This window comes from Colius striatus, chromosome 4 (genome assembly GCF_028858725.1).
Source record: "Colius striatus isolate bColStr4 chromosome 4, bColStr4.1.hap1, whole genome shotgun sequence".
NCBI classification, from domain to species: domain Eukaryota; kingdom Metazoa; phylum Chordata; class Aves; order Coliiformes; family Coliidae; genus Colius; species Colius striatus.
The window spans coordinates 95,521,467-95,657,403 of NC_084762.1; the positions used below are offsets into that span (position 1 = coordinate 95,521,467).

Here is a 135,937-nt window from a genome sequence, read left to right on the forward strand (position 1 = left end):
CATGGACCAACACAGGTTGGGGAATGAACTGTTAGGGAACAGTGTAGGGGAAAGGGAGCTGGGGGTGCTGGTGGGCAGCAGGATGAGCAGGAGCCAGCAACGTGCCCTCTTGGCCAAGAAGGCCAATGGCATCCTGGGCTGGGTTAGAAGGGCTGTGGGCAGTAGGTCAGAGAGGTTCTCCTGTCCCTCTGCTCTGCCCTGTTGAGACCACATCTGGAATCTTGTGTCCAGTTCTGGGCTGAAGGGAGTGGAGCATCTCCCTTGTGCTGAAAGGCTGAGGGAGCTGGGGCTCTGCAGCTTGGAGAAGAGGAGACTGAGGGGTGAGCTCATTCATGTTACAAATCCATCAAGGGTGGGTGTGAGGAGGCTGGAGCCAGGCTGTGCTCAGTGATGCCCAATGATAAGACAAGGGACAACAGGTACAAGCTGCAACAGAAGAGGTTCCAAAGAAACACCAGGAAGAATTTGTTCCCTGCTGAGGTGAGGGAGCACTGGCAGGGGCTGCCCAGATGGGCTGTGGAGGCTCCTTCTCTGGAGACATCCCAACCCAGTTGGATGAGTCCCTGTGTGCCCTGCTCTAGGTGCTGCTGCTCTGGCAGGGGGGTTGCACTGGCTGAGCTTCCCAGGTCCCTTCCAACCTTTGATATTCTGTGAGATTCTGTGACTTTCCAAAGTGTTCTAAGACAGCTGCACTTGGAGTCAGTGGTAAAAAGGAGTTTTAAACACACCTGACCTCCTCCTGCAGGGCTGTGGCTCTTCTGAGCACCTTGTCCCACAAAAGCACATGCTGTATTTGATCCACTTTCCAGAAGGGAGCAGCAAAAGGACTCTGTGTGAGAAGAGGAAGAACACCAGTAGGTTGAGTTGGGACAGATGCAGAGTCAAATCCTTCTACAGTCATGTTGATACAGAAGAAACCAAGGCTCATTTCATTCTTGCCCTTCAACCCAAGGGTGAAAGAAGCTATTCCAATGACTGAGATCTGAGACTGCCCATCTGGTGTATCACAGACAGACCACGCTTAGAGTAGTAGAAGCTGCTCCTATTTCATCCTAGTCTCTCCAGATACCCCATAAGCAGTATGGTGCTGGTTTGATTAATTAATCCCTTTCTTCTCTCCTGGCAGGGAACCACCAACCAGACCTGCATCCTGTGGGATGAAAACGATGGGTGAGTTCTGTGGCTTTCCCTTTACTCTCAGAGGCTCATTTTGGGTTTGGGGTGAAAGCATCACAGTTTCAGCAGTGACATGTCAATCTGTGTCAGCCCTTACTCTCTCATTGCTTTTTCCTACCTCCACATTTGTGGCTGGCAAAGTCCTTCATCCTGCTGAGGAGGGTTTCTTGCATCACACAGATGCATCTTTTCTTACTATATTGTCTTTTAATGCCCATGGAAGTGGGTTTCACATTGACAAGCTCTGATTGCAGATCTTTAAGTACAGTTCATGAAGGGCCCTGTGTGGTGGGAGCATCACATGCCTGCACCAAGCAAACATCTCTGTGTCCATGCAGAGAAGTTCATGTGAGCTGCTGCTCACAGGGAGGAGTGTTTGCATTTCCCCTTGAAATTGCCCTTCAGTGTGTGTTCTGCAAAAGCAGCCTCTTCATGTGGCTCTTAGCATTTAGGATTTCCCCACATCAGGAGGGAATAAACTGAGACCCAGGAGTGTGGAGCTGTTGACAGATTGCCCCAGACCCATCCCACCATAGGGCTGCTTGGCTCTCTTCACTGCTCACCCCAAAGTTGTGCACTGTAAGGAGAGGAATGCAAAATCAGAGCCCACTGTTGCAAGCACAGCCTGCAGTGCTGAGGTACATGTGCTGCTGAGGTACATGTGCTGCTGAGGTACATGTGCTGCTGGGATACAGTGAGATGATTTCTGACAGGACTCCTGCAATGACTGGTGCTGTTCATGAGGTGCTGAATGATGTGGTTGTGGTCAGCAGGGAAAAGAGAAATCCCAGATTACCACAAAGAGTCAGGACCATAAATCCCACATGGGAAGTAGCTGTCAGAGGGTGGGCACCTTAGAACCAGAAATACTCTGAAAGCATGCTCTGAAATCCTGAGTGAGCTTGACAAGGATACAAAGCCTTTGATTTACTGGTGGTTTTACTTGGTTGACTTTTGTGTCTCAGTTTGAGGCCCAACCTGACTTCTTTTCTGCTTACACTCAGTTTCTCCCCTTGAGATCTCATGCATTTGGCACATACCTCTACATTTATTGTTATCATCTGTTCTTATTATCTCCAGCATCTGAAAAATGGTTCCATTCTCCTCCTTCTCTGCTCCATTAAGTAGCAAATACACACATAGGCAGGCAACATCTTTGCAGTCATTTCACCCTTCTTGTTGGTCCCTGATTAATTTCTCACTTGTGAGTGGATCCAAAGCAAAGCTGAAGAAGCCAGAGGGACTCCCTGCTTGGGAAATCACACCCATGTTGTAGCCCAGAGCAGAACTAGTCCCTCTGGGTTGTAGTGAACATTGCTCAGGAGATGGTTGAGATGCAGGAGCCCTTTGTGTGCTGACCTCACATGGCAAATCTTCACAGTAAGGTGGGATTTTATGATGTTATTACCTACATTCCAGAGAGCAGGATAAGCCTGGAGGTCAGCCCAGAGTGAAGGCAGATTGAGGAGAAGGCTTGGATAGGAGCTGACCTATTGTGTTCAATCTGTTGTCTCTCCAAGCATTCGTATACAAACTCATTTCTTGGCAAGTGAAGGCAGAAGTTGGAAGCAACACCCCTTCTGCTCTGCACAACATCTCATAGTTCTTGGCTTCCCACATCCTAGATAAAGGGTTGTGTCCAGAAGGATGGAGCTGTTTCCCTGCCATGCTCAGAGCTGGGTTTGGTTAACCACAGTCTGAGCAAAAAGAAGGAGAGTTAAATCCAGTTTGCACTGGAGGGACAGAGATGGCATTCAGGATGGGCACGTTCCTGTCAGAGCTGCCACTGAGAAGTGCCTGGTATGAGACAGATGAACATGACTGGAGAGGCTGGAATGCCATTGCTGATCTGGAGGCAAAGCAGTGCCCACTTCAATCACCTCTGCCTTGTCCTGGGAGATCTGGCAGCTCCATATAATTGTGCCCAAGGCTTGGCAGCTTATTTGCTGCCTGTTTTCTCTCTAGGACTGTGGCATGTTAGGAATGCTTTCAGTTTGATGCCATGAAGGTGCAAAGATTAAAGGATGATGGGCTGGTAGCTAAGAGTTGAGCAGGCAATTTCTTGGCACTGATGCTGTGGTTCACTTATCAAGGATGGTTTCCAAAACCCCAGTAGATTGGTTGTGCAAATGTTGCTGCTAGGACTGTGCTTTCTCTCTCTGTGTGTGTGTGTGCATATGCCTGTGAGGCTTTTCAACCAAAATCTGCAATCTCAAGCAGCTGAGAATTCCAAAATGCTGATGTCAGCTGATTCCACCAGGGGATGTTCCCAACTTAGATTCAATCCAGTAAACTCTGGTAACAGGGGCTGCCAAGTTGTTTGCATAACACTTGAAAGCTGACTTGCTACTGCTGTCACCTCCTGGGAAATGCTAATGAAAGGCAAAGTTATGCAAACCCTGTTCTCCAGGCCTGAATTCTCACCTTAAACCTGAGCAGCCCTCTGGAGCTGTCATGGGGGTTTTGCAACACAGGTTTTGGATAATTGTTCCCTGTGTGGAGCAAGGATTTTTGAGGTTATGGCCTGACCCTGCTGCCTGGTATATGGTAGAGATCATGACTGGTAACTCTGAGCCAGGAAGCCCAGAGGTTCAGCTGCACTACTGCTGGTTCCTCTCTTTGCTCACATCCTCTCCCTCGTGCCACCCTTCTCTTTAAATCAGAGTTTCCCACTGATCAGTCTCCCAAGATATTTATGCAACTGAGTGAGTCTCAGAAAATCCCATTTCCCAGCTTTGGCTGGTTTGCAGCTTCATTTCCCTGCCTGTTATTCCCCCTGCCCTGTTCCCTGTACAGTCCAAACCAGCCTGACACAGTTCCTTGCTCAGAAGACACTGCTGTCTCTCAAGCTTGCTCTTTTGCACACTCTCCATGCTCCTGCTCCAAGGCTGGCTGGCCAGGGAACCTCCCCTATTTCCACAGTCATCCACCTGAGGCTGTGCATCCTGGGGATCCAAACTCCAGCCTCTGGATTCAAACCCTTGCAGCCATTGTGACTGAACAGTCACAGAGGCAGGAATCTCAAAGCAATCCTCACACAGCTCCTACTTGTTACTGCAGCCACCTGAGCTTTCAATCCCATCCAAAACATGCCACAGCCCTTTAGAAGCCACTTAAAATCCATGGGCTGTGAAAGGTTGAAGTGTAAAACTGCAATTAGAACAGACAATTACCATGTGGCCATGTGCCTCCTCCAAGACAGAGACACAGCACTTGATAAAAAGAGAGGCAACAACCTCTGAGTGGTCATTCATTTGCATTTAGATGGATATTTAAGCTTGTAATATTAATAATGGAGTTTTATTACCCTCAACCCTTTGGAGTGGTTGTGAGATTCATGGGTGGCACCTCTCCATCTCTTTTCCTTTTGCCCCCCAGACTCCTCCTGTCATGAAATAAAAGGGGAGAAGATCAGGGACTAATTTCTGTTGTGTTGGGTGCTGCAAGTGTGATTAATGAGCTTAGCACTGGCTGGGGAAATTGAAAGTTGAAATTGGAGAATGATTTGGGATTCTCTGGCTCTTCTCCAAGGGTATTCATCTGGAGTAATTATTAGCTGCTTAGCCCTGATGAAGTTAAAACCCAGGCATGATCTGCTCTCCTACTACCTTTTTCTCCTGCTGGGATAGGACAGAGGGAGTTGTTGGATTGAGTCATTTTATGTGCTTTCACAGAAATACAGAGTGCTGGGTGTTGGAGGAAACCTCCAGAGCTGCTGCAGCCCAACACTCTGCTAAAGCAGGTTCTCCTTGCTCAGGGGGCACAGGAACATGTCCAGGTGGGTTTGAATTAGGAGCCTCCACATCCTCCCTGGGCAGCCTGTGCCAGGGTTCCCTCACCTCAACAGCAATTTTCTCCTCATGTTCCAGTTCAACTTGCCTGTCTGACAGACAGACCCACAGCTACAGGTAGATGTTCATTCTCCCCTCCATAGAATCACAGAATGGTAGGGGTTGGAAGGGACCTTTAGAGCTCATCCAGTGCAACCCCCTGCAGAAGCAGCTCCCACCTAGATCAGGTCACACAGGAACGTGTCCAGCTGGGTCTTGAAGCCCTCCAAGGAAGGAGCCTCCACACCCTCCCTGGGCAGCCTGTGCCAGGGCTCCCTCAGTCACAGGGAAATAGTTTTTTCTTGTATTTAAGTGGAACTTTTTGTGTTCCAGCTTCATCCCATCACCCCTTGTCCTGTTACTGGCTACTATAGAAAAATGGGATGTCCCAACCTCCTGACACCCACCCTTTAGACATTTATAAATGTTAATAAGATCACCCCTCAGTCTCCTCTTCTCCAGACTAAACAGCCCCAGGTCCCACAGCCTTTCCTCATATGAAAGATGTTCCAGTCCCCTGATCATCTTGGCAGCCCTGCACTGGCCTCTCTCCAGCACTTCCCTGTCCCTCTTGAGCTGAGGAGCCCAGAACTGGACACAGGACTCCAGATGAGGCCTCACCAGGGCAGAGTAGAGAGGGAGAAGAACCTCCATCGACCTGCTGCCCACACTCTTCTTGCTGCCCCCAGGCTGCCATTGGCTTCTTGTCCACAAGGGCACATTGCTGGCTCATATTTAGTTGATTCTCCCCCAGCACTGCCAGGTGTGTCTGTGCAGAGCTGCTCTCCAGCAGGTCAATGCCCAGCCTGTGCTGCTGCAGGGGGTTGTTCCTTCCCAGCTGCAGGACTCTGCCCTTGTCCTTGTTGAACCTCAGCAGGTTCCTCTGTGCCCAACTCTGCAGCCGCTCGAGATCCCGCCATCATGTCCTGCCATGGTGCCAGCAGGGACCAAGCCAACCAAATGAGTCTTTTTCTTTTAACTCATGGTGTATGAGAGCTCCTTGTGCCATGCAGGGGTGCAGTCCAACCCCAGACCTGCAGAGGGTGGGATACAGCAGGTCTGAGCTGCCAGAAGACCTCTCATCCCACAGGGAATGTCTGCTTTTAGAACATCTGCCTGGCTCTGGCCACCAGCTCTCCTCTGCTTCTCTGTCTCTAAGAGGAGCATAATAATAGTTAGACATTATAATAACTGATCTTAAGAGGCCTTCCAAACCTAAACCAATATTTGCATAAAGGCTTTTTGCTCTTGGAAGAGAAAGTGCCTTGGGAGTCTGGTTTTGATTCAAGGGCACTCTCACCTTCCCTTGAGAATGATCTGTTCCAGTAATTAAAGCCTTTAACCTGTCTAACTGAGGAAATGCAGACCTCGCTGTTTAGGAAGGTGACTCTTGTGCAGCAAGGTTAGGCATGGAGAACAAGAGGGATGGTGCCTTAGCTAGCAAGGCAAGGTCTAAATCACATCCTCCTGGCTCTGGGCTGGATCTGTCACCCAGCCCAAGTCAGGCAAAAAACTTCCCTGAGGGTTTGCAGTTGTACAAAGTGGTGTTTTATGATGCTGCCAAGGTAGACTATCAATCTGTCCCCATTTGGAAGCTTGCAGGACCCTAAAATACAGCTGAGGATGGTCCTGCTCGTGGGCTCTTTTCAGTCAGAAACCACTGGAGGTATAGGATGTATATTGATGGTTGAGAGAGCTTGTGCAGACCTCACAGAACTGAAGGTGATCACAGAGATTTCAATCAAGTGAGGGAAGCTCTGCAGCGTCACAGCAAGTTTGGGGAGGTGGTTTTGGTCCTTTTTTTGACTGGAACAACTCAGAAGAGCCCCTAAAATATCCTAGATGGGAGGCATTGCATGTCAGGCACCATCATTTTTCAACAGGGCAGTTTGTCTCTTTGGAGTGTTCATTGTCCAACCAGCCCGTGAGTCTCAGTGCAGCTGCTTCACCCAAAAATCCTATTCTCAGGGTAGGATGCCCAGTGTCTAATCTACAGAGTCCCAAGCTGCCCAAATGCCTGACTGCATGTCCCACATGGTTACAGGAAAGTCATGCACTGCTACACGACACAAGGCTCTGTGAGGAGCAGGACACAGTGTGGGCTTTGTGGGCTTCACCCTGGATGCACTGACTTAAAAGAAAGGCAGGAAGATCTGTTTTCTGTGCTTTTAATGCAGTCTCAGTCTTGGTGGTTGCTCACTGGTTTCCTTTTACAACAGGTCCATTTCTTTCAGTAACCCCTTGCCACCAGAGAAGTGTCACAGAGGAGAGGTTGTATCTGGAGCATCCCACAGATACTTCTTGCTCTTCACATCAGCTGATCCATCTCACAATGCCTGTCTTTTGAAGAAAAGTTTTCTAAAGTCAGCTGACAACTTCTCTTATTCCTCCTACCCACCCCCCAGTGCACCACTGGCCCTGACAGAGCTGCAGATGAAGCAGTCACACAGCTTGCCTATGCTGAATCCTCACAGATACAGATAGGGAGGGAACTCTGTCACAGCCCCAAAGCCCCATGAGAGATCAATGCACTTCTCTTTGGACTTGTGCATGACATATGTTTCCCACTGCAACAGTCCAACTGGTATTGGAGGAGCCTCATTGCCTGGGACATGCCCTGTGATCCCACACTGAGTGCCTGTGGTGGGGTTTGATGGTAGCCTTCATCCAGCTCCATTTCTCTTAACTAACACCTTCAGTTTTAGCTCCTGCTGCAAATGCTGCCTTTCCTGAGGGCTCCTGCAGAGGTACTGAGAAAAGAAGTATGAAAGGAAGGTAGGCATTGTTCTTGTAAAGCCAGGCTACACAGGGGCATGGAGGGAGGTTAATCTGAATATTCCCATTAGTTCCTCTGTGTTAAACCCAGTTAAAAGTACCCACTAATTCAGCCTGTCTGGCTGCACTTGCAGTGTGCAACCAGGCAGACTGAATCATGGTCCCATGAGCCCCTTTTTTAGCCCTGGATGAGAGCAGACAAAACATGGCTAATGCAGTGAAACCCAGTCACATCTCCTGAGAATTTAGCTTCCCTGCTCAGCCCAAGCTCTGGGACTGCTGGAAGCATCAAGCAGAACTGCTTCCCAGGGGCTATTTTCCTAGGCATGGTTCTTATTCTGAGGCTGTATTTTCCAGCAAGCACCTTATCAGCTGGACTTCCAGGTGTTGCAGGAGAGAGCTGGTTCAGTTCCCTGTTAGCACAAAACAGCTGACACAAAGTACAAGCAAAGGCTGGGACTTTGCAAGGGATTGCAAGGGCTGTGCCCATCTCCATTCAAGAAAGCAGCCACAATTCTTTGGCCTTTGCTGAGCTGCTGCCCAGCAGTCAGCATTGTCTGTGGGACTGGAAAAGCAGGAGCTGGCTTATCCTCCAGTGGTTTTTCACAGCACAGGATGCAGAAGCTGAGCAGCATGACACAGGGTTTCTGCAGCCTGCCAGCAGGGCATGGTTTAATGGCTTTTGACAGAAGGGAAGAGGAAAGAGGATTCAGAGGATCTGAATCAAATGGTTCAGCTTTTCCCTTGCTTGAGGTCAGGGATATGGATGGAATAAATGAATGACCTTTACAGAACTGGCAGAAGCCAAACAAGGAGACCTAGAGGATGCTCCCACTGGGAAAGGGCTTTGGGTTCAGTGATGTGATTCCCAACCTCAACTCAGTGCTGAGTGCATAAGAGGTACCAAAGAGACACAAGGAAGGATTTGTTCCCTGCTGAGGTGAGGGAGCACTGGCAGGGGCTGCCCAGATGGGCTGTGGAGGCTCCTTCTCTGGAGACATCCCAACCCAGCTGGATGAGTCCCTGTGTGCCCTGCTCTAGGTGCTGCTGCTCTGGCAGGGAGGTTGCACTGAATGAGCTTTCCAGCTCCCTTCCAACCCTTGAGTTTCTGTGACTATGTGCTGTGAGCCAGAGCACTGTGGGGTTCAGGATGGCTTCTGTGCCCACAGGTGAGTGTGCTGAGCATTCATATCATAAAGACACATGTGCAAAAAGAAATAAAGGGTGAATATTTGGGAAACAGTGAGGGCTGGTGCTTGAGTGTGGGCACAGACAGTGTGAGTGCAGTGAGTACAGTGTGAGTAAAGGGAGGGAATGGAGTCCCCATCCCTGGAGATATTGCAAAGCTGTGGAGCTGAGGTGCTGAAGGCCATGGGTTAGTGTATTTCTGTGCACAATCAGGGCTGCAGGGGTGATGTTGGTATGTCAGAGTGAATGTAAGCACACATGAGCTATGCAGGTGTCTGCAAGTACAAGGCAGCATTAGTATACCTGTGTTTGTGTGTGTGGACAGCACTAAAGCACCTGTGCATGTGTCCAAATGTGCTCAAGTACCCAGATCATAGAATCATTGAATGGTTCTGATTGCATTTCACTTGATGCTTTTCTGTGTGGTACTTTTTATGTGTTGAAGGGTTAATAACACAGTCCAGGCATCTGCATGTGCTGGTGGAGAGCTCTGATTCACAGCTCCAGACCTTTAAGTGTGGGGAAAACAAGGAAAATGGGGAAACTCAGATCTTACACTTGGTGTGTTCCAAGTCTAATGACTCAACAGTGAAGCAACTTCAAGGCAGGCTTCAGTTGTATGGAGGGCAGACAAATACCTGCACTGCTGGGATACTCAGCAGCCTCTGTGTGTAAACATCAGAGCAGAGTCACTGTACTTCAATGTACTTCTTTGCTGCATTGATTTTATTCTCCCTGTCTGGATCCAGAGCAGGGGTTGCCAAATGATTCTGTCTCTAAAGCTGCAGATCCTGTCACCATCCTGAGGATATCAGGTGTGCATCCTCTGGAGCATTGTCTGGCTTTGCTGGAAGCTGAAGGCTGCAGAGCCAGACTGTGCTTGATGTGAGGAAGGTATGTTATGACCACAAGTATCTCAGGGACAGGGCTGTCCAAAGCACAGACCATCAGCATTAGGTAAATGCTCAAGCAGGTTGCATCCCTTAAGAACATGTTTCCTCATCAGGCTTCTTTGCTCAGCTTCCTTGCAAGCCAGAGGAAACCTCAGATGAGCTTCTCCAAATGCCTCATTTTTGAATGGACTCACTGAAGGCAGAGACACAGCAGTGCCCATCATAATCACAATGATTTTGGCTTTGTTAGAACTCATGGGACTCAGTGTTTCTTACAGTCTCTTGACAACTATGTAAGAGTTTGCTCTTTATTGTCTGGGCTGAGGAAAACTCTCCTGAGCTGGTATTCTCAGGAAGAGAGTCTCAGACAAGAGTGAATCAGCCACAAAAAGCCATCAGCACATATTCCATAGCCCAGGCAGTGGAGTGTCCCATAGTGGGGATCCTAACTCAGGGGGGCAATATCCTAGTCCCAGATGCCTTACGGGGCTCTCACTTCCATGATGGGAGCACTCAGGAAACGGTCAGGGTGCAGAGACTGGTTTATGAGTCATAGAATCATAGAATGGTCCTGTCACTGCTCAAAAGTGGTTAGGACTGATGAATGTGAGGGGGGGAAAAAAAGAGTCCTGAGAGCTGGCATGTTGTGAATAAGGATGGGGAACACTTGTCCCTGGGTTTGAAGAGGAGAAAAGGACTTGTTTCCTTTTTCACCTGACTGCTTGTGCAGTGCACCAGGAGATGAAATGTTCTGCTAAACATAGCAGTGAAAAGAGGACACAGTGCCTGGGCTACAGCCCTCATCTGATGAGGAAAGTTCTGTGTGTCTGGCCACATCAGTGTAAGCTTTGTGCCTCAGTTTTCCCTGAGTCTGCTGTGCTAATAGCATCAGACAGCTCCTCTAAATGTCATGAAATCTAGGGGAGAGGAGCTCCACTAAGTGATGGTAAGTAGTACAAATCAGTGTTATTGTTTCTCCCTGAGAAGTGATTGTATAAACAAGAGCTTCATGATTGAACTGGCCATCCATGCAAGAGGAGCTCCCACCCTGTCAGCTTTGCCCATCACGCCTCGGTCGTGTGAGCAGCAGCGAGTGCTGCAATGAGAGCTTGAGTCTTCATGGAGCAGAACAGGGTCAGGGAGGCTCAGGGCAAGCACTGTGGGATGGCACAGGACACCAGCCCCTGCATCTCACTGCTGCCTGAGCTAACAATGGCCTCTTGGCTGCCTGGCAGAGCTGATGAGCAGAGGCAAGGAGCACACAGCCTGCAGGGTACAGCAGCTGCTCTGACACAGAGAGAAGCATGGAATTGTTTGGTTGGAAAAGGCCTTTAAGATCATCAAGTCCAAGCCCTCCCCTCACCCTGCCAAGTCTATCACTGACCCACAGCCCTCAGCAGCTCAGCTCCATGGCTTTGGGATCCCTCCAGAGCTGGGCACTCCCCCATTTCCCTGGGCAGCCTGGCACAGGGGCTGACACCCCTCTCAGGAAAACAGTTCTGCCTCAGCTCCAATCTGAACCATGTTTGCCAACATTTAATAGTATGTGCCAAGGGTCTGTTTAGTTACTGTCAGTGATGAGTGAGGCAGAATACTGCAAATGCAAATACCCCAAATCCAGGCAGCTTCAAGACAAACGTGTCTCTGGAGCTACTACACATGTGACAACACAAGGAGAGAGGAGAGGGTTCCTTGTGTCTAACATTACTGTAGGACCTGAATCCTGACTGGGATAATCATCTTTCACTGCAGTTACGTGGAGGGAAGGGATTTTTGGTGCCTAAGGTGTAATTTACACATGCCAGTGGGAGTGCAGTGATAAGAAAGGCTGGAGCATGCACACACTTGCAGCTGTGTTGCAGCCTCAGCATCTTTGCAGTCCTTAAAGTTGCCCTGATTAGTCCCTGTAGAGAATCTAATGTCCATCCCCAAGGGGAAAATTTGGAGTGAGGGAGAAGTTTGAGTGTTCTTTGAGACTCTTGTAACAGGGCAGAGAAGGAAACATCCTGCAGCTCTAAACTGGCTCAGTATGATGGGGCAGACACACAGGAGAGTCCTGTGCCCACAGAAGGGATGATATGAAGAGAAGAGAAGAGAAGAGAAGAGAAGAGAAGAGAAGAGAAGAGAAGAGAAGAGAAGAGAAGAGAAGAGAAGAGAAGAGAAGAGAAGAGAAGAGACTTTCAGTGGAAAGAGACCTCCAGTGATCTACCCCAACTGCCTGACCACTTCAGAGATGTCCAAAAGTTAAGGGCATTGTCCAATTCCCTCTTAAACACTGACAGGCTTGAGGCATTGCCAACCTCTCTAGGAAGCCTGTTGCAGTGTTTGACCATCCTCTCTGTAAAGAAATGCTTCCTAAGGTCAAGTCTGAAACGACAGTGCTGCAGTCTGTGAAACAGGACTTCACATGACTCCTATTACTGTCCTGAGTATTTCACAGCCTTCAAAGTGCTGCTGTTGCAACTAGAGTTGAACAAAACTCGCTTTTTCTAGGTCACCTGCAGCTCTGGAGTTTTCTCTAACACTTGCTTTTACCCAGATTAATGTTTCAGGAGTTTTAGTGAACAGAGAAAAGGCAGGAGAAAGCACTGTGGGTCAAGTGACAGGTGTCACTTTGCTTTTGAGGCTGTCACAGTTAAGAAGGCTTCAAAATGCAGCCAAACTGACAGGAGCTCTCAGAACATTTCTGCTGCTCTGAACCTGAATGCACGTGGGGACCTGCTCTCAGGTTCCCTGAACACGAGACTTGCAAGGAGAGCTTTTTGTTCCTCCTGGTTTCCCTCCCAAGAAGGCTATCAGATGAGATGGCCAGGGAGCCCTCAGCTTGTGAGCAGTAATCCTTCACTCTGCCATGGCCTGTCATCTCAGGAAAGGAAGAAAAGGTGAAGCAGGAGAATGGAACTGGACAGTTCCTGCTCGATTCCGTTACCCTTGGGCAGGTGAAGGCTGGGACCTCATCGTTTTGGTGCTAACCTGCCTGTCTACTGGCTGTTCGGTGTGTGATGAAGACCTTGATTCACAAGCCAGCAATGCTGGCAGGGACATTTGGATGGGTTGGGGGGAACACAGCTAAGCCTGTACCAGCACACACCTCAGCACTGTGATTTCAAACCCTTTTTGTCTTTCAGGATCCCTGAATGTCAAACTAAACGTCTGAATCAACCTCATCCCTCCTTTCAGCTTCAGACCCTCTCTCCCCAACTGGTTCTTTTCCCCCAGGCAGCTCCAGAAACTTCCTTCTCTGCAAAGTCTCTGCTGTTTACTCCTTAGAGTGAAGTTGGGCAACTCCTTTTGCTGTTGCTGATGCTCATTTTCTTCTTCCTTCTAGACATCCATCTCTTCCCACCTTCTCAGCTGAGGTGGAGGGAGCTGCAGCAGCAGGGATCCCCCTTACTCACTCTCTTTGAGCCCAGGCTCTTACTGGAACTCCTGGCTCCAGGTGCCAGCTTGGCTGTTGGAGACAACACTCTGGCAATGTGCAGCTTTGCTGAGCCACAGGATAAAAGCTTCCCCCTGGGAGTCTTCATTTCATCTGCTGTGGTGACATTAGCTGGCTTATTCCCATATCCCTTCCCTCCCCTGAGCCTTGGGAAAGAGAGTACCAGGAGGGCTGAGTGCATTTTGTTGTTATTGGCTTAATACCTGAGATCTCAGTGAGTTTCAGTGGGACTTGTGAGTTGCCCAGCTTGAGAGCTATAGACCCAGTCCTGTTCCCTCCAGGCTCTGTGGAAAGCTGAGTTTCACAGTGCCTCTGACTATCAGGAGCTGCTTCACGTTCTGCAAGGATGTTGTAGCACAGAACTGGAGCCCAAGGTGTCTGTAGAGGTCTGCAGGAGGTGCAGAAGCAGGGCTTTAGAGATCAGCCTGCCAAGGGAGAAGGCAATGATAGATGAGTTTGGCAGTGCCATGTGTTCATATCATCGTTAGGCAGACTGGGGTGGGTGGAGCAACTGGAACAAAGGAGACTTTACCTCTAGGATTGCACCTTCTGCTGTGCCATTGGTCCCTCCAAAGCCTCTCAGTGCTCTTCAGCCTCATGCCAGCACCCAAAATACATCAGTTTGGTGCAAGTTTGCACAGCTGTTGCAACATCTGTCCAGTTTGGACAAGGTAGTTGGCTGAGGGGGAGGGTGAGAGAAAGTTTGCTGCCTGGGGTTCTTGGGGAGCACTCTGTCCTTTGTGTTGCCCAGGTGTACAAAGAGAAGGAAGGATGGAGGAGAAAGAACACCTTGGGAGAAGCGTTGCTGGGAGGAGGGAGGTTCCCACCAGTCTGTATCTCTAAAAGCCATTTTCATTAGCAGACAGTGAGTTTAAAAGGTTTTGATAGCAATCCCTCTTTGTATGAGTTCCAGGGGCTGGCAGAGGGTTTGGTTACCAGCATAGCTTCAGTTAAATACACTCTCAGCAGCAAAGCTGGGAAATGACTCCCCCTCCTCCCCCGTGACCTGCTTTCCTGAGAAAAGCACAAGCAGATCCATGTTGCTCCTTATTCCTCCTCTTTACATAAGGCTGGGGTGCTGTGTCTGTGGGTCAGGGCTTTTCCCCCAGCTAGAGCAATCCCCAGGGGAAAGCAGGAGTTAGGGCAGATCTGACAACGGTCACACTGTCCACATAAAACCGTTGGGCTTGGATGATGGGGAAATCTTCCAGCAGGAAAATCTGTGCCAGCTTTGCAGGTCTGGGAGTTTGATTTGTGTTTCAGCCTCCTGCCAGTCCAGCCAAGCTTTTAGCAGGCTGCAGAAAGGCAGTTTGCTCCACTACTCTCTGGTTTCAGTGTGGTTCTGCTGTTGTGGCTTTCTGCATCCCTGCATCCTCGCTGCTGCCCCGTGTGTGGGGTTGTGACAAGGCACCGTCCCCAGCAGCGTGGCTCAGGGCTGAAAGGGGATCAATGAACTCAGCTGCCTCTCTGCTGGCTGCTCTGTTCCCAGCTGAGCAGAGCAGCCCTGCTGAGGGATCTCACCCTCTCCCTCTGGATGAGCTGGGTCCTGCTCCTCAGGGAGCTGTTTACATCACCCCCCCCTTGGAGAAAACATCTGATCAGCACCCAGAGGGGCTGGGAACAGGTTGTTCAAGGAGAGCAGGCAGCAGGATCTTAACCATCAGCATTTATTTATGAGTGCAGCAGCCCCCTCACTGCATTAGCACCATCTTTATCTCCCAGAGGTTTCCTCCTCTTCTCCTAATGGCAATCCAAAGCAAACCCTCTGGTAGACTCCTTCGTACACCCACGTAAGGCAAGGCAGAAATCCCTCTTGTCCCACCCAGCTGGGATGTTGTGCTTTGCTTTGCATTTTCTTTACCCTTTCCCACCCAAAACATGTATCAAAGCAGCAGGTGACGTAACAGGACACCTTTAGAAGCTATAGACACAGAATAACAGCGAGGAGGAGGTGAGCAGTGATGCAGCAGCCCTCAACCAGCATCCAAATGACCTTCAGGAACGGGCAGATGTTGCTTTCCAAACGCTGAGCAGGGTGCAAGGGAGGCATTCCACATGTCCAAGAGGCTGCCAGCTCTGCTTTTCTTGACTGCTCCACTTCCATGAAGTGCTCATTTTGCAGAGTGCAGAGGAAAAAGAGGTCAAAGGGAAAGGAATGGGCAAAGGGAGGCACTGACAGGGAAAAAGTGCAGCTAGCTGAACTTAAACTGCCTAAAGCTTGTCATCCACAGACCAGCATCCCTGTGTGTGTGTGTTTGTGTGTCTCTGCCTGCCTCTTACTGCTGTCACCTGGCTCTCTGAACTCCTAATCACTCCTCAAGCCTGATTCAGAGCTCATTGATGTCCAGCTCTAGGCTTGCAATGGCTCTTGATTTTGATTTTGATGTCTCCCCGAGGCTCTGATCATGGGACAATTGTGCCAGTAACAGCAAGGCTCAAAGCTCTGTCTGTCCTAGGAGCACAACAGACAGGCTAAGTCAGAAGTGACCTGCTGTTGCTGTGATCTGTACAGTCACTAACAAGTCAGTGTTGTCCAGGAGAACCTTATTAGTATGTTTGAAAGACATGATAAAAATCCCTTAGGGTTTTAAAAGACTTAATCCTCCAATCTCCATCCTGTTCCTCTACCCCCCTCCTTACCCTCATAGAAAAAGCTCTTAGATGCTCCCCTGCAAACTGTGAGTTGCTTGTGCTAAAAGGAGGTGGCAATGCATCAGGGACCTTTCTCCTGGCAATCCATGAGCAGTGATGTGAACTGGTGCAAAGGCACAACGTGCCATGATGGGATGAGGATCTCCCACACCCTGCAGCTGAGCCCAAGGGTGACCTGCTTCACCTGCTTGCAGTTTGATGGGGATGTTTGCTCAGCTCTCTTGCTTTCAGCTGCAAAAGCTGTGAAAGGTGCCCTTCCCCTTCCAGCTCACCCACCATTCCTTTGGAGTCATTTGGCAAGGGAGAAATTAGCAAATGCTCAGTGAAGAGACAGCTCTCTGGATTCAGAGTCATTTCCAAACACCCACAGGATTGGTTTGGGCAGTCACAAGCCCTTTTCAAAGGACTTCTTGCACCCTCTCCACTTTGCTTTTAAAGCTGGAACCATCAGAGCATGAAGCTATCCAGAGTTCCCAGCCCCAGATAGATCTGTTTCTGTGATCCAGTTGCATCTGTGAGGACTGTACTCTTGGGAAATTGGGGTGGGTTTTGCTAAGTGCATCGAAGCAATTTGGACCTTTCAAGGGCTGCATCTCCCTCTTGGTTACGGTTAATCTTTAATCCAGCATCTTCATCTTCGCCTGCGGCACCTTCATTTGCCTTCTTGATTTAATTTGTTTTACCGTCTGCTACCTCCCTCCTACTCCCAGCCCCCTCTGTCATCTGCTTGATTTATCTTTCTTTGTCTCTTTATCCACCAGCCCTGCACTCAGCCATTAAAATGTTCTGATTTAGGTTTCTGAGAAGCGCAGTACCCCGGAGCTACTGTTTTGGTGATGAGAGAGCCATCCTTCTTCCCAACCTGGCCCTGGGGCCTCCTGTACTCTTGGAGTGAGGGCTGGGACATCTGCAGCAGGGTTTGTTTGCTCTTTTGTGAACTGTTGCTCCTAGGTAGACAAGAGACACAGCCTGTGTCTCTGTCCCTGACTTTGCCTTGAAAAGTGTGGAAGAGCATCAAGCTTGAAGGTGCCATCTCAGAAAGGGGGAGGCTGAAGAGAGCACAAGTGACAGGGAATCTGGACCAGAGCTGCAATTTATAGGCTTTTGGGGTTTTTTTAGAAGCTAATAGTACACTTTCATCTTCCTTTTTTTCCTTTCAGTCTCAGGCACCACAGCAATTCACCAAATCCCCAGCTGGACAAGCCTGCTGCCCTGTCAGTGCCAGGGTTTGGTGGGAGCAGCCGTGGGATGATGATTGTCATCATCTCCCCACGCCAGCTAACCATCCTCCTGCTCCCCTGAGCTCTGGCTCAGGGCTTCATGAGGCCCTCTGAGCCCTTTTAGAGCCCTTTTAGGCTCCATTGTGGTCATCTAGGAAGACAGAAGTGCAGAGCCATGACCAGGACATAGATGCTGCTGTGTCTGAGGCAGCCTGACCATACCCTAAAGAGACTGTGAGATATCTCATCACAGGTGTTTATATTGCCCTCCCTGTCTTTAGACAGCCTCCTTTAAAGGATGCATCCTGCACTTGTCCATCCTTGACTAGCCAAATGGAGTGTTTCCAGCTTGTTTAACTGCTGGCTGCAGTGTCTTACATTTATTTAGGCACCTGGTACACTCAGCAAAAGCATTTGCTACCTTCTTCCCCCCCTTCTCCCCAAGCCTCCTTTCCCATGAGCATGAGACCATGATGTCCAGGCTGTAGCAAACAATGTTCTGTGCTAACACACTCAGTTCCTCTGAGGCTCTTCCCTGAAGTGTTTTCAGTACATGACACAAGGCTGCTGCTCATCACTTTGGTGTGCTGAGGGCTGCTGTTTTCTGGGTAAGCAGGAAACCTCCCCAGTTTCTCAGAAATGATTGTAGGGTGACTGGTTGTTACACAAGAGAAAGGAGATTGCCTGGAGCACTTTGTATTAATGCCTGATGTGATGTCATGGCCTTTTCTCTAGAGAAAAGCAGAGCCTCATCTTTTGGAGCTGTGTCTTTCTAGAATGAGAGGGACTAACTGCCTAACCAGCCCCAAGTCTGTGTGTCAGGCATCTCATGCTCAGAAATTAGAGCTGCAGAGCTGATGTGGAAGCTGACAGGCTAAGCTGAACATTTTCATACCAACTGGAACATCCACCTTTGTTAAAGCAGCCTGTTTCAGGAGGGCTGTGCAAAGTGGTTCAACAAGTAGGTGACAGCCCCTTTCAGCACAGTGCTGGCTTTGCAAGTCCTGCCAAAGCATTTCCATGCAACCTCTTTAGTCAAGGACACCTGAGGACCTGCCCCTGGAGAGAACCATCCTGCAAAGCTTGGATAAGCAGCTGTGAATGTCATGTAGGGGTGGGAGGGAGACAGATACATCACTCACTGATTTCACCTTGTCCTTTGTTGGAAAGGAGCCCTATATGATAATGAGACCAGCCATCCTACTGCTCATCTTCCCCTTCCTCTCTCATCCCAGTGGCACACAGCCCTCCACTCAGGAAAGCCAGAACCTCAGAAAGGCTCAACCTCTGTTTAACAATACTTTCACAGTAGCTCCTGTTTTCACCTTTTGTTCCCCAGATGAGCCTGATACCTAATGAACTGTTTACTGCTCTGATATTCTGATGGAGCAGGAAAACCCCAATGGGACAACTTTGCTCAGAAATAACATTAGGAGGTATGGCCTGAACTTCTCACATTGGAGGGATCCCAGAAGTGCTGTAAAGGGACTTTTAGCTCTGGATAGAAAGTTTAAGAGCAGAGGCTGAAGTCTGGGATGGATAAAACATGGCTCTGTTGTGGAAGGTAGTGCAAGGTCATCTTCTGTTGTCATTGACAGGTGAATCAACCTGATGATACCAGTGCTTGCAGTGTAGCTAAATCTGGGAATGGGTTATCTTCTTCTTAAAGCCATGAGGTTATGGCATTATAGGGAGCTGTAGGCTTTTTGGTTTCTGTTTCACAGGGTTCTGTAGAGGGGCTTGAAAATGTCATCCTTTTAAAAGAGGAAACCCACATGACAAAAAGGCTTCAAACAAGAGGGGAAAAAGAGAGAAACCCTTGTGACACTTCAAGGCAAATTCCTGATGTGTGTAAGCTGACCTGTGATACCATGGAAGAGATCACCTCTGTAATTATTAAGCAGCCCCTAGAACTGGGGTCAGGAAGCAGTATCTCATTCAATGAGCAGGAGCTCTTGGAACTGGTTTCCTCTGCAATATGAAGATTGTGACACCCCACAGGGATTTTCCCTTTTGTTTCAAAGGCCAAGCTGTGTCTTTGGTTTCTCCACTTCTTCTCTGTGTGGTCTGTGGCATGAGGTTGCCTGTATCAAAGCTTTGTATCAAACACACATCCAGGATTGTTTGGTGACTCTTTGGGTAGGATACATTGGGTGGAGTGGTCCTTCTGGGGGTCCATGCCAATGAAACATCTGTCCTGTGACTGCTTGGGCAAAGGAAGCTTGTCAGGGAAGTGCAAGCAAATTGCAATCACAGGGGAAAGACTCAGTAGCCAAGTTCTCCCATCCCATCCCACCCCATCCCATCCCATCCCATCCCATCCCATCCCATCCCATCCCATCCCATCCCATCCCATCCCATCCCATCCTTCCCTGTGCACTGAGGCTGGTGTTTGGAGACCAAGGGCTGGTGCAAGTTTGATCTGTGAGAGATGTTGTCTGCATTTCAGACCTTCCCCTGGAGCTGTGGAGCAGGGATGTAAGGGGGGAAGGTGCTCATTAATTATCAGCCACATGCTCTGGGTTTTAAACTGCAGAACCCAAAGCCCAGGAGGCTGCTGATGCTGGGAAATGCTGAGCTTCCTCTCTGGTGGGATGGCCTGGCCTTCTGATGAGAGTCATTACAGCTCAGCATCAGCTGTATTTATGGTGTCTGAAAAGATTATCTCCAGATAATCTTACGGGTATTTAGGCAGCCATATGCTTTATTTCAATGGCAAGATGGATTTCCCTGCGCTTTTTAACATTGTTGATGTTAATTAAGACATCAGACTGGATGCTGCATACAGGCTGTTGTGGCTGAGGCTAATTTGCAGACAGGGAGGAACCTTGTCCCCTGCAAAATGCTTCCATTCCCTTAGAGGTGATTATGAATTGGCAGCTGGGAAAAGACCTTGCTTTTCACCTCCTTGTAACTTTGTCTTCCTCTCTCTCTCTCCCTCCCCTCCACACACAAGAAGAAAAGGACCTGGAGAAAATCCCAAATATCCTTCATTTCCCAGTGGCCATGAATCTTCCCTTAAATTAGCATTGCCTTAATTTTGCTTGTGTCAGTTCTTAGGGAAATCAGCCAAAACCACCTGGAATTAGTGGCCTCTGCAAAAGAAGTCATTAAACATTCCTCTTCTGCTTTCGTTTTCCTTGCACCAAGCCACTGGATCAATAGTAGGCTTTTTGGTTTTTTTCCCCCTCTTTTTCTCCATTTTCATTGTTTTATCCTAAAGAGATAATACAATCATAGTTGCTAATCTGATTATTGATTCTTTCTAACTGGTAGAAAGTTGTTTTCTTCACTGACAGGTCTGTGCTCTCAGGGTAGAGGTGAGAAAAAGGGCACCAGTGCCAAACGAGGTTTGATGAGACAGAGTCATCTCAGCAGTTGAGCAGAAAGTTTTAGAGTGTCTCTGGATACCTGTTTTGTTTAGGTTTGTGGTGTTTTCTGTGAAGAAGCCAGGGGACCCAGCCAGATAGTGCAAGGATGTGTTTATTGACAGGGAGATAATGCTGCTTGCTCCAAAGGTCTATTAGTGCCCTCTTCCATGATTGTATCTATTCCTTTGTGTTCCTCAGTTTCCTTATCATCTAATCATAGAATCATAGAATGGTGGGGTTGGAAGGGACCTTTAGAGATCATCTAGTCCAACCCCCCTGCAGAAGAAGGGTCACCTAGATCAGGTCACACAGGAACATGTCCAGGTGGATCTTGAAGACCTCCAAGGAAGGAGCCTCCACAATAGAATCATAGAACAGTTTGGTTTGGAAAGGACCCTTGAAAGTCATCTAGTCCAAACTCCTTTCCACAAGCAAAGACATCTTCCATTAGACCTGATTGCTCAGAGCCCCATTTAACTGAACCTTGAATGTTTCCAGAAAGGGATCATCTACCACCTCTCTGGGCAACCTGGGGCAGTGCTTCCCCACCCTCATCATAAAAACTTCCTTCCTCTTCTGAATCTGTTCTCCTCTGCTTTACAACCATTGCCTCTTGTCCCATCACTACAGGCACTATTAAAAAGTCTGTCTCCATCTTTGTTATAACCCCCCTTTGAGTACTGGAAAGCCACAAAAGGTCTTTCTGGAGAACTCTCTTCTCCAGCTCCAACTCTCTCAGCCTCTCCTCACAGCACAGGTGTTCCAGCTCTCTGATCATTTTTGTGACCTCTTCAACAAGTCATAGAATCATAGAATGGTAGAGGTTGGAAGGGACCTTTAGAGCTCATCCAGTGCAACTCCCCTGCAGAAGCAGCTCCCACCTAGATCAGGTCACACAGGAACGTGTCCAGCTGGGTCTTGAAGACCTCCAAGAAAGGAGCATCCACAACCCCTCCCTGGGCAGCCTGGGCCAGGGCTCCCTCACTGAAACAGTGAAAAACCATCTTTCAACATCTTTCTTGTCTTGAGAACTCCAGAGCTGGATGCAGGACTCCAGGTGGGGTCTCATCAGAGTGGAGTAGAGGGGGAGAATCATCTCATCCTGCTGGCCAGACATCTTTGTGCACATCCCAGGAGACAGCTGGCTTCCTGATCTGTGAGCTAAGTGAGGTTGATGACACTTGATTCCTTTGAAATCTGTGTAGGAAATGTGCTGGACAATCACTCATTGCCTCAGAGCTTCACTTTTCAGATTGGGTTCCATGGCTGTCACCAAGCTGGTGCTACACTTTGAATTCAGAGATGCAGAAGTGTGTGATCCTTCCAGGAGGACAAGTTTTGCTCCAGTAACCTAGACTGGCTTGCTGGATGTGCAAGATGTCTCACAGGGGTTTCAGTAGCATAACTGAGAGCTCAGCCTGGCTTTGAATCACTGCACTGATCACAGAAAGGCAAAATTATCTCCTAGATAACAGAACGACCCCTGTGAAATACTTCTGCGGGTTTTATTCAGTTCTTAGGATGGAATGAACTACCCAAAGCACTGTTGCTGCCTTGGCACTGACAGCCAGAGTGTTAAAAGATTGATTTTAGCTTATTGCTCAATTTACTTCAATATTTACCTATCTGGCAGGAGATCTTTTGTGACTCTTTTAGCAGCCAATCAAAGATGTTTAAAATGTCTTTTGAATCTCAAAATCACAGAACCTCAAGGGCTGGAAGGGACCTGGAAAGCTCATGCAGTGCAGCCCCCCCTGCCAGAGCAGCAGCACCTAGAGCAGGGCACACAGGGACTCATCCAGCTGGGTTGGGATGTCTCCAGAGAAGGAGCCTCCACAGCCCATCTGGGCAGCCCCTGCCGGTGCTCCCTCACCTCAACAGGGAACAAATTCTTCCTTGTGTTTCTTTGGAACCTCTTCTGTTGCAGCTTTTCCCTGTTGCCCCTTGTCCTGTTGTTGGCCATCCCTGAGCACAGCCTGGCTCCAGCCTCCTCACACCCACCCTTGATGGATTTGTTCACGTGAATTTGCTCACCCCTCAGTCTCCTCTTCTCCAAGCTGCAGAGCCCCAGCTCTCTCAGCCTTTCATCACAAGGCAGATGCTCCACTCCAGCATCTCTGTGTCCCTGTGCTGAACTCTCTCCAGCAGCTCCCTGTCCTTCTGGAACTGAGGGGCCCAGAACTGGACACAAGATTCCAGATGTGGTCTCACAAGGGCAGAGCAGAGGGACAGGAGAACCTCTCTGACCTACTGCTCACAGCCCTTCTAACCCAGCCCAGGATGCCATTGGCCTTCTTGGCCACGAGGGCACGTTGCTGGCTCCTGCTCATCCTGCTGCCCACCAGCATCCCCAGCTCCCTTTCCCTCTCTGCTCTCTATCAGTTCATTCCCCAGCCTGTGCTGGTCCATGGGCTTGTTCTTTCCCAGATGCAACACTCCACACTTGCCCTTGTTGAGTTTCATTAGATGTCTCTGCCCACCCCTCCAGCCTGTCCAGGGCTGGTTGGATGGCAGCACAGCCTCTGGGGTCTCAGCCACTGCCCCCAGTTCAGTATCCTCAGCAAACTCCCTGCCAGTGCCTCTGCTCCCTCAGCAAGGTCATTAATGAACAGATTTAACAGTACAGGTCTCAGCACCGACCCCTGAGGGACTCCACTAGACACAGACCTCCAACTAGACCCTGCCCATTGATCACCACTCTCTGCCTTCCTCCCTTCAACCAGTTCAACATCCACCTCACTACCTGACCACCCAGCCTACGCTTTCTCAGTCAATCAGCCTCTGTTGTTTGAGGTTTTAGCATTTTTTGTCCAAAAGTGCAGAACTTTCCCTGTCTCTTTTTCCTGGGAACCATCCACGTTGTTCATCCAGCCCCGAGGTCCTGCAGAAACGGTGACACACTTGCTGCAGAAAAATGATGTTGCATTTCTTTGTCCCGAGCTATATTGTGCAGAGCCAAAGTGTTTGAAAGAAGCTCTGGGGCAGCCTTTGGCTGGAAATGAAAATTGCTTTTGGGAATCCCACAAAAAGGATTAACTTTCACTTCATCTCTGCTTCGTTCTCCAAATTAATAATCAAACTGCCAGCTGGAGCCACGCCAAGCACTCGCATGACCTGCCTGGTTAGTGAGGGGCTAGCAGCCCATGTGAGGAAAGGAGAATCACAGAACCACGGTGGGAGGAACCTCTGGAAGTGCTTTATATTATTTAAGTCTCAAGTATATACTCTGGTCTTAAATCTCCTTTCTGATCCATGCCTCTTCCCACAACAAAGGCGCTCCACTTGTGCAAGTTCCAATTCAGAACAGCGCTTCTATTTAAGAAACTCCTTAAGCATGTACTTAGCTACTGTTTAAACCTACAAGACATTGCTTAATTGCTTTTTCCTATCAAGTGCTCAAATAATGTTCACAGCCATGCTGTAACATATGGTGAAACATTTTCCCTGTGCAACGTCACTGGAATTACACCGGAGAGAAATCTGACCACAGACGTTAGAGACAGAAACAACTTGTCAGGTTTCCTGCTAACCCTTCGAGTACAATGTTTTTTACACCAGTCTGGTTTGGGGATTTCTACAATTCCTCTTTGACTGGCTTTGTAATCTGTCTGACTACATTGTTCTCTAATATTCTGCCCACGTTTTCCCTTTAGTGGAGTTCTTCTTTCTTCCCTCTCCTCTTGAGACCTCCTGGAACTCATTCCGCTTCCTTATTGGTGTACCTGGATTCAATATTTGTGAATAACTCCAATTCTGCTCTTCTTCTTTGCCACTGAGCTGTGAGTATGGGTTTTTCATTACAAACCCAGTCTACTTTTCTGCAGAAGCAAAGGTTTTGCTGAGAAGATAAAGGCTCAGTACTGACCTGCAGATGACACCTGTGCACAGAGGCAGGCAGATGCAAACACGCACATGTACCTCCCCTTATGGATCTGTTCATTAACATCCCATGTTCTTCTACAGCTTTTAATCAGGTCCACCATGAAAGATCAGAGAGATCTTAGAGCCACCTTCCAGCACATAAAGAAGCCCATAAGAAAGATGGAGGAGTTTTTACCCAGGCATGTAGTGATTGGACAAGGGGTAATGGTTTTAAGCTTAAAGAGGAGAGATTTAGATTAAATATTAAGAAGAAGTTCTTCACTGTAAGGATGATGAGACCCTGGGACAGGTTGATTAATCTCTCTGGTGCAGGATCTGAGAGGCTGTGGCTGTCAGTGTTCAAGGGCAGGTTGGACAGGGTTTGGACAAAGCTGGTCTGGTGGAAGGTGTCCCTGTCTATGTGAGTTTGGAACAAGATGAGCTTTAAGGTCTCTTCCAACCCAAACTGTTCTCTGTTTCTCTTTAGATTCAAATATGCAATATGTCCTTTTTGTAATACACCTGGTTTATTATTTGAACAGATCTCCATGAAACAATCTTCATATTACAAAACCCAGTGACTGAATTGCTTAGGATTGGAAATCTGCCCTGAACTATGAGGCTTTGGGTAACAGTTGCTGGTGGAATCTATGCTCTCTTCTCTGGGCAGAATGCTGTCTGCATCCAACAAGGCTGAAACTCCCTCAGATGTGAATCCTTAGACCATAAAGGCATCCCATTAGATCTCTCTCAGTGATATTGAATGTCATCTGCAGTAGATGTAGCTGGACAGGCTCAAACATTCATGGGACCACCCAAAATCACAAGAGTGGTATTCTTGACAAGATTTCACATCAACATAGCTGGGATTTTGTAGCCTGCCAATGCCAGCTGAATCATTCATTCTGGGGAGGTTCTCAGGAAAAATGTGGACCAGGAATCAATTCTAAAGTAAAGTAACAGACTGAATCCAGAAGCTGGGCTTGACTGAAGGTTCATAACACCATGTCCTCAGGTCTCTCCTGTTTAATATCTTTATTGATCATCTGGATGAGGCGATTGGAGGCCTGTGGCCAGTGGAGTTCCTCAGGGATGGGTTCTGGGACCAGTCTTGGTCCACATCTTCATCAACCACCTGGGTGAGGGCACAGAGGGACCCTCAGTGAGTTCCCTGCTGGCACCAAACTGGGAGCACTGGCTGATTCCCAGAGGCTGAGCTGCCAGTCAGCGGGATCTCGAGCGGCTGCAGAGTTGGGCACAGAGGAACCTGCTGAGGTTCAACAAGGACAAGGGCAGATTGCTGGAGCTGGGAAGGAACAACCCCCTGCAGCAGCACAGGCTGGGGATTGACCTGCTGGAGAGCAGCTCTGCACAGACACACCTGGGAGTCCTGATTGATAATAAGCTAAATATGAGCCAGCAATGTGCCCTCGTGGCCAAGAAGCCAATGCCAGCCTGGGATGCATCAAGAAGAGTGTGGGCAGCAGGTCAAGGGAGGTTCTTCTCCCTCTCTACTCTGCCCTGGTGAGGCCTCATCTGGAGTCCTGTGTCCAGTTCTGGGCTCCTCAGCTGAAGAGGGACAGGGAACTGCTGAAGAGAGGCCAGTGCAGGGCCACCAAGATGATCAGGGGACTGGAGCATCTTCCTTGTGAGGAAAGGCTGTGGGACCTGGGGCTGTTTAGTCTGGAGAAGAGGAGCCTGAGGGGGGATTTCATTAACATTTATAAATATCTAAAGGGTGAGTGTCAGGAGCTTGGGCTCAGCAGTGGGGTGGCAGCAGCCCCAGGGCAGTGATTGTGGCTGCAGCTCCAGGGCTGTGTCAGTGCTGGGCCCCTCACTCCCTGCCACAGGGACACTGAGGGGCTGAAGCGGGGCCAGAGCCGGGCACTGAGCTGGGGAAGGGGCTGGAGCACAAGGGGGCTGGGGAGGGGCTGAGGGAATGGGGGTGTTGAGCCTGGAGAAGAGGAGCCTGAGGGCACACAGGAGCTCTCTGCAGCTCCCTCACAGGAGGTTGTGGTCATGGAGGTGGTTGGTCTCTGTTCCCAAGAGACAGGCCAAGAGGAAAGGGGCTCAGGCTGTCCCAGGGGAGGTTGAGGTTGGAGCTGAGGCAGAACTGTTTCCCTGAGAGGGGTGTCAGCCCTGTGCCAGGCTGCCCAGGGAGCTGGGGCAGTGCCCAGCCCTGGAGGAATCCCAAAGCCCTGGAGCTGAGCTGCTGAGGGCTGTGGCTCAGTGGTGGCCATGGCAGGGTGAGGAGAGGGCTGGGACTCGATGAACTTAAACCCCTTTTTCAACTGAAATGCTTCTATGATTCTATGTCCACACTGGGAATAAGGCAGCACTGGCACCTCACCTGGGTGCCACCAGTGAAACAATAAGCAAGACCTAAGAGACCTTTCGCTCGGCTCTGTGAAGACTGAGCTTCACCTGCCTCTTGCCACACGGTAGCAGGTGGATAATGAACAGAGGCACGTTTTCCTACCTGCAAACACCTTCCCCAAACTCAGCTCCAATCCACATCCCAAGGGGGTGCAGAGGTGTTGATAGCAAGAGGATTTCTAACAAGAGTGGGTAATTAAGGAGATTTGCAAAGAGGAAGGAAAGGATGAGAGAAGAGTTATTCCTCTGAGGAGTTAAAGCCAAAGGAATGGACGTGCTCTTTGAAGCACCCAGCATTTGAATATTCTGAGTAGTTTAATAACTGGTAATAATCAATTAATAATCCCTGCTAGCAGTGAGGGCCATTTTCTATTAAATGGCATAGCTGGACTTATTCTGATTATGATTTACACCAAGTGTCTGACTCAGCACATCCCACAGCACCCATCCTTTAGGTGATTTATAGCAGCTTTTACAGCAAAAACCTGTGTGGCTTTGATTCAATCGATTTCTTTGACTCTAACAGGATAAATAAGCAGACATCACACCAGGTCTTGTAAGATCAAAGGGTGGTTATCATAATTTATCTTTTTCTTGCCTAGATCTCAAGATGTGCTCTTTTCTGTATGTGCATCTAGAAATGGAAATCAGGCTGTGCCAAGTGTGCTTTTGGCCCTGGATAGGCTTAATTCTGATATTGCACTCACTGCTGTGCTGGCAGCTTTTCTGCCACGAGGGTGTGAGACCAGGAGCAACATTTAGGGAGTGTTATTTGTTTTCTGATACCTTCCCTGGGGGGTTCCTGTTTCAGGAGGCTTTCTGATTTCTTTGGCTTGGGGTTTTATTTTGTTCTTGTGTTCTGTTTTCTTCTGTTGGATGAGGTTACTTCTGTTGATGCATGGCCCAGATCTGTCCTAGAATACTCTGAAAGCTGGTAAATGAGTAAAGCCAGGCTTCAGGATTGAAAGTGATGTTGAAGCGATTTTATTCACACATTTCAAGGGAGTTCAAATTGCTTGGGGGCAGGGGGTATGTGTGTGTGTCAGTGTACAACATCTTTGATGCTTGGAGAACCATAGCTTTAAGCAGATCTGTTTCTTGTGAGAGCCTTCTTCAACAAAGTTGATAATTAGGAGCCTTTTTAAGAGCACTTCTTGCACTTCTCTAGATGTCTGCAAAGCCATAAATGATAAAGATAACCAGAGCACTAAGAAAACTCCCACAATTAAACCCCAAACCCCAACAAGCAAGTAAAGAGAAATAAACCAGTACCTACAAAAACCCAACAGGAGTCTGTTTTAGAGGGAAGAGTAAAAGCTGTTGCAGAGCTATGGACAAAGGATAAACTGATAGCAAGCAATACAAATTAAAAGCTGGAGAAAGATAAAGCTGGGATGTGAGAATTTCATCTTTCAGGATGGTTAAAGTGAATGAAAAGGAAGATGTGGAGTATGCTAACCCCAAAAGACATGCTAATGGTATTGGCTTGTTACTAGCTAGAAAGGACAGATCTATTTGTAATAATGCAGACATTTCAATAAACTCCTGTATTCTGTAATTGGAAGAAAGCCTGTTACTTAATCCACATCCCAGCCTAATGAAATACTTTGCATTACAGCAGCAGCTACAAACCATGTCATACATCATCTAATAAAGTAAGATGTTTTGAAGGGGAAGGAGGCAAAGTAATTTGGCATGCAAGAGGTTTAGAAGAGGAGGCTCAGGCTAATTGGGGAGCATTGGTCTTCAGCAAGAAAAGGGTGGAAATAGCCCCAAAATCTGGAGAGGGGAGAGTGTCTGTAAGCACAACAGCACAGAGCCATCCCCCTCACATCTGTCTTAGGCACAATAACACATCATGTGATGCAGGATCCCCAAATTAAGGGATTGTGGGTAAGACTGTGATTATAATTGAATAATAGCAAGCCCATTAAAACAGAGAAATTAATAGCAATCAGCTTATGGAAAATAGATCTTGTCAAGCTAAATTAATGCATTCTCTGAGAATGTGTAACTGGTTGGTAGAGTCTGAGTATTTGTCTCTATTTGTACACACCATAAATAAGGCATTTGTCTTGGTGACAGTGGATAAACAGAATGACTGGCTAATGCAGTTCTTGGAAATATAGGTGGTACATAAAGGGGTGAATATAGAATTCACAGTCTCTAGATTGGCCTTGGATCTCTCAGTCCCTTCTAAGAAGGATATTGGTGAATTACAGAAGGTAGATGGAAAAGACCACAGAATCGTGCTTGGATCTGAGAGTTCCCCAAGAGATTGACCTGCAGGAGAGTAGCTCTGAGGAGAGGGACCTGGGAGTTCTGGTGGGCAGCAAACTAAACATGAGCCAGAAACGTGGGCAAGAAGCCAATGGCAGCCTGAGGGCATCAAGAGAGTGTGGGTAGCAGGGCCAGGGAGGTTGTGCTGCCCCTCTGCTCTGCCAGAGCTGCTGAGGCTCAGCTGGAGTCCTGTGGCCAGTGCTGGGCTGCCCAGCTCAGCAGAGACAGGGAAGTGCTGCAGAGAGGCCAGTGCAGGGCTGCCAAGGTGCTGAGGGCACTGGAGCATCTGTGTGAGGAGGAAAGATGAGAAGGGATCTTATCAACCCTTAGAAATATCCAAAGGGCGGGTGGCCAGAGGCTGGGGCCAGTGTTTGGTGTGTGGTGGCCAGTGGCAGGACAAGGGGTAACAGGCACAGGCTGGAACACAGGCTGGAACAGGAGGAGAAAGTCCTTTGGTGCTGAGGTGAGGGAGCCCTGGCCCAGGCTACTCAAGGAAGGGTGTGAAGATTCCTTCTCAGGAGGTTTCCAAACTCACCTGGACACATTTCTGTGTCCCCTGAGAGAGGGGAACCTGCTGGAGCAGGGGCTGTGTCTGGAGGAGCTCTGCAGCTCCCTTCCAACCCCCATCATTCTGTCATTCTGTGATTCTTTGAAGAGATGTAATTCAGGAAGGCTCAGCATCATGTGTTAATCTGGATCCGAGCAGATCATCACAGCAGAATCAACAGCACATGTTGATGCTCTGTCACCCTGTTGGTACCCAGCTCATTTTCTCTCCTTCCTTGCACAGCCATGGGGGAGGTGAAAGGAGGTTCTCTCTTGTCACATGAGGAATGTGTCAGTGTGTGCATGGAGTCAAGGCCTGTAAAAAAACCCTGTAACTCAGAGCAGGTCTGCTGGAGTCAGCAGTATGGACAAGTCCAGGCCATCTGTGATACACCTGAGGCTGCTGAGCAGCTTGGCTCCATCTGGAGCTGCCTTGAGCTTGCTGCTGGCATCCTTGCCTGTGTCCCCTCCTCTGAGGATGGTCAGATGTGGAAAGGAGACATCTTACACCCATGTTCCTCCAGTGAAGGCATATGGCCCTTCTCCTCTGCCTCCACATCTTGTCCCAGGCTCCAGTGAAGCCCAGGTTACTCGTGTGGACCCTGAGCTTCTCCCCATCCATTGCCTTTCCTCGCTTGCTCTCTGCATTTTCACCCTGTACTTGACCACATGGTCTGGACAAGACACAGAAGCAATGGGTGGGAAATATCTGTGATTTTTGGGTCATGACTGTAGCCCAGCACGAGGCACAGCATGAGAGCCTCCTTTTCCCTGGCTTAGCCCTTAGTGCTTACATGGAGATGGGGCTGCAATAATTTCCCTCATGGAACTGTCCCACCTGTGGGATGAAGGCCAATTTCCCATTGAGTCTTTCCCACCTATGACTCTCTCAATTTGCTGCTCTTCCCCAGCCTGAAAGGATGCCATAAAAGCAGGGAACATTGTCCCTTTGTTCCCATGAGGTCCCTCTGGCCATGAGTCAGGAGCATCCCTGTCTTGCCCAAAGCTCTGGGGGTATGTGTGTGGGGTCCCAGGGGTGTTCTGTCATGGTCTGTGGAGACCCTGTTCCTAGAAAGCAGGAGGAGAGAGAACCAGAGGAGGGATGGAAGAATGAGTTGACTTTTGTGGGGTAATTGGGAGGGTTGTGGAGGTGTGAGAATGGTGTGGGGGAGGGATGAACTCCCTTGTGGGGATCATATGGCTGGAGGAGATCTACATGGGGGGAGGCTGTGAGATGGGGAGGACACATTTATATGGGGTGTGGGTCAGGGGGGTTATGTGGGGGGAGGTCTGGGGCTAGAGGGGGGAGTGAGGTGTATATCAGGCCTTTGGGACAGGTCTATAGGGTTATGCATCTATAGATGGGGTGTGTGTCACAGGGCTATAAGGTAATGCATCTACACAGGGAGTGTCTGGGATGAGGCTGTCAGGTTATACATCCATATATGGGATAAGTAGGGCAGGGCTATAGGGTTAAGGGGTGTATGTGAGACCTGTGGGAGAGGACTATAGGGTTATGCATTGCTATATGGGGTGTTCACAGGGTTAGGCATCCTTCTGTGGAGTGTATATCACAGGGCTATATGGTTATGCATCATTCTACAGGGTGTACATCACAGGGCTATATGGTTATGCATCACTCTATGGGGTGTACACCACAGGGCTTTGGGATTACACATCATCCTTCTATGGGGTGTGTATCACAGTGCTATGGGGTTATACATCATCCTTCTATGGGGTGTACATTACAGAGCTTTGGGGTTATACATCATCTTTCTATGGGGTGTACATCACAGGACTATGGGGTTATGCACCATCCTTCTATGAGGTATACACCACAGTGCTATGGGGTTATGCACCATCCTTCTATGGTGTGTACATCATAGGGCTAAGGGGTTATGCACCATCCTTCTATGAGGTGTACACCACAGTGCTATGGGGTTATGCACCATCCTTCTATGGGGTGTACATCACAGGGCTGAGGGGTTATGCACCATCCTTCTATGGGGTGTACATTACAGGGCTATGGGGTTATGCACCATCCTTCTATGGGGTGTACATCACAGGGCTGAGGGGTTATGCACCATCCTTCTATGGGGTGTACATTACAGGGCTATGGGGTTATGCACCATCCTTCTATGGGGTGTACATCACAGGACTATGGGGTTATGCACCATCCTTCTATGAGGTATACACCACAGTGCTATGGGGTTATGCACCATCCTTCTATGGTGTGTACATCACAGGGCTATGGGGTTATGCACCATCCTTCTATGGTGTGTACATCACAGTGCTATGGGGTTATGCACCATCCTTCTATGGTGTGTACATCACAGGGCTATGGGGTTATGCACCATCCTTCTATGGTGTGTACACCACAGTGCTATGGGGTTATGCACCATCCTTCTATGGTGTGTACATCACAGGGCTATGGGGTTATGCACCATCCTTCTATGAGGTGTACATTACAGGGCTATGGGGTTATGCACCATCCTTCTATGGGGTGTACACCACAGGGCTATGGGGTTATACATCATCCTTCTATGGGGTGTACACCACAGTGCTATGGGGTTATACATCATCCTTTTATGGAGTGTACATTACAGACCTTTGGGGTTATACATCATCCTTCTATGGGGTGTACACCCCAGGGCTATGGGGTTATATGTCATCCTTCTATGGGGTGTACATCACAGAGTTTTGGGGTTATACATCATCCTTCTATGGGGTGTACACCCCAGGGCTATGGGGTTATATGTCATCCTTCTATGGGGTGTACATCACAGAGTTTTGGGGTTATACATTATCCTTCTATGGAGTGTACATTACAGGGCTATGGGGTTATACATCATCCTTCAGTGGGATGTATACCACAGGGTTATGGAGCTGTCCAGGTACTGTGGGAGACGTGGGCTATAGGCTTAGGGAGATGAAGATGGGGAGAGTGAGACAGAGCAGCCCGGGGGATGAAGGGGGACGCTTCCACGAGTGGAGGGCGATGGAGCGGTCACAGCGGGGGCGGAGCAGGACCAGCCCCAGCCCCAGCAGGAGCTGCAGGGCCGGAGGGTGCCGGTGGGATGCTGGGGGGGCGGGGGCCGCGGTCTCCCCCCTCTCCCCGCCCTGACGGCCGCTCTTCCCTCTCTCCCCGCTCCGCCGCCCCGTCCCTCCCTCCACAGCAGAGCCTCCGCCTCCGCCTCCCCGCCCGGCGCCTGGTCCTGGCGCGGCTGCCGAACGGTCCCGCTCGACGCCTCCCGGACCAAGTGCCTGTGTGACCGGCTCTCCGCCTTCGCCATCTTAGCCCAGCTCAGCCCCGACATGGTGAGTCCGTCCCGCCGGCGCCGCCGCGGAGGGAGGAGCGGAGGGGGGGAGAAAGGAGGAGGAAGAGGAGAAACGGGGGGGGGGACACAAAATAAAGAGGGGAGCGGGATGGAGCGGAGCATCCTCAGCGTCCGGCTTTTGGGCAGCGCGTACCTGAGCCCGAGGGGCTCCGGGCACAGCCCCGGCTCCTGCTGCAGTCCGGGCTCGCCGGGAGCGTGGCGAGCACACCGTGAGGCTTTGCGTCACCCTCCCCCTTCCCCGCCGCCCTTCCTCTCCCCTTCCCCCCGACCCTGGCCGCAGCTTTGGAGGAGGGGGACACACACACAGACAGAGACACACGCGGCTCCCCGGGCTGCTGCTGCACCGCTTCCCCTCTCCCCTCGCATCCCTCTATCGAAACGCGTGTGTGGGGGTTGGGGAAGGGAGTCGGGACACAGCGGCTCGCTCCTGTGGGCTCCCCACGCGTGAAAGCTTGGCACGTGTCTCATTTCGGAGGCGGGCTGTGTGTGTGTGTGTGGGGATGGGGGGATCACCCCTCGCCGCCTCCCTCCCCGCAGCATCCTCCGCAGCTCGCTCGTATCCCCCTCCCTGCCTCGGGCTCCTTCTCTCCACCCCACGCTGTGCTGGGGGTTGGTTTTTTTGGGGTGGGTAAGGAGATGGGTGTCCTCACTCTCATCCAAGGGATAGTGGAGGGGAGGAGCTGAGAAGTTTCGGCCGCTCTGGGTGACACGAAGCCGGTGCCGCGGCTCGGACGGAGCCTTTGGAAAGAGAGAGAAAGGAAAAAGATGAGGGAAAGGGGAGGAAAAAGTACCAGATTCCTAGAAATTACCCCTGCACCCTGAGTCACAGAGCTCGAGGGGGTGCCAGGGCACCAAAGGCAACATTGGGGTGCTCCAAAGGAGCTTCGCAGGCTCCTCTCTCCCACCTTGTGCTTTTTAACCGCTTTTCCTTTCTTTTCTCTCCTCTTTTCCCCCCCCTTTTCCTGAAGTAGTTCATCCCTTTTTTGGAGAGTTCCCAGGTTCATGGAGTGAAACCTCCCGCCTTCCCCTCCACCCTGACGCTTCTCTATCTGCCTGGGCGCTGGGTGGGACTTGCTGGGCCCTTGCAATTATTGACTAATTACGCCTTGCTTGTTAAATACCGGCTTAATTCGGCGGCTGGGGAGGGGAGAGGAAGAAAGGAAGGGTGATGGTGATAAAGGGGGGGAGATCACATTTTCCAAGATGAAGGTTTGGTTTATTATTAGAAACACTAATGTATTTGGTCCACTAGTTACCATGGAAACAACATCTGCACTGAAGTGGTTTTTAAAGACACAGCGTTGGTTGTGTTTGCCCAGGCCTCTTGCAGGCCCAGCCACAACAGTGGAGTCAAATGGGCTCTGGGGTGTCAGGTACAGCAGCTCTTGGGGTCCTGTGGAGAGAGGGTTGGTCTTGGTAGAGATGCATTGGTTTGAAAGATGGTCCAAGCTAGGACTGGGGCTGCTTTGCCATGTGGAAAGGGCCTGGAAGGAGCTGGTTGTGTTGTTGATGGGGTCTCTGCACTCATTTTCTCCCATGGGTTGTTGTTTCCTTGTCTTCCTGCTGGTTAAGCTGAGGATGGCCTGAAACCAAGCAGATAGGAAGGGACAGTGCTCTCCAGGAGTGGTTGCCCGGCTTCTTGATGTGAACAGGCTGAGCTCGGGTGCTCCACACCAGCACTGTGTCCTGCCAGCAGCCTTTACCCTTCAGCCCAAGCTTACAGCAGCTTAATTGTCTGGCTCCAGAGGTTGTGATGACTGATGGGCGAGCCTTGTCTTGAGTGTGCAGGCTGTGCAACCCAGTCCTGACAAAGTTTAGGACAGTTGCATGGTTGGGGAAAACGAATTGTGATTTGTGCTGCAGGAATGTTTGTAATACAGCCTGAAATGAAGCCAGCCCAGGTGTATCACTGAGCTGCTAGTGAAGATCCTCTGCTGATGCTGCTTCTGGAAGTGGGCAGAGGAGAATGCAGTGTGAGAAGAGAGAGAAATGAGTCTTTGCCTTGGCTGAAGCAGGAGTTTCTCTAACAGAGACTTCATGTCCACACAGTGCTTGGTGCTATTCAACTAATCATCTAGGAAAAAAAGAAATGGTTAATTTGACATGGCCAGATACTGCTACTCCCTCAGCTCTGGGTGTTTGGAGTGTTATCTGGATAACACAAGGTTGGTGTAAGCTCTTTATCGCCCATGTATGTATTTTCACATCTGAGAGTGGGCTTGGCTGCAGGTTGCAGCTTTCTTCCCCCAGGCATGTTTTATTATATCTGCAACTAACCTCTCAGCTGGTCCTTTGGGGTTTAAGCCTAAAATTGCATCCTTTGTCCTCTTTCCAGCTCCACTGCCTGCTGGTTGGGTTACATTTTCACAACTCATTTATTTATCTCAGGCTGAAGTCATGAGCATCAGGATGAGTCCTTTGGCCATGCTGGAAGGAAAGCTGGGGCCTGGCTACCTCCTGAGTCCCCTCACTAAGCAAAGCCCAAAGGTTGTTGATGCTATGGAGCTTTGTTCATCCATGTCCTCATGCTACCACCCTTAGTTTCCTGACCAAGTGTCATTCTGAGCAAGCTCAAGCTGCCTCCCTTCCCCAGAGGTGGCATCTCATCATCGTTGGTGTCTGCAGTGGTGACATTTATAGTGCAGTTCTTCATGTGTCTTTGGAGCTCCCAGGACAAGAAGCTCCGTCCGCCTGTGTCATTAATATTATTTATTGCTATAAATCTCCCTCTGGAGTCTTTGGCCCTGGCAGTTTGAAATATTTGTAACTCTGGTACAGGCACAGCTCCTTTGCAGTGAAAAAGGACCAGTGGGGATGACTGTTGCTGCCCAGGCAGACGACTCAGACTTGTCAAGGACAGAGTTTCCCTGAGCTGGGACCTGAGAGTTGCTCGTGTGATGGGGAAAAGAAGTTTTCCTTGACTTCAGCCAAGCCAGGGGCTGAAAGTGCTGTGTTTTCAATTGATCAGATATCACTAAACCATGCTGGAGCTTTTCAGATCCAGTTTAAGGTCTGGAGTTCAAATGCATCCAGTTTCCCTCAGACCCAGCTGCTTTCACTAGACAGAGGCAGCCTCTTGCACTGGCTCAGCACAACTGCTGGTTGATCACCATGAAAGATTAAAACCTCTTAAATTAAGGAACACAGACAAGCTTTTTGAGGCTGTCTTTTCATTTTGCTTTGACACCATGCCTCTCTTGGTAGGGCACTGGTGTTGAATTGCTCTGATGCTACACCTGCATGATACCACTGAGAGGTTAAGGGCAAAAGGAAAGTGCAGAGCTGTGTGTTTGAACAATACCTTTGCAAAACATGGTCTGGCTGATAAAGAGTCTTGTGGTGGAGGTTTTTTTTTTCAGTATTTCTTAGCAATCTTGGCATTTTTTGGGAGGAGAGAAGGGAAGAGCAAGAGCCTGAGGATGTGCAGGAGAGCGTTTCGCTCTCTGGTTGTCTTGCTTGAGTGTGGTTTGTGTTGTCTTTTCTGCCTGCCAGCCCATGATCAGCTTTTATAGTCAGTCAAGCTTTAAAGCTTCATTCTTATGGCACTTAGGACCATAGTAAGACTGTACAAATGCATCCCTGCCCTCTCCCCACCTTCTTCCTAGCCTCAGCTGCAGACTCGGCTGCTCAGCATTGGGCATCTGAGCTCTTCTCTCGTTTCCAGTGGTAGCAAGGATTGAAAGGTGCTGGTGGCAAGAGCTTTTATGGATTCTGAGTTGAAGACTGTGCTGAGTTTTTGGAACATCTCATCTCCATGGTGGTGTTTAGGCAAACCATTACCTGGGAGGATTATAGAGTCATAGAATGGTGGGGGTTGGAAAGGACCTTTAGAGCTCATCCAGTGCAACCCCCCTGCAGAAGCAGCTCCCACCTAGAGCAGCTCACACAGGAACGTGTCCAGCTGGGGCTTGAAGATCTCCAAGGAAGGAGACTCTACAACCCCCCTGGGCATTATATAGCACCTTTATGCTTCTGTGGGGTGTGTTGTGGTTTGGAAGCATGCTGGCAAGGCAGGGGAGTGTATGCAGCAAGCAGCCCTGACCCTGGGATGTCCCAGGGTGTTGCAAGAGGCTCTATTGTTATCTCCAGTTTGCATGCCAGGCACTGGTGTGCTTGGTGTGCTTCTTACCCAAAGGGGCAGCAGCTTCTGAGCTCCTCTGTCAGCTCACACCACCTCCTTTTCCTTCCTGAGAGCACCCAACGTTGTGTGTGCAGCAGAGGAGAAGAAATCTCTTTTATTCTGGGGAAACAATGAAGCACAGAGAGGAGACTTTCAGTGTATGTCTTGGCAGGCCAGGCTGTGGGAAGGGAATCAACATGCAGGTCTGGTGTGATCTTGCTGTATCTTGAAGATCTTCTGTCTGAAGAGATTGCCCTGTGTGGCAGGAGGTCTGTGTGCTTGGTTGAGAGGACGCAGTCACAAGGTGGGTCATTTGAAGGTCTCACAACTCCATAGGGCCTCACTTTGCACAGCAGGTTTTCCAGCAGCACGCTTTTCCCCTTGGAAACGTGTTGATGTTAATAAACTGAAATCTTTTGTGAGGTTTGTAGCAGTTCTGACAAGGTTTTGATGGGAAATCATAGCAGTGTTTCACTTGGGTAAGACCAGAGAGCTTTATTTGGAGGTGAATGTATTGACATTTCTATTCCACCATCGTTTCTCAGGTGAGATTTGGAGTCTGGGTGAGAATGAAGCCTTTTGCATACCTCAACAACAGCCACTTCTCAGTAGGTTTTGGTACCAATGCTGCTGGTGCTTCAGTGCTAACCATTGATTCAATAAGTTGGACTTTCCCGCTGAAGGGAAGTTCTCATTTTCACCCAGCTCAAAGCCTTCAGGCATCAAACTACTGCCAGGTTGTAAAGGTGTCTAGGGAAGGGTTTTTTAGACTGGTGGATCTGAATGTATTGGCTACACTACAGTCAGAGCTGTTTCTGTGCCTGTAAGTGACCTTGAGCTAATCACTTCATCATTTTCTACCTCTGTTTCACCAGCTGCAGCACCCTTGCAGGTGGCATCCCAGGCTGTGTGCATCCACATTTGCACAGTGCCCCAAGCCTGAAGGGTGCTACAGAAAGCACCAAGTGCTGTCATTTCCCTGACAGTGCATTAGGAGCCTCTGCTTGCTCAGTTAGCAAGAGCTGTGCCAGGGTGAACACTGCTGAGCTGCAAACATTTGGGCTTTTGAGGTTCAAATCCTCCACAAGCCTCCCAGGCTCGTGCCTTTGGCACCTCTTCCTGCAATCAGCCTGTCCTCTCTGGGATGCTGTTGTGAGTGGAGTGTCTCTCAGGAGCTGATTGTGCCTCTTGCTGTGGAGCTATTGAACTGCAAATGGTTTCTAAGATTTCCTGGGGATTTGTGCTGTCCCTGCTGGACTCTCCCTGGATCTGGAGAGGCTAAAGGGAGAGTGATGAAGGGACACTCCATCTGGAATCCTGCTTGTCTCAGGAGAGCTTTGTGCTGAGGTTGGGGAAGGTGATGGTGTAAGTGCTGCTGGGGATTTCTGGGTTTTGCCCAGCTGCTGAGTTTTCTCAGGGGTGCCTTTCCCCAAGGCTGAGATTCTGCAAATCACAAGCTGGTCTTTCCTTTTCTCCCACAAATGATGCTCTTTTCAGTAAATCTGGTATAGTCTCCCTGAGTTTCAGCAGGTGTTGATAGAGTAGAGAAGATAGAGTAGGAACCAGCTGGGCAGACAGTTTTCCTCTCCCACTCTCTCTTACAGTATGATTAGGAAGTAGGGAGGGTGTGTGATGCCTCTTACGTGGCCAAAACATGGAGTCATAGAAGCGTTTTTGTTGGAAAAGACCTTTAAGCTCATGGAGTCCAACTCCTGGCCCTCCCAGTGCCACAGCCACCACTCACCCACAGCCCTCAGCACCTCAGCCCCACGGCTTTGGGGTCCCTCCAGGGCTGGGCACTGCCCCAGCTCCCTGGGCAGCCTGGCACAGGGGCTGACACCCCTCTCAGGGAAACAGTTCTGCCTCAGCTCCAACCTCAACCTCCCCTGGGGCAACTTGAGGCTGTTTCCTCTTGTCTTATCACTGGTTACTTGGGAGACTGACTCCCACCTTGCTACAGCCTCCTCTCAGGTAGTTGCAAAGAGTGTTCATGTCTCCCCTCAGCCTCCTCTTCTCCAGGCTGACCCACAGTATTTAAAAGAGCTGCACAGTGTTTCAGATGTGGTCTCTTAGCAGAGGAGGCTGAATTGTGATCCCACACCATCATTTTGTGGGAAATCAACTGCTTTTACACGTTTGCCTTGTCATCTCTGCCTCAAAGTCTGTCAGTTGGCATGGCAGAGTGAATTCGGGCTAAATCTCATTTGAGTTTGGAGAGGACTCAGAGTTGAAGTACAAATGATTTACTTTGGGTATTTAGAGAAAGGGGGTTACTGAGATTTGTTCCCTGTTGAGGTGAGGGAGCACTGGCAGGGGCTGCCCAGATGGGCTGTGGAGGCTCCTTCTCTGGAGACATCCCAACCCAGCTGGATGAGTCCCTGTGTGCCCTGCTCTGGGTGCTGCTGCTCTGACAGGGGGGTTGCACTGGATGAGCTTCCCAGCTCCCTTCCAACCCTTAAGATCCTGTGATTCAGTGATGGAGCTTGTGCAGTGCTCCACATGCCAGGGAGCAGAGGAACTTTGGTGGGAGATGTGAATGGAGATCACCATTGCCATACACCTTACCCAGGTATCTAAGAAGGGATCCCATCAGCAAAGAAGTGATTGGTGTTTGAACATCTGTAGGTAAGAAATCAGAGATGAGGGAGATTGATGGGAAACCTGTCTCAGTTCTGTGCTTCCAGGAGAGGCAACACTTGAATACATTAGGAGAAGACAGGTAACACACAAGGTAATAATGGGAAGACTTGGCTCAGCATAATAAGCAGCCAGCCCCATCCCAACTCCTTCACAGCTGCCTGCAGATTCAGCTGCCTGTCCATCCAGGGGGTCGTTTGGGACATATCCCCAGCTGACAGCTCTGAGCTTCTGCTTCACACTCGTGGATTCTCTCAGGTCTTTAACTCCTGACCAAAGCTCCAGGCAGTGGGACTGCAGCAGCATGGGGCTGCAGCTCTGCCCCTGCCAGCCGAAGGCAGCGAGCTCCGCACAGCCCTGGCAGTGACTCTTCTGCAGGCAAATGCTGCATCACCCTGCATCTCTTCATCTGAAGGGGACGTGGGAGAGGAACATGAGCAAGTGACTGGGAGCTTAAAACCCTTGTGGGTTTCGATGCTTCAGTGTGAGTAATGCTGAGACAAATTCACCCTTCAGTGTAAAGGCGAGGGCAGCTCTGGCATTAACCAAGTGACCCCAGCAGCAGACCAGGGCTCAGCTTAGTCTCTTGTCTTCAGCTGAAGCCAAAGCCTCACCGTGCATGTCTGGGATACTGCATGTCCAGGCCTTCCTGAGGGGTTTGCTGCTTATTTTGAGCTGCAACGCTTAATGGCTTGTTGCCATGTAGGCAGCTTAGCAAGTGTGACAGCTGCCCTATTACCCAGTCACAGCTTACTGCTCTGTTCAAGGAGGTGTGGATTTAAGCCAGGACACCAGAGTCTTCCCAGTTCCCACTTTCCCCTTTCCTAGGAGCTCAGAAAGCAGCTCTCAGCCTCGGTGCCTGCAGATTTGAGCCATAAAGGGCCAGCTATGTGAACAAAGAGGGTGAGAAGCACTCCTCTGGAATGCTCTGCTCTGTGTTCAAGCAGGATGACTGGTACAGTAAGTGAGTGTGGGAGTCTGTGTGTGGGAGAGGATGATGTGTCAGAGATGTTTGGTGTGGTACCTCCACGCTGATGGTGAGCGGAGGTGAGCTCTGTGAGACCATTTGGCTCTATGCAAGGAGGAAAGACTGAAGGGGGGGAGAGGATAGTAGCCTTCAAATGGGTAGAAGGGAGCTGTGGAAAGGGAGTAATCTGCTTTCTGTAGCTGCTGGGGATTGGATTCAAACTGCAGTGTGCGAGGTTTGACTTAGGCACAAGGGAAAACCTTCTGGCTGCAGGAGTAGTTGAGCACTGAGACACAAACCTCTGTCAGCCAGGGTTTTCTTGAACAGGCTGTGGATGGTTCATGTGGCTTTGAGACAGGTGAATGGGTGAGCTGAGCTTGTCAGGCCTCTTCCCTCCCTCTTGCCTGTAGTTCTGTGAGCTACATCCCCTTTGTGTCTGCTTCTTGCTGTGTGTGAAAGGGTGAATTGTTGCTGGGAAGTGGAGAGAGTGGAGCATCTCCCTTGTGATGAAAGGCTGAGGGAGCTGGGGCTCTGTAGCTTGGAGGAGAGGAGACTGAGGGGTGAGCTCATTCATGTTACAAATCCATCAAGGGTGGGTGTGAGGAGGCTGGAGCCAGGCTGTGCTCAGTGATGGCCAATGATAGGACAAGGGGCAATGGGACATAAGGGGTTCCAAAGAAACACAAGGAAGAATTTATTCCCTGTTGAGGTGAGGGAGCACTGGCAGGGGCTGCCCAGATGGGCTGTGGAGGCTCCTTCTCTGGAGACATCCCAACCCAGCTGGATGAGTCCCTGTGTGCCCTGCTCTAGGTGCTGCTGCTCTGGCAGGGGGGTTGCACTGAATGAGCTTTCCAGGTCCCTTCCAACCCTTGAGATTCTGTGATTCTGAGTGGGATGGAAGCAGATGGGGGAACCTTGGTGAGCTGGGGCACACATATGGAAAGATGACAGAGTGCATCCACAACTGGGGACAGCACCTTGCTGCCTTTGTACCCAGCTGCAGCTGGCAGCCTGCTGTTAATTCATCATTACGACGTGTTCTTTGGATCACCGGTCACCAGCGAGGCTTTATCCATGGCACAGCTTCCTTCTGCTCTGTGCTGAACGAGCACAAAGCCACCCTGACCCAAAGCAAATGAAACACAGCCCAAATCTCCAGCTGAAGCAGGAGGCTGCTTGCTTACAGGCGGGTGTGGGGGCACACGTAAACAGCGCCAGGGCATTAGTCATCGCGCTCCGCAGTCAGTCGTGGCACATCAGGACGGTTTCGCAGGCACTGCACCAAGCAGGGCTCTTACAGAGGAGCTTTTTAAAGCAGGAAAGCTGGAAAACTCTCAAGGTGTTCTCTGGGGAGCTTCTGCCCAGGCAGGGGATGGCGTGGGAGACGTCACAAAGGTGCTCGATGGAAAATGGGAACAAGTGGGTGATGGAGGCAGAGTCTCACGGGCTCCTCGGGGGTGGGAGCTGGAGCAGTAGTGCTAAACAACATTATCTTCCTTTTCAAAGCACTTCAGACACTAAGCACATCGGGCTTGAAGGGTCAGTCAGAGCTGTTGAGCATTGCTTGTCTGTTTTAAACCATTCTGCACCCATCTCTGTAGTAGTTTGGGGCTGGAAAAGCCCTTTTAAGGCAGTTTTGGCCCTGCCTGAAGGCTGAGGTTGCACTTGAGCTGCTGTGCCTTCAGAAACTGAGGCATTACCTTCTTACCACCAGTATCTACTCATTTAAACAAAAACTGGATCAGCCTCTGAAAGCTTTGTGCCCTTCCCACTTTTACTGTCTGTGGAGAGCTGAGTAGACAAATCTCCTGGCAAGGTTTTGGCAGTGATGGTAATCTCAGAGCAAAAAAAAAAGGGCAATGTGTGTGGAAAACAAATGTCAGGCTTGTGATTATGAATACCTGAAGTTGAAAGTTCCCTCTAAATGTTAGGACTGTCTAATGAGGAAGCTGGGATTGTGCTTTGTGTGATAAAGGTCAGTGAAAACTAAGTCTGCAGCTTGAGTGCTCACTTGCTGCCTGCCCTGCTCGCCAAAAGGATGGCCCAAATGGACCCCATCAGTGTGGGAAGGCAACATGGCTCTGCTCTTCTCCCACAAGCAAGACAATGCTTTTCCTTTTGTCATGACAAATCATTCTTTTTGCTCTTTTAAATATGGCAATCACCTCAGCCATTCCCAGATGGGCAACATCCTACTACTAAGGCCAGTTTTGAGCTTGTTTATATCAACTGGGTCCAGCTGTAAATGCAGGGGCTGTTACAGACTGGCTTCTCAGTCACTCAGCTGTGAGTGAGATGGACACCAGGGCCAAAAGCTGATTCCTTGAGTGCTGCTTTGACATTGCTATTTGTACAGAGGGAATCTCAGAATGTTAAGTGTTGGAAGGGACCTGGAAAGCTCAGCCAGTGCAACCCCCCCTGCCAGAGCTGGACCACCTAGAGTAGGGCACACAGGGACTCATCCAGCTGGGTTTGGAATGTCAGCAGCAGTGACTTGCCAGTAACCACCCGTGTGGAATCATTCTGTGTCTCATGGGCTCTCTGGATTGCAGTGGGAATAAAGCTCTTGTTATCATCACAGAGTGTACTGTTAAAGGGGTGAAATCCATTCATCTCCTTTTCAGAGGCAGGCTCTGGCCAATGAGCCCCCAAGAAGTCTCTGAGGACTGATAATGAGCTGGAGACAGCTTTTACTCAAGGTTGGTTCAACCCCAGTTTAGGTCAGGAGCAGTGCAGGGATCTTCAGTGGCTGAGCAGTGAGAGATGGGAACTTTTGCGTGGGTCCTACAGCAGAGGAATCACATCTGCAAGTAATAATTAAAGGGACTGAAAGGAGAGTAGGGTTAGGGATGTTTTGTTTACAAATATGTAGGACAAGGGGCAATGGGGACAGGCTGCAACAGAAGAGGCTCCAAAGAAACACAAGGAAGAATCTGTTCCCTGCTGAGGTGAGGGAGCACTGGCAGGGGCTGCCCAGATGGGCTGTGGAGGCTCCTTCTCTGGAGACATCCCAACCCAGCTGGATGAGTCCCTGTGTGCCCTGCTCTAGGTGCTGCTGCTCTGGCAGGGGGGTTGCACTGGCTGAGCTTCCCAGCTCCCTTCCAAACCTCTGATTCTGTGACTCTGTGCAGTCTGTACAAGTGTTCATGGCTTGTGCTTTGGATGAAGCTTTTTCTTAAGGACTGCTCTTCAATGGGCAAGGGGGCTGGAAGGGGAAGGCAGATATTTGTTCTCCTTGATGGTAGGGAGCAGGGTAATATCAGCATCTTTGACACCTTGAAGTCTTCCTCCAGACACTGTGTTCTCCCCACTCCTCAGCTGGGTCTCTCCAAAGGGCAGGATGCATGGGCATGGGGAAGGCAGGTGTTGCCCATGCTGTGGGGGGAGCTGCTGGTCTGGCATCATTCACCATTGACAGAACAAAACAACCAACCTGCTGCTTTGGAATAATTTGGTGAAATGCTGTTGCCTGGCATGGTACCAAAATAGTGCTTAAATCAGGATAAACACAGTCTGGATTCCACCCTCATTTTCCATTCCCTGTCTGCCATAGAGTTATTTTATTTTAACCATGTGTAAATCTCTTACTACATTTCCCTCCAAGGTGCTCAGCACTGCTGCTGGGAAGGCACTTAGAGCTGAAGGCAGACTTTTGAAGCCAAAGCTAAAGGAGTAGTGCAAGAACTGGCTTGCAAATCAGCTACAGACTTTGAACTGATTATCCTTTGTGTAGCACACAGAAGGGGCAATTCCAGGCAGAAAGGGGCAGTAAAGAAAGGTCAGTTTTAGTGGAGTTACAACATATGGCCATAGTCAATAGCACTTCTAATACTTACAAGTAATTCCATGGTAAAAGGATCTCTATCACTGTCATGTAAGTTGTCAAAGAATCATAGAATGGTAGGAGTTGGAAGGAACCTTTAGAGCTCATCCAGTTCAACCCCCCTGCAGAAGCAGCTCCCACCTAGAGCAGGTCACGCAGGAACACATTCAGGCAGGTCTTGAAGACCTCCAAGGAAGGAGCCTCCACACCCTCCCTGGGCAGCCTGGGCCAGGGCTCCCTCACCTCAACAGTGAAATAGGTTTTTATTATGTTTAAGTGGAACTGTTTGTGTTCCAGCTTTATCCCATCACCCCTTGTCCTGTTGCTGGCTACTATAGAAAAAAGGGATGTCCCAACCTCCTGACACCCACCCTTTAGATATTTATAAATGTTAATAAGATCCCCCCTCAGTCTCCTCTTCTCCAGACTAAACAGCCCCAGGTCCCACAGCCTTTCCTCATATGAAAGATGCTCCAGTTCCCTGATCATCTTGGTGGCCCTGCACTGGCCTCTCTGCAGCACTTCCCTGTCCCTCCTGAGCTGAGGAGCCCAGAACTGGACACAGGACTCCAGATGAGGTCTCACCAGGGCAGAGCAGAGAGGGAGCAGAACCTCCCTTGACTTGCTGCCCACACTCTTCTTGATGCCCCCAGGCTGCCATTGGCTTCTTGCCCACGAGGGCACATTGCTGGCTCATGGTCAGTTTATTATCAATCAGGACTCCCAGGTGTGTCTCTGCAGAGCTGCTCTCCAGCAGTTTGACCCCCAGCCTGTGCTGGTGCATGGGGTTGTTCCTTCCCAGAATCAGGTCCTCCAGGTCCTGTCCCTGCTGTTTAATTGCTGCAGTACTCTTTCTTGGCAATCGAGTGGGTCCTGGACCATTTGATTTTGTAGGACTGACACAGTGAGACAGAGGTTTGCTGCTTACCACAGCACCTGTGGCAGTGGTACTGCACCAAGTGAAACCTCACTTCTGCCTCTGTTGTTTCAGCAGGAAAGAGGGTGTACCCATAGAGAAACAGGCCATTCTTAATTACTACCAGCTTGGTTGTGTAAAATGGTTTTATTTTCTCTTTGACATGCCTGAAAGGGAAAGGCTGGAACAGAGCAAGCCTTAGCACATGCATGCAAACCAGAGATTTAGAAGCCAGGCACTCCATCTGGCTGGCTCACAAACAGTTAAGCCAAGAAACTCTCTCCTTTCCTCCAGACCTCCCCTGTTAATGTTGCACAGCAGAGAATGAGATACTAGTGCTTGATTATCTTGATGTAGCCCTAGGAACCCCCTAAGGCATTTACACCTATCAGGAATCGAAGCTGAATTAAGCTTTGGAAGAGAGATGGAAAGCAGTATTACTCTCTCCCATTTCCAAGGGAGTCAAAATAGGCCCCAGAGAAGTTAAGGCTGCTGTTTGCAATCTAAAGCAGATCAGCTGAGAAGGCTGGAAAAGATTGGCTTAACTGATGGAGCCACTTGTACGTGCTTGACCCGTGGGCAAGGTGGGAATAGAGCCCACGTTCTTCCCTCATGGTGCCCTTGCCCAGCACCCCAGTTCCCAAACCACAGCTTGCCAAGCAATGCAGAGTGGCTCATGGCTACTCATCAGAGCCCTGTTAAACAGGGATTTCAGTACCTCAGCCAAGTGAAGTGCAATGGGAAAGGAGCAAGGAAGGAAGAAACATGAGCCAGCAACGTGGGCTCGTGGGCAAGAAGCCAATAGCAGCCTGGGGGCATTGAGGAGAGTGTGGGCAGCAGGGCCAGGGAGGTTGTGCTGCCCCTCTGCTCTGCCAGAGCTGCTGAGGCTCAGCTGGAGTCCTGTGGCCAGTGCTGGGCTGCCCAGCTCAGGAGAGACAGGGCAGTGCTGCAGAGAGGCCAGTGCAGGGCTGCCAAGGTGCTGAGGGCACTGGAGCATCTTCCTTGTGAGGAAAGGCTGTGGCACCTGGGGCTGTTCAGTCTGGAGAATGGAAGACTGAGGGGGGAGCTCCTTAACACAAGTATTCAAAGGTGTTTGTCAAGGGGATGGGGGGGCACTTTTCTCTGTTGTCTCAAGTGACAGGACAAGGGCTAATGAACAAAAGCTGGAACACAAAAAGTGCCACTTAAACATAAGGGAAAAGTTCTTTACTGTGAGGGTGAGAGAGCCCTGGGAGGGTGTGGAGGCTCCTTCTCAGGAGGTTTCCAAACCTGCCTGGACGTGTTCCTGTGCCCCCTGATCGAGGTGGGACCTGCTTGAGAAGGGGGGTTGCACTGAATCATAGAATCATAGAATTGTTACAGTTGGAAAAGACCTTTAAGATCATCGAGTCCAACCCCTCACCTCACACTGCCAAACCCATCACTAAACCAGATCCCTCAGCACTTCATCTCTGTGTCTTTTGAATATCTCCAGGGATGGGGACTCCACCACCTCCCTGAGCAGCCTGTTCCAATGCTTAACAACCCTCTTGGTAAAGAAGTTCTTCCTAATATCCTAACTAAACCTCCCCTGGCACAACTTAAATCCATGTCTTTATGTTCTCATTAGATGATCTCCAACCCCCACCATTCTGTGATTCTGTAATAAAGCATAATGTGTTTTAAATAGGGGTAGTGGAAATACTTGGGAAGAGCTGGCTGAGCAGGAGAGTGGTCCTTAGTGTGAATATGAGCCTAACCCAGCCCTCCTTGATATCAGGACTGGAAGCTGAGGCACTGAGAGTGAAGTGTGGTGTAGTTGGAAGAGCGTTTGGAAGCTGAGCGTGTTGCTGAGGTCTGGCAGGTAGATAATGCGTGCTGGTAACTCCTGTAATTCCCCAAGAGCCTGAAGGAAATCATCCTGACAGTTCCTATTAACAAGTGGCTGCGTGACCACTCCCCAGCCCTGAGAGCTTCATCAAGCCTGTTTACCAAATGCAGATTGCCAGGCTGTGTCTTGAGAGCGGACTCAGATAGCGACTGAAGAGTTAGCAATTGGTAATAAATAGCAGCACGTTAAGATGTCTCTCTGGGTGATTTTTGTGTGCTGTAATTACAGGGAATTGCCTGTTACACTGGCCAAATTACATAAAAGGGGCCCTGAGCTCCACAAATACATTCCTGATAATGGGTGGCTATTAGCTTTGACATGAGAAGCCTGTAGTTACGATAGGAAGGAAGCAAAACGAGGCAGTAATCCTCTGAACTTATCTTGCAATGACATGGGCTGAGCTGGGGAGGATGTCAGGCTGTTCCAGACAGAATTTGTGAAAAGATCATTTATTAATGATGTCACTAAGTGGTCTTCATGCAGCGAGCTCAAAGACATCCTCAGAGCTTAGACGATGGAGAAGAGAAGGCTCTTGGGAGACCTTATTGTGGGCTGTCAATATGTAAAGCATTATAAGAAAAGGGGAGAAAGACCTTTTTGTGCCAGATTTTGTTTGGAATAGTGTTAAATTTTTCCACAGTAGCTTTGTTTTGGATTTGATAACAGAGCAATGTTTTAGCTATGGCTGTGGCACGGCATCAGGCTGCCCCATCAGCCAGAGAGGCTCAGGGTGCAGAAGAAGTTGGGAGGAGACACAGCTGGGACAGGGCTGGATGTTGGAAAACCATTGAAAAACTGAAAGAGAAAAGGTTTAAATTGGATAAAAGGAAGGAGGTTTTTAAAGTAAGGGTTCTGAAATGCTGGAGCCAGAGAAGTTGTGGCTGTCCCCTCACTGGAAGTGTTCAAAGGCAGGTTGGAAGGGGCTTTGAACAACCTGATCTAGTGAAAAATGTCATTGCCCATGTCAGGGGGTTGGACTAGACAATATTTAAATGTCCTTTCCAACCCAAACAGTTCAGTGATTCTATGAAAAAATGGCTTAGTGCCTCCTCTGCTTTGAGTTGAGTGAACCCTGTAGACGCTGTGATAATGCTGGCTCAGCAAAAACAGCTCCTTTCAGCTGTGGCCCAATCCTGTCTCCATTAAATCTCTGTTACCACCCATATTTTGGGGTCAGCCAAAAAGGACTTATGTCCTGTGCTTCCTCTCTCCCTGTCTTGCAGTTAGTGGAAGAAATACATCATCTGGGAGGTGAAAGCTGAGCTTTCCCTTGTGTAACCTCAGTTTTACCCCAGGCCATGTGAACAGGCACGTCCCTGCATGACCAGACAGCTGGACAGCAGGGCTGCTTTCACTGAGCACTGTGTGATGGTCAGGAGAACAGTGGGATGCTCTGGCAGTGGGGTTTGACTAGATGATTTTTAAGGGTCCCTTCTCACCCTTAAGATTCTGGGATTCAGTGTCTTTGTAAGACACAAGGAAATGGCCTCAAGTTGTCCCAGGAGAGGTTGAGGCTGGAGCTGAGGCAGAGCTGTTTCCCTGAGAGGGGTGTCAGCCCCTGTGCCAGGCTGCCCAGGGAGCTGGGGGAGTGCCCAGCCCTGGAGGGCTCCCAAAGCTGTTGAGCTGAGCTGCTGAGGGATGTGAGTCACTGGTGGCCATGGCACTGTGAGGGGAGGGCTTAGACTCCATGATCTTAAAGGTGTTTTCCAACCAAAACAAATCTGATGCTATGGACAGCACCTTTTTATTCAGTGGGTCTGCTCCTTGCATGCCTCAAAATCACTCCTTCTGCAGCCAAGTGCAAGGCTTAGCTCCTCTTGCCTCTGCAGAGTGCCCAGGGATGGACACACAGGCCAGTGGCAGCACTGTCAGCTGGGTGTCAAGAGCTTGGTTCTCACCCAACTGAAGGTGTCACAGCATCAGTCATTACCAAAGCCCCTTAAAGATACTGTACACTGCTGTGGATTTCTGCCCTTGGGGGTGACTGCTGTCCTTTCTGTCCCATGGTTGTATTGGAGTAGGGTACAGGGCTGGTGCTTTACCATACCACTGCAATATATATGTGTATATACAAATGGCCTGAGCCTAAAAATTGGGGTTAAAAAACCCCAACAGGGTTCTTTTGGGCAGATAACAAGAGCACATTCACCTCTTGGTCATTCAGCCCTCCTCAGTTGTTTTCTTACAGCACCAACATACACCTTTTTGTTTAGAAAGCTGTTCACTTTTGTGAGTACTGGTAAAAGCATTATTTTCCAGTGACTTTAACAACTGTGTCTCTGCTTTGACAGGAGTTGTCCAACCAGCAACAAAATCAATACAATGTGGATCAAAAAAGCCTTTAGGCTGGTGGCACAGGAAAGTGGTTTTTGAGCAGTTCTTGGAGTAAATCACACCCACCTGCTTCAGTTCTTTGTCAGAAGAGTGGGATGAGTTACTTTGAATTCATGAAATAGAGAGATAGAGGGAGCTGGACTAGCTTGGTCTTGCCAAGGTGAATGTAAGGGGCAACCTAATCCCAACCTACAGGTATCAGTGGGGCAGTTAGAGAAAGTATAAAACCAAATTCCTCTCACTTGTCCCTAATGATTTATCAAAGGGAAAAACAACAAACTGTGGCTTGGGAAGTTCATGGGTGGCCTTAGGAAAAACTCTTCTCTCCAGGAGAGTGATGTGGAATGGTCACCAGAGGGATGGGAGCTCTCCACCTTTGACTCATCTAACAAAACCATGGCCAGCCTCACCTGATGTTAGTGATAGTCTTGCTCCATGTAGTAAATTGGATTAGAAAGCTCTAGGTATCTCTTGTGACCAGTGCTTCTGTAATTCACTGGCTCTTCTCAGTGATGGCCAATGATAGGACACGGGGAAATGGGTGTAAGCTGGAGCATAAGAGGTTCCAAAGCAACACAAGGAAGAATTTGTTCCCTGTTAGGTGAGGGAGCACTGGCAGGGGCTGCCCAGATGGGCTGTGGAGGCTCCTTCTCTGGAGACATCCCAACCCAGCTGGATGAGTCCCTGTGTGCCCTGCTCTAGGTGCTGCTGCTCTGGCAGGGGGGTTGCACTGGGTGAGCTTCCCAGCTCCCTTCCAACCCTCGTAACTCTCTGATTCTGTGACTTCATGAGTCTTTAGTTTCAAAGGTGCAGAAAGTCAAGCTCAAGGCAACCATTCTGAGTAACAAACACATTTCTAGAACCAAACAAAGCCCATCACCCCAAATCCCAACCTCATAGACCTGTGTTTCATTTGGGAGCAAAAGAAAGGATTTAATAGTTTGTTGACTTTATTAGTGTGACGTTGCACCTAGAAAGACACTGTTCAGCCTTTCTCAGTATGCAGGAGGATGGGGAAAAGAACAGCTTGCTTGTAAGGTCTCAGGCAAACTGCATGGCAATAAGAAATACTTTTGTTCTAATTGGAGCCTGTTTGACCCTGGAGCCAGAGCAGGGTAATGGAACAAGCATGACTCGAATCAAGTCGCTTTTCACGGTGTTCTGCAGAAAGAGAAGGAAAGGGAGAAAAATGCAGAGAATGAAAAGGTGAGAGCCAAAGTGATGCATTAAGAGCAAGAATAAATGGCAAAATATGTCATGGAAAATGGCCAAAGGAAGAGAGGAGAGACAACAAAGGGGAGGGAAAAAAAAAGATCAGGGGGAAAGGAAGAGAAGGAAACAGAACAGAAAAAGAAGGAAGCAAAGTGAAATTGTAAAGAAATAGAGGAGTGTCCTTCTGCCCTGCTAGGCAGAGCAGTGAGGTGATAGGATAGGAAGCAGCCTCAGGCAGTAGCACTCGTTATTTCCATCCTGGCTGATGTCATTGATTGCTTCTCTCCTCCCTTTCCATGCTCGGTGACTTGGGACTCATAATGACCCACTCTGTTCCTGCTTGGCCCAGGATAAGGTTTTCTTTCCAGGTTCCACAGCTTCACGGGTGTTTTAGGGGGCTTCTGGCTGGCATCCATCAGCAGACATGGGGAGATGCTGAGTCCAAGCAGGTGTAAACCTAATTCCTGGCCTGTCTTTTGCATACAACTAGTTTGCTCCTTGGCAAAGTGTTGGGATACTCCAGTAGGACTTATTTTTCCTTTACCTTGAGAATGCCTTAGTGGTTTTCTCTTGGCATCACTACTTTTTAAACCAGCCTTGCTTTACCCCCTCATTCTCCTCTGAGGAAATTTCCCTTGCAAGCCTCAGATCCTACAGCATCCGACCACCTTCTGTCAGGGGGTTTAATTAGTCAGAAAAAGTAAAGCAAATGATGCTTCATTTGCCAAAGGGAAGAAGTGGGGGAAGGAGAAAGGAAGAGAGGGAGGACAGATAAACCTTAGTAATGAAGAGAGAAAGCAGAATCCTACACTACATGGGTCTAAGCCTTTAGGAGTTATGATTCCCAAAGGAGTGAGCTCCCTCTTCTTATTGCAGCCCATGGTTTTTTATGATTATCCAGTGTTGTGATCATTTGGGTTGGAAAAGACCTTTAAGATCATCAAGTCCAACTCCTCACCTCACATTGCCATGGCCACCACTAACCCACAACCCCTCAGCACCTCAGCTCCACGGCTTTGCTCAATAAGCAAACTAGGAATGGTGCAGCACATACAACTTCTTACTAAGCTGGTGAAGGGTCTAAGACAGGGTTATGGGTGATGTGGGAAAAAGGATAGGGAAGGGAGTGAAAGACGCTGAGGATGTTGGGGATGGAGGGATGTGAGTTTGAGTCACTGTGTTGGAGATGTAGGGATGTGTTGTGCTCATCTCACCAAATCCAAACTCCATTTCTTTGGGTTGCTCTCAGATGGTTTAGGAATGGGTTATATGTCAGGCTTTTTTTTTGCTTTAATGGAGCTCCTCCCCCACTTTTATCCAGTTACCCATGAAAAGTCAGTGAAATGAGACCTACTTAAATCAAATGTCACAATCGATGCTCATCCCAGGCTGCCATTTGTGCGATGTGAACTCGTATTGCCCTAAGGGGAGAGCAGGGACAGAAAAAGGGTGGGGAGCAAGCAGGGAGTGAGTGAGCAAGGAGAGAGTCCATGTTGGAGTAGCTTGTACTTCACAATGCATTTATCACATCCATACATCCCTGGGGTGGGACAAGACTGTTGCCCACCTGGGATGTGCAGGGGGAGAAACCAAAGTGGCAAAGGGAGAAGCTGTAGCTGTAGAGTGGAGGTTGTATTTCTCTCCCCCACATACCACCCCGATGCCTGACTAAATCAGAGGCTTCTGTTCCCAGAGGAAAGTCCCTTCCACATTTCAATTTATAAGGAGGAGGATGAGCTATTTTCTGCACTCACAGTGCCTGGAATATGTCCAATTTCATCTTTGTTTGATGGAAGATGAATCAAAACTTTGATATTTTCATTGAATTCATTTTTTTTTATGCTTACCTAGTTCCCCAAAAAAACCTGCTTCTTACCTTTCCCAAATATTTGGCAGGAGTAAATCCTCAGGGTGGGAATATAGTCATGTGAGTTCATAGAATGGTTGATGGTAAACATTGCAGTGATCCGAGTCACTGTAGAAGTTTAGAGCAGGATGCTTCAGCCACATCTGAGTGCCAGATGCCCACCGAGTCATTCTGTCACTCCCCCTCTTAAACTGGACAAGGGAGAGAGAAATATAATGAGGCTTGTGAGTCAAGATAAGGACAGGGAGGTCACTCAGCAATGAGCATCATGGGCACACCAGACTCAGCTTGGGGAGGAATGGTTTGATTTGTTGATGAACAATCAGAACAGGGAGATGAGAAATAAAACTGTCTTAAAAACACCTCCCCCCACCTCTCCTCTTCCCAGGACTCCCCCTCCTTCCCCCCCAGCAGCACAGGGGATGGGGGTTGAGGTCAGTTCATTACAAAGGGACTTTGCTGCTGCTTCTTCTCAGGCTGAGGGCTCCTCACACTTCCCACTGCTACACTGTGGGGTCCTTCCCATGGGACACAGTCCCTCACCAACTTCTCCAGCGTGGCTCCCCCCATGGTGGGTCCATCTCAGAACTGACTGTTATCAGTCCTGTCAGCTACAGGGGAAACTTCTGACAGATCTTTGTTTAAAGAAGCCACCCCTGTAGCCTCCAGCCACCAAAACCTGGCCCAGACAAAACCACTACACAGGAATCCATGTGTGAGCTGAAACATTTTCCATGAGCATTTTGGGAAGCTCTAGGTGGATGGAGATGTAGGACCTTGCTGGATGGGTTGGTGAGGCTCAGTGCAGTGCTGTTCTTGCAGTTGCTGCACAATTGCTGGTAGCTAAAAAGGATGAAGATATTGCTGGAAATCCAAGATTCAATCAAAGTTGAATCAGAATCTATGGTGTAGTTTTGGAGAGCCCTAAGCCTCCTGTTTCAGTAGCATTATGGTCAGTAGAGAGGGGATATTGCAGAGGGGTGGCATCACACTGCAGTGCAGTTTGGCTTCCAGTCTATAGCTGGTCTGCATCCAGTAAAGATCCCTCAATCAACCTGTATTCCTTTGGGCATGTAAGGCAGTTGGGTGTTGAAGCCATGGAATGTGTCACTAAATTTAGTCCCAGATCCTTTAAACTCTTGTACCAGCCTTCCCAGTGTTTCTTGTGGGGTTCACTACAGCAGTGTGGGGAGAGGTTTTGTCCTCTTTGATTCCCCCCAAAGAGATTCAAAATGTGAGAGGTGCTTTTGATCAAAATATGCAAGTAAGAAGCATCTTCCCAAGCCCTTCAGGGGACAATTCATCTCAGGTGCCTGTGTATTAGGGTTGTTTATCTCTGCTTTGTGGTGGGTTCTGTGGAGTAAACCTGTATCGATTGTGGGGTTTGAGTCAATGGGCACATGCTTGCTTTACCCATGTGTTGAGCTGGCCAGACTCCATGTGAGCACAGCACTGAACCTTGCTGAATGTATTTCACTTTGCAGAAAGCTTGGTAGCTTGGAACAGAGCTGCAGCAACCTCAGCTCTGTGGTGATGCTCTGATTGGAGGTTCAGGTTGAACAGGCTCATGCCTGCCAACAGAACAGTGTAGACAATTCCTTAGAGGGCTGCCCATTCCATTCCTAAATTCATGTGGAATTGCTTTTTTTCCCCCTTTCCTACATTAAGCCCTTTCTGTGTCAGAAACCATCTCATCTCCAGGGCTGCAGAGATAGGTGTTGGTACTGTGCCAGTCTAATGACAACCTTGACTGTGCTCCCACACCTCTGTGTGCTGCCTGATAGCACTAAATAGAGGGTTCTCGTCTGTCTGCTGCATGGTGGGTCTCTGCTTCTCTGCCTTCCTGCCAACAGAGGCCACTGAGGTGGAAATGAGAAACAGTCTGGCAAAAAAATGCCCCCACAACAGGGAAAACTGAGTGGGATCCAGAGCCTGGCTCTAAGCTGAGAACAGGGGGAGTTTAGTGATATTAATCTGAGGTTGGCTAGTTGCAGGGTTAGTCCCAGTGACTGCAGAGAGCTTGATTAGGAGACGTTACAGCACGTGTGTTTGTTCTTGACATTGCACGAGCTGATGATCAGCTTTTGTGTTTAGGCAGGAGAGCAGAACCATTCCACACCAGATTGTTTCCAGTAAGGATCCCTGCATATGAAGAAATGCCTGGTGTGGTAGTGTAAGAGGAGTGATGGATGGTGTGACTGGATGCTGGCTCCCTGGGGAGGATATACAACCTGGTTTTTTTCTTTGCTTGCTTCACCTCCTCCTTTTCCAGATGGATGTTTGTAGTCCATGGAAGATTTCCACCCTCTTTTCAGAGTGCATTTGTAATTGTTGTGGTGTAGGCACTGCCTTCTGCTGTTGCCTCATCAATTACCCTCAGAGCTTCACACTGGATAGGAATGACCTGATGCAGTTCTTGCAGCCCACACCTTTTACACTCTCCTCTCACCATGAATATCCAAGTTGTTACCCAGACCTAACACTGGTGGATGTGGGAACAGAATAGTGTCCAAAAAAATAGGCTGAGTCAACCAGAAATAGATCCTGGTGCTCTTTTCTCTAGATTTCTTTGTGCGGTGCGATGTAAAGGTCAAGTGATTTGACACACAGGCAATTAAGAGGAAAGTTGTTGCCATGAAATCAAGCTGGTAGCATTTGCTGAGCAGCATCTTCATGTTTCTTTTAATGCCTTACTTTTGTCTCTTTCAGAACATGGAAAAGGTGCTGGTCCCTTCTGTCACGTTAATTGTAGGCTGTGGAGTATCTTCGCTGACCCTTTTGCTGTTGATTATCATTTATGTCTCTGTTTGGAGGTATGGCTTTCATTCTCTTCTCTTCTTGTGGGGGGGAAATTAACTGTAACACTTGATCTACATGGATCCTGGTGCTTTTGCTCTCTGGTTTTGGGTGTCTGGGGCCTGAGGAAGAGCCATTTGGTATCGACTGGGTCCTGCGAAAAGTCATTACGGTGGCTTAGTTTTCCTTCTAGTGCCAGAGAAATCAGTACAGTGAAATAAGTGCCCTGACCCCATGTAGTGGCATTGTTCCATTCTCAAAAGCCTTGTGCTGTTTTGGATGCCTTCATACAGCCCAAGAACCCTCTTTGGTGGAGAAGTGGATGTGCACTGCCTCCTGGAAGGCAGATTGCTCCAAGGTATTCCCACTTGGGTCTTTGGTAGCATCAAAACATCCCCTGTCCTTTATGAAAACATCTGGCCTGAGGAACTGGCAGCACTTTTCAGGAGCTTGAGGATATTCCATACCTAAATAAATCCCCAACCTCTTGGCTGTTTTGCCTTTAGCTTCAGATGCATATGGGATTCCTCAGTACATCCCGGTGCAAAGAGCTCCTGTAGACCTATAAGCAGGTCAGGTGGAACCTTAAATGGTATCATTTATAGAGGCTGAAGTGATTTTATAGTAAAGTTTGATTGAACAAAGGCCCACATTGGCTCAGGCCTGTGTTAGATATGTTTAGCTGGACTGTATAAGCTGCAGGACCTGAGGTGTGCAAGGGATCTTCCTCCTATACTGCATGGAACTGAGACCCATGCCTTTCCTAAACCCATGGCAAACATGACTGTAAGCTAAATGAAACAAAGAAAAAGAAACCCCAGAACTAGGCTCTTCTTCAAGTGATTCTTTTTAGCAGGAAGGAAGTTCTGAAGTTCTGAACTGAAGTTTAGAGCTGTGAACTGAGGTAACTCTTTCTACCCTCTGACAGAGGAAAGAAATGAGAAAGCAAAGTAAGAAACATGAGCAAAAATGCATCTTTTCTTTGTTGATACTGTGACAGTGCATTAGTGGCTAGTGAATGATGGCAAGTGCTACGAGCTCAAGACTGATCATGATAACATTTATCTAGAACTCAGGTTTTTCCGTGCCTGGGGTATCATTGGATGTGCTCAAGTCCTTGTCCTCTCCTGCTGTTCCTCAGGCTGGGCAGCACTGAGCAGCGCTGGTAGGTGACTTACTGGTGTCACTGGTGTCAGGATCAAGTGGAAAGTTAGGATGGAAGAGTAAAGAGCGAGTGTTCGAGCCTCACCTTCTCTTTCCTATCAGAAACAAGTTCAGGATCTGAAACCCAAGTTGAGACCTGAGGTTGAATCAGTTTTGGGGCATGCCAGAGTCATTGGAATAACATGATGTATTTTCTTCCAGGAGTGTGCCCCTCAATATTTACTGTTATTGAGGACAGTAAAGTTAATTGCCTGCCCTGTTTAAAATACACTCTCCTTAATTTCTCATCCCAGCCTTTGTTTCATGCCTATGCCCAAAATGATGAGCATGAATGGGGAGGGGGAGACAAGTGTATGGCAGGCTTGAATGGGCACTTCTGAGCTAGCCAAGGATGGGCATGCATTTCCAAGTGATCCTGAGACCAGCTATATCTTGATTGAAGGGCTCTCTATCCTAAGTCTCTCTGTGTAAATATTTGTAAAGCATGATCAAGTGATCTCTAGAATCTCTCTTTGGTGCTCTGAGTTTGTTTCATTTCTTCTCTGTAGATCATGTTTCCATGTTTTCTGAACTTCACAGCATTCCTGTGGCTGAGCCCTGAGCACTCTGTGTGTCCTTTTTTTCTTTCATTTTAGGCCTAGCTGCTGGACATGAATGTGCTGTCCTATTAATGGTCTCAGGAACGTCAGATTGAAGTCAACATTATCTCCTGGCTCCCACTTTGTTTTGCCCTAGAGTTTGTATAGTCTGATAGACAACAGCTGGAGGAATGCTTACAAGTGGGATCAGCAGTATTATTACAGCTGTTGTTGCAAAAACACAGGAGCAGCATCAAAATGGTTCTTTTGCACCGTGCAGGGGAGAAACTCCTCGTGCCTTATCTGCCTGGGCTTTTGTGGATAGCACTCACCAGAGCTCAGCTGTTTCACAGAGCTTTGGCCAGGAAATTTCCCATTCAGACCTCTGGACAAAGGCATCTGGAGCATGCATGCAGAGGACTCAGCTTGAGGATGAAACACTCGTGATGAATAAGCTCTCTGAGGCTGACAGTCTGGAAACTGTCCCAGATTTTTGCCCAGCTAGGGTTTGTTTATACATGGGGTGCAGAAAGAAAAGGCAGGGGAGCAAGAGGGAAAGGAACATGGTCAAAAAAGAGGGGGTCTGAGTAAAAGGGAGGTGATCCCAGCTTTGGGCTGCATGTCAGAGAGGAAATGAATTTACCCTCTAAGTCCAATTCAAAACCACCATATAATGGTTGGCTCTTAGTGGCACCCCCTGAGCCATCGGCGTGAACGGCTCGAGCTTTTTGATGCGAGGCATCACTTCAGACCCAGCCAACTTGGCACAGTCTCATTGAACACTGGACCTTGTTTCTGTTTGATGGCTGTTGGTGGCCTGTTGGTGGACTCACTCCAGTTCCCAGTAGACAGATGGCTGCAAAATCTCTGCTGCAGATGGTGCATCTCTGGCCTTATTAGCAGTCTTGACAGAGGTCAGTGACACAGGGGGCCATAGAAGTGGGGTCACCTTGTTACATCTCAGCAGTGAGCATCCTTGGTCACAGCTGGAAATACCATTACAGAATGGTAGGGGTTGGAAGGGAGCTCTAGAGCTCCTCCAGCTCAACCCCCTGCTCCAGCAGCTTCCCCTGGCTCAGGGGGCACAGGAACGTGTCCAAGTGGGGTTGGAAACCTCCCGAGCAGGAGCCTCCACACCCTCCCTGGGCAGCCTGGGCCAGGGCTCCCTCCCCTCAGCACCAAAGGACTTGCTCCTCCTGGGCCAGGAGCACTGCCTGTGTTCCAGCCTGTGCCTGTTACCCCTTGTCCTGGCAGCGGGCACTGCATAAAAAAGACACTCCAGCCCCCTCTGAATCCTTGTGTCCCTGCACTGGCCTCTCTCCAGCACTTCCCTGTCTCTCCTGAGCTGGGGAGCCCAGAACTGGACACAGGACTCCAGATGAGGCCTCAGCAGGGCAGAGTAGAAAGGGATCAGAACCTCCCTTGACCTGCTGCCCACACTCTTCTTGATGCCCCCCAGGATGCCATTGGTCTTCTTGGCCACGAGGGCACATTTCTGGGTCATGTTTAGTTTGCTGCTCAGCAGAACTCCCAGGTCCCTCTCTGCAGAACTGCTCTCTGTACACTCTGTCCTCTCATCCAGGTCTTTGATGAATATGTTGAATAAGACTGGCCCCAGAACCAACTCCTGTGGAACCCCACAAGCTCTGTGTGGGCCACGTGCTTCACCACTCACGTGGAAGAAGAGGGGGAAATGGAATGAAAAATATCTTCCCTCTTGAAAACTGACATGAAAGGGAACAACTAGGGGGAAAAACAACTATTTTAGGGTCAGAACAGGTGAAATGGACTTAATATGGTGTTCCTCTAAGCTTGGGTTTGTACCAGTCCTTTCCAGCAGCTCCTCAGCATGGTGATGTTTCAGGAGTGCCCCAATGTGTTTCCCCATCCCTGAACTCATTGCAGTTCAACAGCCTCTGGAGTCAGTGACCTTTCCATAGCATGGAGATCAATTCTTGCTATCGAATAGCCCTTCCACCAGCTCATCAGCATGTGGGGCACGGCAGACCTCTCTCCCTGGCAGCAGCTGGGTGAGGGCCTGAAAGATATCAATGCGAGCTTTTCTCACTCCCTGCCCTTCCAAGCCTGAGGATTGATTTAGTGGTTGTCAATGAGCTCTCAAGGGGCTTTTAACACTTGCTTTAAAACCTCTGCCTCTGCCCTGATGGGAGGCAGCAGGGATGAGTAAGTGGCTGTGCAGAGAAGGATGTGTGTACCCATGGTGAGAGAGCAAGAGTGACTCAGTGTTTTCCAAGAGGAAGGGAGAGTGATAGGGACAGAGAGACAAAGGGTTTGCCTACCTTCTCCATCTGTCTCAGTTTGTAGAGGGCTTCACCACATCCTGCAGGACCCAGGCTGGAGCAGAGGCTCCCTACACTTGCAGTGGGTTTTCCTCAGTGAGTATACTCGAATGAGCAGGCAGAGTCCACATATCAGCCAAGCAGTGGTGAAGCAGCACCTTGGAGCAGCTCTGCTTTTGCTGGTAATCTCTTCTCTGGCAAAACTCATCAACTTCTGGGTTTTTCCTCTCTCTGGTACAAGTTCCTGACTGGGAACCATCTGGAACTTTGACCAGAGGGTCTGGATAGTAATGGGGATTTATTTCTCTGAAGCTGGAGAGGAGGAAATGGGAGGTTAAAAAAGCAAGTATGGCAGGAGGCCATCCTAGTGGAACAGGGAACTTCTGACTGAGCTGAAGAATAACAAGGAAATGTTTGGTAGGCAGGTCAGGCTACCAAGGAGAACTCTGGAAGCATTGCCAAGGAATGCAGGATTAAATTAGGAAGGTCAGACTTCAGCAGGATTTGAAACTGGTAAGGGATGTGAAAGGCATCAAGAAAGGTTTCTGTAGGTATGTCAGCACCAAAGGATTAGTGTTGGTCCGGAGTTGAATGGAGAAGTAGCCTAATGGAGAAAGAAGTAGAAAAAGATGCTCAATGCCTTTGTCACCTCTTTCTATTGGCAAGGTTGGTTCAGAGGCACCCAAATTCCTGTTCTTCCTGGAAGGATCTGGGAAAGAAAATACTACCCACCACCAAGGAAGAGAGAGTTTAAGTAACATTTGCATCTCTGGAGCTCCCTTCCAACCTCTAGCATTCTATGATTCTCTGACAGTGCTGAGGGAGCTGGCTGGTGTTACAGCAGAGCCACTTTCCATCATCTGGGGAGGATCCTGATGTCTGGAAGAAGGCAAATGTTACATTCATTTTTTTAAAAGGGCAAGGAGGAGGATCCAGAAAACTACTCACAGCCCCTGGGGAGATTAAAGAGCAAGTAGTTATAAAGGTTATTTCCAGGCCAAAATGATGGACAAGGAAGCAATTCGGAGTAGACAATGCAGATTTATTGAGGACATACTGTGCCTGGCTGACCTGTTTGTGTTTTGGGATGGGATGACTAGTTACTTGGACAATGAAGAGAGGGGGATGCTGTATATTTTGACATTACCAAGGCCTTTAATGCAGCTTCCCATAGTGTCTTTGAATCCAGAGCAGGGAACTGTGGGGTGGGTTAATGGCTGGATGGAGTTTGTGCAGCCTTAAAGGGTAATGGTGAACAGCTGGTTACTAGTTACATCTATCAGGAGTTGATCCTGGGGCCAGTATTGTCTTCTTTAATAACCTGGATGATGGGCAAAATGCAACTTCAGTAGGTTTGTGGCTTATACCAAATTGAGAGGAGTCACTGATATGCTGGAGAGCAGCACTTCCATTCAGAAGGGCCTCAGCACACTGGAGATAAGGGGCTGGAGAAATGGCACAGCAAAGGTAAATGCACAGCCTTGCAGCTGGGACAGAATAACTGTGTGGAGCAGGATGAGCTGGGTGACTGGCTGGGCTTGGGAATGCCTCCACAGGTCCTGGGGAAGAACAATTTGGAGATGAATCAGCATTGCACCAATGCAGCATGCAGCAATGAACACCAACATTATCTTGGGTTGTGTAGTCAAGAATATAGCCAACAGGTCAAGAGAATTGATTATTCCTCCCTGCTTAATACTCTTGAGGCCAAATCTGGAAGAGAATGCCCAACATTGGACTCCCCCAAAGCAAGAGATGTCAGCACATTGGAGCAGTGCAGTGGATGCTTAGGGAGCTGGAGAAGGAGGTTTAGAAGGAGGCAGAGGGAAGAAGGCTTGGTCAGCTTGGAGAAAAGGAGGTTATTAAGGAGGAGTCACAGAGAGATCAGACAGCTTGCTGAGGTATACAGAAAAAGGTTTAGAGGCACCAGCTGCAGCAGGAAAACATCCAGCTGGGTGTAAGGGAAAATCATCCTTCACCATGGGAGCAGTTCAGCACTGTAACAAGTCATCCAGGAAAGGTGGTTCTGAAAACTCGGTTGGACAAGCCCCTGAGAAACCTGATCTGACTTTGAAATCAGCCCTTTTTAGGGGCAGAGGATTAGACTGGGAACTTGAGAGGTTTTTCTCCAACCTAAATTATTCTGATCCTGTGATTCTACACATTGCCAAACCCACGACTCACTCTTTGGAGGTTCAGGGCTCTGGGGAACAGGATGGACTCTCAGTGCATGAAGGGAAGCATGGAGAAAGGAGAAGCTTGTTTAAGGAGGGGAAAAAAATCTGAAGGCAAATGGGTTATCTCCCTTTGTACTTATGGTGAACTTATTATGACTTGTTTTGACCAGAGGAGACTTTCAAAGTGCACACTAATGCCAGCTGGGTCGTAGTGTTGCTACACAGCTACACTACATCTGATTCCCACCAGGAGAGAGTCCAAATCTCCCTTTCCCCCAGAAGCTGGTGACTGGGGACTTAATGTTTAACTTCACACAATCAAAGCAGAGGTAGATTGAAGGCTCCAGCCACAAAATAGGTAGGGTTCAGGTGATGCACAGCGTTGTATTGAGCCCAACGGATTGGGGACATTTAGGTTCAGATTGCCCAAGAAGGGAAGCAGAAGCTTGTTTTGCAGGCAGCCAGCTCAGTTTCTAGAAGAGCTGGAAGCCTACATTTTGCAGTCTGTTCTGGGTTTGGGTGAGTTTCAGGGAGAACCACCTATAGACCAGATTTCCAACAGACTTAAGTCCAGGCTACTTTGCATCAGTATCTTCTTTCCATCCAGGAAAGCGTATCCTGAGCATTCATGTTTGTCTGAAGGTGAAAGAGGGAGGTTAAAATCAAAGTTTTGCAGCCTTCAGGAGATGTTAAAGCACAGATTTACCCTTGGCAGAACATACACATGCAGCCAAACTCATCCTGCCCACAAAACTCTGCAGCCAAAGCACGACCAACTCAACCCCTGTGAAAATTAGGTAATGACATTAAATTCCCAATGTAAACAGCTGATGTGCTGGAATACAGAAAATAATCCTGCTTTAGCCTCCAGGGATGAGCTGCTTGATTAATAGATCTGTTTCTAATTTCTAAAAGCATCAGCATCTACTCTTTGCTCATCTGGTATTCAGGCAGGGCACTTGCCCACTCACTGAGGTAGTTCACGTGTGTGAATGTCTGTGTGGCCAGATCCTGGCTCAAACCTCGAGGAGCTGCAGTTTTACAGTTCCCTTTTAGGTACAAAAAAAGTGCCTCCCAAGACATTTTCCTCTGCAGCCAGTGGTTCTGACTTAATTGTCGTGCACATACCTCAGCAGCAAGTGCTGCAGGTTGCAAATCAGAAGTGACAAATAGCTTGCTCCTGCTGAGGTGCTGAAGGCAACAGCTTCCTAACTCGGATCCCTAATGTCCCAGGCTCACAGCTGCAGTTATGTATTTGGCCTAGTTTAGAGCAAGTGTTAAACCTCTCCCTTGGAGGAGGAGGGGGAGGAGAAAGAAAGAAAGTCAGTCACAAATACTTCTCACTTCAGGAGGGGTTGTTAGGTTAAACAAAGGGGAATGCTGAACCACAAACACTTTGTTGTGAAGGTGCATGCTTTGTAACCTGCATTCATTGCCAGCATGCCTGTGGCTCTTCTTATTTGGGAATCTTTCCATGTGTTGCCTGTATGTTTTCTTTTAAGCTCCTTTTCAAGTCCCCTTTCAAGCAGAGCTGAAGAAGACTTGCAGCACTCTACTGTTTTAGGAGAGGCTCAGACTAGGGACCAGGCTGGCCCCTAGTTTGTTGGCTCATGCTCCTAACTCCAGCAACTGATGAGGGAGGATGGAGAGACCTGTGGGCTGAGCACTACAGCCCAGCTCTCCCCTTCCCTTTTCCCCTTGTTCTTACCTGTTTAACGCACAGAACATCTGCAGGAAATGGGCAATGTCTTACCATGGCCTTCTGTAGAGCTTGCCCCGTTGCAACCTGCACCTGGTTGATGCTTTTGGTGAGGTGACTTAATGCAAGTTGTAACAGGGTGCATCTCCCTCCTGCTCTTCTCTTGCTGCAGGTACATTCGCTCGGAGCGCTCCGTCATTCTGATCAACTTCTGCCTATCCATCATCTCCTCCAACGCCCTCATCCTGATCGGACAGACCCAGACCCGGAATAAGGTAGGAGATGAGTTGGGGTTTGTTTGTTTGTTTGTTTGCTTTTCATTCCCCTTGATTTAGCACTGAAATCATCCATTCAGGCAGCGCTGCCTCATCTTTCCCTCCATCTGTTAACGAGCGACCTGTCAAAGACACGACTAAATGGCACATTTCAATTTGCTCCCTGTGATAATTTGTCAGCATCCTCAGGGCTTTGATTAAAACCAATGTGATCTTTTGGAATATCTGCCTAGAGTAGCTGACACATGACACAGTGAAGAAAAATGGTTATTTACAAGGCTTTCACTGTTTTATTTTCCCCCAAAACACAGCAACGAAAAAACAGATTGAGGAAAGGCTTAGGGGAAAAAAAACCCCAACAAACCCCAGCACTCAAGCCAAACAACATCTCAGCTTTATGATTATTTCTCCAGCAACTTTTATACTCTGAGCTTAAAGCACTTGGCAGATGTTAATGAGCAGAGCCACAAAATCCACCTTTACTGGGGGGGTAGGGAGCGTTGCCAGACACTCCGTGCACATCAGGAGGCGCTTGCTGCAGGTCACAGAGTGACTAGAGCAGTAAAGGCAAGAGATACATAGAGTCATAGAATGGTAGGGGTTGGAAGGGACCTTCAGAGCTCATCCAGTCCAACCTCCCTGCAGAAGCAGCTCCCACCTAGAGCAGCTCACACAGGAATGTGTCCAGCTGGGTCTTGAAGCCCTCCAAGGAAGGAGCCTCCACACCCTCCCTGGGCAGGGCTCCCTCACCTCACAGTGAAATGGTTTCTCCTTATGTTTAAGTGGAACTGTTTGTGTTCCAGCTTCAGCCCATCACCCCTTGTCCTGTTGCTGGATACCAGAGAACAAAGTGCTGCCCCAACCTCCTGACACCCACCAGGGAGATATTTGTCACTGTTCATGAGCTCCCCCTGAGCTCAGGCTCCTCTTCTCCAGACTGAACAGCCCCAGGTGCCACAGCCTTTCCTCACAAGGAAGATGCTCCAGTGCCCTCAGCACCTTGGCAGCCCTGCACTGGCCTCTCTGCAGCACTTCCCTGTCTCTGCTGAGCTGGGCAGCCCAGCACTGGCCACAGGACTCCAGCTGAGCCTCAGCAGCTCTGGCAGAGCAGAGGGGCAGCACAACCTCCCTGGCCCTGCTGCCCACACTCTCCTCAATGCCCCCAGGCTGCCATTGGCTTCTTGCCCACGAGCCCACGTTGCTGCTCATGGGCAGTTGATTCTCCCCCAGCACTGCCAGGTGTGTCTGTGCAGAGCTGCTCTCCAGCAGGTCAATCCCCAGCCTGTGCTGCTGCAGGGGGTTGTTCCTTCCCAGCTGCAGGGCTCTGCCCTTGTCCTTGTTGAACCTCAGCAGGTTCCTCTCTGCCCAACTCTCAAGCCACGGCTTTCTAAGCCACGTGCACTGGCTGCAGGTGCATGTGCCTTCCCACGTTACAGACCCAACTGGAGTTATGTGTGTTATTTGTGTGACATTTTATTTTCCAGCTACAGTACTTCCAGTTTCCCTGTTGATATCTGGAGCAACAAATTGCTGCTCAACATCAGTATTTCCCTGTTGTACTTTTGCCCCTCTCCCCAAGTGCTCCAACCATCCCAACTCCACCAAGCAGAAGAGTGAGGCAGGGGGTGTCCTCTGCTAGTCCTGCTGCCAAAGTCACAATCAGAAGTCAACATTTAGTTTCTAATGAACAGTAAGTAGTGATCAGCCAGGTTTTTTGAGTGTCTGCTTTGGCAGCCTGAGCATGCTGTCACTTTTGGAAGCGTTTCTGCAGAGAAGCCTCAGGGTTTAATGAATCACAAAGACTCGTTTCTATGAAGAGCCCTTCAGGTTAGGGGTAGGTTATGTTTTAGGGCAAGCTTTACAGCTGCTTGAGTCAGGTGTGTGGAGAGAAGTGTGGGGAGATGCAGCCAGCAAGCCCTGTTCCTATTAAACAAGTGCCCTTCAGAAATTAACTTGGCAAAGCAGAGCTTTCTCTCATGGCCAACACAGTCTTCTCAGGGCAAGAGCTGGAGAAAGGGTGAGCTAAGCTCTTGCTTTCCCTGGGTGTGTTATCTGCAACTCCACGTGTGTGTTAGGAGTTTCTTTCCATCTACAGAAGCACTGAGAGATGGCTAACGTGGCCAACCGTGGCTGGACCTTCTCTTTGATTAGCCTTCTTCACCCTAGGCAGCAGATGGATATCTTCACCCTCTCCCATCCCCTTCAGAATGAGCCCAGGTTCTCCCTCGTGCTCTTTTCCTCTCGTTCCTCTGGGTTGTTCGCTGCCAGAGCTGTTCGTGGGGATTCAAAGCTCCCGGCTGGGATTGCATGAGGCAGATTAGCTCTTTGCACATACATATGCATGAAACACCATAAATAGAAAGGTTATTCTTGGATTTCCGCTCAGCCATCTAGTAAACAGTCTCTGTCAGGGAGCAGAGGAAGGAAACTACAGAGGAGAGACCAAGGAGTGTAAATTAGCAATTGATTCGCATTCAGTTATTGATAATGGAACGTCTTAATATGTTGGTGATTGATTTATCACTGCAGTTACTCTGGGAGAGTTTCTGTGGTACTAGTTGCAATGAAAATGACAAATTCTCCCTCGATTTCCATCCATGCAACCTCAAAGGCAAGATTCCACGCCTGGATTTGCTAAGCTTCTCGAAGATGAAAGGACTGGGAAAGGGCTAAAAGACTTGCAGTCAGCTATAACGTGATACAAAGGAAGTGAATGCTGCATGAACTGGCCATGTCTGGAAGGCATGGCTACGTGCTGCAAGGAAACAGAGATCTCCTTTTGCAGGAAAACAAGGGCTCATGGCCTTGACAGACTGACAAGCTCTGCTAGGTATTTCTGCAGCAGCCTGGGACATCGTATCCCTGTGCTTAGGCTTTCATGGAGGTCTTTTTTATTCCTTACGAGGAAGGGAAAACGTGCAGCAGAGGTAACAGAAGCAAATATAGAATCATGGAATGGTTTCAGATGGGAGAGCCCTTTAAGCCCATGGGGTGCAGCCTCTGTCCCAGCCCCATCAGCCACCAGCCCATTGCCCTCAGTGCAACACCCACCCAGCTCTGAAACCCCTCCAGGGACGGTGACTCCAGCATCTCCCTGGGCAGCCCCTTCCAATGCCTGACAGCCCTGGCAGCAAAGAAATCCTTCCTAAATATGTGCCTGCTCATCAGCTGGCCAAGCCCACAGCCTGCTTTCAGTTGAGGCAATGGGTTTATACTGGCCCAGATGAGATGTGCATAGTTCTGTTGTGTTCCCTCCATCCCTTCTCCTTCCCTTTCTATCCAAACTGTCTGACTGGGAGAAAAAAAACGCTCAGAAATTGTTCCTTTTTGGTGTAAAAATTGGAAAGCAAGGTTTTTCTTTCACCTTTACAAAGTGCTGGCAAACTGAGCAGAACCATGTTGGTGCAGGACAGAATGGAAATGGTACAATGAACAGTGTTGTATGTGATGTGAGGCAAAAGAAGAGAGTGTTCTAATATAACAGGCTCTTAAATCACATCCCAGAAAGCACCCTGTGTTTGTGTTTTATGTAGGCCTGTAAGCTGATGAATAGCAGCCACCTCTTTATGATTCTCTTAAAAATTACTCCAGATTATCATACTGAGCTGTGTTATTTGTGCTGAACTGTCATCCAGAACCTGTTTAGAGGCAAAACACAAAGGGTTTTGGTGTCAAATCCATGGAAGAAAACGACAGTTCCTGCCTCAGAGGACACACAGCCTTGCTGTTGTTCACAACCTCTGGTAATGTCCATTTGTGCCAGTGGATGAACCAAGAGCAATCTGATAAAATCATGATCAAAGACATGAAAACTCTGTGTTAAGAGATGCTAGTGGGTGATTAAAAGAGAGGAAGGTTCATTGAGCATAAACCCACAACCCACGTGTCCTGATATAACTCAAAGCAGAGAGATTCTTCATTATAATCCTTCCTCTTGCCCTAAAATGCCTTAAGCCATTTTATCTCCCATCCAGATTCTTTTTTCTTTGCTCCCTTTTCTCCTTGAGAGTTTCTTTCCCTCGTTTTCTTCTGGAGCACATGGATTCCCAGTTTCAAGCTCACAGATGGTGGGAATGAAGCACAGCTCTGGCAGAGTTAAACAGAGCGGCACCAATTTGCACCAGTGAAAGGTTTGGCCTTGCTGTGTTAAAAACAAAGACAAGCCTGTCAGCTTTCCAGTCCATCTCCCTGGCACTACAGGATTGTTCTTCATAATGCATTTGCTACTACTTTCCCCAGTTTAATTTTAAATGGCTTAAGCTCTCTGCCTTTCCCTTGAGAGATTTCCCCAGCGAGCAGCAGAGCTCACCATTATGAAATTCCTTCTAATGGAGTTTCTCTTTTATTTCCCCCCCCACCCCCCTTTCCTTTTTCTCCCTGACTGCTGGTAGTTATATGCTTTTGGACAACTACACACCACTCGTGTTTGCAGTCCTTACCAGCCTCTGGCAGCTGTAGTTACACCCGACTCTCACAGCTTAACTCTTTCTCTCAGCAATCCTTTCCCTGGCAGGGACACCATTTCAATTGCCTTCCTCTGATTTCATTTCTATGGCTTGGCTGCCAAACCTTTTGAGCTGAGATTAGTGCAGGGCTTACTAACTGCTCTGTCCTGCTCTGAAAGGATCATGGCAATGGTTCACACGCAGAACCTTAAGGGTTGGAAGAGAGCTGGGAAGCTCATCCAGTGCAACCCCCCTGCCAGAGCAGCAGCACCTAAGCAGGGCACACGGGGACTCATCCATGAGATGTCTCCAGAGAAGGAGCCTCCACAGCCCATCTGGGCAGCCCCTGCCAGTGCTCCTTTGGAAAACAGATATACCTTGCTGAAGCCAAGTGAGCACCAGGATGGGACATGGGCTGAGACTTCAGCAAAAGTTCTAACCACGGGCTTGTTTTACAGCTCTTAGAACCATTTAGGTTGGAAAAGACCTTTATGCTTTAGAGCAGTTGATTTCCATGCAGTAAATTTGAAGCAAACACTTTGCTATGTTGGAGAGAGGCCAGTGCAGGACGACCAAGATGATGAGGGGACTGGAGCATCTTTCATACGAGGAAAGGCTGTGGCACCTGGGGCTGTTTAGTCTGGAGAAGAGGAGACTGAGGGGAGAGCTCATTAATAGTTACAAATATCTCACTGGTTAGTGTCAGGAGGTTGGGGCAGCACTTTGTTCTGTGGTATCCAGCAACAGGACAAGGGGTGATGGGCTGAAGCTGGAACACAACCAGTTGCATTGAAACATCAGGAGAAAGTGTTGGAGTGTTTGAGTGAGGGAGCCCTGGCCCAGGCTGCCCAGGGAGGGTGTGGAGGCTCCTTCCTTGGAGGGCTTCAAGCCCCAGCTGGCCACGTTCCTGTGTGAGCTGCTCTAGGTGGGAGCTGCTTCTGCAGGGGAGTTGCACTGGATGAGCTCTAAAGGTCCCTTCCAACCCCCACCATGCTGTGACTCTATGGAGCTTGTTGGGAAGACTGTCTCATAGGATCACATCACAGAATCACAGAGTGGTAGGAGTTGGAAAGCACCTCTAAAGATCATCTAGTCCAACCTCCCTGCTAAAGCAGGTCCAACTGCTAAAATGTCTTTCTGTGTCCTGATCTCCACAGCCTCGCCTTCCAGAGCCTGGTTTGGAAGCGTCTCCCGGCTCCTTCTGCTCTCCTACGTGCTGCCCTCTCCACTTACCACTCCTCTCACGTGTGCTTTCCTCCTCTCTCCAGGTGATATGCACGCTGGTGGCGGCTTTCTTGCACTTCTTCTTCCTGTCCTCTTTCTGCTGGGTGCTGACGGAGGCTTGGCAGTCCTACATGGCCGTGACGGGCCGGTTACGGAACCGCATCATCCGCAAGCGCTTCTTGTGTCTCGGATGGGGTGAGGAACCTGGCTCTGAGGAGCAGTTACCCTGGGATGGGAGGGGAAACGCTGTCCCTCACCCTAGGATGTGGAGCAGAGAGGGGCTGGGCTACAGGAGAGGCTTATGCCCTGCAAAAGCTCTGCAGAGGGTGCTTGCAACCCTTTTGGGAGTATCGAGGCTGAGGTGGTTAAAAATAGCATGAGGCAGAGCCCTAAGTCCTGCCAACTACCCAATGCACCCGAGATTCACACAAAACAGATGAGTCAAGAGGGGTTAAGCTTTCAAAGGATATGCTGAGTGGGAGAATCTCCTGGGTCTGGGTCTCTTTCTTGCTTTCTCCTTTTCTCTGTCACGCTGCCCCCTTCCATGTGCAAGCCGGAGTGAAGCTTAGCTCTGAGATCCCATCTCCATGGCAGCAGGGCCTTTCCTAGACAAATAAACCCTGAGACCCGTGCAGATGCTTGGAACTAATTTTTCTCCCTCTGCCTCTTCTGTATGTTTAATTTATTAGCCTTAAATGATGCATTCTGTAGTAGAAAACAAACACAGACCCGTAACCTGGGCTTCTGAAGCAATAGCAAGCGTGTGTTTGAAAGGAGCAATGAACAAAAAGTTGTTTAAAAGAGAGCAGGCAAAAAAGAGAGAGAGAGAAAGCCTTGTGCTTCTGAGCTGTGTTAGTGTCTTGGTTTCCTACTGAAGTCTTACATTTCACCCCAGGCGAGATATTTCTGATGCTCACCAAGCACCCTGATGTGATTTGTTCTGGCACATCAAGAGCCATCCTCATTCCAGCACCTGCACCCCTTGAAGGTTTCACTCCTGGCTTTTGCTTACTATAGAAAATCAACTGTGTTACTGGAACACGGTGGTGTGTGTGTGTAAGAGCATTATCCATGGACACACAAAGCCCAGGCTGCCTGTGCCTCTGTGTGTTCGTGCACCTGGTTCTACACAAGCACTCCATGACCCCAGGAATGTCTAATGGAACAGACTAAGAGCTTTTCTAGGTAATGAAAAGGGTTTGATTTGTAAAAGCTGGGACAGATGGGTGTGTGAGCCAAGGGAATTTTGGATGGGAGACATTCACATTTGTGGTCTGTACAGACTCCAAAAAAACAAGCCACCCTACATGTGTAAAAGCATAATTTGCTAGTAAAATGTAGTCATCTCTGAGCTAGGATGCACTGGCTGATAAATGATGCATAATAACCATTTGGAATAGGGCAGGACAAGAAATGAAGAGCACTCTTGCCTGTTAAAGCAGCAAGGGAATTTCTGCTGTTTAGCATCCTGCTAGACTCCAGCAGTAAAGCTGGGATTAATGGCACTTCTAGGAGGAAAGAGGCTGAGAATATGTTTTAAAGAGCATAATCTGAAATAATTAGCACAATTCACTTTGTCATGGGCTGATTCTCCCTCCCCCTTTACCCACTTTGTGTGTTAACATTTCTCTAAGCCCTTGTTCTAGACGTCTTTGGCAAGTTCTCAGCTGCTGTCAGCTGTAGCTCATTGTAGCTACTGTGGTTTTCAGCTGCAGTGAGCTTCATTCCCTGGGTTTTTGTTCTTCTCTTGGGTACACAACTTTGCCTCTCTAGAAGAAAAGGTTTTAGCAATTAGACTTTTAGATTATTATTATTGCTATTATTTAGGACAAACAAAATGTTCCCCAGAAACAATTCTGCCATCATCTTCAGTCCCAGGAAAGAAGAAGGAATTGTGTCAGTCTTTTTTACAGCCCTATCACGCTTTCCACAACTGGGTGTTTAAATGCTGCCATAGCTCAGGCTCTGAGTGGCTTTTCAGTTGTTCCTGATCACAGAATGGTTGGAGTTGGAAGGGCCCTGCAGAGCTGCTGCAGCCCCAGCACCTCTCCAGCAGCTGCCCCTGGCTCAGGGGGCACAGCAACGTGTCCAGCTGGGGTTGGAAACCTCCTGAGCAGGAGCTTCCACACCCTCCCTGGGCAGCCTGGGCCAGGGCTCCCTCCCCTCAGCACCAGAGGACTTGCTCCTCCTGGGCAAGGGGCACTGCCTGGGTGCCAGTTTATGTCTATTACCCCTTGTCCTGTCACTGGCCACCACACAACAAACACTGGCCCCAGCCTCTGGCCACCCATCCTTTAGGGATTGATCAGCATTGATACTGTCCCCCCTCAGCCTTCTCTTGTCCAGGATAAACAGCCTCAGGTCCTGCAGCCTTTCCTCAGAAGGAAGATGCTCCAATCCCCTGATCATCCCCTGAGCCCTGTGCTGGCCTCTCTCCAGCAGTTCTCTGTCCCTCCTGGGTCGAGGAGCCCAGCACTGGACACAGGACTCCAGATGAGGCCTCAGCAGGGCAGAATAGATGGGAAGAAGAACCTCCCTTCACCTGCTGCCCACACTCTGGACAGAGTAATGATAGTTATTAGCAAACCTTTTCTAGTGGGACGTGATGAACACGTCCTGGTTCTTTGACCTGGCAGTGCAAAGCTCTTCAAATCAGGTTTCTAATGCATTTATTTGCAATTGAGAATGAAAAATTCCCTTTCTGCAGCAAGGTCCTAAACCCTCAACAGTGACTGTGGTGCATCAGTGGCTGCCTGGAAAGCTGATGCAAGCCTGGAAAGCAAATGCAAGCTAATGCTCCTTGTCTTAGCTACCATGGCATAGCTTCCACCTTCAGGACATGCTCCTTGTAAAGATCAATTTCCAGCTCAATCTGGGGCTCCTACCCAGGCTCCATACGAGCCAGACCCTGGGAACTGACAAGTTCACAGCCTGAGTCTGTGTTTCTGCATAATTATCACCTTGAAGAGAACAAGTTTCTATTTCTGGCACAGTCTTAGCCAACTCTCCCCTTTCAAAGGGCCTCTTGCATCAAACTATACTCCTGGAAAAGTCTTCTCACATGTGGTTTCTTGGTGTGCTTGCCATGGGATGCCATATTGATGGCATTGCAGTGAGTGCAGCACCCAGGCTATGTCAAGATGAGGTGTGAAAGAGGCTCAGCAAGAGGAGCAATAGTCAATTGAGGAGAGGAGAGGAGAGGAGAGGAGAGGAGAGGAGAGGAGAGGAGAGGAGAGGAGAGGAGAGGAGAGGAGAGGAGAGGAGAGGAGAGGAGAGGAGAGGAGAGGAGAGGAGAGGAGAGATAAGGTCTTTTAAACCCACTGCTGGTTTTGGATTGATCAGATGTGAGCTGTGCTTGGAAGTCTCATATGACAAGAGAACCACTTCCCTTTATGGTAACTCTCAAATGCTGTACATCCATCTAAATTGGCCTTATACCTCCCAGCTGGCTGTGGACCCTCACTGTTAATCAGTCTGGTGATGGTTTCTATTGCTGAGTGCCCACCTTGCCAGCAGAGTTATTGTTTGGATGCTGTGTCTGCACATCACTTCCAGCTGCAGCCTCTTCTGCAGCCACCTGCCGTGACCTCTGCAGCACAGGCATTGGGACCTTGTCAAGAAGCAGTAATCCTAGCTGGCTACTGATCCTGCTAAGTCTTAATGGGATTTGCCCATCTTTAGCATTGAGACAACTTAATTCATCGTGTCACAAGGAGAAGGGCTATAAAAAGCCACATGGAGACCAGAACTAGATGTTACTAGCTGATATCCAGACATTTCTTTAGGGAGAGAGGAGAGCTGGGCTGGGACTAATGAACCAGAAAATTACCCAATCTCCTCCTTAGATCCTTGGGCAGTTTATATGACAAGGATGAGAAGAATCAGCAGACTATTAGCCAGATGTGGTGGCTTTTGCTAGATCTAATTGTGCCTAGGTGTTCAAGGACCCAACAATTTCAGAGCTTTGAGTGAGTTTTAGGCCAATAAGCAGCAGGTTTGCTTTAGACTCCTTGCTCTAATTTTATGAGAACTTCTAACAGTCAGACCAAGGCTGTAGCTTTACCCCCTTTTCCACCTGAAGTGACAGTGTCAAGCACAGACTGACTTGCACATCCTATGCCACACTCTTAATTCAGTGTATTCATCTAGGGGGCAACTTAGTTTATTCCTCTCTTGCACACAAGAGAGCAGATCTCTGGCCAAAGAGACCTGGTGTTCTCATGCTCTTCCCCATTGCTGTTCAGAGGGACCTGCTGTATTACAAATCATGGCCCAGCACTTAGGGGACCTGTTTAAGACAAGGGGAAACTCAGTTTCCATTCACTTTTCTGTCTGCTCATCATACCTTATGTTAAGAGCAAACACAGCCCTTAAACTCCTCCTCTCTGAGCTGGGTTGTGGCTGAATATTCTGTCTTCAGGAGACACCTGTGTATCTAAGAATAAAATAAGTGTGTTTGATGCACCTGCCTGTGCTATTGATCCCCACACAAGTGCTGAGACCACAGCAGGGTATGAGCTGATTACAGTTGATGGCATTTACTTCATTAGCAGAGATAACGAGGGTTCACGCTTTTGGCTCCCAAGGTCCCGAATTCAGTCTTTGCCAAAGATCCAGCCTGGGACAGATGGTGCTGGGATAACACTGGAAGAACGAGGGATATTATGCATTTGAGAAGAGCTGCACATATGCTTAAATGACCAGTTTTCTCTTGTTTCATTTCTGTAGGGCTCCCTGCCTTGGTGGTGGCCATTTCCGTGGGATTTACTAAAGCCAAGGGGTACGGCACCGTCAACTAGTGAGTAAAGGAGCTCTTCTTCTCCCCTCCTGTCTCACCTCCCACCCTTTTCACCAAAAAAAAACCCCAATCAATGACCTACAGGAGCCAGGGTAGGAGCTGACTGATGATGAGAGAGGAAGGAACCATCCTACCACCCTGCCTCCTCAAGCCATCTGAGCTGGATTGTGTACTCCCAGCAAAACGAGCTCATAGGGACCAGTTAGATTTAACTATTGCCTATATGACATCACTTTGATCCAAGTACCTCCTACTATGTCATCTTAGTTTGTTTGTAGGGGGAAAGGTGGGATATTTGAAGTTTAGGGTGTTTAACAGTTAAAAGCAGCTTTTGCATGTACCTGTTTAATGGTTTTGCTTGGTTGGCCTCTGTGTTTCCCAAATGGCTTGGCTCAGGTTTAGGCACCAGAATGAGCTTTTCAAACCAAGCTTTCTGAATTCCACAGAATTTGCCTTTAGGAAACTTGTATTTGCATGGGACAGGGGGAGAAATAACAGAGTAAGACTATGCAGAGGTAAAATCTACATTAGGGCAAGGTTGGAATCACTAAGAGCTGAGCATTAGCACAATTTAAAGCAGAAAAAGGACATGTTATTGTCTCACTGTGTTGTTAAAGAAAAAAGATAGCTTGGAAATTCGATGCATAGTGGCAGCAAAGGATAATATTTGATGTAGCAATAAATCAGACCCTTCCCTACTGCAACCCATCATTATCCACAGCCTTCCTGGCCAGGGCTTTGCATCTCACATTAGCAGTGTTTAAGAGAAAAAGCTGGAGATGCAGCCAGCTACAGATGAGGGTTCCACAGGCTGACTGAGAAAATGTCCTGTGGAATCTCTCTCAGTTCCCACCAGGTTCTGCACACCCACTACCAAAGGGGCCAGGGTTTGCATTTTGCATGCAGGAAGGTCATAAAGCAGCACAGCAGCGTTCCCTCTTTGCTTTGCAGCCTAAAGCACTGCAGTCTAAATTACTGCACAATGCAGAGGGCTCAGGAGGGTGAGTTTGTCCAATGCAAATCCAGAGCTACAGTTCCTGAAGCCTGTGCTGGCATCAGGATGTTTTGACTACCTGTCCTGACCTGCCTACCCCAGCTCAGGTGATTTGGTTTCAGTGTGTCCTGGTTGAGAGGGATCTGGTGCTTGGTGTGTGGCTTGGAAGAGGACAACAAACACACAGCCTGGCTTTCAGAAGTGCCACTGAGATCCTAAAAGCTCTTTAGCTTTTCTGTGGGTCTGCTGTTTCTGATGCTTCACTCCATCCAAGTCCATGAGAACAATTCTTAATGAATAAGCATCAAGGGAATGGGAGGGAGGTCCTAAACATGTCTGCTTCCTCTCCTCTTTAGAGACTGGTGGGAACTGGTGAAAAAAGCTTCATAGCTCCCTCCCCATTAATGCTTAAGGGCCATCACAGAGTTTTGTGTCAATGCTGACCACACAAAAGAGCCTGGGCAGGGAACGGAGGAACATGCAGGAATGCACACCCTGCCCTGGGCCATTGCATGCCAACATCTCCCTGCCCCAGAGCCAAACCCTCCCAGACTGCAGCCAAAAGGGTGTCAAGGCATGACAAAACCTGCTGGACAGGACAAGGGGTAATGGAAAGAAACTGGAACAAAACCCAAAGTTCCATTTAAACATAAGGAGAAGCTGTTTTACTGTGAGGTGAGGGAGCCCCGGCCCAGGCTGCCCAGGGAGGGTGTGGAGGCTCCTTCTCTGGAGGTTTCCAAACCCACCTGGACACGTTCCTGTGTGATCTGATCTAGGTTAACCTACTTCTGCAGGGGGCTGTGATTCTATGACTCTGCTCTCAGATTGACACAGCAGTGAGGTAGCCAACAGGCTACACTGACTTTCTGTCGTTCCCAGGGGATGCTGAACCACACCAGGTCTCCTCCTTTTGCTACTAATCCTCTGCTTTCAGCCCTAAAGCCTCTGCAGCTTTTTGCATCCGAGGACAGGCTACTGCCTGCTTGGGGAATGGCTGGGGATCCTGTGCTACCAGCAGAAGCTGCATCCCAAGTGACACCATTTCCTAGCTCTGCTGTCAGGGTCGTTGTCACCAAAATAGCAGTGGCCCTTTGAACCCAGTTTGATCCTCCTTTTGTTTCCATTCCATGCTGCAGCCCAGTACAAAGCCAGTGAGTCCCAACACAGTTGTGAGACGAGCAACAGCTCCTCTCAACCACAGAGAGCCCATCAGACATTCCTAATGCTGTCATCTTGTAATTCCTGCTGTTTGCTTTACCAAGAGCCAGAGCTAAACAGAGCTAACTTGCAGGCACACACTCAAGCTAGCATCTCTGCCCCAAGCAGCACAGATGTGCCCATGGGTGCTGGTTAAGCAGTGCCTGCCCTGGCTCCATGCAGTGAGGGACACATGGGTGCATGCTGTTGTACCAGGGGGATGGTGTGCTGGGTTCATGAGCCATGATGCTGAGCACATCACAGAATCACAGAATGATAGGGATTGGAAGGGAGCTCCAGAGCTCCTCCAGCCCATCTCCCTACTCCAGCAGGTTCCCCTGGCTCAGGGGCCACAGGAATGTGTCCAGCTGGGGTTGGAAACCTCCTGAGAAGGAGCCTCCACACCCTCCCTGGGCAGCCTGGGCCAGGGCTCCCTCCCCTCAGCACCAAAGAAACACTTCATTGTGTTCCAGTGGCACTTTCCATGTTCCAGCTGATGTCCATTATCCCTTGTCCTGGCATTGGCCACCACAGAACAAAGACTGGCTTCATCCTCTCAACACTCACCCTTTAGGTGTTGACAGAATCACTCTTCAGCTTTGTCTTCTCCAGACTGAGCAGCCTCAGGTTTCACAGTCTTTCCTTGTCAGAGAGATGCTTCAGTCCCCTCAGCATCTTGGCAGCCCTGCATAGAGATCAGAGACAATGCTAAGTGTGGGGAAGTGGATCATAGTTCATATTTACCTTTTAGCTGTCCAAGCTGGCCCATCAAGTGGTCAGATGAGAAAGGAGACAGGTTCAAATGTAAAACTGAATGTGTACTGCAATATTTGGACTGTGTCTCCATTGTTTTCTGAGTGGTGATTCACTGAGGTCTTTATTGCTCAGGACCCTTCTTTTGGAGGGTTATGAACTCTCCATCTACAATAGAGGGAGGAAGACAGAAGGGGATTTCCCTTTTCTTATCTGAACAGTGTTTAAAGGAGATTTAGCAGTTGTTTGGGGTAGGGTACAACTATGCTTCTGGTCTCAAAGACAGCCTTGGAGATAATGGAGGTCTAGAGGACCCACCAGTACTCACCTCCTTGTATTAGGCTGAACACCTGAATAATAACTCTCCTTTTTAGCTGGTACTCCAGGGAACTCACTCTGGACTAGTAAAGCTTGAGAAACCCTCCTAAAGCTTGACCTCAATCATTGAAGTTGTGCTGCTGGTAGCTGGGAACTCATATCCTTCCTCACAAGAGAGCCCACAACAAGTTTTCTGCCAGGACACAGCAGGTTTCTGGAGGTCCTTGTGTGTTGTTGCATCAGGGTTTCTGTCACCCTCAGGTATTTCATCAGCTCCTGTATTGATCTCTAAATTACCACTGGTGGTTCAGCCCTGATTCCCAGCTGGAGCCTTAGTTAGACTTCATTTTGCACAGGGTTGAGGTGAGACCTGTTGCTGGCAGAGCTGTACTCTGTAGTCATAGAACCAGAGAGTGATAGAATCATAACAGTTGGAAAAGACCTTTAAGATCATCGAGTCCAACCACTCACCTCACACTGCCAAGCCAAGGAGGTCTCAGGGAAAGGCAGCTCTTCTCAGGACCAAGGCAAAAGCCATCCCACCTCACATCTTCCCTGTGGCACATTGATGAAGGGATCAGATGTTTGGCAAAGAAGCCTTTTGCATTGAGCAGGAGAGCTGCTGTCAATGGGGGAAGCACTGCTTAGAAAGAGTAGTGTGGAGCTGCTGAGCAGTGTGAAACCATTCCCTCCCTTCCAGTGGCAACTTTATTTAAGAGGTCCACCAAAAGATCCTTTGGCAAGTATTAGGGAACCCCTTGGGAAAATGAAAATGCTCCCTGTGCCCTGAGTTTGCTGTTGGATCCCCTTCTCAGATACCACATCAGCCTTTCCCTTCCCTTGCTGTCAGCCACCACCTCTGACAGCCTTGGAAATGCTTTGATTAAACACAGTGGCAGGGAGGTCAGGCAGTCAGAAGGGATAAGGAGCAGTGCTTGGTGATGTGTGAACTCACCCTCAGAAAGCCTGATGCTCAGAGGGGAAGAGGGGCTCCCAGGGACCTGAGAGGAACAGGAGCCCTCGTTGCACCACGTCTTCATCACTAATTGGAGTGCAGGGCTGTCAGTTCCTTGCTGTTGGATTGGAAGAGACCCTGGGAGAAAGGGGTCTCAGTGTTAGAATGGAGCATTGAAGAAAAAAGGTCTGAGCAAGGATTGGGATTTGAGAGCCCTCTGCTATCTTCTGTCATTTAGGGAGACCTCCAAAGCATCATTTTTATCCCCTCCCTCCCCAGCTGATGATTCATGTTATTATTGCAGCTGCTCAGACAGTTTGTGACAGAGCAACTTGCCATCAGGAAGAAATCAGAATTGATTCAATTAACACATTACAGGTCTGGTTTAGGAATTAGCAAGATGCAGGTCTCAGAGAAAAGCATGTCCAAATTTACATACTCTTTTTTTTCCCCTCTCTTTTCCCAAATGTTCTGTGTTTTGGGGTGAAGAAAGTTAACATTTCTTTCTTTATTTGCAATTCAGAGTTGGTACAAAAACCATATGAGGCTGATCAACTGAATTGGAATGTTTCCAGCGAGGCTTTGAGACTCTGCAAGTCAGCATCAGTTTGCTTCTGATGCAGAATGAAACCATATTGCTGAGAGTTAGAGGCACATCACTGAATTACTGCAGGGTTAGCTGGGTTAAGAGCTTTGAGAAAGTCCTTAACTCCATTGTGGTTGCCTGCTCTTACCCTTTGGGTAAGGCATGGTAGTTTGTTGCTGAAACAGGATTACTTCACTGCACATTTTCTCCAGGGTGCTGCCGTGTCAAAGCTTGCAAGCTTTCCATGGGGTTGCTGACACAGTGTATATTTGCATCCTCTCTTGCCCTGAAGTGCCTGATTTCTGTGTCCCTGCTCTGAATTGCCAGATCCCCCACAGAAATGGGAATTTCAGCTCTGTTGCTTCTGTAATTGTTCATGACTGTCGTAGTCACAGGCTGGTTGAGGGTGAGATCTCTATTGTTGGCTGCCCAGGATCATGCCCAGGAATCCCTGAATGGTGGGGGATGGAAGGGACCTTTAGAGCTCATCCACTCCAACCCCCCTGCTAAAGCAGGTTCCCCTTGATCAGGGGGCACAGGAACACATCCATGTGGGTTTGGAAACCTCCAGAGAAGGAGATTCCACAGCCTCAGCAGCCTGGGCCAGGGCTCCCTCACCTTACAGTAAAGAAGTTTTTCCTTAAGTGAAACTTTTTGTGTTCCGATTTACCCCTTATTAATGGATCCAAAGTCCTTGTTGGCTTTTGAGACACCCTGTGATGCTCAGGTCTGAGGATGGCAGTGGGGTGAGATTGCCCCTGTCTCTCTTTGCTTGTTTTTTAACAGCAAGTTTGTCAGTGTGAGCAGTGAGATCTGCATGTGGATGTATAGTGCAGTAGGAGCTCAGTGGGAACCCTCTGGATAGGTTGGACTAGATGAGCTCTACAAGTCCCTTCCCTACCATTCATGTTCCATGAGAGATGGAATTCATCTCCATCTGGTTCATGTGCACTGCTTGCTTGGATGATAAAGGTCTGGTCAAGCCATTGAGTGGAATACAGGATGTGATTTGTCTGAATGTAGATGCCTCATCCAGGACCCTTCTGGTTGGATCTCTGCTTCCTAGAAATGTCATCAAGAATGACTGGCTCTGTGGTAGGCACCAGTAGGGAAGACATCAGCACTTGGAAGAGCCCCCTTAGTTTGTGCAGGCACCAGGCAGCTTAGGAGCCTAAATTCCACATGTGGTGAGTGCAGAAAGAAGTTCTTCTCAGGTTACATGGTGTGAGGAAGAAGGAACAAGCTGGTTTCCAGAAGAGGCACCAGACAATCCTTTCCTTAACAGCATCGCCTTAAGGAGTGCTGTGAATTCCCACCTTGTTGCTGTGTTGTACACCTTCCCCATGGCAGCCAGCTCAAGAGGAGGATTCAGGACAAGAAATGCATCACGCTCCTGGACCTGAGCCCTGCCAGGCAGAGTGGTTAGCAAAGGAGCAGGGGATAATTTACATTAGTTCTACTCATTTGCCTGAGGGAGTAGGACAAGAGCATCACTTTACCAGCAAACTGATGCAGCTGCTTCCAGGACCTGCTCTGCAACAGAGCACTCTCACTCATTTTGCACCCTGTTGCCAATCACATGCCATCACATGCAGGCAGATCCCCAGGCAAATGAGCCTTTGTGCAAGCTCAGGAGAAATGGGAAACAAACCTTGCTTGCTGTAAGCTCTGACACTTGGAGGGGGGTTATTTTGCCATGAGGTTTCACCTCCCAAGATGAACTCTGGAGACAAAAGGAGGAAGCAAACATGTGACTGTGGGTGATGCTGGCCACTGGGTAACTTTCTTTTCTCTCTTCCTTTTCCAGCTGCTGGCTGTCCTTAGAGGGAGGGCTCCTCTATGCCTTCGTGGGACCTGCAGCTGCTGTTGTTTTGGTATTGAAGTTTGGCTGAAAGCTTTTTTCTACCCCCTTAATCGTATAGTACTTTCCTTGTTCTTTCAACCCAAGAACACCCTTCTCTGTTTCCAGTCATGATTTGATAGCTTTCTCCTTCAGGAATGAAGAGCAAAATGTTAGAAGCCAGTAGTGTGGGCTCTCAGCCTTCCACCTCTGTCCTTTCTGATGTCCCCTAGACGCCTGGTTATTGCTTTTACTTTGGTTTTATCCCATCTAGATGCAAGTGCAGGATGATGGTGGAAAATTCTGACATTAACTCCATCAGAAAGTGCTGTTAGTGCTTGCTTTCAGACCAAGCTGTGCCTCCAGAGCCAGCATTTGGTCCTGGTCTCTTGCAGTTGGCCAGTGCATGTGAGCAGCTTGTCTGCAGGTGAAATGGAGGTCTTTGAGTCAATGGCTTCTTTGTGACCCTACAAATGTCACCTTTGCTTCTAGTTCAAAGACATGACATGGTTGAAGTGAAGATTCCTAAACTCTGTCCCAGCAGCTCGTGCATGGTGGGAGTTTGATCTACCATCCTCTTGGCTCCAACACAACACCAAAGTCAGTCTTGGCCACTTACTGCTTGAGATGAAGGTGTCACTCGAGAGATGACACCTTTCTTCAAGCTTCCCTGCTGTTGAAACCTCACTGGCCATGAGAAATCTTGACTATCAGAGTTCAGAACTGCTGATCCTTGAGGAAATCCCTCCTGCAGCAATTTCAGGTGTGTTCAATGCCACATTTGAGCCTTCACAAGTAAGTGACAGTCTGCAGTTTCTCTCCAGCCCAGTGTTTTATCCAGTGGAGGAGCTGTGTGTCCTCTAAGGCTCCAGTACCCTGGAAGGTCTCACAGGAACTGGCTTGTTGCCACTCACAGGTGCTTTATGCTTTGCTTTTGTGCAGTGCCTGAGGGGTTAACTGCCCTGAAGCAAGAGCAGGCTCACAGGAGAATAACTACACAAAAGCTCTTGCTGCCTCAATTCTCACAGCTGCCATTGCACATCAAACCACTTTGGTGCCATCCTTTCATCACAATGACAAAGAGACCAGCCAGCAGTTGCCCCTCCTGTGTAATAAAGCAAAGCTTGTATCAGTCAGGGTCTTTCTTTAGCAAAGGGCCAGGACACAGTTGTTCTGATAGCAGTCAGCAAAAGAGTGGGGATAAGCAGATGTTCATGCCAGCCAGTCATTACATGTCTGCAGGCACCTGACAGATCTCCCTCAGTTATGTAGCTGGTGGGGGGTCAGCGTCTTCTTTACAGCCAGGATAATTGATAGGAGCATTAAGTGGCTTAGTGCTTTTAGATGAACAAGCTTGTTGCCCCAACAACATAACAGAGGATAGCTGTGACTCAGTGGCTTGAGTGTTCAATAGACAGCAGTGATTAGGAGGGAGCTTTGGTATTGCTCAGGGAAGGAAGAGTCAATCTGCTTCCTTAAGCCATCTTGCTTTTGTTGTGCCAACAACAAGGGAAGCAATCCCTTGGCTTTCCTTAGCATTGGTAAAGTGTGAGAAAAACACATGAGCCTGCTTCCATTCTCAGTTTTCACATGGAAGCTGGAGATGTTCCTACAGAGAGGTCAACACCTGCAAATGGTGGTTCATCCAAGTGATGTTAGGAAGTGGTGAATCATCTCTGGGGGTGTCTGTCTCTGTTCAGTACCTGGAGAGAGAACCTACATGTTTAGTTTAGACTTGCCTGACTCATTGCTGGCTAAAGTGAGAAATGAATGCTCCCTGAGTTGGGATAGATACTGAGGAGCTTAGGGAAGGAGAAGAAGCAGCAGCACTAACAGCTTTTTCATATGTGAGAAAACCTGGAAAAAAAGCAGCTCAATAAGCTGCCCAAAATCACACTGTGACTTTTACAGAGCCAGAAGTTGACCACACAGTTCCCAGGGGTGCACTGCCCACTGTGTGTTCTCTGTGTCCTGGTTTCAGGGTGACCATATCAGTGATGGATCACTCCAGCTGGCTCAACATAAGGACAGTGAGGCTCTTGCAGATCTGTACAGGGGAAATGGAGCTGTGCTACTCTCAGGACAGGTTTCCTCCAGAGACAATCCAGCTGCTGTGGTGCAAGGATGGACTTGACTTGTACCTGAGTTCTTTCTCACCCAGAACTCTAATGAATATGATATATAGATGCCCAAGTGACTATACACACAGCTGACTTGGCTACAGCTGGCCTTGCTACCTCTGCCTTAGCCCTGGCCAGGCTAGACTTGTGTCCTCTTGCTTATTCAAGCATCTCTGCACTGCAGTTCTCCCAGTGACATGTTTTTTCTGTTACCTGTAGTAACCTTCTTCCTGCACATCCTCCCTCATTATTCTCCCCATTTGGAAAAGACCCTTTATCTTGGAGGATATCTTTACTCAAAATACAACTCTGAAGATGCAACATCAGCAGTATTTGCAGCTTGCAGACAGTCCACCAACACTGAACAGCAGCAAAGGTTTGACCTTTGGTCTCAGAAATCCCAGCAACCTGAAAGGCAGAGCTGTTGCAAGCAGTTTTACTCACCTAGCTGAGGGGAAGCAGCCTGCTGAGAGTTGTGTGAAGGTTGAAGGGTTGCTGCAAGGAAAGGCTCATGGCATGGGGAAGTCAGGACAGAGAGTCATCAGTCATCAGGCAGTGGTTATCTCTAGGGCTGGATCTCAGACTTGTGTCTTTGCTTGTTCACAGCATCCCAGAGATAAGGAAGTGAAGCTACACCACTCTTATTAAAAGTGTCTATGTTTATGTGCATGTCCCTGTTATATCCCTGACTTTGTAAAGAAACAGAGCCAGGATCAGGATGATCAATGTACTGGATAAAATAGCTTTTATCTAGCAAAACAACTGCAGAGCTGCAGTTTCAGAGCTGCACTTTGTCATCTCTGCTGCTCCATATGAATGAGGGTACACGCTATGTTGTGGCCAGCCCCAGGAGCCATCCAGCCTTCTGCACTTCAACCCCATCTTTCCTACTGCTTTGCTGGCCCTTAAAGAAGAGTCTCCCTTGCACTCACCAGCTTCCAGCACAGTGAAGAAGCATCAGGGAATTGAAAGTGCTCTTCTCCCTTCCAAGGGCACAACTAGGATTTGATTTCCTGCTGATCCTTGGCTGAGTTACTGCATCTGGCTTGCCCTAAAACAATACCATGGTGAGCTCTAGAAATGGATTCACAGCTGTGGAAAGTTGTCCACTGACCCAGCAGCTGATGCAAAAGGAAAGAACTGCTGTCTGTGAGCTCTTCCATTTATTCCCAGCTGTGGACGCCCAACACCAGTGAGCTGGGTCGTGTCCTGCTGAAACCAGCAATCCAAACTCATTCTTGAGGATGGTTTAGGCAATTAGATGGAGGCTTGGTGTGAGCAGACATCCTTTGGGCTAGGTCTTGTACTAGGTGTCTCTTAGGACAATCTTTCAAGGATTCATTGAACTCACCAAGGCTCTCAGCTAACATGTAACGTTGCACACCTCTCAATTTGGCCCTAAACACTTCCTTGCAAGCCCCACATGCTAAAGGTTGTCTAGAACATCATTCTACCAACACCAGAGGTTTCACTGACAGCAAAATCAGGAGAGTGTCACTTTTTTCCACCATCCCTGCTGTACTTTCACAGAGAGAGAGGTGCTCATGTGTCACTGACGTGTTCACACTCAGAGGCTGACGAGGTGTGTCAGACAGATGCAGCTGGCAGCAGTGAATGCAGTCAGAAAGGCAGAGGGAAGAGTTTCAGGTCACTTTGCAAGACCTCAGCTGTGTTCAGCAGTTTCACAGTGAATATCTGCACCTCCTTGATGCAGACATCCTTACTCTCACTTTAACAAAGCAGGCTGAAGGGTTGCATGTAGTTGTCCTGCCCACTGATGTGTTTTGGAAGAGACTAGATGGCTGATCTATGTGGTGTGCCATCTGCACTATCTCCTAAGATGTTCCACCATAGGAGCTGTTGTTTCTACTTGCTCCAGTTCCCCTCCACATCTTATTTTGAGAGCAGCCATGCTAGTTCACCAGGAAATCACTACAAGCTATCTGCATCACCCTGCCCCTTGCTCCTAATGCCACTGTTTTGGTAGCACAGGCTCCAGAAGGCACTTTTAAATGTGACCAGTGTCAACCCACTGCTCTGCCCTGTATTTATATTACCCTGAAAAATTGTTCTTGTGCTTGGGGTTTGTCTTTCTGGACCTCAAGAATGCATTGGGCTTCAAACAGTCCTGAGCACAGTCTTGTCCTGGTTCATGGAGACCTCTCCAACCTGCTGCCAGCTGCATTCTGCTCTCCTGAACTCACAGATGCATGGCCAGGGGAGGTGGGACGGGGTGGGCAGGGGATAGAAGGGATGGTGGCCTGCAGAAGTGTGACTGTGCTACCTGGCTCCTGGAGAAATGGCAAAGACTTTAACTTGCCAAATGTTGGGTGGGTTTGATCTTTTTCTTTCCTTCTATGCTACTAAGCTTGACCTAACCCACCTGAGAACAAAAACTGTGTGTTGTTTCTCTTTCGACAGGTGAACATGGTTATTGGCATTCTGGTTTTTAACAAACTTGTATCCAAAGATGGAATAACAGATAAGAAACTGAAGGAACGGGCAGGGTATGCCTTATCAATACATCTAAGTAAAGAATGAAAGGGTAAAAGAAACCCACTCAAGCTTGTGATCAATAACCAGGCAAGGAACACAAAGAGAGGTTGGAGGAGCAAGCAACAAGAAAAAGCAGATTCAACCAAAATGAAAGCAAAACCAAAAGGAATTGGTTTAATCTCTCTGCCTTGTCTTTCAGTGCAGCAGAGACAAAAGATCCAAGATGCAGCACTGTGTTACTATGGAGGAGGGTTAGAAGTTCGTCTCTTTGTTCAGATGGCTTCAGTCCAGCTTGGTGTGTCCTCTCAATGTCAGGGAGAGAAAACCACTCTTCTCACTGACTCATAGAGAGAACAGGTGGATCAGAGAGGGGACTCATCATTGCTAAGTGGGGTGAGCTGTGTCTAATGGCTGACAGGCTGTTGAGAGCCAGCAAAGGTATGCAATGCTCTTAAAGAAAGGGTCTTTGGAGGTGTGGCAGGGAACAGATCAGTAGCTGGATGGATGCATAGAGAAGAAGAGTGGTGAGTAAAGATAGCTCTTCTGCAAGAAAAACTTCTGATGCCTCCTGAGGTTCTGTGTCTTCTGCACAGACACCACCCTGAGGCCTGGGGCTTGTGTTACCTGGTTTTCTTTGCAACAGACATTGAAGAGCTCAGTCCACAGTTGTCATCACCCCAGTCTCACAAGGGGTTGGCTGGGGCAGTGTGGGTTGCTTCCAAACTCTGTTGACAATGGTGATTTTGTCATTGGCTCCAGCAGGATGAGACCCCTTCTTTCATCTTTGTTTGTAGAAACGAGACTGTAGCCTGAGCAGGCTTTATCCCTGAGCTATGCCATGCTCCAAGCAAAGGACAGGAATGGCACACTGACACTCTGAGTCAAATCAAATGCACAGGGCAGCCTGGCTGCTGCTATTAGGATGTTATTTTCCCTTGTTGTCCTTGGCTTGCTGTTGCAGTCAGCAAAAACTGTCTCCTTACCTGCTGCTGGAAGGACAGGGTTGTGTGCTCTCACTTGTCTGCTGGTGGCATTTGATTTATCACTGTGCATGATGCTTGTGTTCCTGAAGGGAGAAGTTGTTTACAAAGAGACAGAGAGAGCAAGAGGTGTCCTGGTGCTTTTGCAGCATGGCTACAAGCAGAGCCTAAAACCTCAGGAGGCTGGTGGAGAAGATACAGGATATACCCTGTGGGTACTTGTCCCCTTGTTTGCTGCACTCCCAGGCTTCAAAGAGAGGATAAAGTGCTTTACCCACTGTGGTGCTCCAGAAGCTTTGGTTGCTAAAATTGGGTCTCAGAGGTTAGAGACAGAAAGTACAGACAAGGCTCAATATTCCTGTCACTGCTCTATTGAGTAGTTCTGGTGGAAGTGGCTTTTAATTGAGTGATGGCAATAAAACTGAGAGTGGAAGCAAGCTCTTATCCAGCCAGGGGAGAAACACAGGAACCTGTTAAGGTTCATGGGGTTTTTTTCACCAGTGTTGACATGGTCAAGCTGTGAGCTTCCCTCAGGGCAGCAAAGAAGGAATCTCAATGCCTGAGCAGTGTCGTGCTCGTGCTAATAAGAGGAGGCTTAAGCACATTTGGATGGAACAGAGGTTGTTCCTAGGGTTGAAGAGGTACACAGGGAAGTGACCCCAGTGCATGGCTTAAAGCTGCTAACAAGTGAGTGCTTTATTCTGGCTGATGCCTTCTTTGCAAAGAGAGGACTCAAGGAAATAGCTGAACCCCAGGCTGAATCTGGAGCAAGATAACTGCACGTGAAAGTCAGCACTGAAATGAATGGTTTATTGGATTAGCAGTGCAGTGAGTTACTGTCCCTCAGTCTCTCCCTCTCCAACCCCAACCGCCTACAGAACGACCTTATTTAACCCACAGCACCTGGTTATTGATCACATTCGTGCTTGTACTCTGGAAACAGAACCAACAAAGCAAAAACAACGACAGAAAGTCATTTTTTTTTCCTGATGTTCTTTGTTTGTTTCTTTCTTTTCTCTTTTTCCCCCTCCCCCCCTCCCCCTCTTTCGTGTCCGTGTGTGTGTGTGCAGCACTTTTAAGCCTTCTCTGTGCTCGGTGATTTTGTTCTCCTTTCCAAGTGCACCCGCTGAGAGTTCAGAAGCACCTTGGAGAGCTCTGGTGCTCCTTCCCTTTAGCTAGCCGCTTCTGGCCTGGGCTTGGGAACCGTGTTGGAAGGGAGATCTGAAGCTAATCAGAACGAGTAATGGCCTTGGAGATGGTTTGGATCTGAGGAGATGGTGTAAAGAAACGTTGCGTTTCCTTTAGCAGAGGCAAGAAGTATGGTTCAGTGTTGCAAAAACTAAACCAAAGGGAATAAAAACAGAACCAAAAAAGAGGGGAAAGAAAGAAAGGAAAGGCTTGTTGAACACTTAAGAGGAGCCCAGCACATGTACCACAGATCAGCTGGCACAAACAAGACAGAGCTAACAGTTCCTCTGAAGTAGTACCTGAGATAGGTTAGGTTTTGCCCTAAACTCAGCAGGGGAAATTGTTGTGATTCCTGTTGTCACATCTGTCAGAAAACATTGACTTTCTAACTGCAGTGACTTTATAGATCTATCACAAAACCAGGCTGTAGAGAGTTGGGGGATGATTACCTAAAGAGCCGGAGGAATGCACACAACTGCCCCCAACTCCTGTCTGGGCACGGGAGGCAACCGTGGGAGGAAAAGTGTCTCCCACCATCAGAACGATCTCCATTCATACCCAGCATCACTGACAGTGTTTGAGCTCTGTTGGCAAGAATGCTCCTAAAAAGGAATGTTTGAAGTCAGAGGCAGGAGACTTTAAAATGAATTTTAGATTTATTCTGCTATCATTTATTCCAGAAGCATTTGTGTGCTCACACAGGCAGGGAAGAAGAATGAGACTGTAGGGTATATTCACAAAGGCTAATTTTAGCCTGCTGAGTTTAATCTCCTTCAGCTTCCTCTGTAACTACTGGAGAGAGACGGGAGCCTTGTTTAGTTGTTCCAACTTGCCCCTTAGAGGACCTTTACTCCTTTTATCTCGCCATCAATTAGAGAGAGGACTTGAGGAAGTTTGCCCCAATCCATTGTGTGGTGAAATATTCTCTGTGCAACTGTCCTGATGGGGTGTAGCAGAGCTGGATTGTCAGTGCATGAAGAAGAAAGCAGTTGGGAAGATAATAACTGCATTAAATAAGAGCAGATTTGGACTGCCCTTCATCTGGGAATGTTTCTTGGTAGAAGCAGCGCTTCTGCTCTTTGGGCTGTGCGTTGTAGAGGAGAGGGAGCAAAGTCTAGGCTCCAGTGAACACACCAGATGAATCCAGGAACTGTTTGTGGGTGTTTAGGAAGCAGGGGGCAAAAAAAAGGCAAATGAAATGAATGCATTATTCGCTGTGACTATTTCATTAGCTGCCCTTTCATACATACAGGCACCGATGCAAACCTGCAATGGAAGGTCATTGTATTCACAACCAACCTCATGCCCTGGACAAGAACACAATAGAATATAAGCATACCCACACCTGTGCCTACTGCCTACAGCCTTCTGCACAAATACACCCAACAGCACTTACAGTTGTGTGTTATAGTGGCCTTTTTGGCCAGCTCTTTGTGTCATCCATGTTTTTTCTGGTATAGTTTTCCATCCAATTCCTCAAATCAATCTGCTTTCTTTTTGCTTCCTATCTCTGCCGCTCTCTGTCTCTCTGCTTATCTGTTCTTTGTGGCTTATGGAACTGGGGATAAGCTGTCCTTTTTTAAGGGTCCTGCACTTAATGCCTCTCAAGACCCACTTTATCTTTGGTTCAGCCATTGTCCTCCTTGGATTTAGACCCATCCTTCCTGGAAGATACATATCTGTTGACACAGGAGCTAATTTTCTCTGTGTCTGAAGGATGAAAGCTTCTCTGGGGATACCTTAACCATTTTTCTGGAAGGGAGTAATGGCTTTTGTCGCTGTAACTAATTAAAAGACCAATCAATAGCCACTTGAAAGTGGGCCACTAGGACCACTGATAATGCTGTGTTGGTGTTCATGGGGATGTCTTCCTTTTTGTTGCAGTGAGGCTGAGCACAAAGCTGTAAAAGTTAAGAGAAGATCTCTCAAGTTTCCAAATCTCTCTCCCAGGCAGGGTTGGGCTGTAAAAGCCTCGACATTTGGTACCTGCAAACATCACCTCTCACCCAGCTGCACTGCCATCAGCCAAGAATGACAAGCCTACTACCCTTTGGCAGTGATGCTTGTGCCTTCTCTAGTATCAGGAACTGTGTGTAGAATGCTTTGCAGACCCCTGCACATTTTCTTAGGCAGGCCTGATGTGGATATCTATCTGTGCAAGTCAGAGAGTGCACACACACTCATAAATTCTGGGAAGAAACGGGGCCAATGCCAAGTTAATGTGGCTTCTGGGTTCCTGAGTGAGAGCTGACTTGTCAGCTAGGTGGGTTCATACACACCAGCTTCTAAAAATCATGAGGACGTGCCCTTTAGCAGATTCCTGCAGCCCCTTATACCAGCAGCCCCCAATATGTGGTTGACCCCAGCCAGAAAAAGCAGAGGCAACTGATGTGAATAAGTCTCAGGGTTCAGCCCAAAAACTTTTTCAGCTCCAAAACAAGCTCTGAGAGAAGAAATGTCTCAAAAGTAATCAGCCAGTCTGGCTCACTTCAGGGCAGGTCGATGGTCTTAGTAAACACCCAATTCATGCTTAACTTCCAGAACATAAACAGTCCCATCTGCATGTCCTCCAGCACAGCTTAACCAACAAAACAGTGGCCTATCTCCTGTTATTTTCAGCTGCCCATGTATCTCCACCAAGGGTTAGCACACAAGGGCAAGTGGAGAAAATATGTGACATCCCTTGTATTGCTTTAGGAAAGAAGATAAGCAGACACAGTCCCCACAGCCCTACTTCTTGCCTTCTACTGTACAACCCTGTCACCTTTCTTGTTTTGGAGCAAAAAGGCCAGGAGGGAAAAGAGCAATTTCTCAAAAACCAAACCAAAAAGAAGATGGGAAGTGGGAGAGCAGAACTGCTTTCTCTTCCTTGGGTGCCAGAGAGAGACACCCTGAATCTGGCCAAACATTCACCAACACAGTTCCACCCTCTCCAGCGGCACCAACACGTGTCTGAGTTGTCCCTTGTCCCCATTTCCCGCATCTGGAGTGGTACAGATGACTTTTATCCCTGCCTGTCTTTCTCCTTTCAAGCTGGGTATGGTTGGTTGGTTCCCTTTTCTCTTTCCTTCCTTTCTTTTCCTCCTTGCTCTCTTTTGGTTTTGGTTTGTGGTTTCTTTTTTTTGGGCTTCTCTTTTTCCCTTTCCTTTCAACGTTTGTGTTCATAAGCAAAGTGTTTTGTTTTGTTTCAGTCTTTTGGTTTTAATTGCAGTCAGATGGCAGTGCCCCTTTACGGCATGACGCTCAAATGTTCCAAGTGTGGAGTAGTTTCTTCTGCTGAAGTTTCGGCCACAGCCACCAGTAACGCCATGTTAGTTCCTCTAATTTCAACTTCTTTTCTTTCTTTCATTCTTTCTTTCCACTCTCTTCTGGTTTTATTTTCCCTCAGTTTCTTTAATTTCCCTCCTTTCATTTCCCTGCACTCACCAGCCCTCCTTTGTTTTCTCTCCCCCATTGTCCCTTCCCACCTCCCCACATCCCCAAACTCTCCCTGACCTCATTCTGTGGGCCATAAGTAGTGTAGGACTCCTGCAACATCCCTGGAGCAAAAGCTGATGGGCTCGACCCTGAAAAGCACATTATGACATGCCTAGACCTAAGCATGTGAACAGCCCATGGAAGACAAAGGGACTCTTCATTTCTTGGAAGCTGGGTATATGTTTAACACCCCTATTTAATTTAGTTCATGGAGTTACAGGAGGTTGGAGCATCCCTTTTTTTTGATGGTCTCTAGCAACAGGACAAGGGGTGATGGGATGAAACTGGAACACAAAAAGTTCCATTGAAACATAAGGAGAAACTGTTGGAGTGTTTGAGTGAGGGAGCCCTGGCCCAGGCTGCCCAGGGAGGGTGTGGAGGCTCCTTCCTTGGAGGGCTTCAAGCCCCAGCTGGCCACGTTCCTGTGTGAGCTGCTCTAGGTGGGAGCTGCTTCTGCAGGGGGGTTGCACTGGATGAGCTCTAAAGGTCCCTGCCAACCCCCACCATTCTATGATTCTATGATGACAGGCTTGAAGATGTGGTTCCTCCTCATTTTGATGGTAGACAGGGGCCTCAAACTCCAGCTTTGTCAAACACTTGACCATATGCAAGGACAAGCACAGAGTCCTGCATCTGGGAAGGAACAACCCCCTGCACCAGCACAGGCTGGGCATTTACCTGCTGGAGAGCAGCTCTGCAGAGACACACCTGGGAGTCCTGATTGATAATAAGCTGAACATGAGCCAGCAATGTGCCCTCGGGGCCAAGAAGCCAATGGCAGCCTGGGGGCATCAAGAAGAGTGTGGGCAGCAGGTCAAGGGAGGTTCTACTCCCTGTCTGCTCTGCCCTGCTGAGGCCTCATCTGGAGTCATGTGTCCAGTGCTGGGCTCCTCAGCTCAAGAGGGACAGGGAAGTGCTGGAGAGAGGCCAGTGCAGGGACACAAGATGATCAGGGGACTGGAGCATCTTTCATACGAGGAAAGGCTGCAGGACCTGGGGCTGTTTAGTCTGGAGGAGATTGAGGGGGGAGCTCATTAATAGTTACAAATATCTAAATGGTGGGTGTCAGGAGGTTGGGACATCCCTTTTTTCTATAGTAGCCAGCAACAGGACAAGGGGTGATGGGATGAAGCTGGAACACAAACAGTTCCATTGGAACATCAGGAGAAACTGTTGGAGTGTTTGAGTGAGGGAGCCCTGGCCCAGGCTGCCCAGGGAGGGTGTGGAGGCTCCTTCCTTGGAGGGCTTCAAGCCCCAGCTGGCCACGTTCCTGTGTGAGCTGCTCTAGGTGGGAGCTGCTTCTTGCATGGGGGTTGGACTGGATGAGCTTTAAAGGTCCCTTCCAACCCCTACCATTCTATGATTCTGTGCTTGAATTGTTCTCTGCAGAGCGCTGAGCATTAATTTAAATGAGGTGGTCAATCACTTATAAATGTGGGTTTTTTTTCTCTTCTAAAAGTCTAGAGTTAAGTTTAGTACCTCACAGGGCCACAGTTGTGATTTGATAAGTGTTGACTGCCTCTTTTAGACCTTAAAAGTACTCGGAATTAGTTCTCAAAATCTTAAAAGCGTTTCATAGCTCTGAGTTAGAAAAGTCAAATGCTGTTAAATCTCTTCTTAGATGCTGCTGGAGTTGGGGGAAAGAAAAGAAGGAGAAAATGCCAGAGCTTTGTTCTGCTGGAGAAATTGTTGCTATTTATATAGTTGGCTTTCTTCTTTTCCCCACAAAGGTTAAAGTAGGAGGGAGAGCAACGAGGGAAGGTTTGTTTTTATTCCTTCCCTTTCTTGCAATCTTATTATTTCTACAACTTCCAAGCAGTGCTGGGTTTTGATGTCTACAGTAGTGTCTGTGAAACGTGCCTCAGATCTAGACATTTGCAATTTCCAAACTCCTACCTTTAATTAATCTAAACAAAATAAATAGGCAGCTGAGTGCCAGATCTCCAAAGGCAGAGCTCTAAAATCAAAACACAAGGGTTTCTCCTTTTTTTCCCCTTTCCTTTTCTTTTTTTCTTCCTCCAAATGGAACCATTTCTGTGAAATCCAAAAGAATTTAGGGGGGGGAAAAAAATGCGCATTGTTTAAAAGCAACCAACTGTCATTATGGACAAGAGAAGGTGCAACCAGCTCTGTTAAGAGCTGGAGGCTCCTGTGAGTTGTTAAGAAACCCAACCCAAATCTCATTTCTTTTTCAGTGCTAAAGTAATTTACTTACCTTTTGCAACAGTGCCCAGCTGAGATGGGGAGATGGCTTTGGTCCAGACACGTGTTCCACGAGTCTGGAATTAGCAGGTCACTGCATTTGGGTTTCCTGTGACTGGAGAGGGATGCTGAACGAGCAGGAGCTTTGCTAGTCACAAATTAGACCGTTAAATAGAAAAAGGCATCCAGTTCATAGTAAATTCATTTGAAAAGTGAGCCAGTCTCAAATCCTTCTCCCCTATTGTCTGACATTGCTCTGCCATCAATCACATATTCTGATTCATCTTCAAAGCAGGAAAAAAAAGGGATATGAAATATAGATCTCATCCTGCTTTTCTAATTTAAGTGGTTTGATAGAAATTGGAAGGCTCTTGTAAGAGCCTCTGTGTCTTTTATTTCCCTGCAGATAGAATACCTCAGACAATAAATGCCAGTACTGGTTTTGTTTGTCCTATGATCTTGCCCTTACAAAGGGACCACTGAGCAACACACAAATTATTTCACTCAGTCCTCATCTACCTTTGCTGTCTGCTTCATTCTGCAGCTGAACTCTTCCTGTTTTCCTTCCTCCAAATCTATCTTAAATGATGTTGTCAATAAGGCAAAGCCCTGATGATATTTCCTGTCCCTGCCACCATTCTTCTGGCCTTCACCACAGATCTTGGATCAGCTTTGCCATTGTAATGTGAATCACATGCCAATGAGGATTCTTGGCTCCTAATTAGCCAGAGTTGTTTGGTAGAGGCACTTAAAGCATGTTCCTGATGGGGTTGCTCACACCCTTCCCAGCTTCTCTCTCATAGGTTTCAGAGGTTCATTTCTGGAATAGCATGGCATGAAAGCACAGCATCCAGCAGCCTGCCCATAGCTACTTCATTGTCTGCCTGTCCATTTGGAGGCATCTGATTTCTCATTCCCCTACTTGCACGGTTCAGCTTGCAGCAACTGAGACAAGAATCATCTTTTGCAGAAAATAAAAGCAGTGTCTTGTGTTTCTGTGTTGCCTATCAAGGGAAAAGCACACACAACACCCACCCTTTTCAGTCTTGGTTCCGTGGGCATTGAGCTAAAGGGACTTTCTCTGGAACTATCCCTAAAATTAGAGTGATGCTCTTGCTTTTAGGAGAAGTGCAAGTTAAAGGAGGGATAAAGCACGAGAGGAAGAATTTAGTAAATCCTTGTGCTGTGGTTTTCCTGCAGCAGAACAGCTGTGATGCAGAAATAGCACCCTCAGAGCAGCATGTGCCACTCTGCACAGCAATAAGGAGCCATCCATTGTCTGGTGTGTTGAGTCCACCTACCATGGGCCTATTTTCAGAGCTCCTCTCCAGGAGCTGCTCTTTGAAGCAGAAAGTTCTTTTTCCTTCTGCTGCTTCTGTAGCTTATGGTACTCCCTGCCCTGTCAGTGCTGAGCAATGAGAAGAATTGATCACTTATCTCTTTGTAATGGTCCTTTACATCTTTGTTGCCATGTACCTGCTGTCCCCCTGCACTTGCCTTTCATCAGGGTGCAGGCTTCAATCTGTCTTCATGTAGAACTTTGTTTCTAAACCCATTTTTTTTGGCTTTTTCCATCACTATGCTCTAAGTGCTACCAGTTTATCCTGCTGCTTTTGCAAAGATGAAGGTTCTCAAGGCTGCCAGCTAGCTAAAAACCAAAACCCCAGCTATTTTGTGACATTTTGACCCAAGGCCATCATCTGCTTGTTGCCAGAGATGGGTCTGCTGTGCTTTCATAAGGCTAAGGCTTTGCCATGCTAGGTAAAGCTGTGGACAGTGTTATCATGTTGTCACACATAACTGTAACTACATTTGGTTGCATGGGCCGTGGCATTGCCATATCCCAAAGCAACTCCCGTCCTCTGCAATGCAGCAGTGGCGTGGCGTGGTGAGGAGGAACAACATGACACTGCAACTGTACAGCTGAGTAGCATTGTCATCTCATGCTCATCACACAATAAAACATCATGCTTCCATAAAGCACTGTAGTGATCTTCCCTTCATGCTGCTGGCACTCATCATGAGTGCTGTCATGTTTGGGACAGATAAGAGGATCTGCCAGCTAATTCCTTTGTCTGAAGGATTGAAAGCCCTGGATTTGATCATAATGAATAACACTAATCCATAATGAAAGATCATTAGGTTATCATGATGTCATTATATGACAAATCATACTCCTTGTACCCAGCACTGGGGAGGCTGCAGCTCCAGGGCTGTGCTCAGTGCTGGGCCCCTCACTCCCTGCCACAGGGACGCCGAGGGGCTGCAGCTCCAGGGCTGTTCAGTGCTGGGCCCCTCACTCCCTGCCACAGGGACACTGAGGGGCTGCAGCTCCAGGGCTGTGCTCAGTGCTGGGCCCCTCACTCCCTGCCACAGGGACACTGAGGGGCTGCAGCTCCAGGGCTGTGCTCAGTGCTGGGCCCCTCACTCCCTGCCACGGGGACACTGAGGGGCTGCAGCTCCAGGGCTGTGCTCAGTGCTGGCCCCTCACTCCCTGCCACAGGGACACCGAGGGGCTGCAGCTCCAGGGCTGTGTCAGTGCTGGGCCCCTCACTCCCTGCCACAGGGACGCCGAGGGGCTGCAGCTCCAGGGCTGTTCAGTGCTGGGCCCCTCACTCCCTGCCACAGGGTCACTGAGGGGCTGCAGCATGGCCAGAGCTGGGGAAGGGGCTGGAGCACAAGTGCTGTGAGGAGCAGCTGAGGGAATGGGGGTGTTGAGCCTGAAGAAGAGGGGCCTGAGGTCAGCACTCTCTGCAGCTCCCTCACAGGAGGCTGGAGTGAAGTGGGATTCGATCTCTACTCCCAAATAACAAGCAAATGGCCTCATGTTGCACTAAGGGAGGTTTCAATTAGAGATGAGGAACAATTTCTTCCCCAAAGCATTGTCCCAGGCTGCCTGGGGAGCTGATGGAGTCCCTATCCTTGGAGCGATTCCAAAGCTGTTTAGATATGGCCATGGGTTAGTGATGGCCATGGGTTAGTGATGGCCATGGGTTAGTGATGGCCATGGCAGTGCTGGGGGAATGGTTGGTCTTGATCTTGTAAGTCTTTACCAACCTAAATGATTCCGTGATCATTTAATTTCACATCACATGGCACCATAACATGAAGTTTCTGAGGTCTTATAAGTTATTCTGGAACTTTTTAAAGATGCATAGTACCTCCTAGAAAAGGGACAGGTGGAAAGGTGGCAAAAGTGTGAGTTGTGCTATGAATTCAGCTCAAAGCAAGTAGAGTTAAGGGCAATGTCACAGGAAACCCAATTATCCTCCCCTGAGTTTTCTTCTGAAATTTCAGCCTTGATTTGATTTGATTCTCTTTTAAATAGAGCTCTTTTTAAAGAATTCAGTATTTCAAAAGCTCAGTAGAGCTCTGAAAGTTAAATCAGAGTAAGTTTTATTCCTGTGACCTGTTACCATCTGCTGCCTGAGAGTAAAGATTATGCATTAAGTGTCAAGCAACATTTCCATAACATTGGTAAGGGATGAATACTGTTGAGAAGGCATCTGCAAGGTGAATCAGAGAGGCGAAAGGCCACCCTCTGACTCGGTGCAAGTCTGCACAACTCAGTTGGAAAAATCCTGATTTACTCCAGATGAATGTGTGGCATGCCACTTTCATCATCTGAGTTGGAAAGGAAGGTGGTGTTTTCTACATCTGGTTGGGAAGACAGAGATTTAAGTGGTGATTTAATGCTGCTTATGTCAGGAACAATAGTGAAGTCCATCAGGATGTCCCAACTCAGAAGCAAGTTGAGTAGTTTGCCCAAATGGAGACACACAGAGCAAGGGACTGGGAAGGACTCAACAGAAGAGGCTCCAAAGAAACACAAGGAAGAATTTGTTCCCTGTTGAGGTGAGGGAGCACTGGCAGGGGCTGCCCAGATGGGCTGTGGAGGCTCCTTCTCTGGAGACATCCCAACCCAGCTGGATGAGTCCCTGTGTGCCCTGCTCTAGGTGCTGCTGCTCTGGCAGGGGGGCTGCACTGGGTGAGCTTTCCAGGTCCCTTCCAACCCTTGAGATTCTGTAATGATATTTGTCCTGTAATTTACTGTGTTGCTTGTATTTGCCTGTTAGTGGACAGGTTGAGGTTTTCTAAGCAGCTAAATCATAAAGTTCAACTTGTTTTTCAGCCTGTGCATTGGGTTACTCGTTTTTTTGTTAGATTAAAGCCTGCAGAGCAGTTCTCCTGGTGCTCTTGGTGCACCAGTGAGGTTGAATTTATAGGATGACTGACAGTTTAAAATCTCCCTGAGAAGCTGTTAAAATTGCATGGGGCCCTTTTTGGTCAGAGAGCTGAATGACTAAAGAGTCCAAGGGAACAGAGCTGCTTTCTCATTTCTAGAGCCATCATTCATAGGGAAAGTTGGATGTTCATGGGGCAGTACTTGCATTACAGAAAACTGGTTTTATTCCAGTTTCTGTCCTGTGACTTAAGAAATGTCTTGAATCTGAAGTGATAAACTTACAATCTGAAGAATAAACCTACAATAATTGCTCAATATCCAACCCACTGTAATTGTTTTCAAAGCATTCACCTGGGGAGATCAGCCAAGAGAGAGGAAAATTTCCTGTTCACAGCAAAAACTGGGTTCAGGTATCAGTTGTCCTGGTGTTCATTGGTGTAGTGTTGTAGGGACCATCAGCTGTAAAGGAGCAACAGCAAAGTTCTCAGTCTCAGCATCAGCTCTATGCTTGTCTGCTTTAGTCACTTGAAACTGTGACACATGTCCCCAGTGTCGGTGTCTTCCATGTGCTGTGGAAGTCCAAGTGTCTGTAACCCAAGTACTGACAGCCATCGTGACAAACCAGTCTCTGCTGCAAGTGTTCCCCTTCCCTTTGGCAACCTGCAGTGATTGTATTTTGTCTCAAACCCCTCCTTGGGAAGTGCAATCGTTGTGGATTAGTGACACAGAATGGGAAGGGCGTGAAAAGGGGAGTGAGATATCTGCATCCTTCCTCCCCACCTTCCAGTTTTATGCATGACTGCACCATTGAAAAGTAGTCCCTCCTGTAGAAATGTGTGTCCCCTGCTTTGGTAGTGTGAGTGTTGAAAACATCTCCCTGCTTCCCTGTGAGAGGGGCTCAGAAGACATCTAACACAAGTATGTATTTGCTGAAGAAGTCTTCTGCAGCCCCGTGGGATCGGGAGGCTCAGTTAGCATCGCACTTGGAAGAGGGTGAAGTGGAGCTCAAGGCTCTTTTCCTCTCCCTTTGACAGGGCATCCCTTTGGAGCTCCTGTGTGGTCCTTCCTCTCCTGGCTCTCACCTGGATGTCTGCAGTTCTGGCCATCACAGATCGCCGCTCAGCGCTCTTCCAGATCCTTTTTGCTGTCTTTGACTCGTTGGAAGGCTTTGTCATTGTTATGGTCCATTGCATCCTACGGCGGGAGGTGAGGTGGATGAGTAGTTCTCCTTTCTATAACCAACATATTTCCCACAGAAAACATCTGGTAAATGTCCCATGAGCCTGGTGAGCTACTCTGAATCCTCTGACCACAGAAAGGATCACGACAGCGTCGGTCAGAAGGAATGGGAAGTGAGCCGCTGCTCGTCTTGCAGAGTGAAGTTTGGAGTTCAGCCTTAGATCAGCTGAACATGTCAGGTTTTGCTTGTTTCACAACAAAATTAACATTTCCAGAATGTTTTCGTGCCACCTCTGGAAGTGGAAGATGGAGGAGATTCTTTTGTTTCATTTCAATTGGGGAGGGAGGCGACTTACAGAGTGATTGCATCGCTGCCTAGATATTCCAGCTAGAAGGAAAAGCTAGCAGTAACCAAGCAAAAGATGTTGCGTAAACTCTCCCCAGCCTCCCTGTGGTTATTTACAAAGGTAAATTATATCAGGGAAGAAAAAGATTAATCTTTTCTGTTTCTTTCATTCTTTTCACCCCACTGGGTGGACAGACTATTAATAACAGAGGCAGGAAAGGTGTGTGGAGGGGTTCAATATTCATTTTCTCCTTGTACAGCTCCTTTAAATTAAGTAAAACATTAATTTCTTATGTCAGACCAATGAAATCAATGGAATTGCACCACTGCTTGGCTGAGGCTCCTCCAACTCATTGCATTATGAATATGAGCCTGCATCCAGCTCCCATTGCAGGCACTGACAGGTTTTTTTCCATCGATTTCAGTGCATTTTGGGTCAGATACCTATTGCAGATGTTGTAGATCTCAATATAATGATTTACACAGTGGCATCCCTTGTGAATGTATTGCAAGCTGCAAAATACTGAGACAGCAGCGTGCCCTGGTGTGCAAGAAGCCAATGGCACCTTGGGATGCATCAAGAAGGGTGTGGGCAGCAGGGCCAGGGAGGTTGTGCTGCCCCCCTGCTCTGCCACATCTGCTGAGGCTCAGCTGGAGTCCTGTGGCCAGTGCTGGGCTGCCCAGCTCAAGAGGGACAGGCAGGTGATGGAGAGAGGCCAGTGCAGGGCTGCCAAGATGATCAGGGGACTGGAGCATTTTCCTTGTGAGGAAAGGCTGTGGGACCTGGGGCTGTTTAGTCTGGAGAAGAGGAGACTGAGCTCAGGGGGAGCTCATGAATAGTGACAAATATCTCCCTGGTGGGTGTCAGGAGGTTGGGGCAGCACTTTGTTCTGTGGTATCCAGCAACAGGACAAGGGGTGATGGGCTGAAGCTGGAACACAACCAGTTCCATTGAAACATCAGGAGCAACTGTTGGAGTGTTTGAGTGAGGGAGCCCTGGCCCAGGCTGCCCAGGGAGGGTGTGGAGGCTCCTTCCTTGGAGGGCTTCAAGCCCCAGCTGGCCACGTTCCTGTGTGAGCTGCTCTAGGTGGGAGCTGCTTCTGCAGGGGGGTTGCACTGGATGAGCTCTAAAGGACCCTTCCAACCCCTCCCATTCTATGATTCTATGATTGTTGTTCTTGACTGTATCATTCAAGAAGTGGCCAACACAGTCCCCCAGGATACCTGTGAAACCTTTGAATGCCTCTGTTGATAAATGAGATACAGAAGATATAAACCATTTGAAACAAATACAGTGAATGTTACTAAAGTAGATTCCATGGGGTTTTTTTTGAGCTACCAAGTGCTTTATTTCTTCAGCAGAGTTCAATACAGTTTGGTGTCCATGTCCAACTGTTAACTTGTGCAAATCCATTTGTCCCTGCAGGTCCAGGATGCCGTGAAGTGCCGAGTTGTAGATCGTCAGGAAGAGGGCAATGGAGACTCAGGGGGGTCATTTCAGAACGGGCACGCTCAGCTAATGGTAGGGAAAAACTACCATCTAGTCTCTTACTAAAGGACCTGTGGGCATTTTTAACTCATGACTGATAAAACAAAGGGCTCTGTCCATCATAGATTTTGCAATCTTTTACTTTAAACCTCCTGTTGAGCAAATGTAACACTTTATGTAGGTTCTTTCACCCAAATCCAGTTTCTTTTCATTGTAGTCTTAAGGGGCTCAATCCTACACACTAAATTTTGCCCACACCTTGGTGAGAGCCTTTCTTTCCCAGGAAATGCAAAACCAAAATATACCTTCTGGATCTTCCAAACCTTTTCATCCCCATCATGGTACTTTGTCCTAGCTGGAGGTAGGAGGGACTAGTTCAATACGGTTTTGATCACAGTGTGCTGGGTTGTTTTTGTAAGGTACTGTCTCAAAGGGATGTGTTTCTCTCAAAAGCACACTTGTTTACATTGCTTCACTGGGAATATAATTTAAGCACTGTAAACCTTATTCCTGTTGTGTAAGTCCTTTTACAAACAGCCTTGTAGGAGAATAAGCTGTGGGGAATAGTCTTGCATCTGCCTCAGTGTTATGATATAGATGTAAGAGACATTTGATTTCTGAAATTGGGGTAAGGACATCAAGACAATCAAAAGATCTGAACAAGTCCCAAGAATGTCTAGTTAATACTAGGCCTATCTAGTAACACAATGGCATTTTTTTCCCAGGCACTCCTGTGCTAAGCTAAATACCTTGTGCTTGGGTACAAGGTCTCGTTTCAAACAGCACAGCCTCCCCAAACATCAAGAGATACATATAATTCCACCAGACCTCATGTGTGTTTGTTAAATACAGGTATCTCTTTCCTAATTTGAGTATGGAGTCTTCTCATTTTCAGACAGCTCCTTGCTATGCCTATTTATCTGTAATTAGAAAGCCCCTTTCATGCTATTACTTTTGCTCCTTCAATAGCAGACACTGTAATAATACCCAGCCTCAATCTTCCTTTCAATAAGTTAACACACTGAGCTTTCTCATGCTCCTTCCACGAGATGTTTGCCTTCAATTTATTCACATCACCCTTTTCCACATGCCCTTGAGACTCAGCATCCTTCAGAAACGTGGGTGCTATATTTGTTACTCTATTGTCACCACCTCAAGCTGAAGTTTCAGGGGGTTTGTCTCCCTGTAGAACTCCCTGTTTCTATTCATTATCAACCAGGTTGCAAAACTCTTGTGTCAGCTACAAGTCTTTTAGACCATGAGATTACATTTGCTTTTGCACTGTTGATGGATGTATTGAGAAGTGGAGAGCTTACAATCAGTTCCTTCACACTCAGGCACAAAAAAGCTGCAGAATCTAGACTTGAATGATGACTCCTCACTGATATTTTTAGAGGGGCACAATTCTATTTTATGGTGACTGAGTTGTAAAATAACCAAAGAAATGAAAAGCTTTGCAGGGTAGCATTTTTACTGGTGCCTTTCCCAGTAATCTGCAAATCTACCCAACAACTGAAAAGAAGCTGAGCTCACTAGAACCTGTTTTCCACACAATCTTGTTGACTGGTGTTAAATATAATCCTATATGTTATTTATTTATCAGTAGACCTAGTGCAGGCTGTTTGGTTGCATTGTTTCTGGAACTCCTATCATGAACATGAGATGATATTTTTTCTCTGTCATCCCACTTGCACATTTACAAGTCATTTCTCTTCTGTTTCTTTTTCTTTTTGTTCAGAATTATTTGATATCCCAAACAATTTGCTAAGAAATTAATGTCAGGGAGGTTGAGATAATTCCTCAGCCAGCTGTTCAAAAACTCTTGGATCTCAACCTGCTAATATTGAAGTGTTTATCCTGGGGAGATGGGGATTTTATTTCACACCCTTCAAAGCATTAAACTGGGATGCATTTCATCACATCAGTGCAATTATATGAAGTCCCTTCTTTCTGAAATGCCACTAGAAATAATCAGTGAACTCCTCTATCTTTTGCTAGTCTGGAGCTTTGCCATTGTGCCATGAAAACTCGTGGCCCACAGTGACTTAGTGTATCCAGTTCTTTGAAATGTTATCTGCTAAAAGCTTTAGGAAAAGGATTAACTCATACTGAGAGAAGGAAGGAGTTTCATTTGGCTCTACAAACTGCTTGGAAAAGTTACTTTGTGCCTTTTAGGGACCACTGGTTTTATATGTGAAGAGTTTCAGAAGCAGAGACTTGTGATCCACTTTGTGTGACTGGGTGATAGGTCACAAGAAGGTTCAATGGGTATGGAGCATTCTCAGCAGCGTCCCCAGATCTTTTTAATGAGGGTAATTCACTTAGCCTAAGTGTGGGGATGATATATCCAAGGCAGATCAGCCCAGGAGCCAGTTCCCTGGTTTTTGGGAAGGTGCATTAACGTGTTCCTGGCAGCCCAGGATGAGCAGATGAATGCAGCTGAAAAGCAATGTTACAGCTTTACACTGCCTGAGGTTCAAAAGCCACAGGTGGAAAGAAGAGGCCTGTTTGCCAAAGTCCAAGCAAAACATCTCTCCTTGCCTTTTCTGGCAATGCTTGTGTCTGCCTCACTAATGAAAAGTGGATTTCTGCCTTTTCCAAATGCCTTTCTGTCCCCCACCACCCCCTTTTGACCACATCCTCCGTGTTCTCTGTCTTTCAGACCGATTTTGAGAAGGACGTGGATATGGCTTGTAGATCAGGTGAGCACATCACAGGTGAGAATCAGCAAGTGACCTGGTTTGGGGATTGAACTAGGCCATTTTTTTTTCCCTTCCTGTTTTATTTGTGTGTGTCTTGGTGGCTTGCATGTACTTGTGTGGGCTGCCCTTGCTTTCCACCCTGGCCAGAAGAAAGCAACACCCCTAATTATCCCTTATGCTTTGCTTATCCTATTTACTGTAGGTCTCTTGGCTTTTTAACTGAGATTAAGCCTTGCCCCATGGTTTTGTTTCTTACCTGTGTGCCATGTAACACAGTGGCAGAGAAGAGCATCAAGGAAGAAGAGATTAGATCCATCTCTTCCTACTGTGATCCTTCTTTGCTTTAGCAGCCCCTGCCCAAGGGTGTGACAGCAGTCACATCAACCTCAGACATCTCCGTGCTCTGGAGAGGTGTCTTTGAGAAGGTCTGGAGAGCCTTCTCTCTGCTCCACCTGCCTCCACACACACTCCTAGAGCAGTGGTAAGCTGCCTGTACGTACAGAGGTGGGTCAGATCTCTCCTCCTTTGCCTGCACCTCCCTGCTGTGTGTTCAATCACACACATTCATTTTGATCCTGAAGATCTGCATGAGTTGACAGTCCCTTACCCCATTCTCTCCCTTTCTCTTATTGCCCTGGGGATGTCTGTGCTGTCTGGATTCTCCTTTGCTACCTGTTCAATCTCTGCAGGTTTAACCTCTTCCTGGTCCTGGCATGCCTGACCATTTGGCTGAGGTTTTATTTCTTACCCTTTGTAGATGTTTATCCTTCCATTTACTCTCCCAGATTTCTCCCCTCTCCCAAGCAAGAGAAATACCAGCTTGCTTGGCACTTGCATATATTTATATCTTCCAAACCAGGATCTCTCCTAGCCAAGGAAAGTACATACTGTGTCTTCAGTTACCATCATGGGAATATTTCCCTTCCTTCCTTCCTTCCTTCCTTCCTTCCTTCCTTCCTTCCTTCCTTCCTTCCTCTTTCCCCTCTCTCTTCCTCCCTCATTCCTTTCTCTCTGTCTCTTTCTCTCACTACCTCCTTTCTCTTTCTTTTCCTCTCTATACCCATCTGCCTCTCCCTTTCATTTCTCTTTGTCTTCATCTAATCTATCATTTATTTATCTACTTCTAATGTGTCTATCTATAATTCATCTCTTTGTCTCTACCTTGCAATCACTTATTTATCTCTGTCCTCAGCTGTCTGTCTTGCTGTACCTGTTATGTATTTCTATCTCTGTCAGCATTTGTCTCTGTCACTGTGTATTGTCTATCACTGTCACTGTCATTTATCTATCTAATATCTGTCTATATCTTATTTATCTTTTCCTGTCCTCTCTGCCTCACTCCCTCTGCCTTTGCTTATCACAGTCTGAGTGAATTTATCTCACTTATCCCTGTGATATCTTATTTCATGGTCTCTTTCTGTCCATTTATCTCTTTTCAGGGTCTGCCCATTTTTTTCCTTTCCATTTCTCTCTCACACACTCTCTAATCTAATTTCTACCTGTCTCCTTCTTCTCATTTATCATTCTCCTTCATGTTTGATGCCAAAGATCTCAGTTCCAAAACAATCCCGTGTGAAAATCGTGCATGGGAGACCAGGTCTGACTTGAACTCACTTCTGACTTGAACTTGAACATGCATCCAGGCTGGGTTTTGGCACACACATCCAGAAACCCATCTTAACCTGGAAGCTACTGCACTCCTGCAAGAAAGGAGCCTTTCTGGATCTGCTGCTGTGTTTCTTACTCCCAGTTCGAGCTTCCCAAAGGGAAAGGAGAAGCTCATTGTTTTCACATGACTTCAGGGTAGAAGAACCTGGACCAGCAGCTTGCTAACAGCCTAGGCTTCCATTTCTTTGCCAGCATACAATGTGTTTGTTGATGTCTGCCTGCAGAGATACTCCTCCTCTGATAAAGTGCCATTAGTCTGTGCCAAGCTCAGTAATTAATAGTAGTCCCCATTTCAGAGACCATTCTGTGTGATGCATCATCCTAATGCATTCTGCTTGTTGAACAATAAGCAATAGAGCTATGTCCAATGGTTTCTGGACATCATTTCTCCTGGAGGCACCAGCTCTTGTGTTATGAGGGATTGGAGATATGCCTGATACTGCCATAACCTCCTCACATTCACTGCTAGGGCTGGGTCCATGGCTCAGTGCTGAAAGCTCCTTCCTCTCCACGCTTGGAGATTGCCAAGTGGGAACCTCTCCAAACCTACTTTCTGCACCTCACATAAGCAGGGAGAAGAGCCTGAATCAATAAACCTGACCAAGTGAAAGATTTGACTTCAGTAGCATCTCCCCACACACACAGAACACACTGTAGTGCTCTGATGTATCCTGTAGCAGTGTCAAGATGACCACATCTGCCGTAGTTCCACGCAGTGTGCTCAACTTGAAAACCTTTGTCAAAGTTCTTTTATTCTACTTGGCATCTCTTGTCATCCTGCCTTGCCTACTCTCTTAGTCTTTGAGGGGAGCTTTGCTCTTCCAGCACCCAAGATGAGTTGGTAGAAAACAGTGTATCCTCAGTCGTGTGGGATGCCTGTGTCACGTCCTGCCTCTGGAGCAGCTGAATAGTATCAGTTTACCCCAAAAAGCTTTGTCTGTAGTCCATCAAGGAAAAAAATAGGTAAAAGCACCTTTCTTTTTTGCCTCCTGAGATGGATGAGAGGTGAACATGCATTTATTCCTCCTCTCCTGTGATGAAATACTAGGTAAGTAGCTTTCAGTCCTGCACAACTTTACTCCTGCCCCACCATCTGTGACATCCATCCCCTGGAGGCATCAAAGCTGACGTCACAACCTTACCAAAGGTCTTTACTGCAGCCTGAAATCAACTGAGCAATAGATTCTTATGCTTAGAAAAGGAGCAGATGTTTTGTTGTGGAGTGTTGTATGGGAATGAGTGTCTGAGTGTCCTTTCTGCACCTCCCTAATTGGCATGTTCGCCTCGTCCTCAGTGTGAGGTTTTCCTCCCTTATTAAGGAATATTCATGGCACTCCTTTCTTTCCTCAAGGGAAACTGAAAGAATTAGCTCTCACAAAGGCTTGCCATGATTTCTAGAATGTCAGCTTTTTGGAAGGGAGGTTGGAATTTAGAAGGAAAGACTATTGACACTGAACCCGTTCCAGGGGAAAGAGCAACGTGAAGCAGTTCAGTGAGCTTGGAAAACCAATAAGTGCATAATTGCATGTGAAATCATTGATAATGCTGCGTTTCAGCTGCTTTCCTGCATCCAAATAGGTTTGGATCTGACACCAACCTTTTATTTTAAAGGATTCTACTCCTCCATGGGCTAGTGATCCATAGATTTCATATATATATATATATATATATACACACACATCTGTTACAGATGTGTAAATATGGCACACAGTTAAGTAAATCTCATATGCAAGTACATCACATGTTTAAATAAATCACACATTTGCAGTGTGTCTCCTACATTAAATGTATCCACATGTATTTGCTGTTATCAAGATGGCAATATGTGTTGGCTTGCTGGCAGTTTTGGCTGTGATTGAGTTGGAAAATTGACATCAGAGAGAACTCTCTCAAAATGAGCAATGTGGGGTTTTTTTCCCCATGACTGCCTTTAGCTTTGCCTTCAGCATCCTGGGTTTTTAAAACAACACTAGAGAACACTGTTCTGCCAACATAGCCTCTTCCTGAGAGGTCCCAAGGGAACATGCCAGCATGGTGTGACTGTGGTAGGTGTATTGATATCTTAACAAACAATGTAGGTGAGGTGCTAAGGATACTCATCTGTCTCCCTAGTGCTGAATAAAGACATCACTGCCTGCAGGACTTCAACCATCACAGGAACACTGAAGCGTCCATCTCTGCCAGATGAAGAGAAATTGAAACTCAACCACCAGAAGGGATCATCAAATTTTAACAGTCTTCCAGCCAACGTCTCCAAGATGCATCTCCAGGGTTCACCACACTACCTGGGAGCCATCAACCTGAACGAGTTCAGCAATCACTCTCTCACTCTGAAAAAGGACAAGAACCAGCCACCTAAATCCATTTACATCTGTGATGGTGACATCTTCAAGAAGTTGGACTCTGAACTGTCCCGGGCACAAGAGCAAACTCTGGACACCAGCTACGTCATTCTACCTACCAACACGTCTACCTTACGGGCCAAACCGCCCAAAGACGAGAGCAAATACAGCATCAATATTGACCAGATGCCCCAGACACGCCTCATCCACCTCAGCATGGCTACTGACCCAGGCTTTGTTGTCAAGAGTCCTCCAAGGGAGCCTGTAACCATGACATGCAGTGAGGTTCAGAGTTCCCCCATGATACAGCAACAGCAGCAGCTGGCTCCACAAAACATCTCCAACGAGTCCCAGCTTCCCAACAGCCTGTGTGACACGGGTGACTCAGGGAACTCCGGTGTGGTGTCCAAGAGCGAGACCGTCTCCACCCTCTCCATGAGCTCGTTGGAGGTGAGAGTGTGAATTACTTGTGGGGTTCACAGTCCCCTCAAAAACTGGCCACACCAGGTGTTTCAAGAGAAGCAGCTCAGGCCAAACACAACCCAGCATGCAGTAACAGTGTTATGGTGGGGGATCGTTGGAATGGGATATTGTCTTGCCATGTGATATTTAAAGCTTCTCCTGACTTCTCACAGACGTGTGCCAGTGGTGGATAACTTGTCCTTAGCCTTACAGGCAATGCAGAGTCCAATAAAATAGTTGGTCAGGCTGTTCATTTTAGTGCAAGGCATGTGGCTTGCATGACTCTTTTTATCCACTGCCTCTGTTTTCCATTTTGATGGCTTCTGTCATGAGACAGGTCAGAAGACCCCAGTGACTGCAGGTGTAAAATGTCCCTAAGGCATATCCCATCATGCTTTCAGCATCAGAGGCATGGCAGAGGTTTTGCATACATGCAGCCTTCTCCTTCTGACCCATGGTAACTCATTACATGTACTGCCAGTCCTCCCTAGGCTTTATATCTTACCACTGAGGTCTGTCCTAGGGCATCTGGGCCATTTCTTGCCTGTTGTCAGCAAGCAGATCTTGGCCATTGCTGTCCCAATACCAGTCTCAGCTGACTGGTGCTCAAAAGCTCAGGCAGATCCAGTTAGCTGATCTGCTGCTTCATCTCTGCTTCCCGTTCTACAAATGACCTGCCTGCTCATAACTAGGACAGAGCTTGAATTGGCCAAACTTGTGTTTACAGCCCATGCTCAGCCTTCCTCAAAGCCAAGTGGTAGAGTTCCCTCTAAGTGGCTGACCCTTTCCCTCATGAAGAGCCAGAGAAACGTGTTAAAGATGCATGAAGAAGCAGAAGGAGAAGGATTCCTTGTTTTACCTGCAGTGTGGTTGAGTTTGTGCCCACTCAGCAGCATCGAGCCCTTACTAACCTTCACCCATCTCTTTTTCTTTTGACTACCCAGAGGAGGAAATCCCGGTATGCAGAGCTAGATTTTGAGGTGAGTACCTCCCTTTCTGAATGCACTTTGCTAGGGACAGGGTGACAAAAAGAAATGCTGCTTGCTTTTCTTCCTGGCACCTTTACAGGAGCACTGTCTTTCACAAAGCTTCTTCAAGGGTTTAAAACCAATGAGGTGCAGAAGTTGTGCTTGATGCCTGTTATTGCCCTGTGCAGCTACACAAGTGGGTGATTTATATTGGTACATACTGAATTCATGGAGCTTCTGTGTAAACATTTGTGAATCAAGACCTTATGTTGGCTTGCCCAAGGCTTGTGACTTCTCCTCTGTGAACAAAGTGCTTATGGTGAGCTGATGGAATGGTTGATGACTGCACCACGTTCCTGTTTGGGAAGCACAGGGATGTGTGGTTGGGGGCCTAAAATGCCCCTCCTTTCATGGGCAAGATCTTTTGCTTAACAGAAAGGATGGGAATATGTCCTCACTGTCACAACCCATTGGCAACCCTGGTCTTTCACACCTATTATGAACTTCACAGAATCAGCCTGGGTGGAAAAAGCCTGTATTTTATGTAGGAAAGTATCTATCCTCACACCTGAGGCACAGAGAGGAAAGCTTTGAAAGAGCCAATCCTCCACAGAGGGTCCATGGGGCCACTGAGAGCTAGTGCAGCTATCCTGGTGTCCTTCCTTCCAGACCTATCCTTTTCCTTCAAAGATGCTAGCTTACTCTGAACCCAAATCACCTTAAGGACCCATGAGGAGTTGCCTTAATGCTACAATCACTTCACAGCTCCAGGTTGAGAGTTTGGTCTGAAACTGAGATATGATAAGCTGATACTTCAAGTAGATCCCAAACTATTTGAGCCACCAGTTATGTGGCCATATTCAACATGCTCTTAATTACAAAGGGAAATCCTTATGAAGTTGGTCCTTCCTGTCCTTCATGGGCAGTAAAAAGTAGAAGTGAAATGCAGCAGGGCCAAAAAAAATAAAGCAAATTGTGCATTAGTTTCTGATTGAACTTCTTGTACCTAAATTTGACCTGTGTGGGTGAGCTCTGAGCAGGTCTGCAAAGGAGATGCACCGAGCACAGAGTGGGCATGAGGTCAGGTTTCAGTTCAAGAAGGTCATCAGAGCTTCTTAGGTCTAGCTAGTAGAACATTGCCAGTCAAGAACAAATTCTGCAGTATGAACAGTTGGCAGTTGCAGGTTCAGGGTACCTCATACCACCAAAACAAATCAGTCTTTTCCACTTTCCCTCACCATCTCATCCTGCAAAGAAAAGCAAAGCCACACTGAGTCCCCAGTGAGCTTGGAGAGCAGTTTAGGCACACCAGACTGCAACTGCAGGGAGGCAGAGCTGGGTTTTAATAATGTATGCAACTCTCTGGAGAAGGCATGTTCTTTGTGTTGGGATGAATAGGGTTTGCTGACCTGTGGCCTTTGTGTTTGCTTCAGAAAATCATGCACACAAGAAAACGTCACCAAGACATGTTCCAGGACCTGAACAGAAAACTCCAGCACGCAGAGAAGGAGAAGGAGTCTCCAACAACCGACAGCAAGGTTAGTCAGACACTTGCAGAACCAGCATCTCCTGGAGCCCTCTAGTGCCAGCAGCAGCGTGGGAAGAAGCAGGAAAGTTTAGGAGCTCTCACTGAATCCTTTAGCACGAGTTTCTATCATTGCATGCTGCAAAAAGCACATGTGCACCACAAAGGACATGGAGAGTCACAGAGGTACCACTAGCTTATCTACAGAGTCAGCAGGTGCCCTGAAGGAGAATGTTTGTCCTTATGTCTGCTCATGGTGAACAGAGTCTATGTTGTCTCCTTTTAGTTTGCTCCCTGTGTCTGTTCTTTGCATTGTCTTTCAGGTAGTCTCCAAGTGCCTCATACATCCACTCTTAGCTAGGAACTGGAAACTAGAACAGCCTTGAGGAAAGCTAGGTGGAAAGGGGAGAGGGCAGAAGGTGGGAACAGCAGGAATCATCAGATCATAGGATTGTTTGATTGGAAAAGACCTTTAAGATCATCAAGTCCCAGCCCTCCCCTGACAGTGCCACAGCCAGCAGTGACCCACAGTGACCCTCAGCACCTCAGCCCCAGGGCTTTGGGATCCCTCCAGGGCTGGGCACTCCCCCAGCTCTCTGGGCAGCCTGGCACAGGGGCTGACACCCCTCTCAGGGAAACAGTTCTGCCTCAGCTCCGGCCTCAACCTCCCCTGGGGCAACTTGAGCCCCTTTCCTCTTGTCCTGTCGCTTGGGAGCTGCAGCCCCTCAGTGTCCCTGTGGCAGGGAGTGAGGGGCCCAGCACTGAGCACAGCCTGGAGCTGAAATGATTGCAGCACTTCTTGGGGTCTACATGCTGATTAAATGCAGCATAAGTGTATTTGTGGCAGCTGATCACCATATATATGGCTTTCCTCAACAGAAGCAAACTTCCAGGGCAAAAAGACTTTAGGGGAGACAGCCTGAGGGAATGACCTTGCAGCCTTTCAAAGGAGCAGACATTTGGTACTAGAAACAGGTGTCAGGATCCTGTATGATGCAGGTGACACAAATAAGGAGGAGAAGGCTAATGGCACCTTCTCCATGTCTCAGCCCATTAGCATTGCTAGGCAAGAGCCAAAGGGTTGCAAGGAGGTGTATCTGCTCCAGCAGAAAGGAAAAACAAGTGTCAGAGCAATAAGAAATGGAGCTTTTCAAGAAGAGGGGCAAGGTGAGCCATTTAAAACATCCTCAGTCATTTGCAAGCAAAGTCAGCTCCAGGATGCAGAGCCACCTGCAGCATGGCCAAGGTGGAACTGCTGGGGCTTATTTTGATGAGACTCCCTTAGAGGAAAGACCAGAGATCAGCAAGGGATTGAACAAGAGGTTTAGTTTGGTTCTTTGTGGAAGCAGAGCATGACAGAGCCTCTGGTCTGCATTCAGATCACACAGCATCGCTGTGCTGAGCTCTGCAGATGTGGTCTCAGCAAATCTCACCTTTATTGCATGTGGCAAGGTGTCATTATGGGCTGTTCAGTGTTCCAGTAGGAGAGGGGATAGTGAATGTAAGCAGGCAGGTTCAAAGAAGCCTGTGTTGGCCCAGAATCCCAGTGTGTTTCACTGAATGTCATCTCTCTGTGGTTTTTTCTTGCATTATTTAGGTGTAACACAACTGGAAAATCACAAATGCTTAAGTACCATGGAAGGGCTAATCTGTGCTATGTTTACAGGAGGGTTTTATGGATTGGGATGTTTTGAGTAGTTCACAGATACATCTGTGTAGAATTAAAGTTGCCAATGTCAGCATCAAAGAGCTTTGAACTGCTGGAGAGAAGCTGTGAAGGTGGCCTTTACGTATCGACCGAATCTTATTCAAGTTGTGCTTTTCCCTTGGATGTAACTCAAGAGGGGGAGCTTGCAAAGATCAGCACTGGCAAGCCAGTAGCAGCTGTTGGTTTAAAAACATCCAAAGCAGTACAAAGGCAAAGAAATTGCTTGCTTCACCCCTTTTTCCTACCATTTACTGCTGAGGACCCCACTGGAAATCATGCCCTATCTTCATCTTGCCCTGAGAAGGCAAACTGTAGATAGGAGGCATAAAGCAGATAAAGTAACAGCAAAGGAATATTTTCCCTTTTATGTATGTTTAGGTTGTAAAATGATGGAGGATTTCTTCTGCTGGAAGTGATAAAACCAACCTTAGTGTAAGTCTGGCTTTCCTTTTGCACTGAAGAGCATTGCAGACCTGTCCCAAATCCTTCCATGGCACGTGAACCAAAACACATTCCTTCACCAGTTGGAAACTCTTTTTTCCTTGTGGACATGAATAAGGTCATAAAGATCCTGGAATAACCCTTGAACTCTTTGACAAGTGGCATCAGAGAGCAGGAGGGATGTTTCTCCTTCTCTCAGCACCAGCTTTAAAAGCAATGGAGGTGACACTCCTGCCTTCCCCCTCAGCAGGAATCCTTTCATCCACTTGCATTAGAGGAGTTTGAATCACATACATATTCCTCTCTTCTTGCCAGCATCTGCTTTTGCATTCATTTTAAGCAGCTGCTCTTTACCTGTGCTGAGGGTCAGTGAAAGCCATGCTGAGCACAACTCCTCACCTTTCTCCAATTTGCTCATCCTTGCTCATTATCTACTTGCTGCATTCAGCTCTCTGCAGCTCCAGTGGCTTTTGCTTTGGCAGGAGCCCTGTCCTGGAGCTCTGTAGCTGTTACAGGACCTGGACACTGCAGATAAAAACACTTGCTCCAAAACCCAGTGGAAACAGAGACATTTTTCTTCTGCCTTTCCATGACTTTTTGTTATTACCTTCCAGATAATGTTTCTTTCTTGATTACTCCTTCCTCTCTGAGGCTGGGTTTTCTCTTAGCTTTGCTCTTTGGACATCTGCAGGTCAGAACCATTCCACCAGCACCTGCTTTGGCAAGGGACTACTGATCAATATTGCATCTCATTCCTAGTCAGGACTGTGTGTCTCCCTGGCACGCTCTGCTGCATGACAGAATCGATTCCTGGCTGACTAGGAAGCCACAAGCACTGCTCCCAGGTGGGACAATTGGCCTTCTGTGGATGGGAAACTCTCTGCATGGGCTGAGGCTGGGGGTGAAGGAGCTCAGATGGTGGTGGTTGTGTCAAACTCAGGCTCATTCCTTGCTGAGGAGTGAACAGTGTGAGGCTGTGTTTGTGCTGTGGCCGTGTGTCCCTCAACAAGGGCAGCTCCACTTATGGGTAGAGTGTTTCCTCTCTTCCATGTGTTTAATCCTCTGAAATGCTTTAGTAACTGGCATGTTTTCTTTTTAAGACACAGGGTAACTTTTATAGGGAGGAATGCTACATAACATATAATCACTGCCATCAATTCTGTCATGAAGATGACGTCAAACCTTCATTCATTCAGACATAGACCATCTGTCAGCCCCTGGCTGTCCAAATCTACCATCCATCACAAGTTCACCTCCTCCTCTAGATCATCTGATACCTCCTGTCCCAAGTGTCAGGCATCAGCTTACTCTGTATTGCTCAGAGGAACATCTTATCCCTTGTGTCCTCTGTACCAACAGTTGGTTCCTGCTGTGCCCTTTGAGGTTGTCCTGCCCTCAAACCCACCAGTGCCCACCAGCAGGTTGAATCTCCTGGTTGTTTAGACTGAGAATAGCTGGTTCTAGCAGCTCTATAGGTCCCACCTCATGCTGCTGGGACCACAGGCTTTCTCTGCAACCAGGCAAGGGGCTGTTTATGAATCATAGAATTGTTTGGTTGGAAAAGACCTTTTAGATCAAGTCCCAGCCCTTCCTTCACAGTGCCAAGCCCACCACTAACCCATGACCCTCAGCACCTCAGCACCACTGCTTTGGGATCCCTCCAGGGCTGGGGACTCCCTCAGCTCCTTGGGCAGCCTGGCACAGTGTCATGAATCAATGCAAAGAGCTCCTGAGTGCCTATGAAAGAGCTGGTTGATGCAGTCCCTGTTCCCTGATTGTTCAGTGCCAGGGCCTGATGTTGGCTCACAGCAACCCCTACAGGTTACACCGTGTGAACTTCAGACAATACAGAAGCAGAAGAGTTCTTTTCCTAGCCCAGCAAAGGGTGTGTATTTCACGTTTCCTCACTGGTTTCCACCCATGCATGTTCAAACCACTGTTTTAATGCAATGATGAGCAAATCAATTGCCTCCTTTCAGTTTGCTTTTCTACTGAATGAGAAGAACCCCACAAAAGTACTTTTTATAGTTCAGAGGCATACACTGAAGGAGCTGCAGCTACTTGTTCCAATCAAGGAAAGGAAGATTTATCATTCTGTTAAAAAATAAAACAGCTTCTCCATTTTCTAATCACTTTTCATCGACATTGATCCAAAGATGGATTAGACAGCATGAGCCACATTTATCTTTCAGATCCCCTGCTACACGCTCTGAATAACTTCATTCTGGGCCTGGAGTCATCAATGTCATGGGGAGAGACCATTTGGGTCATGAAATACCCTTCAAATTGATGCTAGAGGCAATGGACACAGTGTGGGAGCAGCTGGTTCTAGGGGAGCGATCCCAGGGTGCTCCGTGGACAGCACTGAGTTGCTCTTCAGGTTATTCAGGGTAACTGTGAAAGTGGGGTATTGAAAATACCACACACAAAGCAACAAAACAACCAAAGAGAGCCACCCCAAAAAACCCCACAAAGCAAACACAGTGGAGGTGACCTACTCTAGCTGGTCCTGCTCTGGCAGGGGGGTTGCACTGGAGGAGCTTTCCAGGCCCCTTCCAGCCCTTGAGATCCTGTGAGTGCATGTCTCATGGTTTTGGACTGAAGCATGATATGAAAGCTGTGTCTCAGAGCAGCCAGTCTCCTGTGTTGTGTTTGTGCAATACACTGAGGCCTCTCCTAAACAGAAGAGTTTTGCAGTAGGATCCAGGGGGAAGCCAGCCAGGGATGACCCTTGAAAGCAGCACAGAGCCAACGTGCAGAAGAGCCCATGGCAGGGAGATGCCTTTATCCACCAGCACATTTCCATAGCCAAGATGCTGAAGGGAGTGGAGCAGCTCCCTTGTGCTGAAAGGCTGAGGGAGCTGGGGCTGTTGAGCTTAGAGAAAAGGAGACTGAGGGGTGAGCTCAGTCATGTTACAAATCCATCAAGGGTGGGTGTGAGGAGGCTGGAGCCAGGCTGTGCTCAGTGATGGCCAATGATAGGACAAGGAGTAATGGGCACAAGCTGGAACAGAAGAGGTTCCAAAGCAACACAAGGAAGAATTTGTTCCCTGTTGAGGTGAGCAGCTCTGGCAGGGGCTGCCCAGATGGGCTGTGGAGGCTCCTTCTCTGGACACATCCCAACCCAGCTGGATGAGTCCCTGTGTGCCCTGCTCTAGGTGCTGCTGCTCTGGCAGGGGGCTTGCACTGGATGAGCTTGCCAGCTCCCTTCCAGCCCTTGAGAGTCTGTGACTGGTTACAGTCAGCCAGGACTAGCTTTAGGAGGAGAGGGTTGTGTGTGGATTATCTCAGTGCACTTGGTCAGGGGTTTGGGGGAGTCTGTTGGCACAGCATCTTAAATGCTTTTGTCCCAAATCCTCTCTCTCCATCTTAAAGATGTGCAGCCAGAATGAAAGCCATGGCTGAATCTAGGAAACTCCAAATGCCAACAGAGTGATGAAGACCTCCAAATTGCCCTGTGCTGCAGGTTTTACCCCAGCCTTGGCTCTGGGCTCTCCCACTGCTCCAACAGAGCCATCCTCTCCACTGCCCTGGCACCAAGCAAGAACCAATAAACATTCTCCCCCTGCCTCTCCCTGACAGCCAGAAGCTCGTGGGCTGTGTCAGGCCAGAGTTATGGCTCTGTCTCTGTGAGTTACTGGCAGAGCAGCCTGGGCTGCTTTCAGCTGCTGTCTCAGGCCATTCCTGGCTGTCACCCTGGCGCCAGGCCCTGGGCCAGCACTGGCGCCTTTTGCAGCCCAGTTACACATCCCCCTCTCCAGTTGTTTTCTTTCCCTTCTTTTCTGTGCACAGCTAGGTTTTTTCCTCCTGTCTGCAAGGATTGCTAAGACCCCACAGTGGGGCTGGAGGAGAATGCCACAGTTGAAGCATGAGCCCAGTTTCTATATGCTGTTCAAGTGGCCGAGACCCAATAAAAACCCTTTTCCATATGGAGGGAAAGAAAAAGAGGAGCTGTTCCCAGGAGCTTTCTACCCATTCCCAGGGTTCCTCTTGCCAAGAGGAGAAGATTTTCTTTTGTTTCCCAGCATCCTTGCCAGAACTTATTGTGTTCAACCTGCTGAGAGATGCTGTTGAGCACTGAGACCTTCTTCACCCGTGCTCAGCCCATGGCCATGCACAGAGCTCTGTGAGCTGCTGCTGCACCGTGGTGGAAAGACAGTGATTCCACCCCTGAGACAACATCTCCACTCACAACATCACTAGAGAAGTCTAATTCTTTTCTGAGGAGTGGGAAACTGAAAGCAAGCCTCCCCTCTCTGTCTGCTCACATAGTGAGATGAAGCATCACACTGATAAGCCAAATAGAATCAAGAGTGTGGGGTCAGACCCAGGGCCAGTTTGGCCTTGCCTTCTCTTCATGGCAGAGTGAAAGAAAAGCAGCTTGGAAAAACAAAGGAGCAGAGCAAGCATCTCGTAGTGCATCTTCAGAAACATGCCCAAGTCTCCAGGAGTTTGTGCTCAGAGATTCCCTGATGCAGGATGGTGTAAGTTCATGGTACCGAGGGCATGTTTCTGGGAGCATTTGCACATCCTTGGTGTAGCTTTGGAAGCTTTTAACATCAACAGAGAGCTGTGGAAAGGTTGTCTGCAGCTGGGCACTGTGTGCAAGACCAGCTCCTGGTGTTCCCTCTGGACCAGAGGCTGTTTGGTGCTTCATCATGCTCTAAAGTTCTTGTGTTGGAAGAGATGATCCCTACCATGGTCTTTTCCTACCATCAACATACCACTGAGAGTTTCATAGACCTCTTCCACATCCATCCATCCTCTCTTTCAAGGCTGAAAGGTCGTGGTCTGTGTAACCTTTCCTCCTGTAGAACATGCCACATAACTTTGTTCCTGTCTATAAACTGCCTCCCTTTTTCACTTCCCCTATATCCCCTCTCAGGGAGCCTATGGAGTGCACACAACATCCCAGACACAGAGTGGAGTTATGCCCTGGCACAGTGATGTTTTCTGTTTCATTCTCTCCTCCTTTCTTAATTTATCCATTCTTAATAATTCACAACATTTAATGCCTGGGGTTTTTTTTACCACCATTGAATAATTAATGTAACCCTTAGTTCTCATTCCCCAGTGAGAAGACTGATCAGAGGCCATCGCTGTAGATGCGAGCTCGTAATTGTTTGGGTGGGTTTGGTTTTTCCCTCCCCCTCCAGTTTCTGTTCCCTTCATGGATTTGCAGCTGCTCTCATTCAGTAGCTCAAAGGCAGGCTGTGCAAGAGCAGCTCTGAGGTTTGCTGATCACGTTCAGTGTACATGATCAGCTCTGGGTGCATCCTCAGAGCGTGAAGGAGAGGCTGAAGGTCAGGAAAGCGGCAGAGGGGGGAACTGTTAGAGATGAGTTGGGAACAGAAGAACCTGATGCTGAAGGTGACTGTAAATAAAGCCATCAAAGGGCTTTCACTTGAGGGAAAAGATGGAATTATTTATGAACATTGTGTGTATGATCATTTGTGCTGCTCTCTCTTAAGTGACACAGCTGTGGCTATTCATGGGTGGGGCAAAACAAAATGTTTTTCACTGTAAAGACCAATTCTGACCAAGCATTTTTCTTCTTCAGACAGTCTTAGTTCCATTCCATTTTTTGCTCTGCATGTGCTTTTGTCCTTATGCCTACCTTCCTGCTGCATCTTTTCATGGCAGACTAATGACCTGGAAAACCACTGTAGTTAGAAGTTTCACTTCAGGAAGCCTCCAACTTGTCTCATTAAGACACACACAGAGATAAAAAGGTTTCAGTTTTGAGTTAAATAAGTTCCAAAATTGAGATTGGAATATTTCAACAGCTCTGTCATATTAGTATTAATCACCCCTGTGTTACATCATGGAATCCAGAAAGAATAACAGCAACAGCATAAGAAAAGCTGTGTCACGGGGTTTAATGAAAACCTCAGCTGCAGGTTGCAGGAGCTGAAGTGTTTTCACATTCTCCTTAACAGCACTTTTCCAAAACTTGAAGTTTAAAACCCATTTCTCTTTCAAATGACTTTAGAATCATAGAATGGCAGGGTTGGAAGGGACCTTTAGAGCTCATCCAGTGCAACCCCCCTGCAGAAGCAGGGTCACCTAGATCAGGTCACACAGGAACGTGTCCAGGCGGGTCTTGAAGCCCTCCAAGGAAGGAGCCTCCACAACCCCTCTGGGCAGCCTGGGCCAGGGCTCCCTCACTCTCATGGTGAAATAGTTTTTTTCTTATGTTTAAGTGGAACTGTTTGTGTTCCAGCTTCATCCCATCACCTCTTGTCCTGTTGCTGGCTACTATAGAAAACAGGGACATCCCAACCTCCTGATACCCACCCTTTAGATATTTATAAATGTTATTAAGATTCCCCCTCAGTCTCCTCTTCTCCAGACTAAACAGCCCCAGCTCCCTCAGCCTTACCTTGTATGAAAGATGCTCCAGTCCCCTGATCATCTTGGCAGCCCTGCACTGGCCTCTCTGCAGCACTTCCCTGTCCCTCTTGAGCTGGGGAGCCCAGAACTGGACACAGGGCTCCAGATGAGGCCTCACCAGGGCAGAGTAGAGAGGGAGAAGAACCTCCCTTGACCTGCTGCCCACACTCTTCTTGATGCATCCCAGGCTGCCATTGGCTTCTTGCCCACAACAGCCCATTGCTGGCTCATATTTAGCTTATTATCAATCAGCACTGCCAGGTGTGTCTGTGCAGAGCTGCTCTGCAGCAGGTCAATCCCCAGCCTGTGCTGCTGCAGGGGGTTGTTCCTTCCCAGCTGCAGGACTCTGCCCTTGTCCTTGTTGAACCTCAGCAGGTTCCTCTGTGCCCAACTCTGCAGCCGCTCGAGATCCCGCTGACTGGCAGCTCAGCCTCTGGGAATCAGCCAGTGCTCCCAGTTTGGTGCCAGCAGGGAACTCACTGAGGGTCCCTCTGTGCCCTCACCCAGGTGGTTGATGAAGATGTTGACCAAGACTGGCCCCAGAACCCATCCCTGTGCAACTCCACTGGCCACAGGCCTCCAACTCGACTCCGTGCCATTGCTCACCCCCCTCTGGGCTCTGTCACTCAGCAGCTCTCCATCCACCTCACTGCCCACTCATCCCAGCCACACTGCCTGAGCTTTCTGATGAGGATGTGATGGGAGACAGTGTCCAAAGCCTTGCTGAAGCCAAGGTAGATGCCATCCACTGCTCTCCCCTCATCCATCCAGCCGGTTATGCACTCATAGAAGGATATCAGATTAGTCAACTTTAACAATGGGTTTGGTTTTTTTTCTTCTCCTCTTTTCTTTGAATGAAAATAAAGACAATTTCAGGATTTAAATTGAGAAAGCCAGGCTTACCTGCTCCCATCCACCTCCCAGAGCCTTCTCCCTGTTGGAAGCTGTGGGGATGCAGGAGCAACTTCAGATGTGTCTTTTATATTAGAGGTGAAAGTTTGGGAGAGCCAAAGCTGTGTCTTGGGTGATGTGATGAAAGTTTGTCCCTGCAGAGATGATCCTACAACTCCTTTCCTATCAGTGTTGCAATGTGGGGGTGGGATAAGCAACACTTAGAAAAGTTCCTTTCTCCTAAGGACAAAGTCAGAAGCTAAGGCAGATGGGTTAGCAAGTGGTGGGTGGATATTTAGGTTTCCTCTGGGGCTACAGAGATCTCTGCAGCATCCTGCAGTACACTCATAACACTACAGTGTGCATGTGGCTTCATCTCCACACAGCTAATATGTTTTGGTGATGGCATCAAGCTGTGAGACATCCTGGGCCACATGTCACCTGCACATCTGTTTCCTCACCTTCTCCCCAGTCTTCTCTCCTCATCATCATCCTCCAGGCAGCTGCCTTTCCTCCAACCCTTCCTGCTAGCCACCACTTTCCTTGTGTCAAGTGGCTCAAAAGGGCTCTGTGCTCCTTTCACGTGCAGGGAAGCTTTTCCTTGAGTGGTACTGGGGTGTTTTGTGGGGATAATTAGCTGTGAAAAACATCACTCCTGGTGATGAAACTCTTCCATCCCTTGGGGAGGAAGCACAGTGGAGCAGCTCACTTAAAATCTTTGCATGGAGCCCCACACTGAAGAAAACACCCATTTACAGGACCTCAGCTCTCCCCAGGCTCTTGGTCTTGCTGTGATTCGACAGGAACATTGAAAGACCTTCTCTGGTTTGATATCTGTGGTGGGATGGACTGAGCTAACAGCAGTCAATAAAGGCCTGGTGTAGAGTTGACAGAAACACTTTCAGTGAGGATGATCCAGCCCATCAGACAGGATGTTTTCACTGGCAAAATAGTTTAGCTGCAATTAAATAGCCTAGAAATAGCTGTGCTGCACGAGGAATGTGTTTGCACCTGTGTGACGGGTGATGGATGTGCATCATCTCTGTGCGGATTTCCTCTATGAGCAGGAAAAAGTCTTCAGCTCTCAACACTGTGTTCAGGGGAAAGGCAAGTGGCACAAACCTCAGCTGAAAGCTGAAGTATCCAGGCATTAGGTAACTGAGATGGCAGTGGGGGAAAAGAGAAGGTTCTATTTTCTTCCTCTGCAGAGCAAGTGTCATTGTCATTGAAATATCACTTTACTTTGATGTAAGAGAAAGAGGAGGCTCCTTGGAGGGCTTCAAGACCCACCTGGACACGTTCCTGTGTGATCTGATCTAGGTGAACCTGCCTCTGCAGGGGGGTTGCACTGGATGAGCTCTAAAGGTCCCTTCCAACCCCCACCACTCTGTAATTCTATGAAAGAGGTGAAGAAATGGTACTGGTTGCATGAGTACTAACCTGTCTTTATCTCTCTCTTTTTTTTTGCACTTTGCTCCACTTACAGCAAGAAAAACAGCAGACACCAAACAAGAGACCCTGGGAAGGCATCAGGAAAGTCCAGTCCCCACCGTCATGGGTTAAAAAGGACATCGAACCTGTGGCACAGTCTCCCTTAGAACTCAAAACTGTAGAGTGGGAGAAAACAGGAGCCACCATCCCCTTGGTGGGGCAAGACATTATTGACCTTCAGACTGAGGTCTGAGCAGAAAGAGGAGAAAGGGACTTTTTTTCTTTTCCTGGAACACAAAGAAAAACAAACGAAACAAACCCCACGTTTAAAGAAATGATCCAACTGAAGCGGAACGGAGCCGGAGGAGCGTTTGGTTTCGTTTGAAACCTTTGGGAAGACGGTGTCACTTTTGTATTGTTCTCAGCAGAGAGAGGGGGGAATATTACTTTATAGAGTATAGTAGCTGTAGGTTCAGGACAACAAGAGCTTTCCCAGGTAGGACTGGAGAAGAAGCGAAACCTGGAAGAGAGCGAGGAGGAGGAGGCCGAGGGTCGGGAGGGGCTGCGGGGGTTGAGCCCTGTGGAGATGCTTTGGAGCTGCTGGGACCTCCCTGTTCTGCCTGGGGAGATGTGGAAGGATGCCCAGCAGCCACTGTGAAGGGCCAAGACCATCAGGGTTGTTTGTGGATTACAAGAGGGGATGCTCACGGGAACCTCGCTGGGATGCCACCCGGCCCTAGATCCCCGGGGCAGACCCAGCCCTGAGGGGCTGTGGCATCCCTGGCCGATCCTCTCCCCTCACCTCTCCCTCACCAGCTCATCCAAGAGGGAAGGAGACAGGATGTGTCAAGCAATGGCCAAGAAGACATTCCCACCCCTCTGTGCCACACCATGACCTGGCATCGTGGCACTCCCGCAGCGGCGCCCGGAGGGGGACGCGGTGGCATCATCCGTGGCTTAGGAGGAGAGGTAAAGGTGAGGATTCCTCCTCTCACCCCTCCACAGCGAAGCTCCTGCACACCCTAAGGAGTGGGGACAGGCACAGGAGGAAAGGACCACCCCCCAAAACCTGCTCAGCCCGTCTCCAGGGAGAGAGAGTCGAAGGTGTTAGAAGAACAGACCAACATGAACAACTGAAGGTCGTTTCATTGACTGTTACATAGCCAAACCCAGCATGGGCCTTGCTAAGGTCCTCTTGGCCTCATCTTGGGGTGGTGGGTGGTTTTTTTTCTGTTACTTTTCCTTCCTTTTGGACTCAGATTTATCCCAATCTGCCCCTCCCTGGAAGGCAGAGAGAGAAAGAGGGAAACAGCCCCATCCATGTACCTGGAGACGTTTGGTATACAGAGACGTTGCCTTAGGACATTGAGACAAACTGACAACACGAATAACGTCCACTTGGAAACAAACAAAAACAGACAAACAAACAAAATAGTCTATTTTTTTCCTTCTTCTTTTCTTTTTCTTCAATAAAAAGAGAACTTGAAACCCGTGACCTTTCCTTTCTTTGGTTCTTGTTCATTTCGGATGCCTCTCCGTGCCCTAGGACTGCTCAGGCATGGGCTGAGGATGCCACCTGCTGAAGGTGGAAGGCAAACTGCTCCCTGCAAACTTGGGGATGGTGGGAACACACAACCCCTTTGCCACTCACTTGCAATGTTTGGCTTTGGTTGATTCAGTTTGGGCTCTGGTTCTTTTTGCCCTCGCTGGTTTTTCTCCTCCTTCCCCTCCCCACTACCCAGAGCTATCAAATAGGTTTGTGATCCTACAAGAAGGAAAAGGTGGAGCTGGTGAGGAGAGCAGGACATTCCTCATCATAGAATCACAGGATGGTAGGGGTTGGAAGGGACCTTTAGAGATCATTTGGTCCAACCCTCCTGCAGAAGCAGCTCCCACCTAGATCAGGTCACACAGGAACGTGTCCAGGGGGTTCTTGAAGCCCTCCAAGGAAGGAGCCTCCACACCTCTGTCTTTTGATTTCACCATGAGAAAATACTAATGCCTGCTTTTGGTTTGGTTTGGTTTTTGTTCATTAACCATTTCTCAAGGCTATTTCCCAAAACAACCTGGGTATTCCCGTTTCACCCCCAGAAGCATTGTGCAGTGCACTGAGAAAGGTGCCATCAACACTACATGCAGGTTTCATTTCTCTCCCTTCATCACTCCCAGCACTGTGTGATGACTGGAAGAACTCTCTCAGCTTTGGAGGTGTGTGGTGACAAACCTCTGTGTGTGAGTGGCCAGAAAGCCCCAAAGCTTGCTCAGGGCTCTGGGTTGTTCTGCTGTGGTTGGGTGTCTTTTGTTTTCTCCTTTTAATGAAAGAATATACATTTTTAAGGAAAAAGCAATCAATGGAGACAAGATACAAAGCAATCACTGCCTCTCCTTGTGCTTCCCCCACTGAGAGATGCTGCTTGATGTGCAAACATCTGTGCCTCAGCTTTCCTTTGGGTAGCAGGACAGCCGTTATTCATGTAACGTGAAGGGTTTGGAAAGACAAAAAGGATAAATAAACCCAAATAGTTAAAAAAAACCAATAGGGATACTGATGACTGCTAAAAACTGTGATGTTATTGTTCCATTGGAGGTTATTCTATGATACAGGAAAGCACAAAGGCCTCCCTCAGATGCGGGGTTGTATGATATTGTAATTACCGACACACGGTGACTTTGAGCATCCAGGTACCTTTCTACTGTGTTTTAATCCTTTCTTTTCTTTTTTCCCTTCTGCTGCCCAACTAAGCCTGCCCTTTTTCTCTCCAACCTTTCACTCCAGGACATTAACAGTGTTATGTACTTACAGAGATAAATGTTTGTTCAATAACTGTTGATACTCGACTTTCTCCGCTCAGCTCCTCCGGTTGATCCTGTTTTCCCACACCCTGCCCTGTGCCATGCCTTCCCCTTCCCTCCTCTCTCCATTCAAGCAGGGGGCTTCTTTCTTTCTTTCTCTCTTTCTTTTTTTTCCCCCCTTTTCCCCTTCTGTACAGTTTGCAGAGCACAAAATGAATGTGTCTTCTTTCTAATAAAAGAGGTGTGAACTCCAGCCCTGTCTGCTTTTTAACAGAGCCCCTTTGCCTCTGCCCCACAGGTGCTTTGCATCCTCTCCTGCATCTGCCACCTTGGCTCTCTACTCTGCAAGAGCCATCAGCCCCACAATTGCAGCTTTTGCTTTTAGCTCTGTAGCCTCTTGACACCCTAAAAAAGCACCTGGGCTCGTGGTGCACGTTTCCACGGCACGAGGAAGTCACTTTTCTGTGCAGCTCAACCTGCTTTTCTGCAGGGATCTCTAAGCCAAAGCTTGATGCCACCTTCCCAATATCATACCACAGAATCACAGCATCACAGCGTGGTGGGGTGTGCAGGGACCCCAGAGCTGCTGCAGCCCCAGCCCCTGCTCCAGCAGCTGCCCCTGGCTCAGGGGGCACAGGAACGTGTCCAGCTGGGGTTGGAAACCTCCTGAGCAGGAGCCTCCACACCCTCCCTGGGCAGCCTGGGCCAGGGCTCCCTCCCCTCAGCACCAAAGGACTAGCTCCTCATGTTCAAGTGGAATGTTTTGTGTTCTGGTTTTTGTCCATTACCCCTTGTCCTGTCACTTGAGACAACAGAACAAAAAGTGTCTCCCCATCCTCTTGACAAACACCTTTGAAACACTTCTAAAAGTGTTAATGAGATCCCCCCTCACGTTTCTCTTCTCCAGGCTGAACAGCTCCAGGTCCTACAGACTTTCCTCATAAGAAAGATGCTCCAGTCCCTTCAGCATCTTGGTGGCCTCATATGATGTGAGCAACAGTTACAGAACACAGGTTTGGCAGCATTACTGGCATGGAGCACTGATGTTGGGTTAGAGCTTCCAATGGGGCCAGGACAGTGCTGATTGCTACCCTGTCTGTATCATGCAAAGCCAGTCTCAGCCTCACCTGGGTTTCCCTGCCATCTCCCTCATTACCAGACAAGAAGCAGCACAACTCAGTGCATGAGTGGGTTAAGGATATCACTCATGAAAGATGACAAGAAATGAATTAAGACAGGGATCATTAAACGGCTGAAACCCTCCAGCAAGAAAATGTGTCCTTATCAGCCTGCTCCATCACCTGACTGACAGTTTTTGGGTTCATAGGCAGAGCTGCAAGAGGCCTGGGGGTTGGACAAATCAGATCCAGGGTTGCTGCTCTCCAGAGCTTTGATCCAAAACCATCATGGCCCAGTAAGTGCCCAGTAGTACTGACTTCTCTTGGCCTGGCTGAATTGGATATGCTGAGACATCTGATTGCAGAGGAGTGGGGCTGCCAGAAGGCTCTTAAGTCAATCTCCCTGTCTCCAAGTCGTGGTCTGACCCTTCTTCGATCAGCAGCACCTGATGGTGAGTCCCAAGGCTTCTCCATCCTTCCTGTGGGGATATTTTTCACCCTACATCTCTCATACCATAATCCCATAACATTAACTAATCACCAGGTGCCACATGAGGTCTGAGAGAGCAGGAGAAGCCTCTGATCACATCCCTAGTGTGGGATCAGCAGGTCCTGCTGCATCTCATCAAAGGGAGCTGGAAGGAGGGAGCTCATGTCCCTGCTGTGTTCAGGGGACTGTAACAGCACTCTCAGAGGTGACAGAAGCTGAGGTCAGCGTGTATCCAAGTAGTTCTGGTTTGCAGTGTGCTTATAATGTGATGTGGACCCAAGGGAGCTCTCCCAAGAAGGAAGCACAACCACACTGTGGCAGTGGATAAACAGAACATTGCATGTGCTCAAAAGCCTGGTTGTTATGCTGGGACAACATGGCTACGCTGGAAAACTGAGGAGAATCTGAAAACTGAAGCAAATGCAAAGCATTTTCCCATTCAGGAGGAGGCCCATATGGAGTAAGACACTGTTCCTGGAAGATCTGGGACTAGAGCAGGAGGTTACTCTCTGCAGTCTATGTGTTTTGTGGCTGAAGGGTGTGTTTGGGCTCACTACACTACTTAAGTGTCTGAGATGATGTGGGATGCATCTGTGCTCCTGAGCTAAATATCTGCTCCTGAGCTTGTGTTGTGACAATATCCAAACAGAGGAGAGAATTAAAAAGGGGTTTTTTTCCTTCTTATTTTGCCCAACTTGCTCCTCTCAGGAAGAAGTCAGTTCCTCCCCAGGGAAGTGTCTCCTTTGCAGCCTGCAAGCAAATAGAAAACACCTTCAAAGTAGCCTTCTGAGTAAAGAGTCCCCAGGGCATCCATGTAGAGGCCCTCTCCAGGTGCTTGTTTGCTTAGACCTATTTTCACTCATCATTTTAAAAAGCATCCTGTATTTATCTGAGGCTGAAAGCTCTGTTAGGCTGAGAAAACCCTTGGGTAGGCCAATCCTCTACCAAGCCTTGCAGGTGCCAGAGTGGAAGACAGGCACAGTTTCTAAGCTGGAGCTGTGCATGACATCACGTTGGATTGTCAAAATCCTTCCTTCCTGACCTTAAAAACCTCACAATCCTGTTAGGACATGATGCTGAGCAATACCAACAGAGAAGCTCACTGCTAATTGTGTGCACATTATGCTTGAGGAATGGACATCACTCGCTTCACTGACTCATTAACAAGTTGAGTAGCTGTTGGCCCAAGGGAATGAGGTGGTTGGGTTTCACTCTTCAGTCTCCACTGAACTGCCTTCCTTCACTCTAACAACCTTCTTTGGAGCCTTGCCACGTGGAGATGGGCCTTGTTCATCTCCTGTGTCCCAGACACGGGAGCTTTGGCACATTAGTGAAGAGCATCGTAGCTTCTGAAGAGAGCATGAAGCCACCACGATGGCCATAAGAGCTGTGGCATCTTGAGATGCTTCACAGCTGCTTTGAACAGCAACATCTCTTGGCTCCTGAAGAGCAAGAGCTCAATGAACTTCTAAGTTGGGAAAGAAGGGCATGATGTTGTATTTTGAAGGGGAAATAGAGGACAACCAGGGCTCTCAGCCTGTGGGAAGGAATCCTACGTAGCTTTTGGGTGGTTTTGCTTTCTCCCCTTATTTCATTTAAGAAATCACCAAGTGCAAGCATTTTGCTCTCAGTTGCTGCACCTTGGCTTGTGCTAGATGACTCCTCATCTACAGAGACACACTAAGGCTGAATCCTCACCACCACCACTTCCCATTGGCATCACAGTCCTTTAGGTCAAAGCCCAAATTCAACTAAGAGAAGTTAGTGCCATGAGTTTTCTGCCCTGTAAATGCCTGCTGGCATTAGCAGCAGCAGCTGGGCATCTGTTAAACACTTCTCCACTAGAGGAGGTTAAAATCTAAAGGCTTAGAGCATCATGCAGAAACCAGGACATCACCAAGGTATTGCTTTGGTTAATTAACCCAGATATCTAAAGGACACAAGTACCTGCCTGAACATCAGAATCAACATGTGCAGAGCAGAGTCAGTAGGGACAGGCACGTTTCTGATGATCTTTTCATGCCCAAGGAGTGCTCAGTGTGTGCAGATATAAACCCTGCCACGTCCTACACAGTGCACAGGGTGCAACATGAATTAGCAGCAGTAGCTTTGGTCTGACCTGCCCATCTGCAATGGGGGTTTTGGTTGGCTTTTGTTTGGTTGTTGGGGGTGGGTTGTTTGTTTGGTTGGTTTGTTGTGTTGCTGTTTCTTTTATTTATGACATGGAGATGGAATTTTCCAATGAAGCAGCCTGGTGATAAAGGACAAGCAAAGCAGGACAGTGTTTCTCAGCTGATCCTATAGGACTGGCTCATTTTTACCTCCTGTGAGTGACCAGCCACAAATTAACTGTTTCACTCTAAACTCAGCAAGTTTCTGCCCTCCTGAAGAGATGAAAACCAGAGAGCTCAGGGCATGGAGGTGAAAAACAAGGTGGAGTAATGGTTTTGAGATTTAGAGGCAGCACCTCAGAAGAGGGAAGAAGGCTCAGGGGAGATCTTCTCACTCTTTACCTCACCTGAAAGGAAGCTGTAGTGAGGTGGGGATTGGTCTGTTCTCCTCAGTAACACACAATAGAACAAGAGCAAATGGCCTCAAGTTGCCCCAGGGGAGGTTGAGGCTGGGTGTGAGGAGGAATTGCTTTGGTGCCAGGGCTGTCAGGCATTGGAACAGCTGCCCAGGGAGCTGCTGGAGTCACCAGCCCTGGAGGGGTTTCAGAGCTGGGTGGGTGTTGCACTGAGGGCAATGGGCTGGTGGCTGATGGGGCTGGGACAGAGGTTGCACTCCATGAGCTTAAAGGGCTCTTCCAGCTGGAAGAGCATCTATGAGATGACTTGGAAATCTGAAACTCCTTTGATGCAGTCAGTATCTAATTTTGTCACAAGCCTCCCTGCACCATAAACACCTTTAATCTTCCCAAGCTTTGGCTTCCCCAGTTTGATGGTGGTACCCCGATGTGGCACTGATGGGCACTTTTCCCTGTGTGTCTGGCAGGCTTTGTAAAGTGACCCATTGCTGTCACTAGCATGTAGCTCTGCTTTGTGCAGTGCACAGATTTTTGTGCAGGATGGAGGTAGTTTTGAGGGGTTTTCTTTTAATCTAATGGGAAAGGTCAGCAAAACAATATTGAAATGCAACGTTTTGCAGCAGCACTTTGACAATGGATCTGTCCAGAGATGGAGGAGACACCAAAGGATGTCATGCAAATGCTTGGAGCAGAAAGAAGAGAGAGAAAGAAGGTGGCAAACTGCAGGAAGCAGAAGTTCAGGGGAGTTTCTCTTTAGGAGAAATAATTAACTGAAGAGGTAAGTTTTCATTTCCTGCTCTGTGTGGGATGAGGGTTTCATGAAAAGGACAATCAAAGGGTCATTTAATGGATATCAGGAGTTTCTTGGCTTTGATCAATTGCTGTGAAATAATTGACAGCTTCTTCACTTCAGCTCATGTTTGGACCTAGTGTAACTCGAGCTTTGAGGCCTCAGCCAACATAGGCTTCCATCACTCGTGGGTGTGTTGCATTTGCATGGGAGATAAGAGGCCCTGTCCTCTTCAAAGGGCTGGAAAATGCTTTGAAATACAGGAGCACAGGGGAAAGGCAGAGGCTCGACTAATGTTGACTGTCTGATTAGTCCACAGGTGCCCTTTAAGCCAAGTCGTGTTGCTGTTCAAGGTACTGAATCCTCTCAGGTTTGCCAAAGACAAGGAGCTGCTGGAGAAAGTTCAGCAGAGGGACACCAAGATGCTGGAGTGGAGCATCTGCCTTGTGCTGAAAGGCTGAGGGAGCTGGGGCTCTGCAGCTTGGAGAAGAGACTGAGGGGTGAGCTCAGTCATGTCACAAACCCATCAAGGATGGGTGTGAGGAGGCTGGAGCCAGGCTGTGCTCAGGGATGGCCAATGACAGGACAAGGGGCAACGGGGACAAGCTGCAACAGAAGAGGCTCCAAAGCAACACAAGGCAGAATTCCTTCCCTGCTGAGGTGAGGGAGCACTGGCAGGGGCTGCCCAGATGGGCTGTGGAGGCTCCTTCTCTGCAGACATCCCAACCCAGCTGGATGAGTCCCTGTGTGCCCTGCTCTAGGTGCTGCTGCTCTGGCAGGGGGGTTGCATTGGGTGAGCTTTCCAGGTCCCTCCCAGCCCTTGAGATCCTGTGACTGTGATTCTGGAAGTGATCAAACGTCTAAAAGAAATTGCTGGCTCCCATTTGCTGCCAGTGAAATAAACTCTCTTCTGACCTGGAAGGGAGACGTTTTGGCATTTCAGAGCTGACAACTATTGCTTGTTGATGAAAAAGTGATTTCAAAGCTTGAGCTTATTGGTGCTGTCAGTCAAGTCAAGCCAGGACAGTGCAAATCATCTTGGGTTAGAAAAGTTCACTCCCATTCTGTGTTAGGAGGACAGGGCTCTGGACCTATTATAAAAATCAGTAAAGATAAAAGGAGATAGAAAGCAGAGCTCACCACAAAGATACACAATCACACAGTGCTTTCCATAGTAATTCATTATCATCCTTAAATAAAACAGATGATTTCCCTGAGCTTACATCTTGAATCATAATTTGTCCATCCTCAGTAAAGAATCTTACAGGCTGTTTCATTGTGGTATTGGTGGAGAACATTAGAGCTGATGTGAGTGGTGGATAAGGAAGATGCTGGGGGGATAGAAGACTACAATGGGAGTAAGGCAAAAGTCAATAACCATGTTCCTCACTTCAGTTGAAGATTTTGTCCTCTTTAATAGATTTGTTTAAAGCCTTAGAACAAAAGCATTGTGTTTGCCAATAAAAGGCTTGGAGGCAAAACTTTAAGGGATGTTGTCAATACAAGAGGAGGATTGAGGCATCATCTGAGAAGAACTGTATGTCTGGGGAGAGAAGGGAGAGGAACAGAATAACATTCCATAGTAGAAAGTGATTGTGAAAGATTGTTTGTCAAGGACAGGCTTTCTGTCCAAAGTAACTGAGGATGTGTGTCCACTGTAGAATATCCAGGATACAGCAAGAGACCCAGACTCATGCTTACATTAATTCATAATCCCAGTGGCTGCTTGAGAGGGGATTCACTCAGATCACAAAGTCTCATTTTAACCTGGTGATGAATTAAGCACAACCATAGATCAGAGAATGGTAGGGGTTGGAAGGGACCTTTAGAGCTCATTCAGTGCAACTCCCCTGCAGAAGCAGCTCCCACCTAGAGCAGCTCACACAGGAACGTGGCCAGCTGGGGCTTGAAGCCCTCCAAGGAAGGAGCCTCCACACCCTCCCTGGGCAGCCTGGGCCAGGGCTCCCTCACTCAAACACTCCAACACTTTCTCCTGATGTTTCAATGCAACTGGTTGTGTTCCAGCTTCAGCCCATCACCCCTTGTCCTGTTGCTGGATATCACAGAACAAAGTGCTGCCCCAACCTCCTGACACCCACCAGGGAGATATTTGTCACTATTCATGAGCTCCCCCTGAGCTCAGGCTCCTCTTCTCCAGACTGAACAGCCCCAGGTGCCACAGCCTTTCCTCACAAGGAAGATGCTCCAGTGCCCTCAGCACCTTGGCAGCCCTGCACTGGCCTCTCTGCAGCACTTCCCTGTCTCTGCTGAGCTGGGCAGCCCAGCACTGGCCACAGGACTCCAGCTGAGCCTCAGCAGCTCTGGCAGAGCAGAGGGGCAGCACAACCTCCCTGGCCCTGCTGCCCACACTCTCCTCAATGCCCCCAGGCTGCCATTGGCTTCTTGCCCACGAGCCCACGTTGCTGCTCATGGGCAGTTGATTCTCCCCCAGCACTGCCAGGTGTGTCTGTGCAGAGCTGCTCTCCAGCAGGTCAATCCCCAGCCTGTGCTGCTGCAGGGGGTTGTTCCTTCCCAGCTGCAGGACTCTGCCCTTGTCCTTGTTGAACCTCTGCAGCGGGGCTGGACTAAATGATCTCTAAAACTCCCTTCCAACCTCTTCCATTCTATGAATCTATGAAAACTGGAGGATAGAGGGGAGAGAGTTCTATTTGTTTTTTTCCCAGGCTTGACTAATTACAAAGCTCTTTAGGAAGGCTCCTGCTGAGCAGGTGAGGGGCTGAGATGAAACAGAAACTTAATCCACAGGGATGAACTTCATCGATGATCCAATTACTTAAGATTTGATGTCTTTTGTGTCTCAGAGTCAGCAATTCCCAGCCCTGTGTACAGAGATGGGCAGCATTTTGCACCAGTGAATTTAAGGTGGAGGAGGGGGGAGCACTGGAGCAGGCTGCCTTGATTTACAAACGAAGGCCATTAGCATATAAATTGGTACTGTAGGTTAGTGAGCAGTGTAGCCTTGCCGAGTTGAATGAATCAGCAAGGCTGAGGCTGTGGGAAGGAGGCAAATTAAAGTCTCTGCTTGTACAGCTCACTTCAGAGTGCCTGCAAGAGAAAATGAAAGTCGTTTTTTGTGTCAACTTTATTTATCTTTGATTATTTTTCACTTGCTGCCGCTTTAATTTCTCCCCTCTTCTCTCTTCTCCTGCCTCCCTTCTCCCCATTTCTCAGTTACTTGCTGTGTGATGGGGTTCTACACACCTGCAAAGCCAATACACGTGTCCCTCCTTTTCCAAGTATGATTTGTGTTTGTGTCCCATCTCCCTTTATCCTTTCTGCTTGACCTCTCATCTTTTCCCATCCTCCCTCTTCTTTCTCTTCCTTCTGCACCTCTCACTCTCTCTCCCTCTACATTCATTCCCTCTCAGGAGAAAGCAAGCCAGACTCCAGGCATACAATGAGAGTAGCAGCTGAGGTGGATGGTTTCCCCGGGTTGTTTCAGTCCCATCACTCTCTCTGTGCTTGGAAATGTCTCTGACCTCCTAACCTCTCTCTTTTGGAGCTCTAGAGGATAAATGCAGGAGAAGTTAAGCCGGTCTGGTGCTGGGATAGTGTGTTCCTTGGGCAGAAAGACAGACATGGTAGCTACCCCAAATCACAGGATGCAATGGTGGCAGCCAGTGTAGTTCCCATTGTCCAGCTGCCTCCACTAGCTCTCAGCATGCAATGCTGTAAGCCATCCCACCAAGACACAAAGCTGGTGAGGTGAATTGCCTTCTCTTGGTCCCATTCTGCTCCAGGTTTCCTCCATTTCCACCCTCACCTTCATTTCTCATTCCCTACTCATTCTCCCTGGAAATAAGCTCTTCTAATAGTGCTTTTCTTTGACTCAGCAAAGAAGGATGAGAGAAATTCCTCCTGGCATGTGGTAAGGACAAGAAGGAAAAACCCTTCATCCTGGTCTTTCCTCTTCCATCTGCTTTCTGCAGGCTTCTATCCCTCTGCCCAAATGACCATCGAGGAGGTAGACACATTCCTACGTTACCAGGCACATTTGTGAGGGCTACACATCACATTCAAAACTGTGCACGGTGTCTTCTCTCAGCTTTGTGACCCACAGCTCAAAGCAGCTTCTGTGTATTCAAAGCAGTGAGAGTGCAATCATCCACAGATCACCAGCCTGCTACTAGCAGTGTGCTAAGTAGAACTTCAGGCTCCTAAACATGTAGATGAGAGGGGACTTCTGGAGGGGTCTGTGATCCAACCTATCTGGTTGGAGAGTCTTTAGTCTTATCTTTCCTGGAGAGTCTTTAGTGTCCATTGCAGGAGTCAGTCCTGCAAGCTGTCCTACCATCTCTCTGTTACCTCAGAGATGCTGTTACTGCACTGCAGAGGTGACTGTGCAGCACACCTCTGCCTCCTCTGCTCCTTTGTCAGGCATTTGTGCACAAACATGGGGGAAAAAAGGACAATTTGATGGCTTGTTTTCATCATTCCTGAGGCCTTTCTCTCACACATCACCTTACCCTAAGCATTTAGGATCCTCATATCCAATTCCCTCACTTCACCTTCAGCTGCTACCACCATCTCTTGAAATATCTACTTTAAAGCCATGTGGGCAAGATTATTGGCAAAGATGCTTTTACCCTGCTTTGTCAAATGGGTCCCACCCCCTATTTATGATCCTGATTCCTGAAAGAGAAAGACTTTGGCTCTTAAAACCCTCAGTGGTGTCTGTTTGGGTTTTATGAGCAAAACTCCCTTTTTCTCTAGAAACCATCCCATCAGGGAAAACTCAAAGCTCTTGACTTCAGTGGCCCATAGAAGCTGCAAGAGTATCTAGCTTTCTAACTAACCACAAGGTACAGGCAATGCAGATGTCCCAGGGCTTTCTCAAATCTCTGTTCTGGCTCAGTCAGAATGATGTTATTTAGATCAATCCCTTAAAAAATACAGATATAGTAGCTAATGCACTTAAGCCCCCAGCCATGCTTGGGCTTTGCAAGAGGGTTTTGATTGTTGGGCTCCATACACTGCCCTGAAAGATGTGATTTGCTCCAGGAGGTTTATTTTATACACACTGATCAAAGATGAACTTGAGAGAAGAAAACAAGCAGCTCCCCTCTCCCTCATGTAGATTCATATTGAGTCACTGTGGGCAGCAGCAGGGAGCAGGGAGCACGTCTCCAGGCTGTCTTATGGGCCATGAGAGCATCTTCCTTTTCTCCTGGCTGTCTTCTGAGGAAAGTGATTTAGAAAGAAAAATTGGTTTAATAAAGAACATCTCAGTGTGTGATATAAGCAGACCTGGGATGGCACTACATTTATCTGCACACATTATGGATTTCATTTGGTCCAAGCCAAACCAAGAGAAAAGCAATTAAAAAGAATCTTATTAAATAACTCCTCATCAGAAAAATGGAATTCAGTCGAGGGGCTGGAGGCAGGGAGATGAACAGAGCTCTTGGGGTCTGTCACATGGAGGGTCCAGGGGAGCTCTGTGACAGCCCCTTGTCTGGTTTTCTTTGCTATGCTGTGCACAGAATCACAGAATGGTGGGGGTTGGAAGGGAACTTTAGAGCTCATCCAGTGCAACCCCCCTGCAGAGGCAGCTCCCACCTAGAGCAGCTCACACAGGAACGTGGCCAGCTGGGGCTTGAAGCCCTCCAAGGAAGGAGCCTCCACACCCTCCCTGGGCAGCCTGGGCCAGGGCTCCCTCACTCAAACACTCCAACAGTTGCTCCTGATGTTTCAATGCAACTGGTTGTGTTCCAGCTTCAGCCCATCACCCTTTGTCCTGTTGCTGGATACCACAGAACAAAGTGCTGCCCCAACCTCCTGACACCCAGGAGGGAGATATTTGTCACTATTCATGAGCTCCCCCTGAGCTCAGGCTCCTCTTCTCCAGACTGAACAGCCCCAGGTGCCACAGCCTTTCCTCACAAGGAAGATGCTCCAGTGCCCTCAGCACCTTGGTGGCCCTGCACTGGCCTCTCTGCAGCACTTCCCTGTCTCTGCTGAGCTGGGCAGCCCAGCACTGGCCACAGGACTCCAGCTGAGCCTCAGCAGCTCTGGCAGAGCAGAGGGGCAGCACAACCTCCCTGGCCCTGCTGCCCACACTCTCCTCAATGCCCCCAGGCTGCCATTGGCTTCTTGCCCACGAGCCCTCGCTGCTGCTCATGGGCAGCTTATTATCAATCAGGGTATATGCATATGCATATACTGGAAAAAAACAACACCTATATCTAGTGAGATGAATATTTAAATCCCTTAGAAAGGGCTGAATAGGAAGCATAGAATCACAGAATGGTGGGGTTGGAAGGGACCTTTAGAGCTCATCCAGTCCAACCCCCTGCAGAAGCAGCTCCCACCTAGAGCAGGTCACACAGGAACGTGGCCAGGTGGGTCTTGAAGCCCTCCAAGGAATGGGAAGGTGCTGCAGAGAAAGAAGAAGCAGAACTGCCCATACAAGCTGAATTGCAGCTGCCCTTGGTGAAGGCATCACCCTCACAAAGTGAGGATAAACTTTGAAAAGGACTTCTTTTTACTTACCAGAGCACGTGGGATTTTTCTCTACCTCCACATGAAGATCAAATAAATGAATCAGTTTCTCCTTTCATTAATTTTGCATGGACAAAATCCCTGGGATAATTACTCACCCTGAAATAAACCCTGATCAACTGAGCTGTAAATACTGATGGTAAAGGAAAACTGGCAGAAATGTTTCCTCTGAGCATTTGAAGGCCTGTGAGTTATAAACACAATGCAACCAGCATCTTCCAGAGCAGTGGAAAGCCTCTTGCTTGGATTTAGAGGTCAGAGCTCAGGTGGTGGGATAAGTTTCTGGGCCAGTACAGAGGTTCTAGGAGCACAAATTTTGGACAACTTGTCCTTTTGCAGCAGTTCTGGAATCTCAGCCCCAAGGCTTTGTGAAGATCATTTGTTATGGCATTCAGTGCAGATGCTGGCACAGCAGCACATCCAGACACCCTTGGAAGTCCACAGAGAGCTAGTATACTTTAACAATGGAGTTTGGAGACATCTTAACACAGGCACTCAAAATATATCACCTGAATCACTTACCACAGGCACCTTCTTGTCTTTGTGCATGCTAAAAGAGGTGACCAGGCTGCAGGGAGAACAACTGCAGACCCTTAGGGACAGATAAAACCTCTCCAACTCCACCTTCTAGTCTCTCCATTTGTGCTTTTCAGTAACTGTGTATTGCTCAGGTTGCTTCAGAAGGGTGCAAAGGATTGAAGAGGAAACATGGT

At 48.3% G+C, this 135,937-nt stretch overlaps 1 protein-coding gene across 1 annotated transcript; it reads left to right on the forward strand.

The window, feature by feature from the left end:
- Positions 1-33,091: 33,091 nt before the first annotated feature.
- On the forward strand, positions 33,092-121,471 carry ADGRB1 (adhesion G protein-coupled receptor B1). Its single transcript, XM_061994925.1, has 14 exons — positions 33,092-33,154; positions 55,401-55,504; positions 63,578-63,680; positions 69,394-69,544; positions 74,078-74,147; positions 80,758-80,824; positions 85,332-85,417; positions 98,474-98,645; positions 100,391-100,486; positions 103,116-103,155; positions 106,936-107,615; positions 108,572-108,607; positions 110,029-110,133; positions 121,040-121,471. The coding sequence occupies exons 2-14, from the start codon at positions 55,404-55,406 to the stop codon at positions 121,235-121,237; spliced, it is 1,905 nt and encodes a 634-aa protein (XP_061850909.1). The 5' UTR covers positions 33,092-33,154; positions 55,401-55,403; the 3' UTR covers positions 121,238-121,471.
- Positions 121,472-135,937: the final 14,466 nt, after the last annotated feature.

Excerpts from the sequence above, each read along its gene's own strand:
- ADGRB1 (XM_061994925.1), top strand. The coding sequence starts at position 55,404 with ATGGAAAAGGTGCTGGTCCCTTCTGTCACGTTAATTGTAGGCTGTGGA. Across the intron at positions 63,681-69,393 it reads AGACCCAGACCCGGAATAAG|GTGATATGCACGCTGGTGGC; the intron begins GTAGGAGATGAG and ends TCCTCTCTCCAG. Across the intron at positions 85,418-98,473 it reads AAACTGAAGGAACGGGCAGG|GGCATCCCTTTGGAGCTCCT; the intron begins GTATGCCTTATC and ends TCCCTTTGACAG.